The sequence below is a fragment of the Spermophilus citellus genome (genome assembly GCF_964194105.1).
Source record: "Spermophilus citellus genome assembly, chromosome: 5".
NCBI lineage: Eukaryota > Metazoa > Chordata > Mammalia > Rodentia > Sciuridae > Spermophilus > Spermophilus citellus.
In genome coordinates this window covers 85,676,857-85,821,035 of record NC_138186.1, presented here as the reverse complement: position 1 = coordinate 85,821,035, position 144,179 = coordinate 85,676,857, and the positions used below count along the sequence as shown (strand labels likewise).

The 144,179-nt window shown below is 36.8% G+C and overlaps 1 protein-coding gene across 4 annotated transcripts; it reads left to right on the top strand.

Moving 5' to 3' along the window:
- Positions 1 to 23,186: 23,186 nt before the first annotated feature.
- Positions 23,187 to 141,339, top strand: COL12A1 (collagen type XII alpha 1 chain). Of its 4 annotated transcripts, none has more exons than XM_081294899.1 (66): positions 23,187 to 23,567; positions 26,548 to 26,653; positions 33,826 to 33,942; positions 36,535 to 36,678; positions 37,083 to 37,142; positions 39,267 to 39,530; positions 39,702 to 39,866; positions 40,529 to 40,702; positions 43,248 to 43,538; positions 43,739 to 44,341; positions 45,465 to 45,737; positions 48,051 to 48,323; positions 49,980 to 50,252; positions 58,860 to 59,132; positions 63,544 to 63,810; positions 64,206 to 64,398; positions 65,509 to 65,630; positions 67,413 to 67,562; positions 67,645 to 67,764; positions 67,865 to 68,029; positions 68,737 to 68,883; positions 71,857 to 71,996; positions 73,053 to 73,182; positions 75,017 to 75,159; positions 75,582 to 75,711; positions 76,711 to 76,847; positions 77,901 to 78,030; positions 81,338 to 81,477; positions 81,717 to 81,849; positions 81,951 to 81,977; positions 82,682 to 82,824; positions 84,927 to 85,056; positions 85,402 to 85,541; positions 85,935 to 86,064; positions 87,309 to 87,451; positions 88,531 to 88,660; positions 96,720 to 96,862; positions 98,625 to 98,754; positions 100,782 to 100,901; positions 102,348 to 102,494; positions 103,440 to 103,556; positions 103,709 to 103,855; positions 104,291 to 104,365; positions 106,132 to 106,271; positions 108,117 to 108,240; positions 108,413 to 108,556; positions 110,144 to 110,308; positions 111,604 to 111,642; positions 111,739 to 111,877; positions 113,888 to 114,030; positions 114,384 to 114,493; positions 118,211 to 118,360; positions 120,192 to 120,269; positions 121,841 to 121,927; positions 123,329 to 123,382; positions 125,520 to 125,615; positions 126,153 to 126,206; positions 126,554 to 126,607; positions 130,039 to 130,092; positions 131,936 to 132,007; positions 135,015 to 135,050; positions 135,159 to 135,225; positions 136,510 to 136,698; positions 137,623 to 137,691; positions 138,648 to 138,818; positions 139,809 to 140,984. In XM_081294899.1, exons 2-66 carry the CDS (start codon positions 26,581 to 26,583, stop codon positions 139,817 to 139,819), a joined length of 9,198 nt encoding a protein of 3,065 aa, XP_081151025.1. In that variant the 5' UTR covers positions 23,187 to 23,567; positions 26,548 to 26,580; the 3' UTR covers positions 139,820 to 140,984. The 4 variants fall into 4 exon arrangements, with proteins under 4 accessions (XP_081151025.1, XP_081151024.1, XP_081151023.1 ...); XM_081294897.1 differs by lacking the exon at positions 139,809 to 140,984 and adding an exon at positions 141,025 to 141,339 and having other exon boundaries at positions 23,188 to 23,567; XM_081294898.1 differs by lacking the exons at positions 81,951 to 81,977; positions 139,809 to 140,984 and adding an exon at positions 141,025 to 141,339.
- The last annotated feature ends 2,840 nt before the right edge of the window (positions 141,340 to 144,179 follow it).

The window sequence follows — 144,179 nt, the reverse complement described above, 5'->3', positions numbered from 1 at the left end:
GTTGGCCTCAAACTTGCAATCCTCTTGTCTCAGCCTCCCAAATAGCTGGGATTACATGTTTGTGTCACCATGCCCAACTGTACAATATAGCTGGGATTTATATATATATATATATATATATATATTTTATCTATTTATACTTCATCTGATGGACACTTACATTCATGTCAAATCTTGACTATTGTGAATAAAACTGCAATGAATATGGGAGAGCATATCTTTTTTACATTGATTTCATTTAATTTAGTTATATACCCTTTAGTGGTATTACTCGTCATATGGTATTTATATTTTTAATTTTTTAAGGAATTTTCAGATGATTTTCCATAATGGTTAAATCATTTTATATTTTCATAGTGTATAAGGGTTCCCTTTCATCTACATTCTCACCAACACTTACTTTTTGTCTTTTTTTGGGTGGAATGGGTTCTGGGGATTGAACAGTGGGCCTTATGCATACTAGGCAAGTACTCTATCACTGAGCTATATCCCTGGGCCTTTTAATTTTTTATTTTGAAGTAGGGTCTCACTAAATTACCTAGGGCTTTGCTAAGTTGATGAGGCTGACTTTGAACTTGTGATTCTCCTGCCTCAGCCTCCTGAGCTGCTGGGATTACAGGCATGTGCCAGCCTGGCCCTTTGCTCAATTTTTAATTGGGTGATTTGATTTCTTACTAGTTAATTGGGTTCCTTATATATTTTGGATATTTACCTCTTATCAGGTATATGATTTGTAAGTATATTCTCTCATTCCACAAATTGCCTCTTTATTCTGAATTATTTCCTTAGCTATGCTGAAACTTCTTAGTTTGATGTAATCTCATTGTCTATTTTTTGCTTTTGTTACCTGTGCTTTTGGGGTCACATTGAAAAAAATCTTTGAACATTTTGAAAATGATAGAATTTCCCCTATGTTTTCTTTTATTAATTATATAGTTTCAAGTCTCACATTTCAATGTTTAATAAATTTTGAGTTGATTTTTGTCCATGGTGTGACATGAAGGTGTAATTTCTTTCTTCTGCATGTAGATATCCAGTTCCCCAGCACATTTGTTAAAGAGACTGTCTTTTCCCCATGGTGTGTTCTTAGCATCTTTTTTAAAAGATCAAGGGGCTGGGGATATAGCTCAGTAGTAGAGTGCTTGCTTTGCATGTACAAGACCCTGGGTTCAATTCCTAGCACCACACACACACAAAAAGATTACTTAATTATAAATGTGTGGATTTATTTCTGGTCTCATAAATTTGTTCCATTAGTCTATGAGTTTGTTTTCATACCAGTATCATGTGGTTTTTATTATTTTGTAGTTGTTTTTATTTTATAATTTTGTAGCAGAATTTCAAATCAGGCAGTGTGATACCTCTGACTTTGTATATTTTGTTCAAGATTGATTTGGCTATTCAGTCTTTTGTGGTTTCATATGAATTTTAAGTTTTTTTTTCTAATTCCGTGAAATATACCATTAGGGTTTTGGTACAGATTGCATTGAATCTGAAGATTGCTTTGGGTAGTATGGATTTAACAATATTAATTCTAATCCATGAACATAGGCTATCATTCAATTTCTTTGAGTGTTCTTCAATTTCTGCCATCAAGTTTTTTCCTTCATCTATTTTTATAATTTTCAATGCACAGATATGTTACCCTTCAATTAAATTTATTCCTAACCATTGTGTTTTATATCTACTACAAATGGTGTGTTTTTTGGTGTGAGTTCTGTGTTGAATTCAGTTTGCTAGTATTTTGTTAAGAATCTTTCTGTCTATGTTTATCAGGGATATTGGCCTGTTTTTTTTTTTTTTTTCTCTTCAGTGACCTTTTTTGGCTTTTAGTGTTAAGCTAATACTGGCTTTATACAATGAATTTGGAAGTTTTCCCTCCTTTTCAATTCTTAAAAATATATATATATATATATATATATATATATATATATATATATATAATATATATATATATATATTTTTTTTTTTCCTGTGGGAGTACTAGGGATTGAACTCAGGGGCACTCAACCACTGAGCCACATCCCCAACCCTATTTTGTATTTTATTTAGAGACAGGGTCTTGCAGAGTTGCTTAGTGCCTCCATAAGTTGCTGGCTGGCTTTGAATTTACGATCCTCCTGTCTCAGGCTCCTGAGCTGCTGAGATTACAGGCATGCACCACTGTGCCCAGCTCAGTTCTTCTACAACTTGAGAATTGGCAACCAGTTCTTTAAATGTTGGGTAAAATTCAATAATGAAACCATTAGGGCCCGAATTTTTCTTTGATGGTGGACTTTTCATTATTGGGTCAATCTCCTTACTTGTTATTGGTCTGTTTATATTTCCTGCATCTTCCTGCTTCAAATGATAAGCTGTATATCTGGGAATTTATACATTTCTTTTAAGTTATCCAATCTGTGGTCATATAATTTTTCATAGTAGTCTCTTAGGGTCCTTTGCATTTATGTGGTCTCGGTTGTCATGTCTTTTTAAAATTTTTTATTGTATTTATTTGTCTTATTTATTTTTCTTCTTAGTTAAGCAAATTTTCATTGCTTTTTTTAAAACAGTTCAATTAATCTTTTCTGTTGTTTTCCTAATCTTATTTCCTTTATTTCAGCTTGATTATTTCCTTCATCCTACTAACTTTGAACTGTTTGTTCTTCATTTTATAGTTGCTTGAGATATAATGATAGATTGTTTGAGGTCTTTTTTTTTGATGCATGCATTTATTACTATAAGTTTCCCTCTTAAAACTTCTTTTGTTGCATCCCTTAATTTTTGGTATGCTGTGTTTTTGTTTGCGTTTGCCTTAGGTTATTTCTAAATTTTATTTTTAATTTCTTCTTTGTTTAGGAGCATGTTGTTTAGTTTTTACATGTTTGTGAATTTACCAAATTCTTCCTACTTTTGATTTCTAATTTGATACCAATGTTGTCAGAAAAGATACCTAATATGATTATGATCTTCTTAAATTTGTTGAAATTTATTCTGTGGTTTAACATATAATCTACCCTGAAAAATGTTCCATGTGCATTTAAGAAGAATGTGTATTCTGCTATTATTGGGTGGAATTTTCTGTATATGTCTGTCAGGTCTATTTGGTCCAAACTGCAGTTCAAGTCGAATGTTTCTTTCTTTATTTTCTGCCTGGATGATTCATCCATTGTGGAAAGTGTGGTATTGAAGCATCTTGTATTGCAGTTTCTCTTTCTTCAGGTCTATTTATATTTGGTTTATATATTTAAGTGCTCTGAGGTTGAACACCTAAATATATTTTAAATATATCTACAATTATTTTATCTTCTTAATGAATTAATCCCTTTATCATAATGACTTTATTTTTCTTCTATTACATTATTTAACTTAAAACCTTTTATATGATATAAATATAGCTACTGTAGGGAAGTTCAAGCTTTCCCTCTGAAGGTTCAATAATTGAGTCTGATGAAATAAACTGACAATGGACACATTAACAGGAGAAAAAGTTTACAAATTTTATTAATGTGCATGGGAGTCACGCAAAATATTAAACTCGAAGGGCCAGATGGTTGAAGTTTAAATAATCTCACTGGGGAAGGAGACATGAGGGATGTAGGAAATTTTCAGAGAGTAGTAAATATTTTTTTTTTCTTTTTCCAGGAGGAGATAGATGGGCTCAAAGAACAGGCAATGTACTGAGATAAATATTTTTCTGGGTTCTAGGGATGGTGTTTTATTTTTAGTCTCTTACTCTGGGATATGAGTTTAATCTTCCTTGGTTAATGAAATTGCAGTAAGACTGAAACCATAGCATTCTTCTTTGTCTGATTTGATCTTTAGGTAGAAAAGAAAGCTTCAGAAAAAGCTCTTCCTTGTGCTTTAGGAATAAGAGAGGATTGAAGGTGGGGTGCAGGAAGCTACTCGCGAAATGTGTGAGAACGTTTTTCAGCATTGTAACCAGTGAGTGGGAAAATCTGGTATTGGTAACTTCCCACGGCAATCCCACAGGGTAAGATTGCCCAAATACATGTGAATTCCCTCTTAGCTCTGCTAAGAGGTCCCCTGCACCACTGGAGATGGGTGTGACCCCCTAGGAACTGAGCAGCCTACCTGCCCCCACCTCCATCCTGTTTTGGTGAAGAACTTTCCATAGAATTTCTTTGATGTGATGTGTTCCTATATAAATAAAGCAAGCAGGGGCTCCCTTTTTGTTAGATGCTGGACCCATCTGGTCAGCTTTGCCTGTCTACTTTGAAACTACTTTTCTGTGTTCTGTGGTTATTTCATAGTAAGACTGACTTTTCTTAGCTTTTATTTCTCAGCTAGCCCATCCCTCTGGATGGAGACCCATTCCCTGGCCCACATAGGACATGGGCAATAATGGGGGTTGGGGAGAAAGTTGGAGAGACCTAGAGATTGCTTCTTTAGTCCATCATGTTAAAGTGTCATGCTTTGGGGTATCATTTTCAGAGCCCCAACACTCTCCTTGCTTTCTTTCAGTTTTCAATTTCAGCAAATATCTTTTCCCATCATTTAACATTAATCTAAGCTTCTACTCCTTTCTTTCTTTTCTCTCTTGAGTTCAAAGTTGAATATGTGGTCTTTTGATGCTGATCATAAATCCCATAAGCTTTCTTTATTCCTTTACATTCTCCTACAAATTGAAATTTGAGTAGCAAAGAAATCTTGAAGTGTTGAACAGATGGTGTTATGTAAGGAAAAACAGAACCCAACATTTGACTATATAATGACTAATCTACTCAGAGTTCTCTTTTTGTAAACTGTTTCCACTTACGTTAGGTCAAAGGGTACTTATAATAATCCTGTAAAATTAGTATTTAATTCCAGGTGACCATGAGAAGTTGCATCATCAAGGACTGACTTCCATCTGTTGTTTTTTTGAATGGGGAAGCTGGTAGATAATGACATCCTGCTCCTCTTCTTTTTTTAAATTTTACTCAATTCTTTTTTTTTTTATTTTCCCCAGATTGTATTAATTTATTCTGTTCCTGATGATTTTGGCAAAGAGAAAGTTCCCAAAGAAGACCCAGCGTTTCTGTTTTTTTGTGTCCCTCTAATCTTTCAGTCCCTCATCTCTCATTGTTCTCTCTGTAGAAAATTCTCACTTTCACTTCACAGACTTCCTTTCCAAGAATGGGATATTTGAAGGTAGAGCTCAAAGTCTTTGTGGGAAGACACCAGGACTTCTAGTTATTTTGATACAGCCTAAATCAACCCTACTAAAGGCAAAGACTCTTACCAGCAGTGTTCCAAACTAGTAAACTTACCGGTTTCATTTCCTCTCACACATTTTGGTAGCCAAAGGTAAGGTACCAAACTACCCAAGTAGAGATGGGGAAAATTATCCTATACCAACAAGATTACCCAGCTATTAGGTTTGTTCATCTTCCAATGGATATGAGCAGACAAGAAAAATCAGGAAAGCCAGAGTGGAGAAGGCTTTAAGATGATCCCAGTCCTAGCCACAGCCTGACTGCAAATTGCTTAGAGACCTTTAGCTGACTCTACTCAGCTAAGATCAGTGAGAAAAATAAATTATCAACTGTTTTAAGCCATGTTTTGGGGTTATATTTTATGCAGCATTAGATAACAGGAGTAAGGCCTTAAAACATTGCAAAATACATTGGAAGCATGCTGCTCATAAGCTGCTGTTGTCTCATGAAAACTCTGGTGAAATGTAAATTGTTTATACTGCTGCTGAAGTGAATGGTGTCCTTGTGAGGAAATTACTCCTTTTCAGCATGTTTCTATCTCAGAAGTGTATTTGTATGAAAAGCAATGGAACTGATCTCATTCCTCTTTACTGGGGATGGCCTAGAAGAGGACAAGATCATGAGAGTAAGGGCAATCTTCTGGGAAAATTTTTCTTTCATGATAGAATGAGATTGAGGAGGATCAAGTCTTCCTTTTCAGTCTCTTGAGGGTGCTTTGCTCAAAGTTCCCCAAAATAGTAAGTGGACACTTTCCTAAAGAATGCAATCCATGATCTGTTGGATTGACTCATGTTTAAGGTTGTTTGGAAACAAATTTGTTCCCTTACAGCCTAATTCTAGATTCAGTTCTCAAAACAGTTTGTGCCTAAGTAAATCTCAATGCTGTTTTCTGTTTAATTTCCTAAAAAAATAAAATTCAATGGAAATGCCCTCACATATCAATATTTATTTGATATTACATTACAATTAATGGAAATATGTGGTTATTTCTTTTTTTTTTACCCTTGGGATCATTTTATATTATGGAAATTACCCAGGATGTTTTCTAATAAAATAAAAATAATAGAATGATAATCTTATCTAGGTTTTCTCAGGACTGTCTTATAAATTTCGTCACCAGGAAACATCTACTAAAATAGAACACTTGGTATATACATCAAAACAGCATTTCTTAAATGCTTTAAGTTTAATGAAGTTCTAAGAGATGGAATTTAATAGAATAAAAGTATTTTTAAAAGAAAACACTATTTTGTAAAAAGATTTTTTCATTTTATAACTACTTCATAAAATGATATTTGTGTTTGTATAGCACTATTCTACCAATTTCACTTACTTTGTTTTATTTTTGTGCAGTATTGGGTACTGAATTTATACAACTGCTCTACTAAGTACTACAGATGGGAGCTTCTGACTCAGTGAAGGTAGAAAAAAAATTGAGCCAAGTTTTGGGATCACTCACACAGGCAAGGCTTTAGTTGGAGTGTTAGGTAAAGGGAAATTGAACCGAATTGATCGATGAACAAAGGGAGAGGTAAACTTGTTATTAATATGCTGTGGTAGCCTAAAATCTTTTTTTTTTCTATTTGCCAGGGGCACAGTTCCAAAAGATGTTTCTTCTTGCACAAGACTTGGACCACTGGTGTTCACAACTTGTCCCATGAACTATTGAGTTACTCTTGCAGTCAATGCAACCATCCTGTAAAAATATCCTAGCCTGTGGCTTGATCTGGGCCTTATGATAGGGTGGGAGGATTTTAGGTGCTTGGGCTGCTTGGGGCTGAAACAGCTCACAGGTTAGAAGAAAAGAAGAAAATACATACTGTCTCCAACTGCCAATCAATAATCTACATGCAGAGCTGAATAGAATTTGACACAGAAGTTAAGGCAATGAAGAATATAAAGCAGAAATGCCATTCTACTCACCCATGGGACATCTGCAGGCCCAAGTGAAGAGTCAATGTTTTTTAACAAAAGCAGCCTTCAAGTCCCTGAAAAATAATCTCAGCAACTGTTATCATCATAACCTACCCATCAGTGAGGCTACCGTCAGAAAAGCTAGTGGGAAACTAATAACGTGTCATCTGGCTGTGTGACCTCCAAAATGAATGTTTCTTAAGTTCACTAAGAATAAGTGATGGTAGATAGTATAGGGGTTTTCCTAAATGACAACTTCATCTTGTGCAAAAATTTTGCTTCTGTGTTTTTATCAAGGTCTCACGATAGGTCTATTTACGCACCCAGGGGTTTATTTCATTGTCCCATCCTTTTGTCCCCTTTATTACTACCACTGAACTACATCCCCCCCTAAGCTTTTTTTTTTTTTTTTTTTTTTTTTTTGACAAGTCCTCACTAAATCGCTCAGGCTGGCTCAAATTTGCAATCCTCCTGCTTCAGCCTCCTGAATTGCTGGGATTATAGGCATGTGCCACCACACTCTGCCATTTCCCTATTTTAAAACTAAGTTACAAAAAACTGTAAGTGCATTGGGCTGCTATAAACATTGGTATGTATGTTTCAGTATAGTATAGAGGAGAATGGAAAGGGGAGAGGGGAGAGGGGAGGGGGGGAGAGGATATGAATTTGACCTTTCTCTTCCTTTCTGTTCTATCAGGCCCTCAGCAGATGGAATGGTGCCCACCCACATTGGGTGAGGATAGATATTATTCAGGCTACCCACTCCAACACCATTCTCTCCTGAAAACACCCTGAAAGATGTACTCAGAAATATCAGGTACCTGAGTATCCAGTCAGGTTAACATCTAAAATTAAACATCACACTCTATGACTGAGTTTTGTTCAGTAGAATGAAAACAAATGTTGTACAATAACTTGTAGGAACCTGTTCATGAGACTATGTATAGGCTTTAGATAATCATATTCTACTATTTCTGCTGATCCTTGGGAAGGGACTTTTGTACCACAAAGTGACATATGCTAAATAATTGTTGCATGTTCCGGGATGATATAGCATGGTAGACAGCCAGGTTTTTGTGCCCTTAATTTTTTTTTAAAGCTTAAAAGTCATGGAATCAATGAATTGAAGTAAACGGGACATGAAGTAAAGATATCAGAAACGGAACAGATCAGTAAAATCTGTGCTGATCTTTGAATCATTGAAGAATTAAGCCATTCTGCTAAAACAAAAAAAAAATGCTTGTTCTTAATATGTAACAGTCCTGTTTATTTATAAACTTGGTTTTCAGGATTCTCTTTTTTCCCCCAATCTCCAGTACTTCCCCTTTCATTTTCTTCCTCCCTCCCCCAATCCCTATCCTATAGTTTACTGGTTTTCCTTTATTTTTTTTAATTAGTGCAAATATATATATAAAATTCATTGTGATGTATTCATACATGCATATAGCATAAATTGGTCAATTTTATCCCACAGTTGCCTTCCTTATCCTTCCCTACATTCTTCCATGGGTCCTCTTCCTTTACTCCACTGTTCTCCTTTTCATTTTCATGATACCATTTCCCATTTTCATTTCTCTCTAGTTCCCACAAATGAGAAAAAATATTCTACCCTTGACTTTCTGAGTCTGGCTTATTTCACTTAGTATGATCTCCAGTTCCATCCATTCCCAGCAAATGTCATAATTTCGTTCTTCTTTGCAGCTGAGTAAAACTCTACTGTGTATATATACTATTTTTTTTATGCATTCATCTGTTGATGAGCACCTAGGTTGTTTCCATAACTTGGCTATTTGTGAATTGGGCTGCTATAAACATTGGTATGTATGTTTCAGTATAGTATGCTGACTTTAGCTCTTTTGGATAAATACCAAGGAGTGGAATAGCAAGGTTATACAGTAATCCCGTTCCTAGCCTTTTGATTAAACTCCACACTGCTTTCCAAAGTGGTTGTACTAATTTTTGGTTCCACCAGCAATATGTAAATATACCTTTTCCCCTGCATTCTCACTAGCAATCATTGTTATTTGTATTCAGGATTGCCTTTCTAATTGGAGTAAGATTTTTTTCAGGATTCTTAAGGTCATTTGTCACTTCCTGGAAAAGAGCAGCTCACATTTTAATATGCTCCACTGCCATACAATTTACTTTCTGACTCATTGTCTAAATTTTCTCCTTTTTACTCATTACATGATTAATTTTGACAACTTTTACAACTAGAACTTTTCTATGAATTCTCTCTGTTTTTGTACTTTTTATTCCCTTAATTAAAAATGTCCTTGTCTTATCCAGATAATTGACTCTTACAGACTAGAGTTCAACTCAAACCTCTCTCTTTCTAGGAGTCCATAATTTCCAGAAATCAGATCAAGATGTCCCTCTGTGCATACTCAACTAACACACTTATTACTTAATGTTGTGGCTTTATTTACTCCTGTTTCCTCTCACTGGATACTAAGATCTTTAAAGTCATAGATTATGTCTTCAATTTTCTTATTACTAAATCCCAGTAAAGTGCTTTTCTTGATGGTCTGAATGCATGTGTCCCCCACCCCTCCGCAAAATTCAAATGTTAAAGCTGGAACCACATGGATCTGAAGCTGGGACACTCTTCTTCTCCTGGTTCTCCAGAGACTTCCAGGTTCTCTGGCCTTTGGACTCCAACATTGACACCAGTACTCCCATGTCTCCTGGGTTCTCAGGCCTTTGGTCTTGGACTGAGGGTTCCATTCTCAGCTTTATTGGTTCTACGTCCTTTAGATTTGGATTGAGTCTCCAGAACTGTGATAAATAAATTTCCATTGTTTATGAATTACACTGTGCAAGATTTTTTGGTATAGCAGCCCCAATAGACTAGACGATATCTTACAGAAAACTTGCAATAAAAAAATATCTTTTTTTTCTCTTTTTGTGGAACTGAGGATTAAGCCCAGGAGAGCTCTATCACTGAGCCAAATCCCCAGTCCTTTTTATTTTTTATTTTTAGACAGCATCTTGCTAAATTGTCCAGGCCAACCTCAAATGTGTAATCCTCCTACCTTAGCATTTTGAATATTTAAGTTTAGAGGTGTGTGCCACTGTACCTGTCTGTTTCTTTTTTAAAATATATTTTTCTCAGATCTGAGATTCAAAAAAATTTTAGACCACATTGTATTACATACAATATGCTTTAAAAATCAGATTTACTGAGGTGTAACTTATATATAATAAAGTTTACTATTTTATGGTGTATAGTTTGATGAATTTTGGCAAATGTATGTAGTCCTGTAACCACACCACAATTGATAGAGAACATTTCTCTCACCTCCAAAAGTTCTACTTGTTTCTTTGCAGCGAGTCTCTTTCCTGTATCTATTTTCTGGAAACTGCTGCTCTGAGTTCTATGGTTTTGCCAGTGCTATACTCTTATATAAATTAAATAAGTCCTTTGTTTTTGTTTTGTTTTATTTTTTTTTTCCGTACTGGGGATTGAACCCTGGGCCCCCAGTGTGCAAGGCAAGCACTCTAACACTGAGCTGTAGCCCCAGCCCTGCACATGTTCCTTGGTGTCTGTTCCTTGGGTCCCTGCATGGGGCATCAGATGGGAAAAGCAAAAAATGACCATCAACCTGTGTGGCAGGACACTAGAACAAGAGGCCTCTTTTACTCCTCTGCCAGCTATGTTCATAGATCTGAGTTTAAGAGCTACCTGTGCCACTTTCAAGTGACTTCAAGCAAATCACATAAATTCCTATTTAAATATCTGATTTTAAAAAAAATTTGGATAGTGGAAAATAACATAGACTGTGTCTACACTAAACAAGTGGTGTGAGAATTGAGTTGAGTTGTACTCTTTCCAGTGCATAAATGCTTTAAAAATGAATATGGTTGTCAGGGGTGGTGGTGCATGCCTGTAATCCCTGACTCTGGGGAAGCTGAGGCAAGAGGATTGCAAGTTCAAAGCCAGCCTCACTAAACAATTTAGTGAGGCCCTGTGCAACTTAGTGAGATCCTGTCTCAAAATAAATAACAAAAAGGGCTGGGAATATGGCTTGGTGGTTTTATGCCCCTGGGTTCAGTCCCTAGTACCCCCCCATAAATAAGTAAAAGTATTTTCATTCTTGATTTTATATCTGTCAGATATTACTAAGTTATTTTTAAATGTGCAAAAATAAATGAATAGATGGGCTGAAGTCTAGCTATTTTTGTTCCCAGAATAAAAAGATGTTGAATGAGATACATGCCTCCCCAAAGAATCCTTCTACTGTTATAGTTAGTGATACTTGAAGCTGAAGTATCACTCCATTGTGGTATCATTCAAGTAATGTTTTTGGAAATACTCTGTTAGAATTCAAAGTCCCCAGGAAGCTTATCTGATGGGATTACTTCATCAGGGCTTATCAGCATCATTTTCCACAGGCTCTGCTATGAGTTGGCTGGGAAGAGCCACTCAGAGTACAGCCATTTGAGGCAAAGGACAGCAGGCTGTAGGGTCCCTGCGTGGGGCATCAGATGGGAAAAGCAGAAAATGACCATCAACCTGTGTGGCAGGACTCTAGAACAAGAGGCCTCTTTTACTCCTCTGCCAGCTATGTTCATAGATCTGAGTTTAAGAGCTACCTGTGCCACTTTCTAGTGACTTCAAGTAAATCACATAAATTCCCATTTAAGAATCTGATTTTTTTTTAAAAATTTGGGACGGTGGGAAATAATATAAACTGTGTTTACATTAAACAATTGGTGTGGAAATTGAATTGAGGTGTACTCTTCAGTGCAATATATATATTTCCTGAGTGTCTCCCTTTATTCGGTCAGGTTTTTTTTTTTTTTTTTTTTTTTAAAGAGAGAGAGAGAGAGAGAGAGATAATTTTAATATTTATTTTTTAGTTTTCAGCGGACACAACATTTGTTTGTATGTGGTGCTGAGGATCGAACCCGGGTCGCACCATGCCAGGCAAGCGCGCTACCACTTGAGCCACATCCCCAGCCCTATTCGGTCAGGTTTTAAAGGTGCTCATCCTCCCTTTAATTCTCTTCTGTTGTCTAACCATCTTTTGACCTACCAGATCAATGACATTCTTCTCCTAGATTAATTTAATCTCTTTTCCTGCCCCCCCCCACTTTCAAACATCCTACACACTTTAGAGCAGGTTATCTGAGGCACCATTATAAATTTATTTCCACTGCAATCCAGAGAACAACATTGCCAGGTTTTAGGTGTGATTGGAATGTGCCTTTCAGTGTTAGGTTCTATGAAAGATCAAGGAATTCTCAAATTACATTTCAATGAACTTGAAGTGCTAGAAGGAACCTTCTTAATTTTTGAGAGGATATGAGAATTCTACTATGACTTATTTATTGTCCAAAAGATAAGCACCAGCATCTTTTCACAGGGCAATTCAGGAACAGCCATTTGTAAAACGCCTACATTTTTCCTGGCAGCCTATATTTCCTGTCTATTTATAACTACATTTGTTTTGCTTCCTTTGCTTTCCAGCATAATGTTTGTTTATATATAAAAAAACAAGATATTGTGTAATCTTTTCAATGCCCCCTATGATAGGAAAGATGGAGTGAAGCTTGTTGTGAAATTTTTTAATGGAATAAGTGACTTGCTAGGGAAAACACATGTCCCAGCGGTGATGTCATCGATGATGATTCCATGGCCCGATTGTTCTCTGGGGACCTGCTGTTTCCATAGGTCATCCAGCTCACAGGATGGTTTTGCTTTCAAGTTGAGCCAATTTCAGAATTATGCTAAGTGTAAGGGCCAAGAATGTCTGAAGACAATAGCGCAAAGGAGATTCCTTTGTGCTTGGCAGCTCTTTCTCCAGATTGAGTGAAATGAATCAAAATTTCAGTTTAAAGTCCTGCTAAATCTGATGTCAGTGAGCAGGATTGTTTGAAATTCTTGGTTAGAGATTGGTTTAGCTTGCTCTTTAGCTATCAAATGCCCAGGTCAGCAGTCTACAGAACATGGCCAGTAACCACGGGCTAAAGAAAGACATCTATGAAAACCTTTTCCTCAATCAAGCTGATAGTATAATCACAAAGTATTCACATTCTAAAAGGAAAATATATTTCTATACAGGCTGAATGTTTATATCCTACCAAAATTCACATGCCGAAACCCTAATCTTTAATGATATTTAGAGACGGGCCTTTGGGAGGTGCCTCAGCCATGAGAGTGGAGCCTTAGTGAATGGGATTAGTGCCTTCATAAGAAGAGACAATGGAGACCACATTTAAACTCTTTCCTTTAACTGTTTTTGTCCTTTGCTATTTCCTTCTGGCTAATATTCATAGGCCATGCCTTAAACTGGAGCAGCCATCCTGGACCATGTGGTACCTTAAAATAGAGGCTTCCTATGTGGAGTAATGAGGTAGAAAGAGTCTGGGTGCCTGAGGACTTCATGGAATTACACCATGGATTACCTTCCTCATGGTTTTCATGAGTGTTTCAGTACCTGTGATTTCTGTGTTGTTCCTAAGGAGAATCCTCGGAGGCAGTAGAGTGCCATTTGTGGGCACTCTCGGAAGAGGAATGATTAAAAGTGGGTGAGACAATATACTCAAAGACTTCCAAAGGCTGACTTGAGAAGAGAGCAGATATTACCTGTCATAGGACCTATGTCCTCTGTGTTGAGTCTGTCCTTTCCTTTGCATTCATTGACATGTGAACATGGATCTGATGCTGCTTAAGCTGTGTCAAACGGATGCTGGAGTTACCTCTCCCTCTTGCTTGCTCCAAAATAGGAATGAATGGCATTGAGTAATTGGCTTTTTTCACAGCTCTGTCAGTGTTACTAGTAGTGTTGGGTGGGTCAGGCACATATAGTTGCATATGTCACTGCCTATTTAAGTAAAGTTTTGTTTTGTTCTTCCTTCCTTCCTTTCTTCTCCCTTCCCTTACTTTTTTCCTTCCAGAGGCTCAGTTTGGCTTCAAACTCATGGTTCTTCCTCAGAATCTGGAGTAGCTGGGATTACAGGTGTGCGCCACTATGCCTGGAGTACCTTAACTTTAAAAGATTGCCAATGCAGATATATGTGATAGGCAACAGCCGTTTAGGCTCCATTCCAACCCCATTCTTGAGACAGTGAGGCAGTAAGTTCTAACACGTTTTACAAAATTATTGGCATACTTGGGAAGAGGGTACCAGGAATACTTGAAGGAAGACCAGGTAGGCAGCTGGCTCCTGGATTCTAGTCCTGGCATTGCTGATAGGGACGTGGCATTGAGCAAGCTACTCAACTGCCTCATTTCACATTACAAAAATTGTTTCAGGTTTTGTAACATGAAATGAGGGACTTAGTTGCAGGATTTTAAAAATTATTTTTAGTTCTATCACTGTGTTAATTCCTATCATTATTAGACGAGGCCTAACACTTAAGTTCATTGTTGTGTGTGTATGTGTGTGTGTGTGTGTGTGTGTGTGTTTGTGTACTGGGAATTGAACTGAGGCGCTCTCTGACACTGAGTTACATCTCCCCACATCTTTTAAAAGTTTTTAAATTCCTATCATTATTAGACGAGGCCTAACACTTAAGTTCATTGTTGTGTGTGTATGTGTGTGTGTGTGTGTGTGTGTGTGTTTGTGTACTGGGAATTGAACTGAGGCGCTCTCTGACACTGAGTTACATCTCCCCACATCTTTTAAAAGTTTTTAATTTTGAGATATGTTCTCACTAAGTGACTCAGACTACCCTTGAAGTTGTGATCCTCCTATACCTCAGCCTCCTGAGTAGGTGGGATTACAGATGTGTGTGCCACTACACCTGACATCATTGCTTTTTTAAAATAAAAATTCACCTGTTGACTATAAATATAGTAAAAAAATATCTGTATTACATCAGAAGAAATAAGCAATTTTTCTCATCTTTGGATATAAATTTTAGTATCAATGTTAGTGAGAACATAAAACAAACAGCATCTCAAGTGCCTTTTGCCAAATGAAACTGCACTGTTTTTGTTTGGATTAAATTTAAAAGTCAGTGACTACAGTGAACCAGATTCTTTCTGGGTGTACATAGAAGTGTGGGGGTGGTGGAGGTTGGGGAAGCAGGTGGACATGGGTTTGACTGTGTAGCTCTATGATCCTGGGTAGTTGACTTGATTTCCTTATAATAATTTCCCTAACTCTACTAACTAGGCTGAACCCACTGGGACCACTAATTTGGGGACCAGCTCTATAGGTAGTCTTTCTAATCTACCAGTTAGTTTTGTATGATTCCTCTTGTTCTTCAGGTGACAGCTGAGTCCTCAGCATGCCTTAGTATTGACTTAGACTGATGTGTAAACTCATTAGCCATTAGAATTTTCTGGACAGATTTGCAAATGTACAGATGCCCCAGGTTCACCCCCAGGGAATGGGATTTAATTGGCCTCAAGGCAGAATTAGGCATCAGTTCAAAAGCTTTTCACTCTTCCCTAGAGATTCTTTCAGGCAGTCTGGCTTTTGACCTATTGGCTTAGACCTATCAGGGCCATCCCAAGCCACCACACAGCCCACAGTGGGGCACAGGAAAGAGGGAAATCACTGGAACAAACACAAAGCCCATACAAAAGCCATCCTGTGCAAGCCCAGGTTTGCTCTTTAGCTCTTGTGTAAAAATCTGAATGAGCCTTGGGCATGGCTGGAAAGTGTCAGAGCACATATTCCAACTTCATTTTCATAAGTCATCATAAAAGTAATAAAAGCACAGGACTTCATTAAAAAAACCTGTTAGTTAAACCATAAACATGATACTCAATACCTGGTTTTACTTTCCTGTTATGAACACGACCATATTTGTTCTTAGCATCATAATCAGGAATTTTTACTTTGGGAGTAATTTTTAGTTTTGTTCCACAGCTATTACTATCAAGAAAGAGCCAAAAAAAATACATGAAAAAAAAAAACATTCTATAAGTAAAACTATTTTTTTTCCTTGAAAAAGTGGGCCATGTGTGAGTTTGAAATGATTTTCTCAACTTAAACATAGCGAGGACTTTATGTACTTTCAACTTGACAGTGGAACACTTAGGCAGCAGATAGACAGAAGATGGAGAAAACTGTTTAAGCATTTCCCAGATGCTTTTTTGAATCACTTGCAGTCACTCATGGGCTTGCTGGAGAGCCAAGGAATAACACTGCCATCGTTTTCCCTTTGAATAACTGTCTTTTGCATAGAAAGCAAATTTGTTTCTTAAGTTTTTCCTATTTGCAAAATCTTGGGGAAAAGGAAAGGATATATCACTGTAAAAAACATTCCATATTTGAATCTGAGATGCTTTTCTATTAATAACAGTAGGAAGTCACAAATAAACTTTCTATTAGGGAAAAAAAGCCCCAGTATTTTGATCATACATAAGGCACTTCTGAAGCCATTTTATAATGCCACATAAAACTGGTGCACCCATTGCACTTCTCTAATTTTCTCCATAGCATGATCATCATTATTTCAGTTACCTGGTTTGACTCTGATATCGTAACATACTTTCCCATGATTATATCGTAAAGCCAGTTATCATCATTTGTGTGCCAATACTGTAAGCACCACATTGTAGATCTTTAGCATCTCTAGAACTCTGGTGCTCACTTCCTCATTTCCCATCTCCTTGTATGCAGGCTCTCTTTTTAGCAAATTACCATGAAACCTGTTGTCAGACTTTTTTTTTTTTTTTTAAACAAGATCATTATTATCTTTTTTTAAATTTTTTTTTTTTTTTTAACTCAGGGGCATTTGACTGCTAAGCCACATCCCCAGCCCTATTTTGTATTTTATTTAGAGACAGGGTCACACTGAGTTTCTAGTGCCTTGCTTTTGTTGAGGTTGACTTTGAACTTGTGATCCTCCAGCCTCAGCTTCCAGAGATGCGGGGATTATAAGTGTGTGCCATGGCACGGACTGTATCATTCAGTTTTATCATTCATTTTAATATAATGGAAATACTATGGACTAGCAAATCACTTGTTCCTCTTAGTCTCCATTCTGATTTGAGATAATAAATATTAAATTTCACAAATTAACATATGGAAAATGCTTTGTGTACTATATAGTGGATACTCTGCAAATTATTGCTATTATTATACTTACAGGATTGTGTTCCAGATTCTCAGCTACTTTCAAGCTCCATTACTGTTCCAGCTGTAGTCACAAACTTTCTGCTAAAACAACTTTGGCTTTATTAATTGCCCAAAACATGTCTTGCCTTTTGATATATTTTTTTTCAATTTCTTATTTTGAACTTTGTGCTTGAAGTGCTCATTTCTAACCTTTTAAAATCTTCCTCTTCCAGAAAAATTTCAGGCACCACTTCAACATACAGTGCTTCTTTCCTCCTATGAACTTCCAACAATCCTTACTGTGAGAGACATTTCTCCATGGTCTCTCACATTTTTGAAAGTATGTTGATTAGAGGCACTTATTGCCTTTTTCCAGATTATCTCTTTACATACTCACAACTTTGGAAGACAGATAATTTCTGCCTCCAGAGCAAAGGGCGGGTTTGTTTACTGTCTAGTATAGCAAAGACACTGTGTTTCTCCAGGGCAAAGGTCCCTTATAAAGGATCCCAAGCTCAGATTTGTTTTTTGCAATGCAATTCTCTGTGTTTGAAAGGGTCACCCGCTATCTTTGCATTGTCCTGTGACTACTACTACTGCCATGTACAATGAAATCCTTTGTCTTTTGTTCCTTGTGTATTCTGCCGGCATCCCTGAAATTGCTGTAGGTTAACTTGTAAGCTTGTAAGCAGGATAAAAACCTCAAATCCCTCACAGTCCTCGACAATTACTACTACTATTATTAGGTTGCATAGCTGATACATATTTTTTGCACAATGATCTATTCTTTCTTCCTTTTTTTCCCCTTGTCATTGGTTTGAGGAGAAAGTGGGTCATTTCCCCCCCACAGAATGTTATACATTCTGTATTGACTTGATCACTTCTTGTGATGTCATTTATCTTGCTTCTCTATCTTTTTAATTTCACCCCAAATTATTTTTCACATTGGTCCTTCAGCTATCAATTATTCACTGCCTCCAGACCTCTAATGCATTTGATTTTCACAAATGTTGATTTATCATCTTTGTTACCACATTTAAGTTTCTTAGAATTGGAACTTATTTTGGTTTTCTTTTTAAAAGATCTCTCATATTTCCTAGTGAACACTCAAAAGTAATAGCACTGGTGAATGAAAATTCAGGATAAAAATGGTTAAACTGTCAGGTAATAGTCAGGTAATAGTCAGGTAATAGTCATCTTTTCCTCTTCTCCACCAGAGGGCGCATTCCACATTAGATTTAGAAGCATTCCAAAGTCTGGGATCTTGTCTGCCGTGAACACTTGGCTGTCAGCGTTCCATAAATGTAGCTGAATGAATTAATAAATGTATAAAAATGCATTAAAAATTCAGCTTTTGTCTGGTTATATCTCACCCTACACAGAGGCTCCAACTGAGAGCAATGAAACCTCATCATTACTGTAGTTCATTCTACTAGGTATAGTTTTCAAGATCAAAAATAGGTTCCTGTGTTTTTTCACATTTTCCAGAAACCTAAAAGTGTATTTCAGCCTACACTTATCAACAGCTGACACTTAGAGTAGTGGCCTGTCTAGAAATTCTGTTTTGTAACTCAATAGTTACAAAACAAATGGAATCTAAGTCTCCTGTGAAGACAAGGGTGACTTAAGCAGTGTTGACTATTAAGGAAACAGAGGAAGAAGAGGTAGAGGGTTCTTTATTAACTCTTAAGTGGATTTATTTCTTTCTACCTTGCACATTTTGCTCAAAGAGGTCAGAGCTAACTAAAAAATCAACTCTTGCAGGACTTGACTTTTAATGAATCCAAATGGTTCATCCTAAGAATATATTGTATGTGGAGGAAAGCATGTTTTGAAACATGATTGTCTTCTCTGCAGTTATAGCCTTTTGAAATCAGATGAGGTTTGAGCTAGCCAACTGGTAAAGTAAGATAAATATGATGCAGCTTTGGGTTTTCGCTCTGAAGTTGTTCACATTCTGGTGGAAGAGATTGTATTTCAGTACAAAGAAGAAGGTCTGTGAGCTTCATGGAGAAAGTGCTTAAGACAGAAGGAGTGCAGGGGATGCAGGGAAGGTTTGGTCTTGGCATTCCTAAGCTTTTCTAGTGCAGAGAGGGTAATTGTTGACTGCTTCTTACTTCTAATGTTAAAATACTTTGAGGCACACTCTTAAGAAATTTATTTATTTATTTATTTTCCATATATACCACAATTTCTTTATTCACTTGTCCGTTGTAGGGCACCTCGTTTTGTTCCATAGCTTAGCTATTGTAAATTGAGCTGCTATAAACATTGATGAGGCTGTGTCACTGTCTTAAGAAATTTAAATTGGCCATGGGAAGTTGTCTCAGGCTTCCTTCCCAGGGATTACTTGACAGTTTTGAGGCAATTCCTTGTCATAATTGTCTTTATATCAGCTGCTCTGAGCCCTGATCTAGTACATAGGTGATGCTCATTAAATCATGATACTTGAGATTCCCACAGAGAACTAAAAGAGCATCCAAACCTTTGGTTTTTTGGTCATGCTGGTTAGATTGCCTCTCTGGGCCTGAGAACCAGAGCAGGTAGAACATCACCTCCAACCTTCACACCTTTACCTCCTGTGTGTGTGTGTGTGTGTGTGTGTGTGTGTTTCTTCACCCAAGACCCTCAGAGTGTTCTGGGAGGCGGGGCGTTCATAGCCATAGGAACTGGAAAATACATACTCTTTCAGCCCAAGTTTCTCCTTCCCTGCCCATGAGGTAAATCAGCCAGAAATTGCAATGGAAATACCTAGAAACTGTCACTTGTTGCCGGGAGGACTGGCTAAGTTGACTCAAAGCACATTTCACCTTCTTAGAAGTTAAGGACAACGCTGTAATAATAATTGCTTTCTGAATCAGATCTTCCCCCTTTCCCACCTCTTCTTCAAAGAAAACAAACAGCCTTTGCGCAAGAATTTCTATAGGCAGCCAATTAACAGGCACAAAGAAAGTTTATGCTTTCCTTTTTCCTCTTTCTCTCATTTAGTGGCCTTTCAGTCTTGAAAACCAGATCAATCTATGATATATTTTTCAAAAGCTACCTCAAGACTTTTAAAACTGTCAACAATTTGCCAGATGTCTTCTATATAACTTTGACCTCCGATGCTAGACTTCGTCATGACCGCTAGATTGCGCTATGGGACAAGAAATCGGAGGGTCTGGAACCGCTGGGAACCCAGGACTCGGAGGGAGAAGAGGTGGGAGCAGAGAAAACGGAATGTGAAGAGAGGGAGTTCCTAGGGTATTGTCAGAGGAATAAAAGCCACGAGAAGCAAACAAACTGTATTAATGTAACCAGATATGCCACAGTCAATAAACACCATGAATTTATTGCCAGCCTTAACGGGAATTAAGGGCTATTAAGAACTGGTCGCTTCACTGAAAGACTGAAGATGGAAGAGAGTTGGCATTTCTTTTTCTTTCTTTCTTTTTTATCCGCCTTTGTCACTTACCCTACTAGACGCTAAAGTAAAGCCTTCAGGAAACCAAGCAACGCGGTCGACAGGTCTCAAATACCCTGAGATGCCCCCTTGAATCTCTTTGTTTTGCATTCCTGTCCCCTGGGAATAAGAGCGCTTGGATTAGTTTGTGGATTTGAGTGTCAGTGTACTCCCAGTCCCAGGTGTATCCTCTTTCCATTTCTCCTTCTCAGCAATCTTAGAAGTTTTGCATAGGATTCCCCTTGCTTTCAGAGGAGAAAGCGCGTTTGCAGTTGTTGGTCTGTGTTACTGCACTCCTTCGCAGTAATCATTCTCAAATGCATTATATCTAAGTTTGTGAGCGAGAATGCCTAGAACTAGAGAAGCTTGCACACCAGTTCCCAATGTGAGCGCCCTCGGGGGCAGACGCCTTTTTCACCCAGTGTGCGGTCTCCAGTCTTACAGAAGCTTGCTACTGGCCTTGGCTCCCTAAGGAGTGACTGCGCAATTCCTGGGCGATCCACGGATTAAATGAAGAATATAAACACCCAGAGTTTCGTGCTCCTCAGTCAGAAACACCGCCATCACAATTTTTAAAAATATTTTTAAAAAAGTAAACACAGAGAGAAAACATCTGGGCGAAACGCAAACCCCAGACAATCTTGCATGGTTTGCAAGGCAGCCCCCCCCCCCCGCCCCCTCCTTCGCCCGCTGTTTTTTTTGTTGTTGTTGTTTGTTTGTTTGTTTTTAAATATTGGAACAACTAACTCCTCTGTTGTCCCGGGGGCTTCTCTGGGGGCTTCTCTGGCTGTTCTAGGCCGCAGGGTCCTCCAGGGCGTTCACCCCGAGGACTGGACACCCAGCATGATCCCTAGGACTTCCCTGCTCCCGGGTTCTGTTCCCACACGCGTCTGTGAGCCAGGTGGGACTGGGCTTCGTTGTTGTGCATGTGGAGTGGGAGTGCGGGTTTAGGGCAGGCCCGGGGTGGAGACAGATGCTCACTAGCACTGAGGCAAAGTTGCTGCAAACCTGTCTGGGCTGTGTGGTCCACCAATTGGGTTGGGCATGTTAGATTTTTACATCCTTGGGAGGCTCTCAGGCTCTGGAGCTTTGTCAGACGCTAGAATTGTGAGGATTTGAAGGGGGAAAAGCCTGTGCACTGTGTGGGCTCTTTGTGTGAGCTGCCCAGCTGGACTTCGAGTGGGCCGTGTGTGCTCCGAGAATGTGCAGAGGTGGCGATTCCCATTTTTCTAGATTTTTTTTTTTCAGGCTTCTCTTTTGCTTCCGCTGGCTCTTGCCTGTAGCAGCCTGTGCGTGGGGCGAGGTGAGCCAGTTAGGGTGGGCTCTGCACGTTTTTGTCATTCTCAAGGCAAGTTTGGAGGCTATCACACTACTGGAAGGAAGGTCAGATCTTCAGAGGTCAGCCCAAACAGGAAAGAGAAGCTTATAAAAGAGACCTGACCTCCTGGCAGTCAATTCCAAGGACGCTACTCCTGGTTGGCTCTCCGCCTAGATACCAGGTAGCTCAACCCGGCAGGGTTGTAAACCCTGGCTTCAAAGGGGACAAAAGGCTCAGGGCTTGTGCTGAGCTCGTAGACCTGTGTAATTAGAACCTCTCTTGTATCCGCTTTTCTGATACCATGATGTGACTGCTGGAAGCACTTTCCCATGCGCCTTGTACGATTTGGCAACGTAGAGTACCAGACACCTTCAGGGCCAAGGGGTGGGGGTGCTGGAAGTGGGGGAGCTGTAAAAAGGGGCAATAATGCTGGCAGAATACCAGGCTCCTCTTTGGCGTGTGTGTGTGTGTGTGTGTGTGTGTGTTTTGTTTGGGAGATGTCTTTTCTCAATTCACTTTCAATTTATTCCTCTTCGTCCCTTTGACCCCAAGGAATTTTAAGAGCAGGGCTGAGTCTGAAGCCTCCGCCTGGGGCTAGGTTTTGTTCCCAACGTAGTGAGAAATTTCTGCGGGTGAACTGAACTTGTCCCTGAGTGGCTTCCTGTTCTGAAGACCCTTAGGTTTCATAGCTTCCCTTTCCCTCCCTCTCTCTTGGCTCAAATTAAACTTCCCAGTTCCATCCCGAAGCACCGGGGGAGCGGGGCAGGACTGGGAAAGCCATCCCCTTTCCTGAGCCCGGTGCGGGCGGCTGTCCGGGTTTCCAATCGCCGCTTGGAGATTGAAAAAGACAGAAGGCCCGCCGCGTGCACAGACAGTTAGTTAATGGAAACCCTGTAAATCGGTTTTAAGTGCACCCAGGACGGAGGGGGAGGAAGGTGGAGGTAACGATGATGGGGGATGGGGATGGGATGTTGTGGGGGTGAATGGGTTACACGTCTAGCAGTTCTGAAAACAAGAACCGTGTTCCCCCTCTCCATTGTTCTTAATTTAGAAAAATAAATTTATTAAAGAAAATCGCACCGAGAGGGAAACCCGAACTCCCCAGCCCGCCCCAAGCGGAGGAGTACGCGGCTTCCCTTGGCAGTGAACCCGGCTGCGGCTGTCCCCCTTTCCTCTCCCTCCCTCCTCCCCGCCCCCGGCGGGGCACTGCTACTACGGCGATCGCCACCTCACGCCGAAGGAATGCTCGAAGTATGCACACGTTCCCAAAAGTAGACCTCCTTCACCGCCGGAGGAGCATACATCACCCTGTGGCAGGCTTCCACCTTCTCAGGCGTTTCGTAACCGAGTAAACTGAGAGTGGGAACAGCCCTCTATTAAGTAGCCCGCGGCGCGGAGTCTCTTCCCACTCCGCGAAGGCGAGCCGCCCCAGACGCGTCTGTCCGCCGGCAGCTGCAGCCCCTGGCGGCGGTCTCCGTTTGTCTTGCGGCGCCGGGCGATCCTCTCTGGATCCTCCTCCTCCTGGACCTCCCCGCCGCTGTCCCTATTCCCGCCAGGTGCTCCGGGATCGCACAGCCTTTAGCTTAGGCTTGCGGGGGTCACCGCGAGGCTCCGGCTTCTGCGACGTCCGGAAGCTGCTGCCGCTGCCGCTACCTCTATCACCGCCGCCTCAGGTCAGTTTGATTACTAACTACTTTTTGTGCCCCAAAGATAACTAGGGAAACTCGCTTTTAGCCTGCACTTAGATAGGAGCCATGAAGAATACCGGACAAGGACCTTGTAGGCTTGTAAGAGTGGAGAAGCACTTGAGTTTTGCAGTGATGTATAGGGGTTTTGTGGCTTACTTGGGGTTTTGAGAGAGAAGGGGAAAAAAGTCTTTTCTTAAAAGCTGGTGCAGGGCGACTGCGCGCAAAGCATCAAGTCAAATATTTCCGTTTGTAGGGGAATTTCATCAATAAAGGCTGTCAATGAAGGGTGCGTTGGGTACTGTGGCAGTTCCTCCCTCAGTATCTTTGCAGGGGAGTGCCGGCGTGAGGCCGGGGCTCTGCGAAGGTATTTTAGTGACGCACCGTGCGGAATTCTTTGGAGAGCCCTCTGAGTGCTCTGCAGCTCGTCCAGGCTGCACGGGTGTGGGTGGCAATTCGAGACAGATTCCTGGTGCAGTGTTCTGATTTCTTCCTCCGGAGTTTTTTGAAGCATCTGAGATAGTGGGTTAGGCCAGCTCTCGGAGACTCATTCTTGGCCCACTTTTCCCAGTCCCTGGAGAAAACCCCCTCTTTGATCCCCTTTCCCAGTGCATTATTGAGGCCCTACTCAGGGTTGGTGGGACTTCTGAGGCACTCACCATCTCAAATTCTGAGGTGGATTAGAGAGCCTGGGACGCCCAGATTATTTAGGGAGAGGGGACCTGGAACTTGGAAGACCACAAGACCCAAATCCAGCATCCTCAGTGACCCTCCAGTGACCAGTTCTGGGCTTCTGGAATCCGTACCCCCAAAACCCAGACTAGGCAGTCTTTTAAAGAATGCTGGGGAGACATGGGGCTAGAAAGGACAAGAGCGTTAAGCCAGTCATTAGCTAAGGTTAGGGTCTCAGTAAGTAGCAGGGACGGTAGAAGGCGGGCATGGGATCTGGAGAGGCTTTGTGTGTGTGTTTTGTGTGTATGTGTGTGTGTGTGTGTGTATAAAATCTTCTTTTAAAAAACTTGACTCTGGAGTTAAGAAATTGGCTCTTCCAGAGGGGTGGGAGGGAGTGGGGGAAGGGCGAGTTGGCCGAAGGGGACCAGTTCCCGTAGCGCCCCCCCCCCACCCCGAAACTGACTCATTTTCATTCATGAGGGTGAAGTGAGGGAATCCTCACTGCCACGTAGGGGCGGCCACTTTCAGACACTTATGTCTGAGAATGCTCAATGAAGTGTTGCTAAGTATTCAGATAAATGTTTTGGCTAAAAAAGAGAGAAAACTTTCTCTCTCTCTTTTTTCAACATATATGGACAGAATGACTGGCTGGCGGAACTGATTCTGCGTTCAGATACCCCAAAGCGAGATGATTCATTCTTAATATATATCAGGCAGCCGATAGGTGGCGCTGTAGACCCAGAGAAAAATGCTTCTGAGCCTCAGGTTTTTGTTAAGTTTTTTTTTTTTTCCCTTTAAATCTGCACACGGTGTTTCGTGGGTCGATTGTCAGCTTTTAACTTTTCACATGTACGATTGCCAGCTGGGTTGGAAATTATTATGGCAAAGTTAAGGCAAGAACAACGGGCCAGTCTCACCTCTTGCTTTTCACTGGTGTAGACGAGCGTTAGAAATATAAGTTATTAATTAGGAAGAATGAAATTGTAGAGCTCTTGGATCTCTTGAGCAACGCCAAAATTTTAATCTTGGCTTCATAAAAAGGTGCTCTGGGCAATTTGGCACCCCTGATCATCAGACATTTAAAATGCAATTTACACTAAGGCAGAGGAAAGCTGTCCTAATGCTTTGTGCCAATAATTTGGAAAGACATGGTTGGAGATTTTTTTTTTTTTCCTCAAGAGGAGTTTGAGCTTTGGCTCATTTTTGGATTCTCAAGCACCAGTCTTTTTCCCCCTCCATTTTTCATGAGGCCTAGCTTGTTGTTGCCTTATTATAATTTGTGTACCTATAGTCAACTCTCTTTTTATGTTTTGCCACTGGAAGCTAGGTCCTAGTTCAGTTCATTCATGGTAGCTTTTGTCTCTAGATTGGATCTTAGAATATTTTGGGAGATTCCATTCTGTTGACTTGTTTCCCTACTGTGTGTTGGTGTTGGGAAACAAAGATGAATAAGACTCTTTATCTTTAAGGAACTGATAATCTGGTTACAGAAGAAGAAAAACTCAGAATAGAACATATTCACTTCTGGAGCACATATAACTGCAACTTTCTAGGATAAATGAATGATTAAGTACACAGATTCATTATTAGCAGATTTTTCATTAAAATGTTTTGGGAAAACAGACAAAGATCTTTTGCCTCTTCCGTTGCCCTGTCTCTCTTTATTATGTATTTTAGAGTTGTTTTTCCCTCATCTTGGATAAAGCATTTATCAGATGTGAAAACAACAGTTAGCAGGAGGGTTAGGTTTCAGCTGGGTCTCACATATTTCTGTATAATCCATTTCGGACCTCCAAGACCTGCATATTTGTAGGCAGGACAAAATGAGGGGAAAAGAGAGTAAAAAGAGGTTTATTATACTTTTCCAAATTACCCTGAGACCACTAAAGTACAGTTACCTAAGGAGTTCAGCAGCTAGGAAAAAGCAGCCAAATAAAATCCCCAGCTGGAAGAGACATTTAGTTGAGTCAGGGATAAAATGACCTCTGAATTAGCCATCACCCAGGATGAAGTCATATGGGGACTGGTAAGGCCTTCCTGGGATGCTATGCAGGGTTGGGCTCCAGGAAAATAGGACCCTCTTTAAACTTAAATTCCCTCTTGGTGCCATGATTAGATTTATGTAGATGAACTTGACTTCCATGGCTCCACAATAGATCCATTATGTGCCGGTTTGGGCTCTGGGATTATTAAAGCAGATTTGGCAGGTTTGTGGATTGTGTCCAGACTGCAGTTCTAGCCTGGTTCCAGACCTGTCCAAACCCGGTTCTGATGCAGTTACTGCTTCCTCCTGCAGGTCTTCATGAGGCTGTGAACACTGAGGTCGAGCATGCGGACCAGGCTTCCCACAGCGCTGGCCGCCCTGGGCGTGGCCCTGCTCCTGTCTTCCGTTGAGGCAGAAGGTAAAAGGCTTTTCTTTTCGCCTTCCCGAGTGACACTGCAGAATTCGAGAAAGTAAAAAAACCACATCTTTCCACTCTATTGCTTGCTCTGTTTCCCCGGCATTTCGTGCTTTCTTGGGTGGTTTCTCTCCTCCAGAGAAACGCCCCCTTCTGAGGTTTGTCCATTTTCCAGCTCTCAGGTCCAGCTCTTTTGTATTCTGCTTAAGCCATTCCGTACAGTGCTGTGTGGTCTCCTTGCTCTTGTCTCTGCGGTGGTGTGCTGTCCACACTGCCACCTCCACTGGCGCCTTCCGAGAGGACCAGCCCCCCCCCCCCCCGGGCGGGGGCGACGCTGCATCTAGCTCTACCAACGGGACATCTCCGGGTGGCACCCAGGAGCCTTGGAGCGCAGTTGTACTCACTTGTTGGGCCGGTAAACCATCTGAGTCAGGGATGCGTCCTTGGTGATAAAACGAAATAAAAGACTCCAACAGCTCCAGGTCTGCGCGTCTTTGTGTTTTGTAGGGAGCCCACTGGCTAGGCGGACCATGCAGGGCAATGGGGTCAGCAGGCAAACAGCTCCTGGAATGGGCGGCAAAAAGAGGTGGGACCCTGGGCCCCGGTGGCTGTGGGTGTTCCAGTGACCTAGGGGCTCTGTTGTCCCTGTTTGCTTCGAAGGGCTCCAAGGCACGTGGCCCAGAACAACCCAGCTCAAGCAGTTTGGATCTGGGCCAAGGTTCCCAGCACGGGAAACCAGTGTGAGCCAAAGAAGCTGGGCGCCACTTCCATTGTCCTTCCCTCCTGCTTTGCTCCTGCCTTCTTCCCAGGAGACTTGGGTGCCGCTGACTTTAGTAAGAGGCAGTCAGAGACTCTAGAAGGGTCTCCAGACATGTGACCCTTTGGAAAACGAAGGACTCTTGTTAGACTTTCAACCTGTTTTTTTTTTTTTTTTTTTTTTTTTTGGTGTGCACTTGATGCCTTACTTTCAAGAAATTCACTGAAAAAGCCATTTCTATATATTAAGTCCATGAGGACTGTCCTCAAACACCAGTAGAAGAACTAGTCATCTTTTTGTGCAATTTAGGGTAATGTCCTTAAAGACATCTCCCCCCCAATTAAAAAATGTTCTTCATGACGTCAAATGAGAAATTCTGCATGTGACAGTTACTAAAGTTTCAGGGTGGGTTGTGACTTTTTTACAGGTTAGGGGAAAGTGGGGCTATTTTAAAACACTGAGATTTTCAAAAACTTTCTACAATAAAGCTGCAGGTACAAAAACTAAGATTAGGAAAAACAGAGTCTCCAAAATGTATGCATATTTAGAAAAGTAACAGAAACTGGTTGGCTCTTCTTACTTGATCAGTCTTGTGAATGTAGAGCTTTTTTCAAGTGGTCTCTGTGAAGTAATATTCAGATGAGGTTGCCTTTGGTGCCGGCTTCCTTTGTGGTTGTTAGGAAGGAATTTTATTTGAGGATCTTTTGGAAGCACTGCTGAAGATATTTTTAGATAATTCACTGAAGGGGCCCATTTATTGCTTATTAAGAAAATAGTTATTTGAAAATACAAGATTTGAGAATTCTTAGGGAAAGAATTAGGTTGGAAATGATGTAAGTGGAAAAAATCAATTCTGAATTGGCTTATGGCTAGCTAGCAAAGTGCAGTTAAAAACAATATATTACTGTCTAAATTGTTACTTCTGATTATTTCCATATTTCTCACATTTAGTCTTTTTAATTTTCATTAGTTTCCATATGGTATGGTAGTGCTTTCTTAAACTGTGTCTTTTTAAAAAAATTTCCTACCCCCTTAAGTCAGTATATTTTAGTAAGATTCTAGTTTGGCCTTATTTTCTAGTTTGGCACTGTCAAATAGAAATACAATATGAGCCACAAATGCAACTTAAAAAATTTCTAGTAGTCACATGGAAAAGAAAAAAGGAACAGGAGAAATTAATTTTTACCATATATATTTATTTAACCTAATATTGTTTCAACATGTAATCAATATAAAGTTATTAGACATTTTACATCTTTGACTAAGTTTCTGAAATTGGGTGTGTATTTTATACTTGTTGCACATTTTATTTTGGACTGGCTACAGTTTACTTGATAGCCACATGTGGCTGGTTTCTCCTGTGCTGGACAGCATAGCTCTAGTGTTAACTACCAACTAAGTGTCCCCAGGAGCTTGTGAAGGTCCAACAAAATTTGTGGCCAAAGCCTTGTTGGGGACAATGGGCTGGAAACAGAATTTTTCTGAAATATTTCTGTTGGGAGCATTCAAAATTTCAACTTGCACCCCTGTTTGGTATTATGCCATTTTGATCTTAGTCCTAAAGTATTCAGAGTTACTTTTCTTTCTTTTTTGTGACTCACACTTGAACACTTGTATTGATAGTTTTCTCATCATTTTTATTTAATTAATTTTTATGTGTTGAAACCCAGTACTTTTTTGATATTAATTAAAAGTTTTTGGTATTCACTTTTGTATTTCTCCGTTTTAAAAAATAGAGGTACTGCCTTTGCCCTGTTGTTTTTCTTCTCTGTAGTCATATAATATATTATATTTTTCATACTATTGTATCTTTTTCTATAGAAATAACTGTGAAAATGTGTGTGTGTTTTTTTAACCTTTAATATTTGTAGTAGATACACAATAGACATCAGCAACCTTAGAACTAGGTCAGTTCTCTCTGTGGCCTGAATGTATGAATTATTTTTAGTTTATATATTGCATAGTTTTAAAAAATATTTTTCAGAAAATTTAATATCTTAACATTTTTTATTTAAAGTTTAATACTCAATATTTCCTGAGACTTGGATACCTTTCTTTTATTTTTTGTGGTCCTAGGGATTGAACCCAGGGCCTCACAGATGCTGGGCAAGGAAGTGACCACCATACTATATTCCCAGTCGAGAATTGTACACCTTTCTAATTAATCTAGAATTTGAAATGGAGGAAAATTTTGTGAAACACAGAGTTCTAACTTTTGTCAGTATTATTTATAACTTATAATATATAATGAAAAATTGGATATTATCAATTCATCAGTGAGTTGAGGTCATAAGTTTTAATTATCTTGTGTATTGTTTAAGAAGCTAATTAATATGTATTTCCAGAATCCTTTGTCTAGCATATCTTATAGCAGAAATTTCAAACCAAAGGAGAATTTAGGGATCATATATATAATTATCTTATTTTCCAAATGAGAAAATGAGGCCCATAGAGGTGAATAGCTTGATCAATTAATATAGCTAGGGCAAAGCACAGAGAAGACCCAGGACTCCTAGTGCTGGTTTAGTGCTGTTTTGGCCACATTATGCTTCATTTTTACTGAGCAAGTGGTCAGTTTAATGGGAGAACACATTTTGTAATGTGTATAAACTCATTGTTTGTCTAAAATGTGAATTTTTTCCATTGGTTATTTCTGGCATTTTGTAAACAAAAATTAAATGAATTTTGGTAGCATGGCAAATTTTAAATATATACTAACATTGTATGGAAAATGTAAATTAATGCCTAGGGAGTAAACTCATCACACTTTGCACACTTCTAAAAGGCTTTAACATGAAGGTCAAATTCTTTCTAGTGTTATCCCAAATACTGGATGATGACTCTTAATTAGTTAATCAACATGATACTTTAGTGTATGTTCTCAGTTTTGCTTTATCTATAACACTTTAGATTCATTTATCAAGTGTATTAGAATATTTCCCTCTCACTTGTCCATTCATCCACTTAACCAACCAACCATCCATCCATCCATCCATCCATCCATCCATCCATCTATTCATCTCTGCCATGGTTGGTAAATTCTTGGTCACAGATTCCCATTAGGTGACCTAATAAAAATTATTTTTTATTTATTGTATATCAAGGCACACACCTTAGTTTTAGAATTGATTGAACAAGTGTAAGGTTAATACACCAAATTCTATCTCTATCAGAACTGGAGATGACTTCATACCATGTATTTGTAGTTGACCAGGCATCATTTGTTCTAATAGTGGTTTATCATGTAGTAGGAAAATATGTATGCATATATTAACAAACAATTATGTATTAATATTGGACTCTAAAGTTAATTTTTGGCTGAAATATTTCTTTTTTTTTCATTCGATCTAGTATAGTAGAAAACTGTACTTTAAAGTCAAGACCATGGAATAAAAGTTTTGCTGCCTATTAGCTGTGTTAACCTCTTTTGAATCTCACCTGTAAAAATGCCCACAATTAGGTTGTTATAAGGGAAAAAGCAGGCAGTATAAAAATGATTAGCTCTTTGCTTATTACATAGAACACAATCATCAAATGTTATCTAGTATTATCATTCCTAAAATGTCCTAAATTCTGCCAGCTTATGTAACAAAAATCTTATCTGAATGAGACTAACGTAACGGTGTTTTGATAACAAAAAGCATCATTCATAAATATAAAATTAAACTACTTACAAATATTTAAAATTTTAGTCTTAACTATCAGCATTTAGGTTTTATGAATAGATATCAGTTGTTTATAATTTTAGTTCTCTTTTAATTCAGATTCTCATTCTTTGTAACTATGGCTCTTTGCAATTATAAACCATATATAGCTACTTCATATTTGAAATATTCCAGCATCAGCATTGTTGTAGGGTATGCCTATGATCTATGGCAATGCAATGTAGTTGTAAAGTTTTTTATGTAAGATTTTCAAAATTAATAAAAAAATATTTCTGGGGGCTACCAGGGATTAAACTCTAGGGCACTCAACTACTGAGCCACATTGTCAGTCCTATTTTGTATTTTATTTAGAGACAAGGTCTCACTGAGTTGCTTAAGTCCTCGCTGTTTTGCTGAGGCTGGCTTTGAACTCACAATCATCCTGCCTCAGCCTCCCGAGTTGCTGGGATTATAGGTGTACACCCCTGCACCTGGCTGAAAATATATTTTTGCATTGATTTAAGTTGACATGGGTCACATACTCACTCCTACTTTACTATTATTTTTTCATGAAACAAACAAAAATGTATACACAGAATGGCAATCTTGAAAGGTTGTATATACGACACAATCAGAAGAAAGTGGAAAGGGCTCTATGATTTACACAGGCTAGTTGGCCATTTCCTACTTTTGATTACCAAGTACCACATCTGAGTTTCTATGAGCACTTTAAAATCCTCTTAAATGTTAAAGACTTTTCCCCACAGTCAATTTTTCAGTTTATCTGGAATCCTGGTCATTTGGATATCAACAAGGTGGGCCGCTGCTGACCTTCAGCAGTTTTAACCTTGTGTCCGCTGCTTCAGGTCAATTTCCTTCCAAGGTTGGTGGTACTATTTTTCCATGTACTGATTTTTTTTTTAAAGCATGCTCAGGCCAGTTGTGTCTGCCTTTGCATTAAATTTGTCCTGAGCCATTGCTATTGGAACAATATTTTATAATGATATTCTTAATACCTATTGTCCTATTAACATCTGTTGCATGCTTGTTATACTAAGTGAGGACTTTAGCTAAACTTGTGATATGATTACAGACAGAAGAATGTTCAATAATTAAATATTGCATGTAGATAATTTTTTCTAATCTCACTGCCTGTGTATGGATAGTAAGAAAATAACATTCATTCCTATGCTAGTGTATTCAATAAAAAAATAAAACCATCTCCCACAGTTGCAAGCAGCAATCCATTAAAGCAATGTTTGCTTAATTTGTTTTATTTTCATTAAAACATGGTATTAATATTATGTAAATCTCTAACCCCAGTTAAATTGGATAACTCTCAGAGCTACTACTGTATTTCAATTGACCTCTATAAGACTCTAAAAGGAGTTTGTACTCTCTCAAAACATAGGCAAAAATTCTAACTCACAAGGAATACTTTCAGACTAAAACATTTTAAGAAGAATATGGCTGAAAATCGTCTTACTTATTGCCCTGCTTCAAGTGTAATAATTTTAAATGCATTGACCATGCACTGACAGTGAGTCAGTACAATGCTGCATGATGAGGCATGAACATTGTAGAGAGAATATCATTATAAAATATTTTGGAAATGTCTTTGTGTAATGACTATTGTACATGGAGGCTTTTGTTTATTGTGGGAAACTAAAAACAAGTCAACATTTCATTGACACATGCATGATGCTGTATAATTTTGTATGTAAACTATTCCTTTCTGTACTTTTCAATTATTCCTGTCATTGATTTCTTCAAGTTTTTTATGCACAGTCATGTCTTCAGATTGCTGATTCTTCTCCACTATTTTCTTTAAGTTCTGTAAATAAATGTCCATAAATATACATTGATGTTGTCTTTTCATAATTAACCATTGTTTTGTAAAGGACCATACTGGCATTTTAACTTAAAATGCCATTTCTAGTATGGAGTATACCTGCTGCAAAGGAAATAATTGTATTGGTTTACACCATGGAAACACATAGCAAGTTGGTGTAAACAGGCAGAATATTAGTTTTCAAAATACCTGTAGATCACTGTTTATATACTTATAAATTATTAACATCTCTTATTATTATGCTTGAATATTTGTCTATATGAATGTGAATATACATTTAAATGTATATTTCCTTGTGAGAAATACCTAAGTTTCCTATGATTTCTCCTTTTCACTAAGATACAGTTTTTATCTCTGCCACAGATTGAGATTTATGAAACAACAATGAATAATAAGGCAACAGTGCAGAGAATGAGCCAAAAATATCATTAATTCCTTTCCACATTATGGAAAAAAAGTACTATGTCAATGTTCTAAATTAACTTCTATTGTTGTAAGCAGGTTGTGATTTGGCATGCTTGTTCAAAATGCACTCAGCATGTATTGATATTCTTTTAATTGTTACGTGAATTGTTTGCATATGTGGTTATTATCTGTGATTTCATTGTACTTGTATGTACCTGTAACCAAATATGTTTCTATTATGCTTGATTTTGCTGGCCATTCTTGAATGACCTAGCAACTCAAGAATCCAAAGTGTTTTGTGCCTGTCCTCTGTAATATGTATACTCTCTGATGTTTTGTCATATCTTGTCAGCTTTTAATTTTATTCTTATCCAACAAGATATCTTTTATATTTGTTGGAAACAAATTTATGCAAAGACAACTTTAGTAAGCTTTGCTCAACACAATTCTTTATTAATTATATTGACCACTCTGTGACATTGGAAAATGTAACTAATATCAACTCTCTCTTTTGCAGTTGATCCGCCTTCAGACTTGAATTTTAAAATTATAGATGAAAATACTGTTCATATGTCATGGGCAAGACCAGTTGATCCAATTGTGGGTTACAGAATAACAGTGGACCCTACAACAGGTAAGTTTTGAGATGTTGTGTTTTTAGGACAGAGTCATCAAAAATGATAAATCCAGTCTTCTCCCTTTCTTCCATTTTATCACAAGGAAGTCAAGTTTTAGCAAGCCTGAGATCTTTGGTTAATGTCATTAGATATTTGGTAGACTGAGGTCCATAGATTTCCATCCCAGTACTCATTTCTATATTTTGTGGTGTTCAAATTCCTTAGCATGCTTTGCTGTGCCAAGCTGTTATTAACAATGGACTTTAGCTTGAGATCTTTGGTTGATGTCATTAGATATTTGGTAGACTGAGGTCCACAGATTTCCATCCCAGTACTCATTTCTATATTTTGTGGTGTTCAGATTCCTTAACATGCTTTGCTGTGCCAAGCTGTTATTAACAATGGACTTTTGCATTGTTTAAACTTTATCAGATTATTACTGATAATTTTTAATTTTTTTAAAATAGAATTCTTCTTGAATTACTTAATATTTTTCACATTTGAAATGCTAAGCAATGAAGTGAGTTGTTATGCTTTATCCAGTGCCCTATACATCTGGTGCTCCGGAAACATTATTCATTGTCATGGTGACTGACCATGATGGAAGACAAGAATTTACCTTTGCTAGGTGGATTTTGTAGCTACAGGGGCATTTAGTGCTAATGATGTTTCCCAAGTGTGGAAAACCAAACTCTTGGTGATTAACTTTTACTTATAAAAATGGAGTGAAAAAATAACAATTTTGAACACTGGCCACTATATCTGATTGACAGATTTGGGTGATACCAATATAACTTATCACTATAGCCTGTTATTTATCTTTTGGTCTTTAAAGATACCAATAATTTAAAATGCTGTTTATCAGGGAGTTTTTTTAAAATTATGGTTTAAGAACTTAAAAATGGGCCAGGAATTTAGTTTTTCCTCTTTGAATCTTTTCTCCCTAAATGTATTTGCAGTTAATTAATTGATCTATTCCAAAGTAGAAAAGCACTCAAATAGGGTCTATTCAGTACCCAGATATTAGAAATTGCTGGTTCCCAACACTCAAAAACCTGGCACAATGAGTATCCAATCCAGCATATTCCCAAAGCTTTGATGTCTCCTAGGGGCCTGGCTGCTTTTGCACGTTCCACATGTGAGTCAAGAGCATTTCTCAGGGGGTCTGTTCCATATGCCACCTTTCTTAATTTTTTTTTAAGTTTTTTTTTTTTTTTAGGTGACTATGGACACTATACCTTTATTTTACTTATTTATTTATTTTGTGTGGTGCTGAGGATCCAACCCAGTGCCTTACATGTGCAAGGCAAGTGCTCTACCACTGAGCTAGAACCCCAGTACCTCTAAATTATGTTTTTATGAAAATATGATATAATTAAAAATATTAATACATTTAGTCGCTAGGAATTATCATGTTTTCTGATTTAATTGAGAATTAGAATTTAAAAGAAAATACATTGTCAATATATTAGTAAACATTCAGGATGCTGTACCTTGAAATATTTGGAAGTTAAATCAATTTAGCAGACATTGTTACCCTTTAAGTTCCTATTTGAGCATAGTCTATTATTTCCACACAAGTTGTTTCCTACTGGGGTTAATTTAATTTAATTTTAAAATTTTTATATTTTTTGATACTTGGGATGAACTCAGGGGGGCTTTACCATGGAACTACATCCCCAGCCATTTTTGTTTTAAGACAGGGTCTCACTAAGTTGCCTAGGGCCTTGCTAATTTGCTGAGGCTGGTCTTGAACTTGTGATCCTCCTATTTCATCCTCCTGAGTCACTGGGATTATGTGTATATGTCACTGCATCAGGCCTAGTGGTTAATTTTAATCTATAAGATTGTGTTTTCTGGGGCTGGAGTTGTGGCTCAGCGGTAGAGTGCTCACCTAGCATATGTGAGGCCCTGGGTTCGATCCTCAGCACCACATAAAAATAAGTAAATAAAATAAAGGTATTAAAAAAAAAGATTGTGTTTTCCTTGAATTTCTTTCTTTTTTTTTTGTTTTGTTCCTGGTTTAATTTATGCTAAAGATTAATTTATGTTTTAGCATATGCAAGAATTCCCTTCCTTTTTAACCCATTGAGTCCTAAGTTTTCAATTCTGCAAATATTTCAATAAAATAGGTTGGAAATAATAATCCAGAACTTATATATCAATTATTATGATCATTAAGAATAAGAATAAGAATTTATTTCTCTTTTTCTTTCTCTCTGCTCTCCTCTAATGTGTAACTTAAAATTAAATTATTTCTGCTTTATATCTCATTTATAACAACTTTTAAAATCTACCATTTGTCTTCAAAACCAAGGAGATTTTTGGTTTGTTATTTTAGTATCACTTAAGTCTAGAAGAATCCTGAGCCTTCAAAAAGTATTGAAAATGATTTTAACGAATAAAGGCAATGCCACTGAATTTATTGCATTTCTAAAATTCAAAGTTTTAATCTTCATAGATGATTAAAAATAATGTTGGATATCCTGAAAAATGCATATATTTAATTTTTCAAATTTTTTAGTACATTTGGGAATTGCAATATATTGTGTTGTGTTATATTTTTAAAAGGTTTCATTGCATTCATATTTTCTCTTCCATATTTCCAGATGGGCCCACTAAAGAATTTACCCTTGCAGCTAGCACCACAGAAACTTTATTATCAGACCTTATATCTGGAATAGAGTATTTGGTAACAATAACTTCATATGATGAAGTAGAAGAAAGTGTACCAGTAATAGGCCAACTAACAAGTAAGTTCACATATACATTCAAACTTTTTAATTTTTATTCTGTAATATGTTTTTCTATCTTCAGATTTAATCTCTTATTATATAGAGTAAATTTGCTATTATTAATGGATGCAAATAAATTCATTCCTGGTTTATAACCCTGGTCTCTGGAAGCAGCAGGAATGTTCTAAATGAACATTATTTAGAACACTAAATTTATAGGCAAGAGTGCTAATGTCTTTTTGAAATATCTCTAAAATTTCACTAAAAATAATTTATTGCAAGGAACTGCTTGTTTGGAAGTCTGACCAGGAGGGCATAACCATACTTTTGAAAGACCATGGCAAAATAAATATATTTATTCTCTTTTAATGAAACATTTGTTTGAATTAACTTCCTTTTCTAATAATGAGATTTTGATTTAGTTCAAACAGGTGGTCCTCCAAAGCCAGGGGAGAAGAAACCTGGAAAAACAGAGAAACAAAGTAAGTGTTTCCATATGCTTTTCCTTGGATTTGAAGTTGTAAATGTAGTAACAAGCAGATGTGCCAATTATATACAAAGATTGATCTTATTCCTATATTTTTATAAGTTTTATCTAAAAAGGAGCACAAACAATATGAGAGAACTGTATAACTAAGTACTTACAAAAAAGTTCTGACTTTCTAGTTAATTTTTCATTCTAAACACACTGATAAAAATAGTTGGGACTTAGAGCTATATAATAAAATAAATATAAGGCTGGAGAAATGCCCTCAGTTATTGTCTGACACAGTTCATCTGCTGCCATGAAAATACACGTCCAAGTCCAGGCATATGTTATGTTCATCTCCAGGATATTTGTGTTGTCTTAGTTGGCAGTTTTTCCAATCTTTTTCAGAGATTCTGTGAGACATCTCTGCTATATTGTTGCATTTGTAATCAGATAAAAGCATGGTGGTTTTGTGATTATCAGCTTCCTTTTATGTTATCCTGCTTTGTCTGACTTACTAGGATGAACTTTTAAGGGATTTCTTGGACTACTGATTTTGCCACTTTGTAAAAGTTGAATTTATGACCTAGAATGACAAGTAAATAGTATAAACACAAAAGCCTCTCTACCTGGAAATTTTCCTTCAGATCACTATTTATCATTCTTTCATCGGTCTAAGAATCTGGAATGAAGTTTATAGTATTAAGTTACAATGCTAATATTTTTCCCAAACCATCAATGTTTATTCTGCATCAAAGCATTATGCCCCAAATAGACTTTTTAATTTGCTTAAATTGACTTATTAAATAGTGTGCAAAAATTTTTTAAACATATCAATTGTATTTGGCTTGCAAAATTTTCCAGGACCCTTTTCCTCCTCCTCTAGCCAAATGTTTCTTTTACTGTCTATACATGTCTTGCAAGAACAAAAATATCTTCAGAAAATCTACTCTGTGTTGCCTTGCAAGTAGAGATTTTCACGAAAACTGACCTGCCACCTCCACTGTAGAGAGAAGGAAAGATGACATCCAGTTATAAAAGTCAATCTTTGTATTTCAGTACTTTAAGGATTTCATATGAATTATCTATTTTGGAATAAAATGACTATTTCTCCTCTTTTCAGTAAGGTAGGTTTGTCAAATTTGAGTACATTGATGATTAGGACAAGATGTTTTGGTTACTTTGCACCATTTTATGCTTATTTTTACTTCTGTTAGGTTCCATTACCTCTTTAGACTAACCCTATTTCAAATTAGACAATTACATTGAAAAACACACATTAGTTTTTTAAAAATTGCTCTTTTTCTCAATTCAACTGCATTTGCTTGAATTGCACAAGTAATAAAAACAGTTAAACTTACATTTATTTTGTGTATTTCCAAGATACTTTATATAATTTTTACTTGGAGAGAAGAATCAGAATATAGTTCATAAAAGTAGATAAGTTGATAGCAAAAATACTTGGACCACAGTCTCCTGGATAGCACATCACATCTCTAGTTATCTCTTTTTTTTAATATTTATTTTTTAGATGTACTTGGACACAATACCTTTATTTTATTTATTTTTATGTGGTGCTGAGGATTGAACTCAGGGCCTTGCACATGCTAGACAAGTGCTCTGCTGCTGAGCCACAACCCCAGCCCTCTAGTTATCTCTTAATGCAGAAAGTCTTTTTTTTTTGAGTGTGTGTGTGGGGGTACTGGGGATCGAACTCAAGGACACTTGACCACTGAGCTACATCCCTAAGACTATTTTGCATTTTATTTAGAGACAGGGTCTCACTGAGTTGCTTAGTGCCTTGCTCTTGCTGAGAATAGTTTTGAACTTGCAATCCTCCTGCCTCAGCCTCCCAAGCTGCTGGGATTACAGGCATGCATTGCTGCACCCAGCTTATTGCATAAAGTCTTATTTAGCAATTTCAAAACATATAGTTCCATAAATGCATCTTGAAGACACTGAAATGCTACCATGTGTTAATAAAAATTTTTAATTCTTTTGTGTGTTTGGATGAAGAATAAGGAAGAAATAAGTTCTCATGAATAGGATGATTCATTTTTGCAATGTTGGCTTGTATTTGTTAATAATGGATTGATTGACTAATACATCATATAAAAATGTATCAAATGTATTTCAGAATGCTCTGTCAGTGCCTGGACTGATTTAGTCTTCCTCGTCGATGGCTCATGGAGTGTGGGAAGAAATAATTTCAAGTACATTTTAGACTTTATTGCTGCTCTTGTGTCTGCTTTTGACATTGGGGAAGAGAAGACAAGGGTGGGAGTTGTTCAGTACAGCTCTGATACCAGGACTGAATTTAACTTAAATCAGTACTACCAAAGGGATGAGCTTCTTGCTGCAATTAAAAAAATCCCATACAAAGGTGGCAACACAATGACAGGTATGGTTTTACAGATTTTATTATTGTTTCTAGTAAATGAATGTTTGTTTTGGAAAGAAATTAAGCATTGCTTAGTAATCATATATTAAATACCTTTGAAATTAATCACATAGTTTTTGACGTTGGCAAAATAGCATAGAGTGAATGAACATGTTTTTTTTGTCTTTTTAGGGGATGCCATTGATTTCTTGGTTAAAAATACTTTCACGGAATCTGCTGGAGCAAGAGTTGGCTTCCCTAAAGTAGCAATTATCATTACGGATGGCAAATCTCAGGACGAAGTGGAAATTCCAGCCCGAGAGCTTCGTAATATTGGAGTTGAAGTTTTCTCTTTGGGTGAGTTAGGTTTGGCTAATTATTTTCATTGTAGAACTGCTATAGTAACTTAATAATTAGGAAGATGTGAATTAATTACTCAAGGAAGGATACTATAAGAAGTGTTTACTGCATTTTATAAAACCATTAAACCAAATTGTCTTTGAGTAAAAACTTTTGTTTATCTCTTTCCCTCATGTAACTCCCTTGGCTTGTGTATTAAAGTAAGGGTATATATACATTCTTTGTTAGCTCTCTACTTTTCAAAGAAAACTGGGCCAATGATTCTAATAAAGATCTTCCTTGTATTATCATTAAGTGTTTTTTATGCGTTTCCTATATTATGTAATACTTGAAGAATTCAGAGGGCTCCAGCTCATTCAGGACTCTGGAAGAGAAAAGTATTATCTTTACAGATGGCAGAGACAAATAATGGTGTGGTTGGGATGAGAGCTTGCTCTGTTTTACTAACCAGTCATTTTTCTCTTTGGCTGTTCATTTTATGTGAAATTATAAAATGCTTTTGTCATCTGAACAGTTGCACATTCGTTATGAAGCAAAGTAATTCTGGCTTATGACTTAAGGATTTGAAAATGTGTTCCACTGTGAAAGACAGAGAAAGTGAAGAAATTTAAGTAGACACCTTTCCCATTTTAATATATCCTTGACTTTTTGTTTTTAAGGCATTAAAGCTGCAGATGCAAAAGAGCTCAAACAAATTGCATCCACACCTTCATTGAATCATGTTTTCAATGTGGCCAATTTTGATGCAATTGTGGATATTCAAAATGAGATCATCTCCCAGGTGTGCTCAGGTGTTGATGAACAGCTTGGTGAATTAGTTAGTGGAGAAGAAGGTAAGTACATTGTTTGTTAACTATTTCCCATGTGTTAGAATTTTTCATTTTTTTTTGCTAACACTTATAGCTTTACAGATATCTTACAAATAGTCATATTTAAACATATCCTCCAGTGATTTTCTAATTTTATATTCTATTTGTTTTTCAGAACTTAAATTATTAATGCCATTTGTACTAACCTGTCCCATCAGTGAGCAATTCAATAAAATATTTATGTCATTGTTAAGTTCCTAAAACTTTTGGGGACAAGTTTTGATTTGCTCTGTTCTTTAATACTCGTGCATATTGTCTATCCATAATCAGGCTCTTCTGACACTTGCTTTAATTATCTTTACATTCTGATGTGAAAATTGGCTTGCTGAAAAGACATTTATTTTAGCATTCTATAATTTAAAATAATAACAATGTTTCTACTAATTGACTAAAGACAAGGGTTTTCCATCAAGATACTCTACTTATTATTTTCAAAGCTTTTAAGAATATTTAAAAAACCAGTCAATTTAATAGTCCCACATCTGGAAAGCTTTTCCACTTCTATCAGTTATTACTTCTAAATATGTGGAAGAAAGAAGAGACATTTCAAAAAGATGTTTCACAAACATCATTTTGAACATCGAAAGTCACAATTCAAGGCATTTATATTTTTCCATGATTGTTTGCTTTTTAGTCTAAGAATTGACAAATGATATATCTCTAAATAGCTACATCCTCGATCCTATAAATCCATTAGTCTCCAAATCTCAAATATTTTGGCAATGTTCATTGTTGCTAACTTTATCTCACAACCTCTCATTATTTCATGAACTCGGAATCTTTTTCTTTATTTTACTGCCTAATGCCTGACTTTTTGCTCTGTATTATTACAAAATCCATCTCCCCCACAACCACTTTCCTTGAATGAACTGTCTTTACTCTCTTTTTAAAAATATGCTAATTCTTCACTAAGGTGAGGTTGTGTCTATGTAAGGGTAGATATTTTAGTTAGTTTTGTGTTGCTGTGACCAAAGAACCTGACAAGGACAACATTGAGGAGGAAGTTTATTTTGGCTCATAGTTGCAGAGGTTTAGTCCATGGTTGACTGACTCCATAGCTCTGGGTCCAAGATGAGGTAGAACATAATGGTGGAAGGATGTGATGGAGGAAAGCAGCTCAGGACATGGCACTAGGAATCAGAGAGAGAGAGAGAGAGAGAGAGAGAGAGAGAGAGAGAGAGAGAGAGAGAGAGAGAGAGCGCGAGCACTCCATTCACCAAGTACAAAATATAACCCCAAAGGCACACTCCCAGTGACCTACTTCTTCCAGTCATATCCTATCTTTCTACAGTTACCACCCAGTTAATTTGTCTTAATGGGTTAAAGCACTGATTAGGTCACACCTCTCATAATCTAATCATTTACCTCTGAAAATTCTTGCATTGTCTCACATATGAGCATTTGGGGAACACCTTATAGCTAAACCATAATAGAAGGGCAAATTTCGTCCTACCATGGCTTGAATTCTTCTGAATGGGGATCAGAGGCCACTCCACAGTTGTTCACACCATTCTTTGGTGTTTCTCCTTTTCCTTTGGCATTGGTTTGAGACTTCTGTTCCCTGTACTGTTTCTGTACCACCCAACAGTTTTTGCCAAACTTCCAGTTGGAACATTTATGGCTTTCCTCCTGCTACTTTTCACTAAAACATCATTTTTAGACACTGCATCTGATTGACTGTTTTTAGGAGGTAATGAATAAACTTGTGCCTGTTTTTGCACTTACTTCATCCAGTCTGATTTATAAAAATTTATGATTTTATCTTCTGGGAAGTCAATTCCATTGGCAAGCCTAGAATTTTGGAGACTTGTCTGGAATATCTTTAATATCATAAATACTTAAATTTAAATTACATGACTATGTTCTACAGTGACTAAGGATCAACATATTTTACATGATCAATATTTACATATCAAAATATTCCTGTTATAAACTGTTATTTCACCTCTTGTTTGTGGCATTTCGAAAGTAATTGAACTTTTTCTTTTATTCAGTATTAAGTGGGGTTAAAATTGTTAAAAAGAACCTGTCATTTGAGAACTGCTAAGTGCTTCTTATTGTTTGGAATCATATATAGTATCTTCCAAAGATCAGTTTTTCTCTTTAATGATATTATTAAAAGAGAAAAATTTTCTAATGGATTGTGTGAATCATTGATTTAACAAATATTTATCACCTCTTTGGGACTCTGAGAATAAAGGCAACAGGTGAAATGCCAAAACCAAAATGGAAATCTTGGTTCCAGAGAAGAATCAGGCACCAGGGGCCCTGTTGTTATTTTCTTTCAAATACTTTCTTTTTCCCTAAAATTTTCATCAATCTGACTAAAATCCAGGCACTAGTCACTACTGGTTTGTAGGTACAGATGAAATTAAGGGAAAGAGGGTGTCGGGCATATCCTCATCATTACTGTGAATAAGGAGAACTGAAGGTTCAAACCTAATCAACTAATTAATACAGTTGCATTTTCTTGTTATTAATCATTGTTTACTTATTTATAACTTTTTAGTTGTTGAGCCTCCTTCAAATTTGGTTGCCACAGAAGTCTCATCGAAATACATTAAGCTAAGTTGGGATCCATCTCCCAGTGCAGTGACTGGCTATAAAGTCCTCCTCACACCAATGGCTGCAGGAAGCCGACAGCACGCTCTGAGTGTAGGGCCTCAAACAACCTTGCTCAACGTTCGTGACCTCTTAGCAGACATGGAATACCAGATCAGTGTTTCTGCCATGAAGGGACTGACATCCAGTGAAGCCATCTCAATAATGGAGAAGACTCAGCCAATGAAGGTTCAAGTGGGTGAGTGAGTGCATGCACCATTGGGTTTGTAATTTGTGTAGGTCCATTTGACAGTAAGCCCCACTGGTTCAGACTTGGTTTCAGGCAAAATGATTTGCAATAGTTTTCTTTGAAAGAAGCATGCTAGGAAAGGCAGTACTTATATTTTAAAGATGAATTCATACTTGTTGAAATTTAATGGGCTTTTCTTCTCTTTACAGAATGCTCACGTGGTGTGGATATAAAAGCTGACATTGTGTTTTTGGTTGATGGCTCCTATAGCATCGGGATTGCAAACTTTGTTAAAGTTAGAGCATTTTTGGAAGTTCTTGCAAAAAGTTTTGAGATTTCACCAAACAGGGTCCAGATAAGTCTTGTCCAGTACAGTAGAGATCCTCACACCGAGTTCACTTTGAAAGAATTTACCAGAGTTGAAGATATAATTAAAGCAATAAACACCTTCCCCTACAGAGGAGGATCTACGAACACTGGCAAAGCAATGACTTATGTCAGAGAGAAAATATTTGTGCCTAACAAGGGTTCAAGAAGCAATGTACCAAAGGTTATGATTCTTATCACTGATGGGAAATCATCAGATGCTTTCAGAGATCCTGCCATAAAACTAAGGAATTCAGATGTTGAAATCTTTGCAGTTGGCGTGAAGGATGCTGTTCGCTCGGAATTGGAAGCTATCGCCTCTCCTCCTGCTGAGACCCATGTGTTCACAGTGGAAGATTTTGATGCTTTTCAGAGGATATCTTTTGAACTCACACAATCTATATGCCTAAGAATTGAGCAAGAATTGGCAGCTATAAAGAAAAAAGGTTTGTGGAGTATAAGTTATCTCTTCATGACCAAAGCCTTTTGATTCTAAACCTGTGGATGATAGGCTTCTTCAATTCTTTTTATGAATTGGAGAAAGTAACATTCTATTTAGCTCTGAGTGATGGCTGCTGGGTATGGATCATTTCTTTGTTGGCTATGCTCACCCATAAGAGTTGTGAGATGTTTTTGCTCCTAGATTCTCAATCAGGGGTAGGAACCAACTTTATCTCACCTATTGGCCATAGCAAACCAACACCAATTTATTGAGTGTTTATTATGTGCTGGATACTGAGCCAGGTCCTTTGAACAAAGGTGACTAGAACAAAATCCTGAACCTTTGAATTCTTTTTAGAAATTCACTTTTCTGGATAATTTTTGGGCATCACTCCTCACATCTGGAGTTCCCTATCCTCTTTTTCTTCATTTAACTAAATTCTCTTTCAGTGTTCAGTTAAGAGTTCCATCCCTTGCATCCTACCTTCCTTAACTGGTCTAGCCCTGGAATGCTCACTATTGCTTTCGTTCATTTGGCATCCACATGTGTTGCCGTTTTTGTTTATAACTATGCACTTGCTCATCTCTCCAGTTCTAGTAGTATTTCCCTGGAGGACAGGCAATGTGCATTAAGCATTGTCTCATTCTATGATTTAGTTTAAATGCTTAGTTTAATAAGTGTTCTTTTTTAGGAAAAATTTTCCTTAGTTTTATTTTGAAGTATTTACCTACCTACCACCAAAGGTTTATATCGAAGTCCTTGGGAATGAATGGGAAAATCACAGTGGCTCTTTTTGGCTTTGCTAGTACTGAAGTAGCCCACACATGAAGAGTACCATTCTATTACCACTTTGTCTTAAGAAGCTCAGATTCAATTTTAACTTGGCGTTTACATTTCTCAGTAATAATGGATGGTCAAGGAAAATCATCAGGACCTCCTTGTAAGGCTGTGAGTGAAGGGCCCTCTCTCAGTGGTTGTGTGTGGAAGGTTGACTCAGTACATTGGCCTTAATGGCCACTTTCCCAAATTAATATAAGCCGTTTCAGAAACATGAAGTCATTAGATCCATTTTTGTTTTATAAATTTTAAAATTTTAAATCAAGTCTTTTTTTTTTTTTTTTGAATAGCTTATGTGCCTCCAAAGAATATTAGTTTTTCTGAGGTGACATCTTACAGTTTCAAAACCAACTGGTCTCCTGCTGGAGAAAATGTTTTTTCATATCACATCACATACAAGGAAGCTACTGGGGACAACGAGATCACGGTGGTGGAGCCAGCCTCAAGCACCAGTGTTGTTCTCAACAACCTGAAGCCAGAGACCTTGTATTTGGTTAATGTGACTGCGGAATATGAGGACGGCTTCAGCATTCCCACGGTTGGAGAGGAGACCACTGAAGAAGGTGTGGTGGGGTTTCTATCATGGTTTATCATGAACTAGTCATTTATTGCAGAACAAAGTTATAGTTATAACCACCAGCTTTATAGTCCAGAATTGTGAACATCTTTGTAAAATTTGGTATCTTTAAGATACAGCTATTTATACATCTTTTTTAGAAAGAGAAAAACACTTTTAAGTAAAAAACTCTAGATTTGTTGTGATGAATTCAAGGTTAAGAGACAGAGAATTGTTAATACTTGTGGAACTAACTTTTGAAATACTGCTTTTCCATCATGTTCTGTTGTACATTTTGGCAACATCATGTTTTAAACCCTTCTGCAATTGCCTTATATTGCTAATGGAGCTAACTACAGATACATATTGCCACATATTTTCTTTTTTTTAAAAATATGGTGAAATATATATAACATAAAATTTATCATTTTAGCCATTTTAAGTGTACATTCATTCCAGTGGCATTAAGCATGTTTATTTTGTTATTCTACCATCACCACCATCCATGTCTAGAATGTACAGAACTGAAACTCCGTAGCCTTTCAACTAAAATTCCCCATTCCTTGATTCCCTCTGTCCTGGAAACCACCATGTTGCTTTCTGTTTGTATGAACTTTTTCACTCTAAGTGACTCATAAGAGTGGAACCATACAGCATTTGTCCTTTTGCATATAATACTTATTTCACTTAGTGCAATGTCCTCAAGATTTGTCTACATTGCAACTCGGCTCAGAATCTCCTTTCTTTTTAAGGATGAATACTGTTCTGTGTATGTATACGCCATATTTGGTTTATTCATCCATTGATGGATATTCAGGTGGCTTATACCTTTTAGCTTTCATGAATAAGGCTTCTGTGAACATGGGTGTGCTAATTTTGCCAATGACTTAAGAAGTATTTGCTTAGATGGGTCAACTGGGTAGAGCTGAATACTTTTTGACATAATATTGACAATTAAAGGACACCAGTGTAACCTGGTTAGGACAAGATTAAGACAAAGCAATTACTCTTAATATAAAGACTGGGAATATTACAAGAGGTGTTGATTGTTCTCTATTTTGACTGGAGATATAAGGGAAAGAGCCCAAAGACCAGCATGAGGAATTTACAATAGTTACAGAATGTTTACTGATAGATCTGGCACACATGGCCATATTCTATTGATAAAAGCTAAGGAATCTTTTTTTCTCAGAAACTTTCTTTTCATAAAAACAAACTGTAGAAATAAACACATTAAAACTTGACCCCTCCTCTGAGAAATAGTTTTGGAGTAGAGGCCACTATATTCACAGACACTCTAGTTTTTGGCCATTGGGCTATTACAACAGAATTTGGCAATGCCTCTCTAATTATACGGTTTGTAGCAAAATCTAAGATGTGAATTTTCTTTAGTCAATAGGGAAATTTCTGATTCAATACTTTCATTAAGATAACACTTTTTGAGCTCATGCTATGTGTCAGATGCTAAGCTAAATATTTTTCCATGGATTATCTTATTCAACCACTTCAATAATCCAATAAGTGGTCCTGTTTTACTGCTGGGTAATCTGAAGCTCACGGTTACATATATGTTAAATTTCAGAGCCAGGAGACAAACTCCTCAGTCTATCTGCCTCATTTGTTCTGACTAATTTAGTCTTTTTCCTTGCCATACAAAATGAATCATGGCTGTAAGTCTGCCAACCACCATTTCTTTCTTTTCTTTCTTCCTCTTTGGATTGATCTATTGATTTTTAAGTAAAGTTAAATTTTTAAGTAAAAAGTTCTAGTTGGGAGGAAGATACAGGCACGTTTCTCTGTAGTGGACTGAGAACACAATGACTTTGAGTTTACCTTTTCTCAATATGTTGTCCATATGGACAGTTTGCCCCCTTGAACAAATAAATGTTTACTAGACATGAAGCCAAATAATGCTCTCATTTGGGCTTAATGAAAATTTCATTGAAGACTGTGAGTCTGTGTATGTTATCCATATTGCAATTTGACTTCAAGATATAGATCTAACTAGTGTTCATTAAGTACCCATCACATGCTTGCTCCCTCACATATATAGTCCAGTTATTCTTCAAATCAAATGACTGTACAGATAAAGTTAGTTAATGTATTGTTTCAGAATCTATTTATTCTGGCTAAATGAGTGCAGAAACTAGGATGTTTGTCCAAAAACTGTAGGTTTAATTAGAGAAATGCTTTAATTTAGTGTATAAACGCTAGTTTTTGTATTTTTCACATAAATTCTGCTAACTTTTTTTTGAACATATATATGATATATAAATATATATACACATACATACATACGTTGTTTGTTTGTTTGTTTTAGTAAAAGGAGCACCTCGAAACCTAAAAGTGACAGATGAGACTACTGATAGCTTTAAAATTACCTGGTCTCAAGCTCCAGGAAGAGTTTTAAGGTATCGAATTATATATAGACCAGTTACTGGTGGAGAAAGCAAAGAAGTTACCACTCCAGCCAACCAAAGGAGGAGAACGCTGGAGAACCTGACTCCAGACACAAAGTATGAAGTATCTGTAATTCCTGAATATTTCTCAGGACCTGGCACCCCACTGACTGGAAATGCAGCTACTGAAGAAGGTAGAGGAAATATATTGATTATATGGTAACAACCAAGATCTTAAACTGAGGGGAAAGTTTGGGTAACTCTTCAGATAACACAAGTCATGAGACATTTTGTCTCAATTATCTGAGTGTATTAGGCCATACTTCTTTGAAATTGAAGTTATTCAAATTTTTTATTTACTCATGACATCATTTGTTTCAGGAGAACTTGAATTCTATGATATGGTCTTAATATTCATTGAAAATGATATTATTAAATATTTTAATTAAAAATTGAAGCATGACTAAGGATTAAAAATCAAACTGCTTGGCACCATGAAAACAGATCATATTTTACTTCTTTGGGAAGATTTTTAAACATTAATTTGTTTTTATTTACTGTGGCAGTTAGACTTCTGGGATCAATTCTGACATTTGTTTTAAATAATTAGTGTTTAATATATATTTCATTGAGGGAAAAAGGCATATATAATCTTTATTTTATGTCTTATCTGTGTAGTTTTTAATAATAATAAAATGCTAAGAACATATTAGCAAAAACAAGCAGTTATTGTGCACCTATTTGCAGTAGACTCTGCAAAGATTTTTTTTGCATATTATCTCATTAAATTCCTGTATAGACTATGAAGTTACTGTTATTGTCCCAGTTTTAGGAGGAAATGAGGCCAAGGGAATTAAATAATAGCTCTGAGTCATGTGGTTCATAAGTCATGAATCTGAGTTTGTGTTCTTCACTGCTATTTGTCAGATGCCCCCAAGGAATATCTACTACAGTATAGTGTGGCCTCTGTGTCACTCCCTCTCCTCTACTTCATTGCTCCCCTCCCTCCCTGTGCAATTTAGCTCATTAGCCTTTTCTAAGGTGACCCCTTCTCCTTCTGTGTCCTTTCTTCCTCCTTTCTCTTCCTTTGGGAAGTCACTGTTTCATTTTTTCTTTTACTTGCTGGGAATCTGGGATTCTTTGTGCTGGTCACCATGAAACAACCCAGGAACTCTTCATCTTTCTGTTTTCTGGAGTAAAACTGGCTGGGTGCTATGTTCCCAGTTGGTAACTGAGTACCCTGAGATTCTTCAGAGATGATGTGGCCAATCTACCTGCAGCCACGAGATGCTAGACATCATAGTTGAGAAGGGATAGGTGGCCCTCTCAACTATACCCAAGCTGTACCCAAGTTTCTGTCTCAACCTATTTCTTCTCTTTTCCCCTTAGGACAAGATCATTTTAATCACATTTATTCTATCAGCATTATTTCCTGGATATTACCTTTAGATATTTATAGCCTTATACCAACAAAGTGTTTGTCCTGAGACATCTTGGAGGAGTTAAAGTCTCCTCCATTGTAATACTAATCAACATGGGTGCATTTTATAAAGTTTTTTCCCTCTTTCAGGGAAAATTTAAGAAAAATATTTTATACAAAATATTCTAACATGAGAATTACACAGATTAACATGAAAGATTTTAATCTGTCTAAATTCAGAAAATGAATGGTATGTCTTTGGCTTTGTTTCTACTAACACAGAGGTCCAGATTTAGAAATGCTTAAACTTTGTTGACTGGTTAACAGTTTAAATGACTAGCCTCATTTAGGATATAAAGTAACCAAGTGTTTTTCAAGTCAGTTTATTAAATAATGGATTTTAATGTTGTTATTGTCATTTTTAATGAAGTTAGAGGGAATCCAAGAGACTTAAGAGTTTCTGATGCTACAACATCAACTATGAAGTTATCTTGGAGTGGAGCACCTGGAAAAGTCAAACATTATCTCGTCACATACACCCCAGTGGCAGGAGGGGAGACTCAAGAGGTCACTGTGAGAGGAGATACAACCAATACCATGCTGAGAAGATTAAAGCAGGGGACACAATATGCCTTATCTGTGACAGCTTTGTATGCATCTGGGGCTGGAGATGCCCTTTTTGGAGAAGGAACAACACTGGAAGGTAATCACTGTCATATTTTAATGAAAATTGTTGAACTTGTTTGTGATTCTGCATTTAGGTAGCTTAACTCTTTTTCAAAGAATGAAATCTGGAAATGTGTAATCTTTATTCTTAAAAGGAATTTATAATTGAAAATGAATAATCATAAAATTGCCTGTTATTCAGAGATATAGAAGGTAAGAAACTGAAAAAAAAAATTTAACTTGATTAGGAAAAAGTATCTTTGGGGAGCAGTCTGTATAGTAAGGCCATGAAAATGTGTTTATAGTGCCTTGGGTTGGTTAATGGAGTTTAAAGGTGCAACATTCAGGGAGGGAAGGAGCCTTGGGAAATATCTATAGGTGAAGAGTATTTGAATTGCTAAAGGTCAATGTCAACCAGGGCCTGATAGGAGCCATTTTCTCTTTCGGTCTTGTGGTCTTCTCTTTTACTATGCACAAAAGCACTCATAGTAGCTTGAGAAATATGAGAACCCACGTTTTTGTTTGTTTTCTAAGTAACTTCTAAATTTCAATCCCATGTTAGAATTTCAGAGTTAATGCAATACTTAGTAAGCACAACCAGCAAGACTGTCTTCTTGTTTTTTTACATGAATTGTCAGAGTGCTTCATATTTTTTAGGTTCTTTTGAGATATAATGGCAGCTTAGGTTTAACTCACCACAAATAAGTAAGTAGTGCATGGTAGAGAAAACATAAATTCAAGTTAACCACAAAGAGAATGATTGCAATGCAAAGAAAAAGTGTTATCACTAGATGATTACAATGATGCTGATTAGTAGTGTAGGCTAACAAGCTTTCCTTCTTTTTATCATCACATTTTATATTACTTATTTAAATCATTATTGGGAGAAAATGAATCTGAAATACCTTTTGTGATGTAAAAATTCATAGGAAATTAGACAAATACCCATCAAATTTGACAAATTCAGGAGCTTGGAGGATTGTAAATTGGAACTGGCAGGGACAAACCTATAATAAGTAATTCTGATGCTTAAAGACCTAGTCAAGAATTAAAAACAAATAAACAAAAATTTTTCAAATAAAAATAACCATGATTGAAAGTTTAATCCCATTAGTCCCCAAAAATCTGTTCTTAGAAAAGGATTTAAATACAAGATTACATACCAGTGTGTGAAATCCTGATAACCAGAAGATTGGCTGAACTACTTAGCTGAGCAACCTTAATAAGCTTTTTACCCCTCTGAACCTCAGTTTTCCAGCTATAAAAGGGGATGATCATCCTCCCTCCTTCTTCACAGAATTACAAATTGCTATATGTATATAAAATTCATCAAGAGGAAATACCTTACTAACTTTAGAACTGATATTTAAAAATACAGTGCTAGTATTGATTGGCTTCACGAAAACTTTCAAAATGAGAGGCAGAAATAAAGATTGCCTTAACTACAGAGGCATAAACATAGCAATAAAAGCATGTGAACTCTGCATCTGGAGCAACATCCAGAATTTTGGAGAAACTTGCCCTTCTCTTTTGACCTTTTGCAGATTTCTTTTTCATATGCGTTTTATAAGTTTTTAGCCTAGATGTTCATAGGATTTTTTTCAAAGGATAAACTTTTGGACTTTTATTTTATTTTTTTAAAGAATAAGTGTGGATTATTTACATTTGTAAAAAAATTATTTCATGGAGCTTTGTAATGTTTTGAACCACCAATAAAAAAAATTATTTCATGGTCCTGGACATAACTTAATAGTTTTTCTTTTGGTTGTACCTTTTAATCTTCTTATATTCATCTGTACCACTTTCTTTTAAAAGTATAGTCACATTCAAAAATTTCTTAATTCTAAAAATTAAGGTATTTTCTTCAAGAATGAAGATGGGGATATAGCTCATTTGGTAGAGTGCTTGCCTTTTATGCACAAGTCCCTTGGTTCGAACCCCAGCACCACCAAACAAAAAAAAAAAAAAACCCTGAAAATCTTATATAATAAAATTCTCTTTAAAAATTTTACAGCAAACACATTCTATTAGTCTGTAGTTTTTTGGGGGGCTAGATGTATAGTTAATTGTTTATGAATTTTTAACTTTGAACCAGTGGTATAGATAGTCTAGTCTAGCAACTTGTATTCATGTTTGAGTGCATATATGCACACGTATACTAGGTATTTGATCAGAAATTGTCTCTATGGGATATACACAGGAAACAAAATAAAAATTAAGCACTACAGTTTCTCATTTCCTGAGATGGAGGAAAGCTAGATGATTTTCAAGTTTGCTTAAAAATATAGTTAATTTGTTACTCAATTGTAATAATAAAAATTATTTTTCATTTACACTAGAGCTCCTTACTGCAATGAAAGATTACCCAAAAAAAGTTGCTAGCCTGATTTTATGAACATATTTGTCCCATTGCATTATGTGTGGTAAACTTGACAAATATGTGAAAGCATAGTTGTGACTAAATTAAAATAATAGAAGACTTTTGCCCCTGGTTATTCCATTTCATTTTATTATATTAACTCAGCCAAATCCACATACCATATACAGGAATAGGATATGATGGTAAATGCAGGGAGTGGAAAGCCCAGAAACAGAGCCAGGCAACTGCTTTTGAGGGCTGCTGTTTTTCTAATCTGTTTTTCTCCTGGAAGAGGAGGTGGTAAGAGCAGACCTTGAAGGAATGTTTCTTCTATCCAGAGGCATGGAGGCAACCATAAGAGCTTTCCCTAGGTTGAAAATTGTACAAATTACCTCAAGTGCATTGTGGCTTTCAATTCAAAAAGCAAGAATGAATTTTTTAAAAAATATTTACTATAACCTACAACCCTCCCTAACTTGAATCTGTTTCCTAGTACTTTCTCCTTCCTTCCTTCCTCTTTCCTTCCTTCCTTCTTTCCTTCCTTTCTTTTTTAAAAATGCAGCTGAAGATCAGAAAATTCCCCTGTCTCTGGAAGAGAGATTTATTAGCATTGGCATTGGGGAAGTTCATGGTTGGCTCTAGTATTGTATGCAATAGAATCACAAAGGCAGAGTTTATTACTATTTCAGATTCAACTTCAGAGGAATTTGAGCACAAACCATTAGTTTTGATTTACATTTTTTTTTAACTGGGGTGGTTGTTAAAATAGGTAGGCTTAACGTAATTTCTAAAACATGATTATACATGTAGATGCACGTTAAATATTAATAGAAACCTTTGTAGTTACTGTTAATACTTAAGAGGGATTATAAACCTCTTTTATAAACCTCTAAATGAATAGTGTTCATTTTTATTCAGAGATTTACCACAAATGAATGAAAATATCAGTTCGGAAATAATATGGCTCTTTTAAAAAATTTCTGAGTGTTGTTTTTTGGGCTATGGAAAATATGACTTTTCAGAATTTTCTTTGTTTCAGTTGCTGTAGCAACTTGCCGATGCCCTAGACATGAATGGCTTCCTACAGACCAAACCAAACTCAGTTGACGTCTTGTTGCAATGAGGTTTTTAGCATATCACAAGAATTCTGCATGATGTTGAGTAATATGAGGCTTCATCAAGACCAACTAACAAAGCCTCTATGTTTCCCGAGCTTTACTGCTGTCTCATAATTTGAAAAATCATACATTTAGGGCCTAACAACTTTAATGTTGCCAAGGAACTTTAGCACAATCACAGGACAGTCATTCACAGTTCCTTTTCTGTGAATTAATTGTTGATCCGAGAAAAATCTAAATCAAACAGGAAGATAATTTTTTTTTTGCTTATGTAGGCTCTGAAGTTGAATAACCATTTAATTTTTACCATTGTTTTTAAGAACTTATTACTTGAAGTGACTGAGTTAACTTATTGACAGTGAACTTTGTCCTTTGGAATGGTGGTTCTAGTTCATTGGTTGTAAATCAAGTGTATTTCCACATGAATGTTATCCAGAGGCAGGTCTTCTGCATTCTGCTGTGGAAAGTTGGATGGCTTTTGAGCTGAGCTCTAACGGAAAAGACAAATTGATTTAGAAGAGAGTTTACATTACATTTTCAATTTAACTTCTATTTTTGAAAGTGGTATGTGAAACTTAGTGAAAGCTTGCTGGAACAATCTATAAGATGAAATATAGTTTCATTTTGTAATGATTAATTTTTCAGTTATCATTGTTGGCTAATTTATATTATAATTACATTTGAGTTGGATGATAACTTACTTTTCAGAAAGCAAATGGAAAGGGCTAAAGAAATATATGAAAGTTCCTTAAATGAAGTATTAATCTTTGGCATAGTATATGGAAACAAAAGTGTGCAAATCAACCCCTTGTGGATATGCAGATCATGAGAAATGCACCTGTCTGAATTACTTCCCATAGCAGCAGCAGTCATGAGAACAATGCTTTTGAATATATGTGTGAATGTGTTTTATAATCAGGACAGAAATGCTGCGTGCCAAAATTTCAAAGCCTGATAGAATTTAATACCTTTAGCTAATACCATCATATGAATGAATTGTTATTCACGGTCCTTATGCTGATACATACACTAGTGTATGGGAAAACTATTGACATGGAATCAAAGGAATAGAAAAGATGCATACCATCATTATAGAAGATGACTTATTTAAAATAATTGCCAGAAATTCTATTATGATATAAACATAATGAAGAAAACACAGCATGTAATCCAGAACAGAAGTCAGTAAACATCAGGAAGCTAAATGTTATTGAAAAAAATGTCATTTGGGTAAAAAAAAAGAAAATATCCTAAATCAACCCCTACATCATAAAACATACATTTGAGGGCTGGAATTGTGGCTCAGTGGTAGAGCACTTGCCTCCTAGCATGTGTGAAGCACTGGGTTCGATTCTCAGCACAACAACAAAAAAATAAAATAAAGATATTGTGTTCATCTAGCAAACAAACAAACAAAAAAACACGTACATTTGAGGGAGTGAGGGAGCCTCTGCTAGAGCAGAAGTGGGTCTAGGCTCAGGGAAAGGTAGTGGGAAAGGGGCAGAAAGTCTGCTGGACTTGGCTTCTGCCACTGCCCTTGCGACTGTGCCTTGCCCTCTTGAGAACCAATAATCTTTCTTAGAGACAGGGTAGGGACTGGAATTTTAATTTGACTTCTTTTCCTGTCTCCTTTCTCTAAGGTAAAAAGGAACTCTTTCTCAAACTCAGTCTGATCAAACTAAACCAAAAGGAGCCAAATAATCTCTTTCTGTGGTTATTGATGTGTGGAGTTCCTTAGATTGAGAACAAAAGCTACAACATATTGGCAGAGGGGAAAAGGGAGGGGTGAACTTCCTCTGTATTTTATGGGATAGAAAGGATGTGATGAGGAGCTAAATAACTTCTCCATTATCCAATGACTTATCCATTATCTGGTCATTTGTGAACCATCAAGCTATCCTACAGAGCATCACCAGGACCAACATTTGGAACAGTTTTGTTTTTCACCCTTTGTGAAAAGGTAGCCCTGTTTCTACACTTTTTTTTTTTTTTCTACAGGGCTTCCTTTGAAAGTGTGAAGGTTCTTTCCCACACTGACCAACCATACATTCCAAGTGAATGCTTCTCTAGGCCTCAGAGAGAAGCAGCAGAAAGAAAAGGAGGGGGAAAATTAGAGATGGGGAAAGAATAAAGAACTATAGATGAATTAGAACTACGGGGCAGATTTTAAAGATTTCTAGAAAGCATCAGCATTTAGGCCTGGATGTTCTGATTTAATGGATAAAGGCAGGATGGAGCCTTTGGCTCTCCAGGCAGTTCTGTGTATTTGATCATGTACAGTTCAGTTATTTTGCTACTGAGTATCCAGGGCCTCAGGTACTGACATGGTCTGCTGGTGGCCCACTCAGCTGGTTGTACACCTAGCCCCAAGACCAACTTGGTCACTTGCCAACCTGCATCCTGCCAATTGTGCCACAGAGTGCTTAAAATTTCTCCTCCTCCTCCTCCTCCTCCTCCTCCTCCTCCTCCTCCTCCTCCTCCTTCCTCCTCCTCCTCCTCCTCCTCCTCCTCCTCCTCCTCCTCCTCCTCTTCCTCCTCCTCCTCCTTCTTCTTCTTCTGTTGGTAATCTAATGTTTGGCCAAGCCAAAATCCCATTTTTAAAAACTTGAAGGTTTGTAGATCTGATAAAACTTAAGTGTCATGAATTTATAACTTCTTCCATGTTTGTGGGTGTAAGGCAACAATACTCAAGATATCTTGCTTTTTTGGAGAAAAAAATTAATGTCTGAGAATAGGATAAGCTTATGTTTAGGAATATTCTTATCAAGCTGACTGATTGACATAAGAAACCCATGTGAAGGAGTTGTCTTTTCAATCCTGGCTATTGAATAGAAATACCTTTTACCTTTCTTTGAAGTCTGTGTTTCTTTGTAACTAATATGAATTGGTAATGCTCTTCCCTACAAATAATGCCTTTGTACAGGACAGGCAAAAACTATGACTTTATAGAGGATTTTTTTTTCTGTGATTGAGAACCTACTCATGTTCATTAAAATGAATGTTGTCATGACATTCATGAGAACTCAGAAATGATTTTTTAGTTGTTTTTTCATTTGCATCTTAAAAAGTGCTCTTGAAGATTTCATCTTCAGGACATTGATAAACCTGGAAAAGGTCTTTATTGCAATTTTATTAATATTTTGCTCTAGTTTTATATGTCTTGAGAGTGTTAAAATAGTTGGTTAAAATGCATGGGGAGACATGTCTAGTGATATGAGATCCTTTTGTTTTAAGCTCAGAAATGTCTTTGTGAATATATTTTTGCTTCAGCCATAATTCTCTTCCTATTATTATTATTTTTTTCTCACGGTGAAATCATTAACTTGTATTTGTGTTTGTGAGATGTCTGTTGTCATGGAAACAAACAATGTCACAAATTCAGTGATGTAGAAAGCAGGGAGAAAAACAGTCTGAGAAGCATAACCTTTAAGAAAAGTAGAAGCTAAAGTTATTGTTTGTGAATTATCCCAGTATTAATTTGGAATAGAATTCCCACATTCTAACTTTGTCTTATATTTTTTGGAATGTCATTAATACAGTATTTAGCTTATTTAAACTCAGAATCACTTTCAAGAATGGTCATTCTATAGCAGCTATTTCTGACCACAACTTGGGAAATGTTGAAAGAGGCACATTTAGAAAACTGGCATATATGAAACAAAAGGAAAAAAGTTTTGCACATTTGAAGCTTAGAGACTAGTTTTTGGGATATCAATGATCAGTATAAATAACAGACAAATAAAAACCTCAATAACTGAACCAAACAAAACAAATTAAACAAACTACTTAAAATTGCACTTTTATCTTCCTGTAGGTAGAGAAGATATAAAGATGTGTAGCCATTTAAGTAGCAAACACAATGAAAAAGACTTTCAAATGAGAATTAGCCTTGTGTACTTGGGGGAGAAAGTCAGTATGTTCTTGAAAATAAGTATTCTTGCAGCAAAATATGCAACTAATTTCCTTCCAGAGATGAGATGTCCTGTCAGCAGTTAAAGTTATTTATAATAGAATTTTCCACTTAGGCTTGACTGGTAGGCTGTTCAACTCGTTTTATTTCTTTTTTCCCTTCCAATTTAATGATATATTATAGGTTTTTGTCTATTGATGTTTCTTTATTGTTCATTGTTATCTTTACTTTTTTGTGTGTTGAAATTTATTTAATTATAAATAGCTTTAAGATATTCACTTTTACTCTTTGAGCCAAATAAATTAATAGCTTCCATAATTCTTATAATAGCATTGTATATAATTGGCATGAGTATACAACAATTACTGGCAAAGTGTATGCTGAAGAAGCAGATAGTTTCATAATTATGTCACACTGTGGCACAAGCCTTAGTAAAGGTAGCCAATATAAAGTAATCTGTATATTTATCTTACATTTAAACTATGGAGAGCGAGAGTTTTATTGGAAGACATCTGTGCCTCCCATTAAATTGAGGTTTCCATATTTTTCCATTTTTTTTTCATGAAAGAGCCAGAATTTAGTAGCAGACGTTTTTGATCAGCTAGAACAAGTGGTGTATTTTATTTTGATGACTATTCACTTTTAAGTTTTCTAGAAGAATTATTCATTTTTTAGCTTTATTAGGGTTAAGCTATGATGAAAGTTAGTTCTACTTTTTTAACTGTATGAGCAAACAAAAATTTTTCCAGAACATGATTGTTGGAATTTAGGTTTGCAAATGATATGAGATTGATGCAGTTATTGTTAATCATACATTGAAACTGAGCTTATTTAAATTAGATCTGGGAGGAAAAGATCATGAAAGTAAATGAAGATCTTTGTGAACAATGGGCTATGTCAACAGGCAGACTGAAATGTGACAGAATTTTGGGATTTAGATGCTTTGTTTTTCCTTTAAAAAATTTAAGACACCTATTCCTTCAGATTTGGGTGATAACCTTTTCCTAGAAGGTCTTGCAATCAGACTGGGCATGAGGGGTAAGGCTGATAAATAGGAATCAAGTATAATTCTCAAGTTTTATTCAATCAATCCTACTCCACTGACAGAAGGGAAAAAAAATTCAGAAAGGAGAAATAGCAATTTTTTAGACAAGTTGAGTTTGTGTTCAGCAAGTTAGGATGTCTCCCAGGATGAATGAATGTTCAAATATTTAGTAGTTATTTAAAAAAATGATTTCCCTTTAATTTCTATCGTAGAACGTGGTTCACCTCAAGACTTAGTTATTAAGGACATCACTGATACATCAGTTGGTGCTTATTGGACGTCTGCTCCAGGAATGGTTCGAGGATACAGGGTCTCATGGAAATCTCTTTATGATGATGTTGAGGCTGGAGAGAAAAATCTTCCTGGAGATGCAATTCATACTGTAATAGAAAATCTGCAGCCAGAGACCAAATACAAAATTTCCGTTTTTGCAACTTACAGTAGTGGAGAAGGAGAACCTTTGACTGGAGACGCCACAACTGAATGTAGGTAACATCACAGGTGTGTTTGGGAGTGTATTAGTGCTACCTAATAGCTATCAGCCCAAAGGACATGTAGTTTATCCACTTGATTTTTTTTGTTCATATGCTAAACAAGGACTTAACAATTACAATATTTAAAGAATGCAATTTAAATTCAGATTAATTAATACATGAAAAAATATGTCAGCCTAACATGGTGGTGCTTGTCTGTAATTCCAGTGACTCAGGAGGTTGAGGCAAAAGGATTGCAACTTCAAGGTCAGCCTCAGCAATTTAAGAGAGACCCTGTCTTAAAATAAAAAAACAAAAAGGGCTAGGGGTGAAGTTCCGTGGTAGAGCATTCCGGATTCAATTTCCCATACTGCAAAAAGAAGGAAAAAAGTCATATTTTGAAATACCAAATCCCTTTCAACTACCTTCATTTAACTTCCCTCCCCCCATCTCTTATCAACTAGATAGGACCCCCAACCAGGAAAAAGATCAGGACCCCTGGAGACAGAATTCAGTCACATTTATAGTTGCATTATCTGACTAACTTTACTTAACCTTTGAATCTTGATTTCTTAATGTGTAGAATGCAGATAATAAATCTTGTCTCTTAGAGTTTTCATGAGGATAAAATGAAATAACAATGTACAAAGCATCAAGTAGAGTGACTAGTTATTTAGTAATAATTTATAAATGATTACTGACTATCAACATAATGATTTTCATATAATAAGACCAATCCTAGATTCTTTGCTTTATTCCTGTTATATTTGATAAAGTTAAAATCAAAATCTCACTCAATATTATAGTGACTCTGCCTCATTAGTATTCTTTTTGGTGAACAATTATGAATAATCTATCATCATTTATCATCACATGGCTGGTGCAGGATGTGTCAAAATTTCTTAATTCTCTTTCCTAAAGTTATTTTTTTTTGATAATGAATGATGTGCCAGAGTCGGTTAGTAGTTTTTATGAGTGTACCTCTTTGGTAGGGGTTGTTAGGAATGAGGGAGGTCCTGTATGTGTGGGTCAGGGAAGGATACATGGGGAATCTCTGTACTTTCTTTTCAGTTTTGCTAGAAAACTAAAACTGTTATAAAAAAATGTATATTTAACCCCCCCCCCCAAAAAAAAAAACCACACACACACACACACACAAATTCATTTGTTAAGCATGGGTACGTCTAAGCTTTTGTAGGGAAAAAAACTTTATTCCTTTTGTTTTGGGAGGATTTTAGAAAAAGAGGAAAGAAATGGATCATCTTTGCATTTTCTTCTGTTAGAAAGAAGTAGAAGAATTTTGGTGATCTTTCTGGCAAAGAGAAAGAGGGAAGTGCCATGAGGATTTTCGGTTAAGTCCCATATCCTGATTTGAAATTGTCCTTTAACAAAAATCTTTTGGTCTGAGTTGTCTGAGAAATTCATTTTCTTTTTACCACTGACAAGCTCAGTTGGATATGTTTAAATTTAAATTTGTCTAAATTAACCAGCTTTCAAAAAAACCAAAAAACAAAAAACCAAAAAATCCCTGTATGAAATTTAAATTTGTGTGAAGGCATATTGCTCAGATATTCACATGATTAGTTTCTATGGTACTAAATGAAATTTTGTGTCTGGAATAGATTGGCTGATGTAGTTTAAGAAACTCTATTTCTTTGTTGTAAGAGAAGCCATATTGCAAACTCAGGTCAGATAATGACACATAGAGCTAACCTTATTTATAGGAGTAAAGATAAAATTCATATAGTTGAGAAATTATTAAAGTAGTGCATTTAGAGGATTTTCTTTCCAAAAAATTCTCCATTATATCTTTTTCTAAAAGTATCCGAGCCTTCAGATAATTAGGTTTGAAAATCTTCATAAGGAATGTGATTTAGCCAAAAGCAAGTATGTTAGCAGAAGCTGTAAATAAACTTTTGTTTCTTAGAAGATGAGCAACTGAGAACTTTTTAGTATTTTTTTGGCTCTTTGATTTTAAGGCTGGTGAACAGAGAAGTCTCTTTTGAACTAGAAGCAGACTTGGAAGGAAGGAAACATTGATTTCTCAGAGTATTCAAAACTGCTTAAATGTCTAAGTAAATAGAAGACATGAAGCTTTTTGGCTCTACTGCTGTTTGGTTGTTGTGTGTTGCTTTGTCTTTGGGGAAAGGAAAGCCACAAAGCCACAAAGTCCTTTCAGACATGTAAGGGGTGGCATTTAGGTGACTGATGAATCCTAACGTATGGGGGTAGCTCAAGAGTCACCAGATTATGCTTTAAGAGTTTCATAGGCGCTCTCAAGGGATGTCTCAGAAATGTCTGTAGGATCAGGATCGCCTGAAACTTACAAGAGTATGGTGTGCAATCTGTTGATACCATGGAAACCATATATTGACACTCGCAAGCTGACAGAGGGCAAACTCTCTGTTGTTCCTCTTCATGGCAGTGGGATCAACAGTCTCTTCCTTCCTTTATAGAGACACTAATTCCATTAAATTAGGGCCTCACTTATACAACCTCATTTAATCCTAGTTATCTCCTCAAAGGCCCTGTCTGCAAAACACTAGCACATATACACATTGGACTTTTGGGGGAGATGTAATCTTTCCATCCATAACATGGGCCATAGTTTTTTCTTCTTGGAATGCTCAATAATTTTTATTTGAAGCCAGACATTGTGAATTTTACCTTTTTGGGTGTTATATATTTTTATATTCTTATAAATATTCTTAAGCTTTTTTCCTGGAATATAGTTAAGTTCCTTGAAAAATAGTTTGATCTTTCTGAAGTTTACTTTTGAGCTCTGTTTTAGTTTAGGGCTAATTTTGCTCCATTATGGAAGTAATAATCTCCCAAGTATTCTACATGATGTCTCCAGAGTTATATGGTTTTCTCTTTGGCTAGTGGGAATCATTTCTGGCCCTGTGTGAGCTCCAGAAATAGTTCCCTCTATTTCTTTTGGGTGTTTCTTTCCCTGGTTTTGGATGGTTTCCTCACACTAGATCCCTGATTAACACTGAATTGAAGACTTGGGAACCTTTTGGATGTTTTGGGGACATTTTTGGTGGTGTGATTTCTTTATAGTATTTTGTTTTGCAAATTCTGCTTTGGACTCCTTGGACACTCAACATCATACTGTCAGTCAAGGGAGACCACCAGTGTCCATCTGGATCCCACCTTCTTATATTAGGGCTAGAATCTGGGTCATTCATAGGGTCTACTCTCATTTCTTCCTTCTTGCTTAGGGAATCACTGTTCAGTGCTTTCTGATACCCATTGTCTAAAAACTATTTTTAAAAGGAGTTTTTAGTTGTTTAATAGGTTCCCCCCCCATTTGAATATAAAATTTCTCTTAAAATCAGAAAGATTCTTTGCTTATTTTGTTTTCTTCAATAAATTAATTTCTTTCAATAAAATGCCTATGACTTCTTGAATATGAAGGTTATTAAATCTGAATTAAATGATCATGCTTATGAACTCTACTTATGAATAAGAAAAGGGATTTCATAGCTGGGTGTACACACACCTAAATTCCAGGAACTTAGGAGACCGAGGCAAAAGTATTCCGAGTTCAAGAACAGCCTCAGCAACTTAACATGACATTGTCTCAAAATAAAAATAAAAATAACAGAGGATGTAGCTCAGTGGTAAAGTAGTCCTAGGCTCAATCCCTTATAACCACAACCCCGAAAACCCCCAAAATACAAAAGGATGTTGTTGGCTATTGGTGTGTATTTAGGGATCTGTTTCTGATAAAGTAATTAACAATTATAAAATATTAATAAAAGATAACTTAATAAGTAATATTGTCTATAGATTGTACTAATAATAACATATAGTGCTTTCTAAATATTAAATATACACTAATTTATCTTTAGAGCCCTCAAGGTATTTTTATGTGTTAAAGTTTCCTGTTCTCTTGTGTCATAGTTTTACCTGCACATGGCAATCACAAGAATAATGTTAACCATACTAATTCTGTCTAGTCATTTGTAGACAGCAACTTCTTCTGAAATGGCCTGAGTAAAATTTCTAACCCTGCATTCAGAGCTTTTAGTATTCCCCATGGCATTGTGATTAGAGGAATTCCTTACAGATGAAAATATAATAAAAAGTCTAAAACTTCATTTCCGGAAATGGATGTTTTCTTTACTGAAGTCTCCAGGATGCAAATAGGAAATCCCTGAAATACGAACTTCCATTTTTTTAGTATTAGCTGGATAAAGAGAAAACATCTTACTGATATCTTGCTGAGATTAAGGTTCACACGCCATCATAAATTTATGAGATTACAAGGCTGAGTAAGAGAACAGTGTACATATTTAAGAAACCACAGATAGTTTCTTTTTGCATAATCAAGGAACTGTTCACACACACACACACACACACACACACACACACACACTCTTATAGTATATATATTAATTTTCCTTTTATTTCACAGTATCCCAAGATTCCAAAACCTTGAAAGTGAATGAGGAAACAGAAAATACAATGAGAGTTACGTGGAAACCTGCACCAGAAAAGGTTGTCAACTACCGTGTTGTATACCGACCCCAAGGGGGAGGGCGACAGATGGTTGCTAAAGTGCCCGCCACTGTCACTTCTACAGTGCTGAAACGGCTTCAACCCCAGACCACATATGATATCACAGTTCTCCCGGTCTACAAGACAGGAGAAGGAAAGCTTAGGCAAGGATCAGGAACAACAGGTACAAAATAATAATGCTTTTATTGGAGGGGAAAGTATATGTAACATTTTAAAAGAAGACTTTAATATGTCTACTTCATTTGTAAAAGTTTGAAATTGAATCTGTAATAAATTCGACTCTAATTATTACTTGGAATACCCAATTAGCATATTGTTACCAATCCCCTGGTAAAGTAATTCTACCTATTAATGTTCTAATGCTAAACCAATCTGAATTGTAAGGATTGTTTATACTCTTGGGTAGTGCTCTGTTATCAGGACTTTTGTTGCACATGTTATATAGGGTCACAACAGTTAACGCTTCTTATAAATATGCATTTTTGTGGGCACTAACAGAAAATGTCAAAAGGCCAGTCTTATGGATATTATTTTAAAAATCCTTTTTTATCATTACAGCTTCCCGATTTAAGTCACCCAGAAATCTCAAAACATCTGACCCAACTATGTCAAGTTTCCGAGTGACTTGGGAGCCTGCCCCTGGGGAGGTGAAGGGTTATAAAGTCACATTCCACCCTACGGGGGATGACAGAAAACTAGGGGAGTTAGTCGTTGGACCATATGACAACACAGTCGTTTTGGAGGAACTTAGGTAGGAACTAATTATATTTGTGTTAAGAGATTGAATCAACTTGTGTTAAAAGATTGAATCAACCTATGTAAATCAATAGACCCTATGTCAATAATCACTCATATGTCTCTTTGTTAGCAGAGTATTTAAAAATCAACTAAATCTGCTTTCTTGTGCTTCATGATACTGGAGTTGAGGTTAGTCAGACGCTAGCAACAGAATTTTGGCCTGAGCAAAATATACATAATATTTTAATGATTTTGTTTTTAAGTGATCAGGAATGACATTTTTTTTTTCAATAGCACCCTGTTTTAACAAAACGTACATATTATACCATTTCACCAAAATTGTAGTCATTTTACTAAAATTATAGCCATGTAGAAATGTGGGGGTTCCTTCTGGAAGGGCCTGGGTGACTCATGGTGAGATCCCAAGTGTGGGTCCTCCTCCAGTGTGACACACTAGAGCCAGAAGGCAGGACTCTCTCTGTGCTTGGTGCCAGCTGGCAGGAGAATCCTGGGCTCACTGAAGGTCAAATTTTAGGCTGTGCAGTAGAAAACAAGGAAGTTTGAGTTTGAACAGCACCCTTCATTTATTACAGTAAAAAGAATGGGCTACTGTGCATTGCCTCTTGGAAAGTTTGTTTAACTGTTCATTCAGCAATATTGAAAATTATGTAAATGCTTGTTATTGACTTTTACTAGTATAGGAGGGGTAAAATTTATGAAGCACACTATTTGCCAGGCTTTGTGCTAGGTGCTTTATGCTACCCTGCAAGACACAACATTTCAATCATATTCTTAAAGCCCATTGCTTAGAAACAGCAGAGTAGAGATCCTGATCCTTTTCTGACATGCTGAGCAGCATCGTAGGGACTCTCCCTCTGGTAGAAGGGCAAGGCTGAAATGGTGCTCTGAATCCCCGAAATTCTCTGGAGTCCTAGGTGGCTAGTTTTTCTTGATACCTCACAGGGTAAACAAACGAGAATGAAACTCTTTTTCTTTTGTGAAAATGCTGTACTTTGTAAGTTACTCTGAGTAGAAGTTTATTAGTCAAAATAAATGTCTTTAAGAAAGCAAAATAATGCCTTGAACCAATGGTCCATACAGACTATTCACTTTGTCATTTCAGGGCAGGTACCACCTATAAGGTAAATGTTTTTGGAATGTTTGATGGAGGAGAAAGTTCACCTCTTGTTGGACAAGAAATGACAACTCTTTCTGACACAACTGTAATGCCAATTTTATCCTCTGGTAAGACATTGAGCTATATTCCCCTAGGAAAATTTAGCATTATGAAACTATTTCAAATGTGAACTATTAGATTATTATACAATGAGAAGTAACTAACATTATTTTTTTTTCACTAAAATTTATTTAAATAATTTGCATGCTTCCTTTTTGATGTTGGAAAAAATGCTTCAAGACATCCAGTCAAGCATACTTTAAATTATTTTTTTAGGTTTCTTTTTAAACATTGTGTTAGTGACATTATACTGCATTAGTTAAAGATTAACAGATAATAATAACAACTGTAGATAACATCTATACTTTTCTAACATTTTTCTTCTTTTAAGTGACTAAGATGCAATTTTATTTTGTTAAAGTAATTATATATCTTTACTTAAATGATATATTTGGGCTGGGCAAGCAGAGTTAGGTTAGAAACAAGGGTGGACAACCATGACTTGGGAAGCAAACTGGTAACATAAACCCCTTTAGATGTTCTGCCCCTGCTCAATTATGCCTTGATGTAAATAGAGATAGTTTTTAACATTCTTAGAGGAGGTGAAGTGGTAGGTAGAGTTATTCAAATTTTTTTTATCATTTATTAAAAAACGGTAGTTATAAGCAGAGCAGGAACAGGTTTGCAAAGTCTTAAGTGCTTAGAATAGTATTTGGAAGTCTTTAGTCCTGTATATAATACATGAATGGCACATTGTACTTTGTAGTGTGATGAGCATTACTTAATTTTTTTCAATGCCTTTTTTCATAATGTCAAGATCAGATGTTAACAATAGAAGAAACTGGAAAATTCATAGCTGTTAACACATGCTCTTAGAAAAGAGAACACTTGAAATCTTGGATGTGCATAAAATAAATAAACGTATGAAATCTTATTGTTTTGCATTAATGTTTTATTGTTTCTCTTATGATGATATTAACTGACTTATATTTTTATTTTGTAGCTTTTACACTGAGGATATTGGGATTATTTTCTCTTTCCAAAGCACCCTAGCTTTGTATCAGTGTTTGTGCTTGTCTCTACAGCTCTCAATTTGTATATTTGTGTACTTTTCTAAATTGCCTTCCTTCTTTCTTGATTCTTTAAATGTGCAAACTTTACCATTTGTATTGATCTGATTTTTATATATGGTAGATGATAAAGTTAAATAATTAATAACTAAATAATAGTGTATCAGGTTTTTAAAATATATATTTACTTTATAAAGGTGTAATTTTAAGAGTCATGTATCTGGCCTTCATAATATATGTAATAGTTACCTGGGAGTTTAATTATTTTAAAAGATACCTTTGGCTCACTAAAACCATTTCTGGTTAACACATTTAATCAGTCCATCTCAAACTTACCTGTGAACTGCTATTAAATATTACAAAAGAATGGAATACCTTATCTTTAGATCACATTACAATTTTATTGAAATTGTAAATGCTGTATTGTTAGACAGCTATTCATTCTCATTTATTTCAGCTCTTGAGTGTGTGAGCCTTTCAAATTTATAATGGTGATCTAATTCAGGTCTTCAGGTTTTATATCTAAGGACAGGAAATATAGTCAAAGATGAAGGAAAGATTTGCAACTGAAATAATCTTTGAAGGAATTGATTCTGGAGAATGTTATTTAAGGCTAATAAGTCATACTTGCATATTTATAGAGTCTTACACTCTAAATCATTCAGTTGAGCTGCAGTATCACAACAGGCACAACACCCAGTTGGTGGCAGAGGCGTGGCTAGGGAGAAATCCTGCCCACAATTTGCTTCTCACTATCTAATCTAATGATTGCTGTGTCAGGGATGGAGTGTCTCACCCGAGCTGAAGCAGACATTGTGTTGCTTGTGGATGGATCATGGAGCATCGGCAGGGCAAATTTTAGAACTGTGAGGAGCTTCATTTCTCGTATTGTGGAAGTCTTTGAGATTGGCCCCAAAAGAGTACAAATTGGTAGGTTCTGACAATGCTGATGACATTTAGACATTTTCATGGTGTTCTTTTATATGCCCTAACGTCAATGGTATTATTTTAGCTCTTGCTCAGTACAGCGGAGACCCTAGAACAGAGTGGCAATTAAATGCTCACAGAGATAAGAAGAGTTTGTTGGAAGCTGTGGCAAACTTACCATACAAAGGAGGCAATACTCTCACAGGTGGGTGAAGATGCCCTGATACTCTTTCAAAAGTTCATGCTTTGGTTCAACATGTGGATGAGAAGTGATGTGACTGATTCTCTTTTAAAAATCCCACTAGGCATGGCTTTGAATTTCATTCGCCAGCAGAGCTTCAGGACCCAAGCTGGCATGAGGCCTCGTGCTCGCAAAATTGGTGTTCTCATTACTGATGGAAAATCACAAGATGATGTGGAGGCACCTTCCAAGAAGCTCAAGGATGAAGGCGTGGAGCTGTTTGCCATTGGTAAGTGCTAGAGTGAGCATCGATGTCCATGGGGTTGCAAAAGTGCTGAGGACATTTGAGAAAAACAAACAAACATATATTCTCTATCACATAATTCATCAAAATGATGTGCCAGAAAGTGAGTTCACATTTCTTCTTTTCTCTTTGTAATGAGAAACAACTACATGGCTTTTCAGAAGGAAAATAATGGATTAAGAGAAAAAAATGTAGTATATTAATAGGATTCAGGAAAATTCCTGTTTGATTTTTCACAGAACTATATTTATCTTTGAAATCCATTATTTTGCTTTCCAGAAAAAACATCAAAAAGACACTTTTTGGTGGGAAATTAGTGCTAGAAGCATTTAGAAAAAGGCAGTTTAGAATACTTTTCAGATGATATTATTTTTATTTATTTCTATTTTATAACTACCAATAAGAAATCATTCTATCTTTTTATACCCAGACACACACACACACACACATATTTTGTTTTTTAAAAATCTCTTTTTATTTTTTGGTTTTCTAGGTGTCATTTCAGTCTTGAAGAAAATAATAATATATTCTAGTTAATAAATTATTAACCTTCATAGTTGGCCTAATTGTCATTGATTTAAAAAGTTCTAAAATATTTGCTTAATTTATTTGATTTTTTTCTAAGAAGTGCTTTTAATTTATCTATCTATCTATCTATCTATCTATCTATCTATCTATCTATATGTTTTAAGGTATTAAAAATGCTGATGAAGTTGAGCTGAAGATGATTGCAACTGACCCCGATGATATCCATGCATACAATGTGGCAGATTTTGAGTCCCTCTCCAAGATTGTGGATGACCTCACCATCAACCTTTGTAACAGTGTAAAAGGGCCAGGTAAGTTTAGCCCAGGGCTTCTCATCTTCAGTCCTGTTGATATTTCTTTCTAGGATGGAGAGAGGGTGGTTTTATGCATTGTAAGATGTTTACCAGAATTGCTGGCCTTTGCCTATTGGAAGCCAGAGGCATTCCTTGAGTTAAGATAATTAGGAATATCTTTATGTTTATGTATGGTAAGCACCCAAATTGAAGGCTTTCAGAAAATTAATGATAAAAATTATGGTGGTCCTTAATATATGAGAAAAACTTCTTTTAAATAAATTTAGATTATGATAAAAACTTCTTCCTTAATTTAGTCTGATTTTTAAAATTTGTTCTAATTAATTGTACATGACAGTAGAATGCATTCTGACACATCATACATAAATGGAATATAACTTCTCATTCTTCAGGTTGTATATGTAGGATCACACTGGTCATGTAGTCATATAGGCACAGAGGATATTAATGTCTGATTTATTTATCCTTTTTATCCCCAATTTACTCTGGTTTTGAGAAAATTGCAATGAATATAACAAATAATGTATGGTAGAAGTGATTCAGAGGCTTTGAGTACTGAGGGTGCATTTTTTTTTAATGTTTCTTCTTGATTTTCTCCAAACTTTTGTAGATTTTCTCTATTGTCAAATGTCTGCTGGGGGTGGGTGTGGGGAATTGTTCCCAGTTGAAAATCACTTTTTTTAGCCCCTGATTTTTTTTTTGTGATTGTTTCTTGGAAAGGCACCAAACTAGAAAAGGGCTTTTAACTTTTCCAAGGATGTACTTTTTGCATATATGCTTCCACCTCCAGCAAAATACTCAGGGAGAGAGAAAGAGGAGTCAGGGTGAGGGGTGGGGAGAGGTGAAGAGACCTGCTTCCTTTTTTGTGACTATCTCTTCTCTAGTAACTCTAGTTAAGTATTGTTATGTTGCCATTAGATGGCTGTTTATAAACTTTGTTGTCTAAAATTGGTACCTTTTTTGATTCCCTAATTCAAGTAGAATGGGAAGAGGGGTCTTATATCTGATTTTTTTTTGCCTCAGCTATAGATGGTTATGCTTGTAACACCAGAATATAAAAGGAAATTACTAATCTTAGGATTTGGACTTTTAGAAATTACATAATTTCTTTTTACCAGTGAGATCAAGTTAAAGTGCTTGGTCAGGATAAAATGGTTAAATACGTTTTTAGGGGTCTTTGAGAGATATGGATAAAAAATTAAAATTTAGAAATGAAACTCTAGAACTGGATTTGTAATAACAGAGGATGGTGCAGAATGACTATTATCTGTATAAAAACATAGGTCAAAACATGGTAAACACCACAATGGTTGTTCTTTTTGAAAACCAACAATAAAAATTATGGTTCTTATTTTATGAGAAATTTCCTTTTATGTATATGTAGATTATTGTAAAAACTGTCCTTTAACTTATTCTGGTTTTGGAAAGGTTGGAATGAGTTTAACAAATAATGTGGTAAAAATGGTTCATGTGCTTTGGATACTGGGACTACTTTTTTTTTTTTTTTTCAAATGTTCCTTCTCGAGTTTCTCTCTCCAAACTTTTGCAGATTTTCTCTTTTGGATTTTGAACAACAGACTGACCTTTTCCCTGGAGAAATAGACCAGCTGGGCAGCCAGAATTTGTAGGCTCCTGGCTCTGGATTAACTGAGAGAGTTGTAGTTTTATTCAATTGAAGAGAACTTTGAGTGGGGATGAAAACATCTTTTATCTGTTTTCCTTTATTATTTTTTTTATCAACTAATAGTTGCATTCATTCTAGTTTCCCAGACAGTAAAACTGCTTGATAATTTTGAAAGCTTGACTATGACCCAAGTACAATAAAGGTTAAGATACTAAGAATGGAAATGCTCTCCCTAGTTTTGGCTTACAAAAATTGAGAGTTTATATGAAAATGATTTGCCATGCTCAGAGAGGCATTGAACTAATTCTTCTCCCTTTAAATTATTATTTGCATTGAGCTTGATACTTCTATTTTCTTTCTTCTTCTTTTTTTTCTTTTTGAAGTATTAGGGATCAAATATTGGTCTGAGCTATCCCCCAGTCCCATACTTTTGTTTTCATTAACATTTATTTTAGATATTATTATATAATTTTATTTCACCTGTATCTACATGTGGGAGCAAAATCACAGGCAGGTGGGTTCAGTGGCACATGCCTGTAATCCCAGCAGCTTGGGAGGCTGATGCAGGAGGATTGCGAGTTCAAAGCCAGCCTCAGCAAAAGCAAGGCTCTAAGCAACTCAGTAAGACCTTGTCTTTAAATAAAACAAAAAACAAAAAACAAACAAACAAAAAAAGACCTGGGGATGTGGCTCAGTGGTCAAGTGCCCCTGAGTTCAATCCCTGGAACCTAAAAAAAAAAAAAAAATTCACAGGCAGTAGAATGTTCCTCAATGGTTATTTTTTTTTGTTGTTGTTTGTTTGTTTTTTAAGTGCTTCATACTAGACAAGCACTCTATTGCTGAGCTACATCAAAGCCCTGTTCCCAAATTTTAAAACCACATTTATTCTTATGGAACATAACTTTTAGCTAAAGAGATAAGACATGAAAAAAAACTACATACACACATATAAACACTACAAAGTGATAATGAGGGCAGAGAACTCTGGCGGTGTTAATGGTGATAGAGACAATGGAGGAGCTAAATTGTCAGGACCCAAATTCTTTCTTATTATCAATTATATGTATAAGGGTAAAGATGGAAGGAAATATTCGAGGATGATGCAGAAGTTTGGGTCTAGGTGATTTTAACTGGTGGTGTCTTAAGAAGAGGATGAAGTTTAAGGAACTACCCATTTAGAGTGGTCTTATGGGCAGTGGGCCTCTGTATTTACTTATTATTTACTTAATATGTGAAAGGAAGTGTGTAAAAGCTTAAAAAAAAAGAGAGATTAATAGTGTTTCAATTAAACTTCATCACCTTGCTGCAATAATGAAAAAGCACATGCACTTTATTTCCACTTGTAGGTGACTTGGAAGCTCCTTCCAACCTAGTGATTTCCGAGCGAACTCATCGTTCCTTTAGGGTGAGCTGGACGCCCCCATCTGACAGTGTGGATAGATATAAAGTGGAATACTACCCTGTTTCTGGAGGGAAACGTCAAGAAGTGAGTAAACAACACCTAATTCCACTCTTTTCTCATATTGAGATTGGGTCCTCATTAGTGCTCTGGGAAAACTACTGGGTATGGGGCAAGAGGGCTGTAGAGAGGGCAAGAACTGAGTTGGGAATGGTGCTTTCTGTTCTTGACGAGGCATACGCTTCCATTTGAGCTTAATGAAAGGGAAAGGCCTTTGATTAAATTATTATGGTTTCTAAGAATTGTAGAATATCAATATGATTTTTAAATTTAAAATAATTTTAGGATGCCAATTTGTGAGTTTGTATTAGAATCATGGAGTTGATAAGGAACATTTAACATAATTACAAATGGAGCCACCGTATGATCCAGCTATACCACTCCTTGGTATTTATCCGAAAGAATTAGAACACAATAGAGATACAGACATGCCTATGTTTATAGCAGCACAGTTCATAATAGCCAAGTGTCTGTCAACAGATGAATGGCTAAAGAAAATGTGATATATACACATATACAGAGTGCAATTTTATTGTCATAAAAAAGAACTAAATTATGCCATTTTCAATAAAATGGGTGGAACTAGCTGAATAAGCTAGACCCAGAAAGACAAGTATCATATATTTTCTCTCATATGTGGAAGCTAGAGAGAACAAAGGAAATATAAGGGATTCCATAAAGCTAGAAATCAGAACAATAAGATAAAGGAAGAGGATGGGGGAGGGGTAAAGAGAGGTACTGTCAATGAAATTGATCAAATTATGTTATGTGCATGTATGAATATGGTACAGGAAACCTGTTGTTCTGTACAACTAATATTCACCAATAAAAAAGGATAAACCATAAAATTATAATTTAAGAATTTAGTTTTACTCACTTATTTTATAAATAAGGAAGTAATACCTGGGAGAATAATTGATGTTAATTGTCCAAGATTTCATTGTAACCCAATTGTTTCCATAAATGGGAGACAATGGCCCCATTGAAATATAATTTTCAAGCTCATGGCAGTTAACTACAGTAGAAAAGAGGAAACTGGTTTAAACATATGTTGTTGCTATTATTTTTTATTGACCTGCCCAGTTTTATGTGAGTCGACTGGAAACTAGCACGGTACTGAAAGATCTGAAGCCTGAGACTGAGTATGTGGTCAATGTGTATTCTGTGGTAGAAGATGAATATAGCGAACCTCTGAAGGGCACAGAAAAAACCCGTAAGTCAGATTTTAAAAAATCCCAAACACACATTTTCTCATTGTCTTGTTTTCCAAGATAAAGTAGTCATGGTCTATGTGAGATTTTTGCTAGCCTTTGAAATCATTTCTTTATTCAGTATTCATTGAACAAATATTTACGGAACGCATCATCATGCAGGTGCTCAAAAAACAGTGGTTTTTCTACTCTTACTGGCTGTTCATGCCATCACAGGATCCCACTGGTGGGAGGTGGCCATGGCCATAATAATATACAAGGAAAATCCTTTTAATATTGTCATACATTTCAGGGACTTCCTGATTACAAGAAAATCTCTTAAAATGAAAATATACCTTTCAGGGGGGTAATACTTCCAACTTGTTACATAGTAACTATTTATTGAGGAACTAAGCTCTTCAGGGTCAAGATACTAAAAAGTGCCATGGAGAGAGTACAGCGTAGGTGAGGAAGAGTTACTGTGCAGAGATGACCTATTTTACCTCTGCTGATTGCCAGACCTCCCTGCTGGTAACAAGGTCTGCCTGTTTTGTCTGGCCTCTGTACTTTGCTGGAAAAACTGTAAAGGCTTTGACTTTGAGTGAAGCTTTTGGGGGAGGTATTTCTTGCTCCTATTCCTGGTAGAGTTCCCAAGGCCATATGAAGTTACTCTTTCCTTGGTTAGATATTAGGAACAAGAAAAGATTGTGTGTGTGTGTGTGTGTTTTTTTTTTTTTTTGTATTGGGAATTAAACCCAGGAGCACTTAATTATTGAACCACATCCTCTGCCCTTTTTATTATTTATTTTGAGACAGGGTTTCACCAAGCTGCTTAGAGCCTCACTGTTCCTGCAGCTGGTCTGGGATTTGTGATCCTCCTGCCTCAGCTTCCTGAGTCACTGGGATTACAGGCATGCACCACCATGCCTGACTGAGAACTGTTTAAGGAGTGAGCATCATTGTTTTGTAGGGCAAGAACTGATAGCACTTACTGCTCAATTCCTGAGGTCCTTATCTCTTCTCTTTATATTCAATTATAGGACATGGGAAGTAATGCATTTTATAATTGGCAGGATTATGCGATAATTTCTTTCTTTTTTTTAAAAGAGAGAAGAGAGAGAATTTTTTAATATTTGTTTTTCAGTTTTCGGTGGACACAACATTTTAATTTTTTTTTATTTTTATGTGGTGCTGAGGATCCAACCCAGCGCCCCACGCATGCCAGGCGAGCTCGCTACCGCTTGAGCCACATCCCCAGCCCCAAATTTCTTAAAACTTTTAAATCAATCTTTGAATAAAAAATAGTTGAAAACTATATGATATTAAGTGAAGAAGAGATTGTAAATTTGGTACGCTGCCTCATGAGCTTATCTTTAAAAGCCTATGAATCTCCATGTTCCAGTTATTAATGTATAACATGCTCATTTTAAATGTAATTTTTTAAGAAAGATGAAATAAACTGTTCTGATTACTATGTCTGAAGTTCTATGATTGAAGAATAAAAAGAGCCAACTTGATTATGTTTCAGAAAGGGAGATTAAAGTCTCAGAAAGTTATTATCTATTTTGGCTTCTATAGGAACCCACTGGAATGTCCTTTACAATCTAAACTTTTGAATTATTTTTCCATTTACTAGTTGTCCATGCAATCCTGAGTATTAAGTGCAATGTGCAATGAGATTGGAATTTTTTCGTGGGGGAAGAGGATTATGTTAACTGTGATTTATCTCTTATGAACCCATTCTCTGTTTAGTGCATACAAATATGAATAAAGTAAAAAACAAAGGTTAAAAATGTAAGTGGAATGAAAGGAAGTAGCTGATATTGATTTACTTACTTATGATTTTGATTTTAATAGTGCCTGTTCCTGTAGTCAGCCTGAATATTTATGATATTGGTCCCACCACCATGCATGTGCAATGGCAGCCCGTGGGAGGAGCTACTGGCTACACCTTGTCACACCAACCTGTTAAAGCCCCAGAACCAACCAAACCCAAAGAGGTGAGACATTTTTTTTTAAATTGCTGGGCCCTTCTGAGACTTTACAGTTTTACAGTCTCCATTATACTTCAGTTACTTATGAAATATAGAAACAGAAATATAGAAAACTAAGTTTGTGGCCCAAAACACCTTTTAGAAAACATTGGCATGAAAAAAGATGAAGGGGCTGGGGATATAGCTCAGTTGGTAGAGTGCTTGCCTTGTGTGCACAAGGTCATGGGTTCAATCCCCAGCACCACGCACACACACACACACACACACAAAAAACCCCGAAAAAAAAAACCAAGTGTATTTCTTGTAAATGAAAAATAAAAGCTGTGTTGCAATCTAGTGATTACAAATAGGCTTCAACTAGATATCCCCAGGAAATGGAAATATTTGATTTGAACATTTAATAAGCTGCTTGGCATTTTCATATGTAGATGCGTGTTGGGCCAACAGTGACTGATGTGCAGCTGACTGACCTTCTTCCCAATACTGAGTACGAGGTCACAGTTCAGGCTGTTCTCCACGACCTCACTAGTGAACCTGTCACCGCTCGGGAAGTCACCTGTAAGATGCTGCTAGTTTTCCTTCCCTTCTTATGCTATAAACTTGATGTTCATTAGAATATTTCTTTTACATGATGCTATCAATGATTGGTTATTCATGTGTAAGTTACAGAGTTGTTACTTTAGAAACATGAGTTTGAGAATAAATACTTTAATTCTAGGCTTACAATAGAATTTTAAATAGATTCTAGGATGCACATTTTTTTTTCACATTTATCATGCCTGGTATTGAGAAATGTCTTACGATCCATAGTGTATTACCAAGATGTTTCTGTCAAGCCACAGAACATGAAATAATGGTGCATCTTAAAATTGATGTTGTTTTAGACTCTTGAAATACACTTTGTAGGAGAATGGCAATATTGGGTAAGTGAGGTTTTGGAGGAAGATATTCAGGGTTAAGATCAAGGTGTTTCAAGTTCCTGGCAAAGTAGAAACTCTACTTCTCCTCATTATATACCTCCTTCTTTTTAAGATAAAGTTTGTTGGATTTGGTAAAAGATCTATCTATCTATTTATTTATTTATTTTGATTTCCCTCTAACCATTTAGGCTTCTGTAGCTTTTCTTGGAAGCTCACAGGGTGCTTACTGTTCTTTACTCTTGTAACTACTTATTTTTCTATCATACTCTTAAGGGAGCATAACTCAATTTTGTTATCTATCATAACTGATTTAAATATCTGATAAACAAACATGAGCTATACATTTATGAGTAACTGTGATTCATTATTAAGGCTGAGCAGCAAGTTATTTAGAGTGGAAGAAAATTAACATAAATAAGAAGTTAGTATTGTGATAAAATATATCTTATTTTTAAAGTCTTCATAGGAAGTTCTTTCTGGTAGAATGGTGGCCCTTTTATCATTATAATATTTTTTTCAGTTATTTTGCTGCACATACTTTTAAGTTTTCCCCAGACAACTTCTTGAAATTTTAGTGAATGATTTGGAGTTTGTGGTTGAGAGGCACATCTGGGTCTCATATCTCATGCTTCTCCAGTGCCTTTACCCAGACCTCAAGATGTGAAACTCAGAGACGTGACTCACAGCACGATGAATGTCTTGTGGGAACCTGTGCTTGGAAAAGTCCGTAAATATATTGTTAGATACAAAACACCAGAAGAGGATGTCAAAGAGGTAGGTTGAGAATTAGAAAGGACATGAAATATTTGCTTTCTCAGAAGGCTTAACAAAATAACTTCATAAATTATAGGTGACAGTGGCACTTAAACACTTGTCCTTTTACTCATATGGGGTTGAAAACTTGTGATATTAATAAAGCACTTCTTGAAAATCATAACGTATTGGTCTGTCTTGGATGTAGTTCAGAAATGTTTTGCTGTGTGATATTAATCTCAAAAACAGTGTGGTCTTTATTCCTTTGTAGATAAAGAGCTATAAGAATTTAAATGGTATTTCCTTCTCATCCCGAGGCCTTATATGGTGCTCTCATTTTATGAATGACTAAAAAATGCCATCATGTTTCTAAAAATAAAAGATATTAAAAAGATGCAGGAGAGAAGAATGGAAGTGTGTCAGATGATGGGAAGATGGGACAGTTGAACAGGACAGAGAGGAAGGAGTAATATGTTGTCCCAGAAGAGCACCCCTTTAGGAATGATCTTTTTTGAGATGACTTGGGGATGGAGAGCTCTTTTCAGGACAACTTGATTCAAAGTGGGAGCAAATAGAGTGTTTTTGGAACATAGAAATAGTTCCTCTTAGCACCCAGGCATTTGTAAATGCTGCTAATTTGTAGATTATGCAAAAGTTAATTTATACATATGCACACAACCATGTCATTCTAGTTTCCATTTCAAGATCTAAATGGGTTTCACAAGATTCTTGTGCATAGCAAAAGAGACAATGCATAGGAGAACATTCCTGAAAGAAATAAGGTGTAATATGAAGAGAGACAGGTGAAAAATGGTTAGGTTATGTAAATCCATATGCAGTCATCATTTACCAGTTGGGTCAGATCTGACTCTCTAGTACATACATTTTTTCCCCCACTTTGGAAACATTTAGACTGTATCTGGTTCTCTGAATTCTTATACAGATTGAAGTATACTGCTGCTTTTTTCTTACATAATTCTTATGTTCCCGTGTTGAGAGTTTTAGCAAACAATTGAGAGATTCTCAAACCAAACCCTTTGTAAAAATAGTTCTGCTGCTCTGTTGTTATTATAGGTCGAGGTGGACAGATCACGGGCCAGCACCTCCATCAAAGACCTTTCCTCACAAACCCTATACACAGTCAGTGTTTCTGCAGTGTATGATGAAGGGGAGTCTCCTCCAGTGACTGCTCAAGAGACAACCCGTGAGTTGTGCCTCTGCTTTATTGATACTTGGAAAACAATACTCTGCATTCATGTGTACTTCAACTTACTGGGGCATTTCATTTCTTAATGTTCTTTTTGCTAGTATTTAATACTGGTTGGGTAGATTGTCTTTTTAATAATTAAAATAATTTTTTTTTGGTACCAGCAATTGAACCCAGGGACACTACACCACTGAGTCACTTCCCCAGCCCTTTTTATTTTTTATTTTGAGACATGGTCTTGCTAAGTTGCTTAGGGCTTTGCTAATTTGCTGAGGCTGACCTCAAACTTGCCATCCCTCCTGTCTCAACCTCCCAGCTCACTGGGATTACAGGCATGTGCCACTGCATTCAATTTAGATTGTCTTTTTATTCATCTTCTTTGTATCCATTCCTTTATTATGCTATCAGTCACTTTCCTTAATTTCTCTTGCTACTTAATTGGTGTGTGTGTATAGTAGGGTGGGGAAAAAAGCATATTCTAGATGCATGTTGGACATTTTCTCTGGAAAGTAGGAAGTATAATTTTGAGATCTCATTATTTGCAAAGTGATATCAGGGTAACAGAAGAGAAGTATCTTTTTAATTTTCTTTTAGTACTAAGGCTTGAATCTAAGGTCTAGCACATTGCAAGCAAGTACTCTAACTTTGAGCTACATCTCTAGCCCTTTTTAATTTTTATTTTGAAAAAGGCTCTCGCTACGAGAACGTGTGATATTCCTGTCTTAGAGTCCAGGGAAGCTGGGGTTACAGTTGTGCACCTCCATGCCTGCTTGCTTGTCTTTTAAATACCTATTCTGTGTTCCCTTTGGTCTCTCCTCACGAAGGCAGAGATGTTTATTTTTCTCAGCTGCATATTTCCAGGGCCTGGCACATAATTGTTTATTCTAGGGCTCAGCATACAGTTTTCTAATTTAATGATTAACCTGTAATAACCTAATCCGTTGAGGGCTAAAATTATCGAAGTCTACCACCAGAAGTGTTCCAAACAAATATAACGGGAGCTACATAAGTAATTTAAAAATTTCTGATATCTGTATTAAAAAGATAAAAAGATGACACAGCAATCTGTATACGGGGTAAAAATGGGAGTTCATAACCCACTTGAATCAATCTGTGAAATATGGTATATTAAGAACTATGTAATGTTTTGAACAACCAACAATAAAATAATTAAAAAAAAAGATAAAAAGATAAAATTAGTTTTAATATGTTTTATTCAACCCAATTTAACCAAAACTATTATCATTTTGATGTTTCAGTTTAATTATTAATGACATTTCACTTTTTTCTGTAAGAATTCTTTGAAATCCAGTGTGTACTTTTATATTTGCAGCACATCTCAATTCAGACTAGCCACATTTTAAGTGCTAAATAGCCACATGTGTCTAATGGTTTCCATAGTAGACAGCATGGGGCTAGAGAATTTAAATGACTTGCATGGCCTCATTTTGTAATCTAGAGGTGGGATTAGTCTGGAACTAATGTTCCAGTGCTATAGTCTAGGACTTTCACCTCCTATCCAATATCCCCTCACGGTTCTCAGTAGCTTCTTCTTTAGTGTCCAGCTGTCTGTGTCTGATGAGGGCATCTTGTCAAATGACACAGCCTGCCTCCTTGCTTCAGGTATATCCACTCCTCTCTTTTTGACTCTGCTATTTTTTTTTTTTTTTTACTATGGGATCTCTTAGCAATTTTAGTTGTCATCTTGGCATATGTTTTTACCTGGTAAGAATCAAGGCTAGGATGAGGATTGATGTATATGAGTAGATTGGCAGCTTCGTATAAACATAATAGGCATCTTAAAGAGAAAAAAAGTCAAGAAAAAGGCTGATGAAATAGTAATTAATATTTCCAATATACGTATTGAGTCCTTAAGATTTCCAAATGTATTTTATTTTGAGATAGGGGTTTCCTATGTTGCCTGGCCTGCTTCAAACTCCTGGGATCAAGTGATCCTCTCCTCTCAGCTTCTGGTATCTGGGTCTACAGGTGTGACACTGCACCTGGATCTAATAAATTTTGATATATGCAAAGTGCATCCTTAGTAACTGGTTTGTTTTGCAGTTGTGCTTGTGGAAGCAGTATAGCCCTCTGATCTATTGCAATTGTTCTTTCATTGTACTTAGGAACAAATTTTTGATGGCTCTGGGTTTCGGTTACCAGGAGATAGGAAAATAATACATAATGAAAGCCTAGGACCATGGCAGACATTCCAGACTGCTTATGCTGCAAACTGACCAGAGGGCCTGACCATCCGAAGGACTGTGTGGTAGAATTTTAGCAGTTATCAGGGCCTTTGGGGTTTCTCTGGATTGGGTCAGTATGATCAGTTTCATGTCATGTTTAGGTTTAATGATGTGTGGAGAAAAGCATGTGCATTGCTTACTTAGATCAAAACATGTTCAGAGTTTCTTTCCTCTTAGGTTTGATTTCGTTATATGTTAGGGTAGGTATGTTTTGACCAAATGTCAGAGTGTAATATATTAGTGGTGTTTAAAAATCAAGGTAGACATTCCCAGTTTTAAACTACAGTGATGTATATGTTTCTTAAAAAACAAAATGAAGCATTTTCTTTTGGATATTAGAACAACAAGTTCTGAAGAACAAATGAGTACCTATTTCTATTAGCATCTTCTTGAAGTGTAATATAGCAGCCTGCTTAGTTTGTGACATTCTTGGGTAAGAAAAAGGGTCTCTTAACTAGGAGTCCATGTCTTTCCCTGGGGTCTCTGACAGACTGGACAAGGTTTGTGAGCTCTCTGATATTATGTGACAGACTTTTGTTCTTTGTATTTTTCTGTTTCACCAGAGTCACAGGATTGGAGATTGAAAAAGGTTAGAAACCAATGAGTTAGGAGAATATTATTAAGTGGCATCTTTAAAAATATCATCATTTTACCTGGAATGGTGGGACATGCCTGTAATCCCAGCAGCTCAGGAGGCTGAGGCAGGAGGATCATCAGTTCAAAGCCAGTTAAAGCAACTCAGTGAAACCCTGTCTCTAAATAAAATACAAAAAAGAGCTGGGGATGTAGCTCAGTGATTGAGTGCTCCTGGGTTCAACCCCTGGTAACTACCTGCCCCATTATCATTGTAATAGAACGTCAATAATAGCTTATTAATATCCATACAGTGCTTGCCCTATATTGTATTTATTTTTCAAATGAACTGAATTGGTAAAATATTTGGTTTTAAAGCAACATAGTTCATCAATTTCTGCACATCTATTAAAATAAACAAAGCAGTTTTATTCTATTAAAAGAAATTGATACTACACTTAGTCCTGCCTTTTATTTCATCATAGGACCTGTTCCAGCCCCAACAAACCTAAGGCTTACTGAAGTAACACCAGAGAGTTTCAGAGGAACTTGGGATCATGGAGCTTCAGATGTGTCTCTCTACAGAATAACCTGGGCACCTTTTGGAAGCTCGGATAAGATGGAGGTTAACACACTCTCTTTTTCTCTGTCTCTTTCATGTCCCATTTAATTATAGAGAAGCTTATTTGAAATGTGCATTATTTCCATTGCTAAATAAGCATCCCTTTCTACTAGTGACATCTGAGCTCATGGCATGCATTAAAGCAGGAGGAACATCTGTCTAAATGATGTCAATGAAATGCCAGTGTGTATCATATGGAGACTTATTGTTGTGAACACATGTTTTTGTCTTCTTTCCCCAAGACCATCTTAAATGGAGATGAAAACACCTTGGTGTTTGAAAACCTGAACCCCAACACTCTCTATGAAGTTTCCATTACTGCCATCTATCCTGACGAGTCAGAGAGTGATGACCTGAGTGGCAGCGAACGCACATGTAGGTGTTCAGTTTTTAAATAGGACCTTGATATTTTAAAGTTCATTGTTAAAAAGTAGGGCTAAATTCGTAATGCTTCCCCAAATTCTGTTTTCTTTTAGTGCGTTTGATACCCTTAACAACACAAGGTAAGAATTTTAATTTGTTGAGTTGTTTGAGTGAACAAATAATAAATGAATGAATGATATGGTAACATACATTTTGAATACACCTTCTATTTTTTAATCGTAAGTGTGAAGAGCAGGGTCTCTTTTAAATAGGCTTTTCTTGAAAAACTTGGTTTTACTACGACTTGTTGAGGATAAGGAGTGTATTGGTTAGCATCTAACTCATATCAGGTTAGATGACTTAAACAACAAAAATTTATATTCTCTTAATTCTGGAGAATGGAAAATCCAAAATCAAGGTGCCAGCCCATTCTGTTGTTGATGAGGGCTCTCTTTCTGGATTGTGGACAGCTTCCTTCTCCCTCTGTTGTCATATGACATATATAGAGAGGACAGTCTCTCATGTCTCCTCTTATAAAGACTAATTTCATTTTGAGGTCTCTACCTTCATGGCTTCATTTAACCTCAAAGGCCACATCTGCAAATACCATTGTATTGGAGGTTAGGGTTTCAATGTATGGAGGAACAAGGTTTGGGGGAACTCAAGCATTGAATCCATACCATGTAATCATTTAAGAGATAACAACCATCTTTATTATGAGCTTAAATTTAATTCTACACCTAGAGGTACACAGCTATATCAATTTCCTTGGGAACCGCACATATTTTTTTTTAGGGAGGCCTCGTTCTGTGTGCTTACTCTGTCTTTAACAATCCTCTTTCAGCTCCAAAAAGTGGTCCACGAAACCTTCAGGTGTACAATGCAACATCTAACAGCTTGACTGTTAAGTGGGACCCTGCTAGTGGTCGTGTGCAGAAATACAGAATCACTTATCAGCCTTCAACAGGGGAAGGCAATGAACAGACGGTAATTTGTTTTTCAAAAACTACAACTTGGATAAATTCTACCTATTCCTTTTCAAATTCCTTTCACCCTCAATGTGATTTCATGCTTATTTAAGGGTTAAAAGATTTTCCTGTATTGAATGAGGTTATTTGACCCCTTAGCCAGCACTCACATCTGGAGGGCATCATGGAGACCCAGTGGATGTTCTCACAGGGGATGACAGTTGCTCTTCATAGTAGCTTTAGAATATTGGGTGCACACTTCATTAATAATCCTATTAATGCAGGATTATTCATGAAGATATCAAGATACGTTCAGAGTCTGTGTAGATCTTCAATCTATCTCTCTCTACCTTAATCAAGCACTGAAAGTTTGCTAAACTCACCAATAAAGTTTCTTTTCTGTATCCCTATTTTTCTGGATTTTGCATGTCATGGGATGTCTTCTAGATGTGAACTAAAAGTCCACTCATCTAATTCAAAATACTTACCATTTTTATATTATCCAAAGGGAGGTACATAAGAAAGATGATAGAACTGCAAACTCAGCTGCTGTCATCTTTATCTTCTGAGTCCTCCCTTAATTAATTTACCTTCTCCCTTCCTAACTTTAGCTGTCTGCCTTTGGGCTTTTACCAGCTTTGCCTTTTAAGTGCATGAGTAGAAATGCATACATTCTCCTAGGTCAGGAAGCACCACAATTTTTCTACAAATAGGATTATATTGATGTTATTTCAAATACCTTCCTTGGTGAGATCTAGAACTTTGCTGACTTTTTTTTTTAAAGATAGGTATAATATTTTCTTATATAGCCTTAGAGAGACATGAGTTTTAAATTTAATTATCACACTTGCTGAGCATAAGCAAATGGTGCATACTTCTTATGAGTTCAAGGTGCTAGCAAAGGTTGAGACTGTCAGTGATAAGAGTATGTGTTTAGAGCCCTATGCTCCTCCCTGAATGGGTTTAACTGGATCAAAAACCTCCCCATCTTATTTCAGTGCTGGTCCGTGAAATAAAATAATGAAGCATGAATGCTGGAATTATGTTGGAGAGTTCAATGAGAGAAGTAGGAGACACCTCTTTACTTACTCATAAGAGTAGTTCCCCTAAATACATGCTTTCCAATGTGTTATATATCAAAATTTTTACGAAAATGGCTGTACTAATATTGATACTGCTCTCCCATAACCTCAAATGTTAAATTTTTTGAAATTTGCCACTTTATTTCAATTCGTTCATATTTAGGATGACTGCAGTGATTCACTGAGGTTTTCTCTGGAATTCAGACTACTTGAGTGGATGGGTGCTAAGTTTGAAACATCTGGTCTGTACTAGCACATCCAGCCATGTACATGTGCGCTCATTGTGGGCAGCATGCCATTTTCATGCGATTTTAATTAATATGGCATAAACATCTGAATTCGGTAGACTGTTAACAAATCGAACAAATTTTCTTTCAACAAGATAGCTAGATGGCCTTGAGCAATGAATATAAAACTGCAGACTCCCTAATTGGAGTAAATTGAGGCGCTTCATACCACAAGGGTGGTATCATGGAGACCACTGGGAACCCCTGCCTGAGTGTGGCTTGGCAAAGGGTCCAGTCACGTCGTTTACACAGCTAATGCTGTTAGAGTGGCAGTGTTTGGGGGAAACACCAAGAGCTTTAGATCTTTTGCTGAATCATTTTAATGTGTTTCTAAAGCAAATAAAAAACATCTGTGAAAAAGTAAGAATAATACAGAATTGTGTGGAGCTTCTAAAGTTATGCAGTTCTTTGGTATCTTAAAGTTCCTTTGTAGCTCACTTAAGATTAATGCCCCTTTTTTTGAAAGAGTTCTGTGAAATGTGTTTTGGATGAAATTTTGCAGTGCTGGCAGCTAGCAAGTTGAAATATCTTTTTGAGGTCACCAGTCTGAAGCTTGGAATCCTTTTAATGATTTGAGGTGCATACTTTACATTTAAAAGTGTACCATAAATTATATTTAAACCTTCACTGTGGTACATGATTCCAGAAGTTGGCAGGGGTCTCAGAGTGTTCCCTAGTAGAAGGAATTTTCTGACATACTAGTGAGATGGAGAGAACAAAGCTAATGCTTATTAAGGCCTGTTTTATTTAAGACCACCATAGGAGGACGACAAAATAGTGTGGTCCTGCAGAAACTGAAGCCTGACACTCCTTATACAATCACTGTGTCCTCCCTGTATCCTGATGGTGAAGGTGGCCGGATGACTGGAAGAGGCAAGACCAGTAAGTAAAACCCGAGTTCCTGTAGCTTCTATAATAACTCCTATTGGATTGGACTCTCACTTTTATCTGTAAACCCTGGGGTGACACAGAGTTTTCCTAATTTTTAAAAATAGTATCAATTGCTTTTAACATTCTTTCTTGGAATTATCTCCTTCTATTGGTGAAGAAAGATACTTTTACTTTTTAGGATTAAAAAAAAAAGTCACTGGGGCCCAAATGTCTTGTGGATAAATGAGACATGTAAGAATTTGTGGGGTGTCTGCTATATTAAGGGTCCCTTAACTCGTATTTCAGGTGTGCTTGACTTTTGGGGCCATACGGTGGTGTGATTTCTGTTTATTTCAGAACCTCTGAATACCGTGAGGAACCTAAGAGTGTATGACCCTTCTACCAGTACCTTGAATGTTCGCTGGGACCATGCAGAGGGAAATCCTCGCCAATACAAACTCTTCTATGCTCCAACAGCAGGTGGCCCAGAGCAATTGGTAACTATTTTCTAGTTTTTTAAAACCACCTCTGGCTCTTTATAAGTAGAACTGAAGGAGTTAACTATTTGCTTCAGAGCTGAAGAAATTTGTATTCATGTAATAAGATTTGACAGAGGGTAAACAGTTGGTGCCTTAGAGTCTGGGGAGTAGGGGAATTGTGGGAATGGGGGTAGGAGAAGAAATAGTCATTCTAGGAAGTTTGAACAAAATAAAGTGAAGGCATAGAGAGAAATCTTTGTAACCTCTTGTAACAGTTCTCTTGTGGGAACATTATTATTTCAAAATACTTCAAAACTTCTTGACTTGGTCTTAAACTGGTTATGATAGTGTTTGAAGTATTATTTCCTTTAAAAGTTTTTCAGACTTAAAGTTTTTTATTAAAATCTTTAGGTACCAATCCCTGGGAATACCAATTATGCCATTCTTAGGAATCTGCAGCCAGATACTCCATACACAGTTACAGTAGTTCCTGTCTATACAGAAGGTGATGGGGGGCGCACATCAGATACTGGAAGAACATGTAAGTCAAAAAGCAGGAAAAAAAGACTTTTCATCATAAATTTTGCTTTTCATTCTAAAAGTCATCTAAGTCCAGTAGAGAAAGGAAAATTCAGAATGGTAAAATTAAAAACAGAAATTACCCATAGTTCACAATCCAAACACCATCAACTGTTAACTTCGTAGTGTAGGAAATAACACATTTATAATGACAATTACGATAATTTCAGGATTTGTGAATGTGTACATACTCACCAGTATTCTACTTTATTCTCTCTCACTGACTACAGTTCACCGAGCAGTTCTTTGTGCCTTCCTTATTTGTGGAAGGCCCTGTTTTGTGCTTGGCTTTCATTGTGTAAATTGTTGAAATATGTTCATCACATTAGTCAGTTGCACATATCTCTGGTTTACTAATGAAGTGCTTTTGGGGGTTAAAAATCTACTTGCTTTCATTTGTCATTAATGTCAGAAGAAATCGGTTTATAATGTTTTACTTTTGTTTGTAGTATTGCTTAAAGTCTTAGGTGCGTACTTATAAGTATTTCTTTGGCTTTAAAAATATACTTGCTGATGGCTAAAAGGAAGCAGGCATGGATGGCTTCCTTGGGTAAAACACTAAAGGTCTAGAGACATGATGTTATTAACTAAGCTAGAATTTGGGATTAGTACATGGATTTAATTTGCAAATTTTCTAAGTCCCTATTGGGGTAGTTAGTACATGGATTTAATTTGCAAATTTTCTAAGTCCCTATGGAGAACCAAATATATCTTATTTCTTCCTCTTTTTCCCCCTTTCTCTAAATCACAGAAGGCTTTCAGTAGCTATTTGTTGAATGAAGTAGGAATGAATGAAAGAATGAAAAATTCAAACTAGCTGATTTAGATGGGCTCTATAGCTTTCACCAGGTTTTCCTTAAAAGACAGACTGTATAAAATTCCTCCTCCTCATTGTCTATACTAGAAATAAAAACTCATTTTCTTGTTTCCTTTCCCTTTTCCTGTGCCCATTTATGACCAGTCCAGTTCTACTGGTCACATTGTTGTTTATTGAAAACAACATTGCTTCCATATAAACAAAGGCCACAGCTGGCTAACTTTGACTGAGCTTGGATTTGGAGAGTTTTAATCTGCTTTTTCCATGTAGATAATTAGAAGTTTAAAGAGTGTTTTACCATATTACAGAGTATAAGTTGTGGAAAAGTGATGAACACTTGACATGCATAAACAGACTTAAGAACTAGGCATTGACTTTCATTTCCTCAGTGGTAAGAGGACTGGCAAGAAATGTCCAAGTGTATAATCCTACACCCAACAGCCTGGATGTTCGCTGGGACCCTGCTCCTGGGCCTGTGCAGCAGTATCGCATTGTGTATTCTCCTGTCGATGGCACAAGACCCTCGGATTCTGTAAGTAATTTTGTCATCTTAGAGCTCAGCAAAAGAATTTTGTAGATTCTGTTGTGGCTCCTGCCATGGCAGCTGGCTATAAACAATAAGCCAATTATTGGTGTGACACAGCCTCTCAAGGAAGCTGCTTTTCCTGACGAATGCTGTTGCATGTTTGTGTCACGTTTGGTGCCTGTGAGAATAAAAGCCACAGTCATGCCAGTGTGTAATACTTAAGTGATTGGTTTTGGTCAACTAAGGCAGGCATCTTAATGATAGGTTTACTTAGGGGAAAAAAAAGAATTTTGGGAAAATGTAAGTTAGCTATCTATGTGAGTTAAAAACCTCAGTAATAAATGTAAATCATTGCTGGACCTTGTCAAGATGAGCTTTTGTTGTAAAGTATAAATGTCTTTGTTATGAAAATATGTTAAAGTCTGCCTTTACTGGCTCTTACAAATTGCAACCTATCTTCAATTTATAATACAACTCAGCTTGTAAGTAGATTAGTAAATTAGAACTCAGAAATTATTAATGTGAATAATAATAGTGTCAGGATACTTACGTGAGAGTAAATTTATGGACTAATTCAATTTATAAGTCTGCAAAACTAAACAATAGTGGTGAACAAAGATAAACAAATGATAAGCAATGTGTGCATTCTATGTGAATACTGATTTTCATGACTCTGTATATGGTCGGATATATTCAGACATCTATCTATCCCATGGAATTGCTCTCTATCTTAATACAGAATATCTCTCCCACCAGTGTGGTGAGTCCCTTGTCTTACATGTATCTAACCCAGGATGTTCTTTGACTAAATTTCATGAGTCCTAGATATTATAAATAAATATAAATGGGAGATAATTGAAGCAACTAAGGGTGAAGGATGAATTAGCTTTTTTGGAAAGGGAATTTCTGAGCATAAATTTTGTCTAAATGGTGTGGCCTGGGCAGCTCACACGGGGAAGCACTTTTGGCTTCTGACATGTCTGGGCTCAGCCTTTTATTATAAATATTATTATGCTGACTAACCAAAGACTTGGTAAGCATTTGGGTTGTTGTCAGGCTGAATTTGGCATTTTCTCCCCCTACAGATTGTGGTGCCAGGAAATACCCGCACAGTGCACCTGGAGAGGCTCATTCCTGACACACCCTACTCTGTGAACATCGTGGCTCTCTACTCAGATGGAGAGGGGAATCCCAGTCCCAGCCAGGGCCGAACACGTGAGGAGGAAATCCTTTCTCCACCCTGTTCCTTGTATTTAGATTGGCCAGACTTCTCCCAGGGAATAAGGGGTGGGTGGTGGTGAGTGAGGGGTACAGAGAGCTTTCTGTTTTGGTGCAGGTCAGGGCAGCCCTCTGCATGAGACTATGCCTGGGCTTCCCTACTTCCCATGCCAGGCTGAAGCTCTGGGTCCAGGATTCTGTTTTTATTTATTTATTTATTTATTTATTTATTTAATTGTCAAAATGTTTATTTATAGCTTTTTTTATTGTTGGTTGTTCAAAACATTACATAGTTCTTGACATATCATATTTCACATTATGATTCAAGTGGGTTATGAACTCCTATTTTTACCCCGTATACAGATTGCAGAATCACATCAGTTACACTTCCATTGATTGACATATTGCCATACTAGTGTCTGTTGTATTCTGCTGCCTTTCCTATCCTCTACTATCCCCCCTCCCCTCCCCTCCCCTCCTCTCTTCTCTCTCTACCCCCTCTACTGTAATTCATTTCTCCCCCTTGTATTATTTTTCCCTTTCCCCTCACTTCCTCTTGTATGTAATTTTGTATAACCATGAGGGTCTCCTTCCATTTCCATGCAATTTCCCTTCTCTCTTGCTTTCCCTCCCACCTCTCATCCCTGTTTAATGTTAATCTTCTTCTCATGCTCTTCGTCCCTACTCTGTTCTTAGTTACTCTCCTTATATCAAAGAAGACATTTGGCATTTGTTTTTTAGGGATTGGCTAGCTTCACTTAGCATAATCTGCTCTAATGCCACCCATTTCCCTCCAAATTCTATGATTTTGTCATTTTTTAATGCAGAGTAATACTCCATTGTGTATAGATGCCACATTTTTTTAATCCATTCATCTATTGAAGGGCATCTAGGTTGGTTCCACAGTCTTGCTATTGTGAATTGTGCTGCTATGAACATCGATGTAGCAGTGTCCCTGTAGCATGCTCTTTTTAGGTCTTTAGGGAATAGACCGAGAAGGGGAATAGCTGGGTCAAATGGTGGTTCCATTCCCAGCTTTCCAAGAAATCTCCATACTGCTTTCTAAATTGGCTGCACCAATTTGCAGTCCCACCAACAATGAGCAAGTGTACCCTTTTCCCCACATCCTCGCCAGCACTTGTTGTTTGACTTCCTAATGGCTGCCAATCTTACTGGAGTGAGATGGTATCTTAGGGTGGTTTTGATTTGCATTTCTCTGACTGCTAGCGATGCTGAGCATTTTTTCATGTGCTTGTTGATTAATAGTATGTCCTCCTCTGAGAATTGTCTGTTCAGGTCCTTGGCCCATCTGTTGATTGGGTTATTTGTTATCTTATTGTCTAATTTTTTGAGTTCTTTGTATACTCTGGATATTAGGGCTCTATCTGAAGTGTGAGGAGTAAAGATTTGTTCCCAGGACGTAGGCTCCCTATTTACCTCTCTTATTGTTTCTTTTGCTGAGAAAAAACTTTTTAGTTTGAGTAAGTCCCATTTGTTGATTCTAGTTATTAACTCTTGTGCTATGGGTGTCCTATTGAGGAATTTGGGGCCCGACCCCACAGTATGTAGATCGTAGCCAACTTATTCTTCTATCAGATGCTGTGTCTCTGATTTGATATCAAGCTCCTTGATCCATTTTGAGTTAACTTTTGTGCATGGTGAGAGAAAGGGATTCAGTTTCATTTTGATGCATATGGATTTCCAGTTTTCCCAGCACCATTTGTTGAAGATGCTATCCTTCCTCCATTGCATGCTTTTAGCCCCTTTATCAAATATAAGATAGTTGTAGTTTTGTGGATTGGTTTCTGTGTCCTCTATTCTGTACCATTGGTCCACCCACCTGTTTTGGTACCAGTACCATGCTGTTTTTGTTACTATTGCTCTGTAGTATAGTTTGAAGTCTGGTATTGCTATACCGCCTGATTCACACTTCCTGCTTAGCATTGTTTTTGCTATTCTGGGTCTTTTGTTTTTCCATATGAATTTCATGATTGCTTTATCTATTTCTACAAGAAATGCTGTTGGGATTTTGATTGGCATTGCATTAAACCTATAGAGAACTTTTGGTAATATCGCCATTTTGATGATGTTAGTTCTGCCTATCCATGAACAGGGTATATTTTTCCATCTTCTAAGATCTTCTTCTACTTCTCTCTTTAGGGTTCTGTAGTTTTCATTGTATAAATCTTTCACCTCTTTTGTTAGGTTGATTCCCAAGTATTTTATGTTTTTTGAGGATATTGTGAATGGAGTGTTTTTCCTCATTTCCATTTCAGAGGATTTGTCCTGATATACAGGAATGCCTTTGATTTATGCGTGTTGATTTTATATCCTGCCACTTTGCTAAATTCATTTATTAGCTCTAATAGTTTCTTTGTAGACCCTTTTGGGTCTGCTAGGTATAGAATTATGTCATCTGCAAATAGTGATAATTTAAGTTCTTCTTTTCCTATTTTTATGCCTTTAATTTCTTTCGTCTGTCTAATTGCTCTGGCCAGTGCTTCGAGAACTATGTTGAACAGAAGTGGTGAGAGAGGGCATCCCTGTCTTGTTCCAGATTTTAGAGGGAATGCCTTCAATTTTTCTCCATTCAGAATGATGCTAGCCTGAGGCTTAGCATAGATTGCTTTTACAATGTTGAGGTATGTTCCTGTTATCCCTAGTTTTTCTAGAGTTTTGAACATAAAGGGATGCTGTACTTTCTCGAATGCTTTTTCTGCATCTATCGAGATGATCATATGGTTCTTAATTTTAAGTCTATTGATGTGGTGAATAACATTTATTGATTTCCGTATATTGAACCAGCCTTGCATCCCAGGGATGAATCCTACTTGATCATGATGCACAATTTTTTTGATATGTTTTTGAATCCGATTCGCCAGAATTTTATTGAGGATTTTTGCATCTAGGTTCATTAGAGATATTGGTCTGTAGTTTTCTTTCTTTGAAGTGTCTTTGTCTGGTTTAGGAATCAGGGTGATGTTGGCCTCGTAGAATGAATTTGGAAGTTCTCCCTCTTTTTCTATTTCCTGAAATAGCTTGAAAAGTATTGGTATTAGTTCCTCTTTAAAGTTTTTGTAAAACTCTGCTGTATACCCATCTGGTCCTGGGGTTTTCTTAGTTGGTAGTCTTTTGATGGTTTCTTCTATTTCTTCAATTGATATTGGTCTGTTTAGGTTATCTATATCCTCCTGACTCAATCTGGGCAGATCATATGACTTAAGAAATTTATCGATGCCTTCACTATCTTCTATTTTATTGGAGTATAAGGATTCAAAATAATTTCTGATTATCTTCTGTATTTCTGAAGTGTCTGTTGTGATGTTGCCTTTTTCATCACATATGCTAGTAATTTGAGTTCTCTCTCTTCTTCTCTTTGTTAGCATGGCTAAGGGTATGTCGATTTTATTTATTTTTTCAAAGAACCAACTTTTAGTTTTGTCAATTTTTTCAATTGTTTCTTTTGTTTCGATTTCATTAATTTCAGCTCTGATTTTAATTATTTCTTGCCTTCTACTTCTTTTGCTGTTGTTTTGCTCTTCTTTTTCTAGGATTTTGAGATGAAGTATGAGATCATTTATTTGTTGGTTTTTTCTTTTTTTAAGGAATGAACTCCAAGCAATGAATTTTCCTCTTAGAACTGCTTTCAATGTGTCCCATGGATTCCGATATGTTGTGTCTGTGTTTTCATTTATCTCTAAGACTTTTTTTAATTTCCTCCTTGATGTCTTCTATAACCCATTGATCTTTCAGTAACCTATTGTTCATTCTCCAAGTGATGCATGATTTTTCCTTCCTTCTTTTATCGTTCATTTTCAGTTTCATTCCATTATGATCAGATAAGATGCATGGTATTATCTCTACTCCTTTATATTGTCTAAAAGTTGCCCTGTGACATAATATATGATCTATTTTTGAGAAGGATCCATGTGCTGCTGAGAAAAAGTGTAACTGCTTGATGTTGGGTGGTATATTCTATATATGTCAATTAAGTCTAGGTTGTTAATTGTGTTATTGAGTTCTATAGTTTCCTTATTCAACTTTTGTTTGGAAGATCTGTCCAGTGGTGAGAGAGGTGTGTTGAAGTATCCCATGATCATTGTATGGTGGTCTATTAGACTCTTGAACTTGAGAAGAGTTTGCTTGATGAACATAGCTGCACTGTTGTTTGGGGCATATATATTTATGATTGTTATGTCTTGTTGGTGTATGGTTCCCTTGAGCAGTATGTAGTGTCCCTCTTTATCCCTTTTGATTAACTTTGGCTTGAAATGTATCTTATTTGATATGAGTATGGACACTCCTGGTTGTTTCCGAAGTCCATATGAGTGATATGATTTTTCCCAACCTTTCACCTTCAGTCTATGTATATCTTTTCCTATCAAATGCGTCTCCTGTAGGCAGCATATTGTTGGGTCTTGTTTTGTGATCCATTCTACTAGCCTGTGTCTCTTAATTGGTGAGTTTAAGCCATTAACATTTAGGGTTATTATTGAGATATGGTTTGTTCTTCCAGCCATATTTGTTTATTTATGTTACTAAACATGGTTTGTTTTCCTCTTTGATTATTTTCCCCCCTTTACTGTCCTACCTCCCACTGTTGGTTTTCATTGTTGTTTTCCATTTCCTCTTCCTGAAATGTTTTGCCAAGGATGTTTTGAAGAAATGGTTTTGTAGCTGCAAATTCTTTTAACTTTTGTTTATCGTGGAAGGTTTTAATTTCATCTTCCATCCTGAAGCTTAATTTCGCTGGATACACGATTCTTGGTTGGAACCCATTTTCTTTCAGAGTTTGAAATATGTTATTCCAGGATCTTCTAGCTTTCAGAGTCTGTGTTGAAAGATCAGCTGTTATCCTGATTGGTTTACCCCTAAATGTAATCTGCTTCCTTTCTCTTGTAGCTTTTAAAATTCTCTCCTTATTCTGTATGCTGGGCATCTTCATTATAATGTGTCTAAGTGTGGATCTCTTATGATTTTGCACATTCGGCATCCTGTAGGCTTCTAGGATTTGGGATTCTGTTTCATTCTTCAAGTCTGGGAAGTTTTCTCGTATTATTTCATTGAATAGATTGCTCATTCCTTTGGTTTGGACCTCTATACCTTCCTGTATCCCAATGACTCTCAAGTTTGGTTTCTTTATGTTATCCCATATTTCTTGAATGTTCTGCTTATGGTTCCTTAACAGTCTTGCTGAGCTGTCTGTGTTCTTTTCAAGTTGAAATACTTTGTCTTCATTGTCTGATGTTCTATCTTCTAAGTGTTCTACTCTGCTGGTGGTATTCTCAATTGAGTTTTTAAGTTGGTTTATTGCTTCCTGCATTTCTAGGATTTCTGTTTGTTTTTTATTACCTCTATCTCCCTGTATAGTTGATCTTTTGCTTCTTGGATTTGTTTATGTAATTCATTGTCGAAGTGATCTTTCATTGACTGATTTTGCTGTCTAATGTCTTCCTTGAGACTCCAGATCATCTGAAGCATGTATATCCTGAATTCTTTATCTGACATTCCATCTGCTGCAGCTATTTCCTCTTCTAAAGTTGAGTTGACCTGCATTGCTTGTGGTCCTTTGTTTCCTTGTCGTTTCATACTGCCCGCGTTTCTTTCTGCTTGGTGAAACTGTTGTGTTTTTGAAATTTTCCCCCTATGTATTTATATTACTCTTGTATAGTTGAAAAGTCTCCCTTGCAGTGCGGGCAGCGGCTGTGCTCCTCCTTCAGTTGGTGAGACGTGTCTACCATGCCCGTGGACCCCTGGGGCTGTTCTGCCGGTCGGTTGCAGGTCTGCCTACCTTGCAGGCGCAGGCAGCGGCTCTGCTCTGCCCTTACACCAATTGGGGTGACGTGTCTACCACGCCGGGGGGTCGCTGGGCCTGTTCCGGGCGCGGAAGGCGGCTCTGCTCTGCCCCTTCTCCAATTGGGGTGACGTGACTACCACGCCCGCGGGTCGTTGGGTCTGTTCCGGATGCGGGCGGTGGCTCTGCTCTGCCCCTACTCCAATTGGTGTGACGTGTGTACCCCGCCGGCAGGCCGCTGGGCCTGTCCCGCCAGTCGGTCTCAAGTCTGCCTACCTTGCGGGCTCAGGCGGCGGCTCTTCTCGGCCCCTACTGCAGTTGGGGTGAAGTGATACCACGCCGGCGGGTCGCTAGGCCTGTTCCGGGCGCGGGCGGCAGCTCTGCTCTGCCCCTACTCCAATTGGTGTGACTTGTCTACCACGCCGGCAGGCCACTGGGCCTGTCCCGCTGGTCGGTCGCAGATCTGCCTACCTTGCGGGCTCGGGCCGCGGCTGTGCTTGACCCCTGCTGCAGTTGGGGTGAAGTGATACCATGCCGGCGGGTCACTAGGCCCGTTCCGGGTGCAGGCGGCAGCTCTGCTCTGCCCCTTCTCCAATTGGTGTGATGTGTCTACCACGCCGGCAGGCCGCTGGGCCTGTCCCGCTGGTCGGTCGCAGGTCTGCCTACCTTGCGGGCTCAGGCGGTGGCTCTGCTCTGCCCCTACTGCAGTTGGGGTGAAGTGATACCACGCCGGCGGGTCCCTAGGCCTCTTCCGGGCGCGGGTGGCGGCCCTGCTCTGCCCCTACTCCAATTGGTGTGACGTGTCTACCACGCCAGCAGGCCGCTGGGCCTGTCCCGCTGGTCGGTCGCAGGTCTGCCTACCTTGCGGGCTCGGGCGGCAGCTCTGCTCGGTCCCCCACTGCAGTTGGGGTGAAGCGATACCACGCCGGCGGGTCACTAGGCCCACTCCGGGCGTGGGCGGCGGCCCTGCTCTGCCCCTAATCCCATTGGTGTGACGTGTCTACCACGCTGGAAGGCTGCTGGGCCCATTCCGCCGATCAGCCGGTGGTCTGCCTACCTTGCGGGCTCCGGCGACAGCTCTGCTCAGCCCCCACCGCAGCTGGGGTGAAGTGATACCACGCCGGCGGGTCGCTGGGGCTGTTCCGGACGTGGGCTGCAGCTCTACTCTGCCCCTCTGGCCCCAACAGCACTCAGCAGGATCCGGACCGAGAAGCAGTCTCCGCGGGTTCCTCAGCCCTGGGTCAGAGCAGCTCCGGGAGCCAGAACTCGGCCGCTCTGGGCTCCGTGAATGCTCTGATAGGAGCAAGCTCCAAGAAGCAGCCTCCACGGGCTCCTTAGCCCTGGGCCAGAGCAGTTCTGGGAGCCAGAATTCGGCCTCCAGGGGCTCCGTGTATGTTCTGATAGGAGCAGGCCCCAGGAAGCAGTTTCCGCGGGTTCTTCAGCCCTGGGCCAGAGCAGTTCCGGGAGCCAGAACCCGGCCTCTCTGGGCTCCGTGCATGCTCTGATAGGAGCAGGCTCCAAGAAGCAGCCTCCGTGGGCTCCTTAGCCCTGGGCCAGAGCAGTTCCGGGAGCCAGAATTCAGCCGCCCCGAGCTCCGTGTATGTTTTGATAGGAGCAGGCCCCAAGAAGCAGTTTCCACGGGTTCTTTAGCACTGCGCCTGAGTAATTTGTCTGCGAGACGTAGGCGAATGGCAGCCTGAAATTACCTGTTTTATGGTTGAATGAGTCTGTTTTGTTTTGAATGAACTTCAGTCTTTTTTCCCCCCCAAATCTGGGACCTAAATTAAGGAAGGGTTTCTTCCTTATTCTGCTCTGCAGTGGTTCTTCTCACCAAATGGGCGCTTTGGAAATGTGAAACCTCAGTCTCTATGTGTCATTAAAGGAGGTGCTTGCAGTATTTAAAACAACCCCTTTCTTTCCCAGTCTCTACACTAGGTTCAAATCCAGCTCTGTGTCACTGAAAGTTTAGCATGTAACTGTAGTTCTGAAATCTAGCACCTTGTACTGTTTATGATTTCACTTACAATCAGAGATATGAAAAATTATGCTCTATATATGTAATAAGAATTGCAGTGCATTCTGCTGTCATATATAAATAAAAAACAAAACAAACAAACAAACAAAAAACTCACACAAAATATGGACATCTTATCAGGAATAAACCTCATCATGAATGGAGAAATACCTACAAGCACCTTCCTTAATGTCCCTTCATAATGCTTTCAGGCAGGAAACAAATTTTACCATATTTTATTTATTTAGTTCCACGAAGTGGACCAAGGAATCTGAGAGTTTTTGGCGAGACAACCAACAGCCTCTCTGTAGCCTGGGATCATGCTGATGGACCAGTTCAGCAATATAGGATCATTTATTCTCCCACTGTTGGTGATCCCATTGATGAATATGTAAGTGTAAGATTCAGTTATTAACGCACTCTTAGCTGGTTAGAGGGTAAAGTCAAATTTCTACTTAAGAAGTATGTCGTGATTAGAGTTGATCCTTGAGTATTGTGTGGTAATCAGATTTTATATATGATATACATGGGGACCACCCAAATATGCCTGGTCTATTTCCCTCATCACAGAGAAGCAATGATTCGGGGATCACTTCTTTTCTAAGAACATGTTGAAAAACTGTCTTACTCATGATCACCTGCATATTTCCAACCACCTACTTATAGGAACAATTAGTGAATATGATACTCTTATAATGGAATATCTAAGTGAATGTTCAGATGATATGAATATACAAACTGTACCTTTTCTTCAAATCTAATTCTTCTTCAAGGTCTCCATTCCATACTGTGATGCTAATTGGTCTATCTTCTTTCTAAACTTAACATTTTCAGTACACTTTTGTTTTGGGATATATATATATATATATATATATATATATATATATATATATATATATATATATAATTTTATTGGCTCCAATACCCCCCCGCCCCCCCCATACTGGGGATGAAAGGCAGGGCTTCGAGGATGCTTAGGCAAGTGCTCTACCACTGAGCCACACTCTCAACCTCTCCTAACGTTTTGAGTGTGTATTTTCTCTTTAGATCCTGGCTCAAATTTCTTGTAGTTTCCACATAGCCCTCACTCCGCATATCCATTTGGTATGGATGGGAAAGCACTTATCCTGAAGATTAGTGATTAATTGCTGTGATAGGCCTATAGAAGATCACCCACAATTATGATTAGAAAAGAGTTAGGACTGAGGTTTGCATTCTTTTTGCCACATAAATCCTCTTAGATCATTCTTCCTTGATGAACTTCATAGGATGCAACATTTCATCTACTTGAACTTAGTATGGTATGCTTTAGTTAAAGTCCCTTTTTTATTAATAAGAAACATGCATAATTGCCACTTAGAGTTTCTGATCAAAATGAGATAGATGATTTTAACCTTTTGCTACAGGAGAAAAGCTTATGTTTAGTTTTTGTTCAGCCTTGCCATAGTCAAATGTGCAATTGGCATTTATTTTATTAAAACATTAAAAATATAATTTATTCTACCAATCTGTTTTTAGTTATGATATTCTATGCTGAGAATCACTGGCGTAACTGATCCCTATCGTTTGTGGAAGCGAAGCACGGGATTGGAAGAGAAATTGAGATGACTAGTTTATTTCCTCTTTGTGGTTGAATGTGTTTTCTATTTTCTCTTTCCCATCTTCTTTACCTTATTAGTGTCAGCAAAACTTATATTTTTGAGGGCAAAAACAGTCCATTTTTGCTTACCCAGTAGCTAGTACCATACCTGGCTCCCCTGTGTAGGGTACATGCTGTTGAAGGACTACCTGAACACCATGCACGACAATGAGAGGTGGAGACAAACTTATTGCAGAGCGCTACTCTACTCAGCAGTGCCTTCTGAGTTGTGTGTGTTACTACCTTTAATCCACAGGTTTTTCTTCAAAGATATTTAGCCACATGGTTATTAACTAGCTGATCTGGAATCTAAACTCACATCTGTTGGACGCTTAAACCATTATCCCATATTGCATAGAGACAGTGTAGACAATTAGTCTTTCCATGAGTGTTCTGAAACAAAAAGAAAATTTAAATAAACCATTATTGTTTATATGAATGCATAAAATAATATTGGCTTTTGATCTTGAAGCAATCTGGCTTGCAATAAATGTATAATTTAATTTCCCTACAGACTACAGTCCCAGGCAGAAGAAACAACGTAATACTGCAGCCCCTGCAATCTGATACTCCATATAAAATTACTGTTATTCCTATTTATGAAGATGGAGATGGTGCCCATCTAACAGGAAATGGAAGAACTGGTTAGTGTCTGACACTTTTTTGTTTGTTTGTTTGTTTATTTGCTTTGAAATTGTAGGGATTTTAATATTATTTCTTATACCTTTAAAAATATTTTAATTTGTCTCTACCAATGTATCTCAGAGACTACTACATTAACATTGCATTAACATTTGTACTTGACACTGTCTTTTATCAAAATGATTACATGAGAACACAATTTATTTAAAAAATTTAAAGATCCATGGAAAGAGGAAAAAAGAAGACAAAAGGATGCATATTTTTCTTTGCTTGAGATAATCTTATTTATTCTTTGAAAAACCGTTGTATATTCTCTGCATAATGTTATGATTTGGTGTCAAGACTGTAATATTAAATATCAGCTAAAATAATTCTCTGCTGTGAGTGAATCTTTTTTTTTATTGTTGGTTGTTCAAAACATTACATAATTCTTGACATATCATATTTCACACTTTGATTCAAGTGGGTTATGAACTCCCATTTTTACCCTGTATACAGATTGCAGAATCACATCAGTTACACTTCCATTGATTTACATATTGCCATACTAGTGTCTGTTGTATTCTGCTGCCTTTTCTATCCTCTACTATCCCCCCTCCCCTCCCCTCCCCTCCCCTCTTCTCTCTCTACCCCCTCTACTGTAATTATGTGAGTGAATCTTAAGTGATAAAAATGATTAGCATTTATCATCTTCCTAAAAATTTAGTTATTTAAAAATTATTATACCAAAAATTTACAAAAAATTATCAACATTCAAGCCCCTTTCTAACCTATATTGATGACAACTTCTTATGGGTTAGAGTAAAAATTCTCTAATTTGATAGCTCATTGAGGTCACTAGACGAGTTTTAAAAAATACTAGTCCCTGGGAATCACTCCCAGAGATACTAATGTAACTGGTCTGAGGTGTGGGCTGGGCCTACAGATGTTAAAATGTGCAACCAAGGTTGAGAGCCACTAGTCAGGCAGAAAGGCAGGTTGGATTCCTGGTCTATTACTGGTAAATATTGGCATTCCACTTTTCTACTTCATTAAGCAAAAATCTACTTAGGTTTCTTTCTTCACTCACTTGCTCAAACTCTTTTTGTGCTTAAATTTTCTTGATAACGTTACATAATTTGGGAGAGGAAAGTTCCTAAGAGAAAAGCAGGGCTAGAATTGATTAAGCCTAGCCTCTCAAGATCAGGAATCTATATATTGATTTACTATCATCTGTAGGATTAAGTCAGTGGAGACAGTCTAGTGACTCAAGGTGATTTTAATTCAACAACTTCTCCTTTTCCACCTTTTAAACTACATTTTAGTGATTTTCTGGGAAAATAGTATATTTCAGAATTTTGTGCTTATTAAAATGTAAAACTAACACAAAATAAAATATTTAATGCATCTTGAATTTTCTAGAAACGGCCAAAGTCATGTCTAGTTTCTCTTATAAAAAAAGGTTTTAATGTGGATTATTTTTGTAATGCTATAAATAATAGCAACTATTTGTCATGCCACCTAAACAGCATTGATTTTGCAAGGTGTAGTTTTGGAGGCTGTGCCTCTGGAGCATTGAGAATGCAGTCTAGGTTATGTTGGTGGAAGATAAGGAGGGGTAAGGGAAGAATAATGTTTCGGTCACTAGCTAGCTGTGTGGTCTTGGACAAATTATATCTTATTTATGTGATGTGTGGTCTAACCAGATAGCCTCTAAATTGTGTTCTGGTTCTGACAGTCCAACCTAAAACATTCTTAAAAAGATCTGAGATCTATTTTCTATAATTTTGAGTCTTATTACAGATCACCTCTGGATCTTGCCTCCTGCTCAGGAGGTTTTTCTGAAAATTACCAGGTTCCTGAATTCATTTGAATAGCCGTTTGAATTTTGTAAATTACCAAGCTATTATGAACACTTCAATGGTTTTTAGTTAATTTCTGGAAAAGAAAATTAAGCTAATTAAACCAATAAGGCTGTCCTAATAATACCCATAAGGTTCTGTGCTCACTCTGTGCCAGGTTAATAACACAAGTTGATATTTGTTTTCAGTGGGACTGCTTCCTCCTCAGAACATACACATCTCTGATGAATGGTATACAAGATTCAGAGTGTCCTGGGATCCTTCACCCTCTCCAGTTCTTGGATATAAAATTGTGTACAAGCCAGTGGGTAAGGAAGCATCTTTATCATAATAGAAATGCATTGGAAAATTATTTGCATGTTAGGATATTCTCTATTGCATTCAACTATTAGATTCTCCTTGCAGTTCAGTTATATCAAGTCCATTATCACCAGAGTTAATTTTCTCTAATGGATATTTTAAGTCAGTGGTCTAAAGGATCATTGTTACTATGGGTATAGATGAGACCATCATTAAATTTTATGATTGAAAAGTTTGATCTGATCTGTAAAGTTGTATAAATCAAAGCTACATGTGTTCAGTCATTCTACATATTCTAATGATCATGAAAGCTTTTTTCTTATTGTCTTTATTATTTTTTATTCTAATTTGTTAAACATGGCAGAAGAATGCATTTAAATCCATAGGACACATGTAGAGCACAATTTTTCATTTCTCTGGTTGTACACAAAGTAGAGTCACACCATTCATGTCTTCATACATGTACTTAGGATAATGAAGTCCATCTCATTTCACCATCTTTCCTACCCCCATTCTCCCTTTTTCCCTCCCTCCCCCTTGTTCTATCTAGAGTTTGTCTAATCCTTCTATGCTCCCCACCACAACCCCATTATGAATCAGTATTCTTATATCAGAGAAAACATTCAGTGTTTTTTTTTTTGGGGGGGGAGGATTGGCTAACTTCACTTAACATTATATTCTCCAACTCCATCCATTTATCTGCAAATGTCATGATTTTATCAATATAAACTTTAGTACTTTACTCTTGTGTCTAGGTATTATTCTATTTTGGGCATAGACTTTGTGAATTTTGTTTTTTTCATGACAAGCTTGCTTTCAATTCCCCACTGACGGTTTCACCAAAATCAATATCACCCTGGTAAATTATTTGCTATCTGTTTCCATGTTCTGCCTGTATGCTTACTAAAATCAGAAGAAACATGATTTTTGCATCAAACTTCCTAGGGCGTTTTCAATGTACCCAGGAAGACTATGAATTAGAAACATGAAGGAGATACAAGAGAAAGAGAAAGTGAACCTGTAGAAGAATAGAAAACTTTAGGAAGAAAGGGGAGTCGATAACTGAGGAAAAAAAAAAGTGAAATGAGGTCCAAGATAGAAGGTTTTGGATTTTCTCTATGATAAATTGAAAAAAAAAGTTAATTGAGCATCTCTTCTCTGGCAAGGTGGATTTAAAAAGAGTCACGAGAACATATTTACTAAGAGAGCATTGATTATGCACCTACTGCATTCAAGGTATTGTGTTGTGCTTTGAGAATAGGAGAGTGAAGAGTCAGTCCTTGCTACAGTTTCAGATTCATCATCGAATGTGGCCTGTGCCACAGTCAGTCAGTGGATGAAGTGCTATGGGAATGAATGATGTTCCCTACCATTTGACTTTAGGGTCTTTAGTGCTGAGTGAAATCTGAGGCTATGATTGCATCTTTCTAAATTGTTTTGTGGTTGTTGTAAAGGTTCCAATGAACCCATGGAAGCCTTTGTTGGAGAAGTAACATCCTACACGTTACATAATCTCAATCCCAGTACCACCTATGACGTGAATGTTTATGCTCAGTATGACTCTGGACTCAGTGTTCCCCTCACAGATCAAGGCACTACACGTGAGTCATGCATGTCTTCACGGTTGTAAGAAAATGTGTGATCCAGCCTGTTTTAACTTCACTTTTCTTAATTTATGCATATTTCTTCCAGCCCAGCCTGTTTTAACTTCACTTTTTAAAATTATGCATTTTTCCTAAGTTGTACATAGGCAGTGATTTTGTATCCAGTTAAACAAGGTACTTATCTAAATCCTAAAGGAGTTGAATATATAAGAATATATGGTGTTTGCTTTATGCAGATTGTTATATTTTGAATCCTAAAATATAAAAATTTTGTATAATTTGGCATTTCATATGTACAATCTGTATAAAGTTGTAATGCTAGTTCTTCTTGACATTTGATGTTAAGATATATATTACCTGAATTCATTAATATATTATTTGATTGAGTCATTGAATCTCTAACTTGTCCCACAAATAGATTGTTTTTTTGACGCTTAGTGCTTTGATAGCTTTTTAAGGACTTAGTAGCTAGCCTTCTAGGAAAATTTACTGTTTTTTATAAGATGTCTTTGACATTCATATTTATGAGCCGGGCTGTGTGGAATTTTCTTTTTCCTGAAAATCAGTGACAGAAAGGAAGGTCCGTTTTGGCTCTTTCTTCATGTGTGTTTTCATATATGCTTCATCTCTTTTTTTTCTTAATATATATATATTTTTAGTTATAGTTGGCCGCAATACCTTTATTTTATTTTATTTATTTTTACATAGTGCTGAGGATCAAACCCAGTTCCTCACACGTGCTAGGCAAGTGCTCTACTGCTAAGCCACAATCCCAGCCCCATGCTTTGTGTATTTTTCATGTATTTTTCTTATAAGGAAAACATTACATTTTAGACATATTTCAGCTACAGTGAAAATTTGAAAATTGTGTTGTGATTAAAAGTATGCTTTTTTTTAACTTTATTCACAGTGAATCTTTTTTTCCCTTTCTTTATTTTGTAGTGTATTTAAATGTGTCAGATCTGAAAACTTACCAGGTTGGGTGGGACACATTCTGTGTCAGATGGTCACCTCACCGGGCAGCCACCTCCTACAGACTGAAACTAAGTCCTGCAGATGGTATGTGCACCTAAAAAAAATGAACTATAGCCCATAGTGAAAACATTTTGAACTTCAGTGATGAATATTTCATTTTATTTATTAAATGATGTATAATTTCTTTAGTTGTAATAGATGATAATGCTGGCATTTCTCGTTGTTGTCACAATCAGGAACCAGAGGACAAGAAATTACCGTGCGTGGATCAGAAACCAGCCACTGCTTCACGGGCCTTTCACCAGATGCTGAATATGGTGTCACCGTGTTTGTGCAGACACCAAATTTGGAGGGGCCAGGTGTCCCCGTCAGAGAACATACTAGTAAGTTTTTGAGCAATTTGGGAATCTTCCATAAGACTTAAGAATAGAACATTGTAGGTGAGGAGGACTTAAGAGATACCTGCTCAGGTGCTTCTCCCTGTGAGTGCAAGTAATGGTGGGATGATGGTTCCTCAGAGTGGAGTAAGAAGGAGACTGTGCATCCTTATGAGTGACTTTTAGTCATTTGGCACTCTCTGAAGGCTTTGCATTTTCCCATTGAATCTGTGCTTTCTACAACTGTAATTCATGTGAAAACCTCAAGGATACCAAGTTTGGATAGAATAGAATTCCCCGTATGTCAATGCCAATAAGCCTGGATCCTTATTTTACAAGACTTGATTTGTTGCTGAGGATTCAAATTGTCCTTAAGATTATTTTTTGGAATATGAAATGAACACATGTCGTATTTTTCTAATTATTGTTTTTAAATTCTAGCCTTAAAACCAACTGAAGCTCCTACAGAACCACCCACACCTCCTCCTCCTCCCACTATTCCACCAGCCCGGGATGGTAAGTTCAGATAACTATGCAATGAATTGAAGGATTTGCAAATTCTTAGTTATGCCTTATGTACTTATTTACAATTGATCCGGAATGTTTTTGATTTACTTTTCTTGATGAAGAGTTTTCAGGTAGAAAAAAAAGATCACCAGTAGTTTGTTCCCCTCTCTTTCTGGGCACATTTTAGTGTGAATAAAATCAGTCATAAACTTCTCCAGCTCTTTGGCTGGAACTCCATTTTCTCAGTTTTGCAGGTTGAGATCTAGAAATACCTTCCATAGTCCATTTCTTTCTGCTGGCTGCTGTTATCAAGAAGCACTATGAACCTTTTTTGGCTATATCTGCAACCTAATCCCTGAGGCTTTTGATTTTGGAATTTCTGGCTTCTGACTTGAGAAGAGCCTTGGATTAAAAAAACTAAAAAAATTTCCATTGACTAAAGTTTGAGACATAATTGTCAGCTGCAGAGAACTGGTAAAAAGACACTCTGAGCTGGTAGGCTTGGCTCTCAGTAAATTGAGGGCAGTTCTTCAGAGCTCCATCAGATTATGTTTAAGCTAAATAACCTCTGGGGTTATTCTTTTTTTTTTTTTTTTTTTTTTTTACATTCTGCTTTTCAGAAAGCATTTCAGATTTCAGAAGTATTTTTCATATTAGAGGACCTAGATTGTTGCAACTTTATTAAGCCTATTAAATGCCCCTCTATTATAACTTACCTATTATATAAGTAAAATTAAAAAATAAAATGTATTTTTAAAGGGTAAAATAATAACAGGTTTTTAAAAAATTGTACTGTTGAAAGAAATTCAATAAATAATCTCAACTAAAACAATGATGTTGGAGTTTATGGGTGTAGCTCAGTGGTAGAGGGCTTATCTAAGAGGCATGAGGCCCTGGGTTCAATCGCCAGTACTGAAAAACAGAACCACCAAACAAAACATGTTGTTTTTAATAGATTTTATTTTCTATAGTATTTTGGTTTCACAGCCAAATTGAGCAGAAAGTATAAAGAGTGCCCATTAACCACCCGTGTCTTACCTTCTCAACCCCATCTATCAACATCCCTCATCAGATTAGTACATTTGTCACAACTGATGAATCACATCGACACATCATTACCACCCAAAGTCCATGGTTTACATTAGGGCTCACTCTTGTTATAGTACATTCTGTACATTTAATTTTCATAAACTAAAATTTTATTAAATTTTTCTTTAGAATTTTTATTTGGCTTTCAAATCTAAAAAGACTCAAAGTTATTTCTTTATTTTACTTCTCTTCTTTCCCACACATGACTCTAGTGGCTTAACTTTAAAAAACAAAACAAAACATTTCATTTGCACCAAATCTTTGATAATTATATTCAAATTCTCCAAACCACTGAGAACCCATTTTCAGTTCCAGACATCACTGCTTTTCATTTGATGTCCCCTCTCATTTATTGTTTGAAGCTACTCGGAGACTTTTGTGAGGCAATAGCATATTTTTGCATAATGGATCTAAACAAGAGTGATCCCAGGGCGAGAATCAGGGTCTATTAGACCTGTGCTTCTGTTTTTGTACTTGAGTCACTTAGACATCTTATTATTGCTGATTTTGAGTCAGGAAGTCTAGGGTGAGGCCAGGAGTTTGCATTCGGACATGCTTTCAGGCTGTGCTGTTTTCATTGAGCCACACTTTTAAGTAGTGAAGTTTTATCCTACATTATTACATGAACTCATTTGAATAGAAAGAGTTAATGAGACTGGGGCTTACCCTGTATTTTTTTTTTCCAGTATGCAAAGGGGCCAAGGCAGATATTGTATTCTTGACTGATGCCTCTTGGAGTATTGGGGATGATAATTTTAACAAAGTTGTAAAATTCATCTTTAATACTGTGGGAGCCTTTGATGAAATCAGTCCTGCTGGGATTCAGGTGAGTATCTTTCCGCTAGTGGTTACTTCTTTGTAGTGTCTTGCTATCTCTTTTGAATGTTTCTTTTTAGCTAGAAAGTCATTTCATCATAAACTATGTTTTGACCTTCACTCTTTGCTATTGCTATTACACATGTGTTTTTAGGAAGGGTTTGGGTGTTAATGATAAATAAATAGAAAATAAATATTCCTCTCCTTTTTATCTTTGGCTACATGATATTTCTGCTGGAGAATTTAGAACATTCTGGTTTTAATGTGATTAAAATTTCCAACAATGATGAATTTCCATAAAAGGTCATTCAAAGTTCTAGACATCAAATGGATTATGATTGTCATGCCCTGTAAAGTGAGAAGAATGCAGTGACTGGAGTGGCTGTGTGGCCTCTGCTGCCCCCTCTATTATTACATTACACATATTATCCTGTCCAGAAGAATGTCTATTATTGACCTGAAGGGTATTTAATTTGTTTTCCTAAAATGTTAACTACCAATTATATTGCTGGGAAGTTGCTTCAGATTTATTTGTTGTACTAGATTAGGAACTGAGAACAGCTGTATTTCTGTGAGAGACCTCCAAGAGTAATTCATCAGTTAGTCAAAACCTGCCTATAAAGCTGAGAATCTCATCTACCATTCCCAACATACCCATGAACAGATGAACACTTAAGCCTCGGGGCTCTAAACTATTTTGGACAGTCTCCTCAGACTTCTTTGAGAATCTGATTCAGTCTATTATTAGCTATTCCTTAAAGACTCCTTCCAATTCAGCCCTTCTGGTGAGGTTCCCTGAGGCCTCTAGGTGTTCCTTGCTCCGGAAGTATTTTTTCTATATTGCCATTACAGCAGATGTCTTGTTACATTGTCATTATTTGTGTGGCTCTCTTCTATCTAAATATCTTAAAATCCTCTTTTCCTTTTCTTCTCTATTCATTTTGGTGAATTTTCTTCTTTATTTTGGCAGTTTTTACGTCATTGTAGCATCTTTGAGACATTATAAAAATAAAATATGTTGAAATAAATGACAAGTAATTTCATAGAGAAACCACATCCTCATAATGAAATAGTACTTTATGAAATATACTACATTTCAAACCCTCAAATAATCCCGTGGACATTGTTCAACCCAAGAAGAGTAAAAAGTCTGGCCATATTCTTCTTGAAATGTGTTAACAATTAGGCTGTTTTTCACCCTTTTTAGAAATCAAGATTTCTAATAGAGACAGCTATTATATTTGACTAACTTCTGTGTACCAATTAGTCTGTATGTGTGATAATTAGTCCTTAAAGCAACCCTAGAAGGTAAATATGATGATCTCCACTTTACTGATGAAACTAAAGCCCAGAGAACTTTCCCAATGTCACACAGCTGTTAATGTATAGAGTTAAGATTTGAGCTACTATAAAGCCTGTACTCTTTCCACCAAAATCACACTCTTACTGTTAGTCATGAGTTCTGATTGTCATCACACATGCAACATTTTTATATTACAGTTAAGAATGAATGTAGTCGATGAGAAGGAATAGTTGGCGCAGAACTCTTAACATCCGAGTTCAGGATGGTGTGTCCTTGTTGCTCATGCTGAGACCTCAGTGTTACCCAGATTTACACTTCTCTGCCTACATCCTAGAGAAAGGCACATATGAATTACAAAATATTTTAATTGTTAATGTAAATCATGACAATTTCCTTGAAGGATTGGAAATTAGAGAGTTTAATGAGACAACAGAAGTCAGTGTTAAAATATCAGTCATATAATATTTTGCCGTTCTGCAGCTAGAGGAAGCTCTCAAAGATTGAAATGTAAAATCAGATGACTACTCACTGGAAAACAACATTTCCTTTCAGGTTTCATTTGTACAGTACAGTGATGAGGTCAAGTCTGAGTTCAAGCTGAATACGTACAATGACAAGGCCCTAGCCCTCGGGGCCCTCCAGAACATTAGATACAGAGGAGGAAACACAAGAACAGGTACAGTGAATCAGGGTTTATGTGGATTTCACTCCCCAACGCAGTTGGGGTAGTAGAACAGAATGTATCATCTCACCCTAATGTCTGGACTCTTATCAGTTGGGCATGACTCATGACATTTAGGTATTTTTCAGTGAGATGATACTAAAATGTTCCATGCCACACCCTGTAGGCAAGGCCCTCACATTTATCAAGGAGAAGGTCTTGACCTGGGAAAGTGGCATGAGGAAGAATGTCCCCAAGGTGCTGGTTGTGGTCACGGATGGGCGGTCACAAGATGAGGTCAAGAAGGCGGCTTTTGTCATCCAGCAATCAGGTAATCACAAGCATGTATTTGATTGCACTCATTATTTTAAGCTTCTAATGTTCAGCAATGATTTCAAAAGACCAAAAGTCCTGATTTTATGTTATAATTCCATTTTATTCTGTACACCTGTAATGTTAATTTAGATTTAATTATGGAAAAGTTAGATAATTGCTCAAAAATGACAGCAATGATAATGGGATAATCCTTGAGCAGCTCCCTGCCATAGCAGAAATAAATCCTAGTGCTGGTTCTTGGGCAAGGAGAGACATAGGATTCCTTCATCTGTAGCTCATCTTTTCAGAGGCAGACTTAAAGCAGACTGCTAAGAGATGTACTGCAAGCTATCTCTTGGGGATGTGTGTGGTGGGGGGTAGGGGGATAGATCTTGCTAACAAAACACTCTGAGAGCCCCTTGCCTTTTGGATTAGTTATTTAGGATTATTAGAGATGAAACTAGGTCTTTCAGTACTTCATTAACACCCTCCCTGCCCCTGCAGTCCTAAGCAGGGTCCAAGGTAGATGTATTTTAGAAGGAATTCTATGCCATGCATGATCTGTGGCAATAAATTATAAGGCATTTTGTTACATAGAATTTGTCATCTGCACATACATAATTCTTTGACTAAAATTATGAATCATGATTAGTGCTGTTATACTATCTTCTTTCAATAGAGATTGTTCTTTGCACTAATCCTTTATTAGTTTATTGCCATTAGGTTATACACTTTCAGCAGATTTCCACATATTTTGGGTTTCTAGTTGATTTAAGTTTGGGATTATGAATGCTTGCTTCTTTAGTTGCCACACACACACACACACACACACACACACACACTTTATATTCCTTTCATATCCTTTTTTTTCTGATGTCAAATTAAGCTTTTGGAATGAAAACTTTGTTTATTTGCATTAGTCTAAATAAAGGAATATTTATTGCCACTGGGAATTGCAAATTTTGAAGGTAGTCAAATTGCTGCCATTTTTTTGAGCCTGAATTTGTTGAGAAAAATCAGTCTCAAGAATTCAAATTTAAAATAGCCCATTCTTGGTTTCTGAGTCACATATATTTAAATTTTTAATGGTACCTAAGAGAATTACAGTATTCATGTGTACATTAGGACAGTGGATTTGTGGAAGCCTGTGTGCCTTACACCAAGTCTCTCTGCTTTTAAAAGCTTTATCTTTTAATTATTAAGTGATCTAATGAATCAAACTTTATAAACCAGATAATAGATGAACCCAAGAGTGTTTAATAGCTGAGACCCATCCCCAGCCCTTTTTAATTTTTTTGTTTTGAGACAGGGTTTCATTAAATTGCTTAGAGCTTTGCCAAGTTGCTGAGGCTGGCAACCTGCAATCTTTCTGCTTCAGCCTCCCAAGCTGCTGGGATCACAGGAGTGCACCACCATGCCCTGTGCACATACTCATTAAAAGAACATATTTATCCATTAAAGAGAGTTTTTGTCAAATACCAGAACTTGCTGCACATGCTAAGAAAATACAGTATCATTTCTGATAAGATTTTATTTTGAATTGTTAAAACAATAAAGGGCAGAAAAAGGATATACAATTTACTCTATAAATGCTACTTTGCAGGGTTCAGTGTCTTTGTAGTTGGTGTGGCTGATGTTGACTACAATGAGCTGGCCAACATTGCCAGCAAGCCAAGTGAACGGCATGTGTTCATTGTGGACGACTTTGAATCTTTTGAGAAGATTGAGGACAACCTTATTACATTTGTTTGTGAAACTGCCACTTCGAGTAAGTCATGGTCAACATAGATCCATAACTTTATTGTCTTGGGAAATGGTTACTTATACACTAAATGGAATTATACTATGTGGGATCAAGTCTGTGCAAAAATAGATCCTGGGAAATCACTTGAAAACCTGATGAGTCATTGTTCCATTGAGATCCTGCTAAATGTGTGCTTGTCAGAAATCCGTTTTTAGCATAGAGGATGTAATAACCCTTATATGGAAATAAAGCATTTTAATATACTATTTCCCAACACCTCAGTGCCTGTGACATTTAGGAAAATTAATCATCAACTTAGAATTGCATATATAGAAACTCTTCTGTGAGATGAAGATTTTCCCTGTTCATTACCAGGTGGTATTCTGTCAACATTCATGCTTCAAGAAAGCAATGGGCCAACTGGCTTGTGCGTGCGTGATCCATGGAAATTCAGTTGATTCTCATTTGTTTGTTTGGGTGTAGATTTTTCTTATACCAAGTTCAGCTTTTGAACTACAGTGAAGGACTAAAGATCAATTAAGTCAATTTTTCTTCTTCCTCATTCATTTTGGGGTATAAGATTAGGGAGACAATTATGTGACCAGTTTACACTCCTAATCCTAGGCAGGGCTCTAGTTTACAAGTGCCATATTTTCCCTATTAAACATTAGATTATAAATATAAAATTCTGGTTTGAGATGGCAACAGTGAACAAAACTCAGGGGTTTACCGTGAAAACTTACACTGAACTCCAGAATGGAGCTGCCATGGTGAATGTGGGTAGAGGGCTGGAACTGTCTCCCTTCCGCTCCTGGATGCAGCATTCTGGTACCTCTGGCTTTGGGAGATCCAAGGTGAAAATTGTGCTATACTTGTCACTGTTTTGTTATGTGTGGTAGACAGTGAGAGGCTAGAGGTTTGGCAGAGAAGAGGGTTACAGATGAATGAACTTTTTTCCCTTTGCTTAAATCTCACATTTTCTGGGAGAAAATTTCTTTCTGAAAAACAAGTGAAAATTTTCCTCTTCAATTCCATTTTTATTATTTTTAAGAAAAATTTAAAATTCCAATTTGACTAGAGAATATTCAGAAAACTTTATTTTCCCTATTAATAATAATAGCATAATTATTATTAATATTACATTTTTTCCTATACACAAGAAGCCTATAAGAAATAAAAGGCTAAATCAACAAGTTAACTTTTATAAATAAATGAACAGATTCATGACTTGATGTGCATACATTTCTGCTCTCTCTGTGTGTGTAGAGTTTGTACATCATGTTGGTGAGTCATACTTAAAAGACTTCTGTACATTTCAGGTTGTCCTCTCATTTATTTGGATGGCTACACCTCACCAGGTAAGCATTTATGTCCTTGGTCTAACTTCTTTCTAGATTTAAGGAATAAAATAATTAAAATATACTCATTTTAGTAATTTCTTCTTTGATATAAAGGATTTAAGATGCTCGAAGCATACAACTTGACAGAAAAGAATTTTGCTTCTGTCCAAGGAGTCTCTTTGGAGTCAGGGTCTTTCCCCAGCTACTCCTCTTACAGGCTTCAGAAGAATGCCTTTGTCAATCAACCCACCGCGTAAGTGTGAAAACAGGAGGTTCCCTTTTCCTTATAATGGGCAAGAGGTTCTTGAAATCTTTCCTGACTTCCTAGAATCTTGGAACTTCAGAATTGTCAGAAGACTTGTTATGGATGACCTACTCTGTTTTCCTTAAATAGAATTGGGTTAATTGTCTTCCATCAAGCTGTGTGGCAGGTTGAAAGCAAGGAACTGGGACTCATGACCCACTATTCCCAGATCCAAGAATCTGAACCTGATTCTTTGGAATTGCAGGCTAGGGTTGTAGTTATACTCCTTCTAAAAGAGGCTGTTAAAACAGGAAGGCAGCTTATTATTGTGAAAGTATCCCCCTGTGGTACAGAATGACTGGCTGAAATAAGTGAAGAACAAGAGCAAGAATTCTTTTTAGTGTTTCAGACCTCTAGAAAATGAAGGGCTGCAGTAATTTTGCTTGTCCATGAACAGACAGGCAGCAGTTAGTTTTTATTGGCTAATACTCTAGCGATCTGTTGGGTAGCTCTGGAGGTTTGCACCTGGATATGATAACAGAAATATGTATTTCTTATTCATTTTAAAACTAAAACTTTTTAATGTTGAAAATATGTGTTTGGCATCTTACGGAGAGAAAAGAATAAGAAGAAATAAAGCTTTCAGAAACTTAGGACAGGAACAGAAAATAATGTCTGAAATTTGAAATACTCTGGGAAAGCTAGTGGAAAATTCAGACTAAAACCAAAGCTGATTAATTTTAAGGAGGTGCAGATTGTATTGTAGTTCGACCACATTGTAACTCCTGACTCTTTTATGGTTAGCCATGTTGGTTTGAAGTGCTTGAGTTTTCAGCAAACCTCAATAACCAATGTTCAACTCTTTCAGTCACCTCAAGGTACATTTTAACTTACAACATCCTATTGTGTTTGCAAGAGTCAGAACTTTTGAATGAAAGGAAAGAAACATAAATGTAATTGAATTATTACTATTTTTTTCACAAGGGTTTGTTAAATAGGGAAAGAGAAAAAAGGGCTACATGAGAGATGAGGTAATAGGGAGAAAATATTATTTTTAACATGGATGTGGATAGATATTTCTTGAATATATAAATGGCATCTTGCCAGCTTTCTCAGAACATTTGATGATGCAAAGCAGCACTATAGTCCAGAAGTATTGGTTACACTGTAGGAGGTCACAAGACACATTTTATGCCTTAGGCCAAAATTGGTAGAGGCATAGCTTCTTTTCTGTCCAAGATTCGATTATCTAGGCCTTTTTTTTCTTCCTTCAGGGAGAAAGTGTTACATGGTCTCAGACACAAAAGGATCAAATCTGCTTAAAAAATTCTTCCAGGACAATGTTGACTCAACTCTGGAAGGACACAGGGGACTGAGTTTTTTGTCTCCCAGCCTTAGAGCCAAGAAACGTTTCCTTTTAATTGACTCACATTTCTTTATCAGCACTAAACATTTGCACATGTACATGGCCTTAACATTTACAACTGGTTTTATTTTTGGGAATATGTAGGCTTCTTGAGGTGATTTATTTGATTTCAACAGAGGAATTTGGAAGTGCAAAACATTATCAGTGATAGGGAGAGAGAAATTAAAGCCATAACCCACTTGCCTGTGATCTTATCCCCTTGACATTGGAAATTAATGTTTAGTCAGATTCATTCTCTTCACACGATATCTATAGTAATAGTGTTTATCACCCTAAAATTATTACATGATATTATAGTCCTCTATGTGTCTAGAAGAAATTCATTATTAAGAGTAGAACAAAAGACTATTCAGTAATTTCCCAGACTTTTGTGACTTTATCAAATAAATAATCTGCTATTTTCATAATGGGTCTTTAGTGTTTATTCTTTTGATGTATTTTATAAAATTTTCTCATTTTATTATTGAATTGGCTCATTGTAAATAGTCCCTCATAATGAGATTATGGTCTAATGGTTTTCTCTGTTTCTGATGAAAAAAATTCTTATTTATTCATTTTATTTATTTATTAACCTATTTTGTTTTATCTCACAGAGACCTGCATCCAAATGGACTTCCTCCTTCATACACAATTATACTATTGTTCAGACTTCTCCCAGAATCTCCCAATGATCCTTTTGCAATTTGGCAAATTACAGACAGAGACTACAAACCACAAGTTGGAGTGATTGCAGATCGTAAGGATTTTATCCTGTTTTAAGGCACATGCAGACATAGTTTTGATTATGTTTTTCCCTTTCCTTCTCTTTTCTCTCTAGAGACCTTCTGAATATAACTAAGTTCATACTGAGTACTTGGTTATTCAGAATTTGAATAGTATATGTTTTAAAACTCACACACATATATACTTAGTATATGCTTTTATATTAAACTTTTAAAAATATAACATCAGTAAATATTCTACTTTTATATTAGTGCAAGTGAAATTATTGAAATTTTTAGAAGTTTTCCAATAAGGGTGGTTTGCTAATACTTACAATAAAAAGTATGCCATGCATGTGATTTAATAACAATCTCATGTTGCTTACAGCTTCTAGTAAGACATTATCATTCTTCAATAAGGATACAAGAGGCGAGGTGCAAACAGTTACATTTGACACAGATGAAGTAAAGACATTATTTTATGGAAGTTTTCATAAGGTAAAAATGTAAGATTTTCTAAGTCTTATTTCTAAAAAAAGGATATGACTTAAAAATAAAAACTAATTTCTTTTATTATTTATTAAGATGTCATGTTAAATTGGTAGAGTTCTAGCTATGTCTTTCAAAAGGATAATATTATTTTAGATAATTTGATTAATTCATAAATTTGAGGTAATGATTCTATTAGTCAAGAGATTATTGCTGGTGGGTGTGGTGGTACAGTCTGTGATCCCAGCTACTTAGGTGGCTGAGGCCAGAGGACCTCAAGTTCTAGGTCAGCCTGGGCACTTTAGCAAGACTCTGCCTCAAAATAAAAAATTAAAAGGGCTGGGGATGTAACTCAGGAGCAAAGTTCCAGGATTCAATTCCCAGTATGAGAGAGAGGGGGCAGGGTGGGAGAGAGAGAGAGAGAGAGAGAGAGAAAGAGGGAAGATGGATAACTACTATTAACCTATTAATCTTTTAATTTATTTTCAAAGTTTATATCTTTCAACAATTGAATCAGAAGGTTACAATATTGTTCACCTATTTTTCTACTTGTCATTTTGTTGTGAATATTTATGTCTTCAAGTTTGAGAAGCTTAATAATTTAGCAGATTATATTTGAATTGATACTATTCTATATAGAACAGGAGCTTTTTGCTTGCTTGCTTATTGAAAAGTTACAAACATGCTAGTGAACTATAAACTAGTTCAACTAGTTGACAAATAAGTATTGAAGTTGGGAGCATTAGGAAAAAAAGGGTCAGTCTAGGTTAGGAATAAACCTTTTATGATATCCTTTCATGCATTGGAGTATGTTAACAGGAACCAGTCATTGCACAAAAGGTCTAAATTTTCTACAAGTATGACATGCAGAAAGATAAGCCCCACGTATAAAAGACAAATATTTCCAGTTCAATCTGACCTTCCTCTAACTTGAATTGGTTTAACATGATTTCTTGCTGTTTCTACTCTCAATGAAACCTCGTTTCTCTCCCGAATGTTTTTCTAATTCATAAATTAGATTCATGATAAGGATGGTAAAAGACTTTCTTTATTGAGTTCAAAGAGGCTTCAAAGTGCACATCATTGTAACCAAAAAAAGAAAAGAAAAGAAAAAACCCTTTTACTATATTTACTTAAAATTTTATTGACTTTCATGTAGTACAGTAAAATAAATTCCTCAATGGGAAAGCAAATTCTAGTTTGGAGGATGTTATTGGTTTCAAGTGATCCTTTTCTGATAATAGATGTTGAATCTGGCATTTTTTTGGCCCATTGGGTAACATGCTAAGAAGGACTATTTTTATTTTTTCTTTTGTATCCACTTAAGATGTTGAGAATCATCTTCTACTAAACAACCAATAACCACTTAGTAACTATTTAAAAATTTCCAATGTTCATGGAATGCTTTATTTGAGCCAAAAAGGCAGTATTTTTCAGAGATCTATAATAATAGTCATTAATTACTACAAATCAAGATAAGTTTTTTTTCATTCCCTTCTTCTTACTTTTTGTCTTCCCATGGAGGTATTGCACTCTTGGATTTTACATAACATCCCTTGTTTCTCCTTCTTTGTCTTCTCTTCCTAAATTTTCTTTCTTTTTATTTCATAATCTGTTCTTATTTTTTCTTTCCCTTTTCACTAAGTCCTTTCCCTCCTTCACTGCTTAACCTCATTCGTTTTTTTCAAAATAGTTTTATTAAAATTTTTTTAAAAAACTTTTATCTTTAATTTTTTATCTTTATGTGGTGCTGAGGATCGAACCCAGCACCTCACATGTGCTAGGTGAGCACTCTACCACTTAGCCACAGCCCCAGCCCTTTTATTGAAATATTTTTGACATATAAAATTATATATATTTAAGGTATATGAAAAAGTGATATACATTGTGAAATGATCTTCACAATCAAGATAATTAATATTAATTAACATTACTTCTGCATAGTTACCATTTTTCTGTGTGTGTTAAAAAGACTGAAGTCTAGCCTCTTAATAAATTGTAAATATACAACACCCTGCCCATTCCTTTAACCCACTCTCATGTATCGCATCAGTGCAGTACTGCCTGGGATCACTACCAGCTACTTGCGTTCTTACTGAGCTAAGGATTCAAGCTCTCTTTTTTCATTTTCCATCTAATTTCTGAACTGAGGTTCTTCAACCTTGTCTGGGAATGAGCAGAAGACAGTGATGATGGCAGGAAGAGAGCCCTTTGGAAAGAAGAGAATAGCTAAATGAGTTTAGAGTTGACAGTTATCACTTTTTGTACAGTCTCTTGAAAAACTTTGTGTGTGTGTGTGTGTGTGTGTGTGTGTGTGTATACCTTCTACTGATAATAGATGAGGTAGATCCATGTGAGAAATAAAGTAGGTGAAAAATAGAGCTTTAGGAATTGTCAGAGCCTGGGAAGGGAGATGAGTGGCAGTTGAGAAATAAGTCAGTACCTTAAATACTTGAGACAGTGATCTGATGAGTCCATCTGAAATGTAACTATGTATGTGTTTAAAACATGCAGTATGCAGTAAAATAAATAATCACTGAATAAGTAATCACAAAATGTGTCTTTAGGTTGTGCTTCTTATGGTTAGCATAAATGACAAGTGCATTTGGAGTGATTCTGATATAATTTTTTTTTAATTTTGATTTTGAAATAATTTTTGTGGATACCATGAGTTTTCACACTATGAATGTTTGCTTCTGTGGTTGTTCACCTAGAGTCAATAAAATTCAAAGAGTCTAAATCCTATTATATGATAAATATCCTTGAAATGCTTATACAATGTTCATTTTGATTTCAGTATTAGTTGATTTCCTTGAGGATCTTTAAACTTTATTTTAGCCAGTTGTGTATCACTTGTATATAAAAACAACATGTAATTCATATTTATCATAGATATGATAAAATAATTTTTTTGGTGGTAAATCCATGTGGGAAAATATCTACTTTAAAAATAAAACTTTAGAAATTGTTCTTAAGCTTATTGACTCAGAACATTTAAGAGAATTTCTGTTCTTTTTAACTTTCTGCCAAACTTTTCAAAGTAATCATCAAGTGCTCACTTGAGTATTTGTGCTGATATAAGTGGAAACTATGAGCATAACCATCAAGTCAAAGATTACCGACTATTCTTTACATTGTTGAAATACAAATGCTTTATTAGTTATCTGTACTAATAGATTTCTTAACATTCTGTGTCTTCAGAAGCAGACACAAAATTAATCAACATAAGTGCTTTTTTTCCTTAAGAGGAAATGAATCTAAAGTTCTATTAATTTCCAGGGTTGAATCTCTACAGAAGATATTTTATGGCTTATAAAGTATTTTTGGCTGAGACTGGGAAATAAGCTAAAAATTGAATTGAGCAAATTATTGGGAGACATTTGAAGCTCCTTTGTACTAAGCATACATATAAATGATTTATCAATTCTACTTTGTTAGTTCTTTAGAGTTTGCAAAGTCCTTTTACCCACTACCTCCTTTCTAGTCATGTCAGCAAGGGTACACAGTGGGCAAATAAGAAAGTATGTGTGTACATGTGGATGACATAAACTGAGACCAAAGAGGTTAAGTGGCTTGTTTAGTTTCATATGGTTAATAAATGACATTGTTGACATTACAACCTGGTTCTTGGTTTTGAGTTCAAGACTCTTGGTTTGGGATGAGAATAGCTAATTTTTTTTGGTGGAATTTTTATAATGGAAACAAATTTGTTTCCATCTTTTTTAGATTCATATTGTAGTGACTTCAAAAAGTGTTAAGATTTACATAGACTGCTATGAAATTATAGAAAAAGACATAAAGGAAGCTGGAAATATCACAACAGATGGTTATGAAATTCTTGGAAAACTCCTTAAGGGTGAAAGGAAATCAGCCACAGTAAGTAATGTCTTTATGTTTCTTGGTACTTTGTGCTCAAAGATTGATGTGTCATTTTCTAAGTAGCGCAGTAAGTTTTATTTATTTTTTCTCATTGAGTTCTAAATTGCCAAGTCTGAAACACTGGAAAAGTGACATTCAGAAAATATGTTACCAGCAGCCCATAACATTGTGCCTTACTACTAGAAACAAAAGAAGTTGTCCAGGCACCAGGAAACACTTTGTAGTTGTCTTTAAATAGGATCAAGTTGCAGGAAAACAATGCAGAGTTGCCAGCATACCCAGTGAAATCTAAAATAGCTCCTTTTTTATTCTTCAAAGATAATAATTTTTTAGTGCATTTTTGTGCAATCAGGACATTAAACATTAAACTAGCAATGTCTGTCCTGGGTCTGCTCATAGAGGAGCCGTTAGTCTATCTTCGAAGGATCAGTGTAGCTGAGCCCCCAGCTGACGCCTTACTCTCAGGTTTCATTGCCAACTTTGCTCACAATGTGATCTGGTAGTAAAGACCTCAATCTAAAGCTTTCACTGTACTGTACAAGGATAATTAAGCCATATTAAATGTCAATCAATAAACATTGTCCTAAAAGCTAATAAAGTTCTTTGGCTTCTCTTATTATTATTTTTAATGTCATTATTTATTTAATTTGGCTTTGTTCCATGAGCAGGATTTTCTATCAGATTCAAAAGGGAAATTTTTAGTTTTCAGTATAGAAAGAATTAGCTCAAAATTTAATGAAGTTATGATTGAAACCCAAACTTTTTGTTGAATTTGGATTTAATATTTAAATAGAATGATTACATTAGGTTTTTAAAAGAATGAATACATCTAGACAACCCTTTTTCTTTTTGCCAAAAGAACTATATTTTATATTTTTGAACTATAGGAGGTATATGCTATATTAAAATAATTAAGTTGGGGGCCAATATAAAAATTATTTGTCAATCTGTAGCCTACAGTTAGAAGTTAGAACAGGTGCACCTTATGGAACAGAAATCATGAGCAAAAAAAATCATCAATTTTAGAGTGAGAAGTGATTTTTTAAATGTAACTTTTCTACAAGGCTGGATTCATAAAAATTGATTTGAATATATGTAGTCTTAAAATTCATTTAAGCATATAAATGAATAAACAACAAAAACTCACTCAAATATTACTTTAAAAGTTCATTTAATGGATGAAGTTGGATTATATAATGCCAAGTGAAGTTAGCCAATCCTCAAAAAACAGGTGCCAAATGTTTTCTCTGATACAAGAGGCTGATTCATAGTGGGGATGGGAGCAGGAGCATGGAAGGATTAGACAAACTCTAGATAAAACAAAGGGGTAGGACGGAAAGGGAAGGGCCATGGGGATAAAAAAGATGGTGGAATGAGATGGACATCATTATCCTAAGTACATGTATGAAGACACAAATGGTTTGAATATACTTTGTATACAACCAGAGACATGAAAAATTGTGCTCTATATGTGTAATATGAATTGTAATGCATTCTGTTGTCATATATAACAAAGTAGAATAAAAAATAAATAAATAAAAATAAAATGATTAAAAAAAAAGTTCATTTAAAAAACAAAAGTCACTAGATTGCATTTTAGCCAAAGAAACAAATCAGGAGTGGGAATTTCACATATGCATTTCACTTTATTATCTTTCTCAAGCATATATTTTAATGTTCTTTCCTTATGAAGTAAGGGGCGCATTCTCTGAAGGCCTTGTATCCTTGGGAAAATCTGTGTGAGAAGTTGGCAAAGATTAAAACTGGAGACATTAATATAAAACGTTCTTCAATTGTCTGTAGCTAATGTTGCTGTTGTTTTTTGCAGTTCCAAATTCAGAGTTTTGACATTGTCTGCAGTCCGGTGTGGACCAGTAGAGACAGATGCTGTGATATTCCTTCTAGGGTAAGTGAAAGGGAATGATCTGAGTGGTCCCCCAGGACTAAGTCCTTGTGATGCAGATGGTTTGGGAGAGGAAGTGCCACTCAGCAGCTGCATTTCCAAATTGGAGCCAAGGGATATACAACATGTACTCATCGGCTACATAGTCCAGGCCAGTGCCTGTGTGACTTCCTTGCAAGCTACGAATGTACAAGACCATATCTGGAAATTCTCTAAAAGTCAGAAAAGCCCTGCTGAGTCAATGTGTTTGACAAACCTACTTATTACTGCAAAGCCCTCCTATTCCTTATAAAATATGAGCATTTTACAGAATCAGTCATCATCTTTCTGAATGTCTAAGGATTTTTAGATAATAGAAATAACCATATTTCTTTTTGAGATGCTGGCTTTCCTTTTTAGTATCTCTGTAGGAGGTAGTAATAATTGTAGTAAAAATTGAATGTTCGTGATGGATTTGAAGCTTTGCAAGCAGAGAACTGCATACATTCATGAGTGTACATTATTTAGTCAAGAAGTATTTATTGAATATTCATCATAAGCCACACACTGTTCTGTTGCTAGGGTTATAGCAATAAAAAGTGAATGTCCTTGTGAAATAGAGGGGGAGAGAAATAATTCACAAGAGATATATAAAGTTGGCTCTCCTTCTCTGTGGATTCAGTATCTATGAATTCAATGAACTGCAGATTGAAAATATTTAAAAAATTGCATCTGTACTGAGTATGTGTAGACATTTTTTCCTTGTCATTTTCCCTTTAACAGTATAATGTAGCACCTGTTCATAGCATTTTCATTGCATTAGGTATTGTTAATAATCTAGAGATGATTTAAAGTCTACAGGAGATGTACTTAAGTTATATGCAAATATTGCATCATTTAATATGAGGAACTTGAACATCCTTAGATTTTGGAATTGGCAGGGAGCCCTGGAATCAATCCACCACAGACACTGAATGAGTGAGAATCCTAGAGTGAGAATCCTAGGATGATATACAAATCAGGGTAAAGGGACAGGGAATGATTGTAGGTATCATCAACCCTCAGTGATAAGGCTGAGAATTAGGCAGAGCCTGAATAAAGTGAGGGAGCAAACTATGTGGATAATGGAGGAAGAGCATTGTATACTCCAAAAAGCTGAGAAACTCAAGATCAATGAGGCTGGAGCAAAGTGAAAATGAGGGGTAAAGTGGTAGGCATTGAAATAGGCTTGATGGTGGGCAGTGGGTTTGCAGAGCATGAGGGAGTTGTAGGTCATGGAAAGGTTTTGGATTTTTTTTTTCCCTGAATGAAATGGGACATGATATTTAAGATATACAGTGTTTCTCTAACACTGGATTAGAGAAGATTGGATTAAATTACTAGTGGTCCGGGTGGTCTTGTAATGTCATGTATGGTTTCCTCAAGTAAAATGAAAATATAAAGGAGTCAAACAAGTTTCAATTTAAGACTAGTTTTGAAATGTTAACAAGAAGTTATTTCTTCAAGTTGGTAAAAAAGAATTTCTTGGGGGTGGGAGATGGGAAGTGCTCCCCAACTTTTAAATCTATAAATAAATATTCTTTTCAAATTTTCAGAGAGATGAAGCAAAATGCCCTGCTCTTCCAAATGCATGCACATGCACACAGGACAGTGTTGGACCTCCAGGGCCTCCAGGACCTGCAGTAAGGAAATTGAAATTGTTTTTTATTTTAAAATCTTTGGAGTGATCATCAGTTTGCCAGTATGGGGTTCATAAAATGCTTCTATGCATCTGTGTTTTCTGGGATAGAGCAAGTTCAATTGGCTAATTGTCTAATCTTTGAGAGTTTTTCTCTTAAAGATAGGAATCTTATAAATAAATGGGTTTATATCTATAATTATATGATTTTGAAAATTCCTTCCATCTTCTGAAAATTTTTGTATGAATGGAGTAGAGCTGTGTTTGAGAGGCTGGCCTGTAGTTAGAACAGGTGAACCTTATGGAGCAGAAATCATGAGCACAAGATTTAAAGAGGGCAATTCACACGTGTGATGTTATAAACTCTGAGTGAAAGTACTTGAATTTGGAATAACTTGAATGAGAAAACTGTGGCCAGGTCTATTCATGGGTAGCAGGGAGACTGCAAGGCAAAACATTGACTATTGAAGTGATAGATCCCATTTAGTCAGTTCAACAATGGACCTGAGCCACTTTGAGAAATGGAAGTGATAGCTCTAAGTCCTGTTGGCTTCTTTTAACAAAATGGATAATTAAAATAGGAGCAGCTCAAGAATTCTCAGAATGCCAAATTTTACTGTACTTGGGTCATGGCAAATAACAAAGTAATTTTAGGTTGATTGCAAAATAGCTTTTCAAATACAGAATAAAAATGCCAATTGAGTTACTATTTTTTTAAGTGACAGTGACTTACCTGATTTATATTTATAAACATAAAATTACATATTATGTGTGACAGATGTTTTTGAGTAGTTTTTTCTCTAGTTGTGAGATCATATTCATGGATGTCACTATCATACTTATTTAGTCTTTGCTTAGTGGTTTCTGGTTTCATGTTAAGTACATTTTCTGAGTTTCTGAGAGACTTAAGATCGTATTTTGTTGATATTATTTTCCCTGAAAAATACAATTCACATGATTCTTAAACATATTTTTCTCTTTACTGTAGTCAGGTAATGTTTGCTTTTCCTAATTTTCAAATTCCTTAACCTCAAATTTTCAAATGAACTTTACATTTTGATATCAGTAAAGTACAGAATGTAAAAAGTTAGACATTTAGAATGTTCAAAGTTTTGAAATTCTCTTTCTCCTCATATTTCACATATTTCAATGACATGACTTTGTGTGTGTGTGTGTGTGTGTGTGTGTGTGTGTGTGTGTGTATGTGGTACTGGGAATTGAATCGCTGGGCTTTACATATGTTCTACCATTGAGCCCTCAGCCCTGATGTGAAATTTTTACTTCAGTTCTTTGCAAGTAGCTATGGAAGTATTGATTTTTTTGAGACTTAATTTCTTCTTGAAGCATTTTTTACTTTCTACTTTCCTATCCAGAAACTAAAATGTACCCTTACTATGTATTTTAGGGAGGACCAGGTGCTAAAGGTCCCAGAGGTGAAAGAGGTATTAATGGAGCAATTGTAAGTATATTTTAAAGTGCATTTAAATGTTCACTATATGTTGAAGTCTGGTTGTTCAAATTTCCACTAAAGAGGGTATGTGATCTTGAGCAAGATAGTTCAGGTTTAGCATGCATTTTAGTCAGCTTTTCTTTGCTGTTACTAAAAGACCTGATAAGAACAACTTAGAGGAGGAAGAGTTAATTTTGGCTCATAGTTTCAGAGAGTCAGTCTATGGTTGGCTGACTTCATAACTCTGAGCCCAAGGGAAGGCTGAACATCATGGCAGAAGGATATGGCAGAAGAAAGTGGCTCACAACGTGGTGGGGCAGGGCAGGGAGAGCACTCTGCTCTCCTGGACAAAATATAAACCCTAAAGGCATATACCCCCAGTGATTTACTTCCTCTAGCCACACCCTACCTGCTTCTGGTTACCACTCAGTTAATCCTTATTGGTAGGTTAATCCACTGATTGGGGTACAGCTCTCATAATCTTATCATTTTACTTCTGAACATTCTTCCAATGTCTCATGCATGAACTTTTAGGGGACACCTCATATTCAAACTATAACAGTATATCTCAGGCAATATAATTATGTTTGTCTTTTCTCCAGAGGCAAGTGAGGGTTGAGAATAGTTGGAGAAAGAAATGCATGCTGTAGCAACGACATATGGGAAATCTGCAGAGGCTCCCTAAAGAGCTCTGCTGGAACATGGGGAAGGAGAATGGGTGAACCTGCCATCAGTTAATGATCTCACAGGCAGCAGAGTCCCTCTAGAAAGCTGGAGCAATTTGGGAGCCATTTAGCCGCTCTTTTTTCATTTGTTTCAGAAAAATTGCTGAATGGCCACATATGAGTTCACTAGGGTTCATGAGCCCCTTCTGCTAGTTATATGCACTGGTCTTCTCTAAAAAAACTGAAGTTCTCTAGAGACAAAGCTAACTTAGTCAGGAAAGGGTGAGATTGGGGTGCTTACTCAGGTTTGCCTGACTCCAAGTTTATGCCCTTTCCAACAAGACAAATTGCAAAAAGAACTCCAACTTACAGTATCCAATCCATGGATATCTGTTTTTTTCCTTACTTCATTTATGTATACTTTAGTCCTAGAAATAAGCACAAGTCTAAAAGAAATAATGGCTAGCTTAAAATACAATTATTATTCACCCCTATTTTTAGTTTCAGTTACCCACACTCATTTAGGGTTCGAAATATTAAATGAAACATGTCAGAAATAAACAATGCTAAGTTTTAAATTGCACATCATTCTGAGTAGCATGATAAAATCTTGCACCTGGGCTGTAAATCATCTCTTTGTCCAGTGTATCCATGCTGTATACCCTACCCACCCGATAGTCACATATTTATCTTGGTTATAAGATTGACTATCACAGTATTACAGTGCTTATTTTCAAGTTTTCCTTATTTTTATTGAATGACCTCAAAGCACACTCTTTTATTATAATTTGATAGTTATAATTGTTCTATTTTATTATGAGTTATTGTTATTATTCTCTTACTGTGACTAATTTATAAATTAAAACTTTATCTTATGTGTGTGTAGGAGAAAATGTAGTAAATATAGGGTTCAGCACTATCCTTAGTTTTAGGTATCCACTTCGGGTCTTGGAATATTCCCTGAGGATAAAGGAGACTACTTTAATCAAACTCAATGAAACTTAGGCTTTGAGCTCATATGAATATGAAAATATAAGTGCTGTTGTGAATTTATTTTGCTTTCCAACTATTCTTTTTTTTTTTTTTTTTTTTGGAATGTGGGTGCTGGGGATCAAACACAGGGCCTCATGCATACTAGGCAAGCACCTCTATCACTGAGCTACATCCCCATCCCTTTTTATTTATTTTTTTATTTATTTTGCAATAGTTGTCCAGGCTAACCTCAAACATGCAATCTTCCTGTCTTAACCTCCCAAATAGTTGGGATTACAGGTATGCACTGCTGTGCCCAGCTTACAGTTGTTTGTTTAATGAATAGTAAAGGGAAGAAAAGAATGGCATTAATACTTTCATAGATGTATATATTTCTGAAATGTTTGCACAGACTATATGATTGATGTCTTAGAGTTATGAATACAAGTTTCTGTTAGCACTGGAGGACATTATGTTACTTGTGGTCATCTCTCTGTTGTGTATTTTAGGGGCCTCCTGGTCCTCGCGGAGATATAGGTCCTCCAGGCCCCCAGGGTCCTCCAGGTCCCCAGGGACCTAATGGACTGTCTATTCCAGGAGAACAAGTAAGTACAAAAGCTTTCTGAAGGAAATGAGATTAGTGAATTAGTTGAGTATAACTGGAACATTTTCTGTATTTTGACAAACTCAAATGTTTTCTCAGAAAATTCAGCAAAATTAATCTCTTAAATAATGTAATATGGTAATGATGATTTTTGATATGTAAATAGTATATTTAATAATATAAACTGTGTAAAAATATTGTTAAATATTTGACCTTTTAAAAAACTTCTTATAAGTAATGCATATATCCTTTCTGTTAAACTATGATCTTTTAAAATGGATATGTTAGCCCACAATTACATAAAGTCACCTCATAACATATTAAGTGGAAATTGTAATATATAGCATATATAGTTTAAAAAGTGAGCATCAGTCCAAAAAAAAATGGCTTATCCATCTCTCTTCAAAAATACTCCTTTGTGTCAATCTTTGATTTTGGATTTATAAAGTGCTGAAAATTTCATAAGTAATTTATATCTTTCCTTTGTACTTAATCTCTGTAAAATGCCTTAGAACTGTCTTCTTATTGTTTGCTCCAGGGTCGCCAGGGCATGAAAGGTGATGCCGGAGAGCCAGGACTTCCAGGCAGAACAGTGAGTTTTCCCACAAGTTGCCTTTTCTTTCACCTACCATGCATTATTTGAAACGTTGCCTTTGCCATGCTTCAAAAGGTGAACCAAGGTCAAGCAGCGAAACACAAGCCTGGGTATGTTCTTCACATTGTTTCGATTTCATACCCTGGTCTTGGTCTTCAAGTTTGTGCTGTTCAGTTCAGGGATTTGCTTGTTGACTGATTATCTGTGTGTTTGGCCCCGGTTTCATGTTTTTTTCTAGAGTCCTTAGAACTTTACTTTAAAAATATTTTAGAGAATAATAAGAATTTTTTCCCCCACAGGAAGTACGTTACAGTGTTTCACTTTTTTGTTTCCTTCTGTTGTAGGGAACCCCAGGATTACCTGGCCCACCAGGACCAATGGGACCTCCAGGAGACAGAGTAAGTTTTCCTGGGCAGGCCGTCATGATATCAGAAGTGATAGCACACTTTTGCCTAGTAGTGCTATCACTACTAGTCAGCTATCACATTTCTAGTCAGTTTTTGTGACTAGAAACGAAGAGATCACGTACCTGTGGAAGGCTACAAGGCCTGTGTTAATAGGTCTTCTGACATTAGATCAATTTCAGACTCTCTGAAACAAATTGGTTGGGCTTTAGGGGAGTTTTGACACTTTAATTTGGGGATTTTTAAATTATATTAGATTCAGAAAAAGTAATTCATTGAAGGAGCATTAGCTAATTAGGAGGAAATTCAAGATTTTTAGCAAATGGTTTTAAATCCTGAAATAAAAATCTATGTTACAAGGCAAATTTTTTACAGACAGAGAGTAACCTTGACTTTCATGGCATTCTCTACCAAGTCAGTACATCTTTGCTACATCTTTGGAACTCAAGTGCCACTCCTTAGGCCTCAATGATGTTTGCTGATATTTAATAGGGTCTTTGCCTATTTGCAGAAGATTTGATTCACTCTTAACTCAGGGTTAAAGAGGTACACATACCTTGGAAACCCAATCTTTCTAAGAGAAGTAAATGAAAAGCCCAGTGAATATGACCACTTTGCTCTGTTCATTAATATTACAGAAACATTTGGTTCCAGAGCAGAACAACCTAGAGCTTTTAGAGTTGCTCAGAACAAACAAAAAATAATGTTTTTTCAACATCTTATGTTTAGACTAGTGTGTACTCTGACCAATCAAGTTAAAGCATATGACTAGCAATGGTATCTGAGGGGGCCAGAGATGTAATACCTGTCACTAAACTTTATTACTCCCAAAACACCATTAGGCAGGAGGTGATTATTCAGAAGGAGCAAAGATTAATCCAAATGATACAAAATAGTGGATGATATGCCAGTGAACTTTATTTATCTGCTCCCACGCCTACTTTTGAGTTTGGAGGAAGGAGTACTAAAGGGAGGTCAAAGAGAAAATTGTATTTTCTGAGATCTAGAACCTGGAGGTGGTACCAATGTATACATTCCTCTGATTCTTTTTGAGACTGGAATCTAAAGGGTTTTTGTGAATTTTTATTTTACAATGAAGGACAACAGGGAGGATATAATGGTGACAAGTTGATCTTTTCAATTAGAAAATAAAACTAAAAATATTGCAATCAATAAGTGATGCTAGGCTGACTTGCATGCTGCTATTACTGAAGGCTTGCTGTGCCCATCAACACACCTTGGTGTGAGCTTTAGGCAGACAATGCTGGGTCCTGAATGCACATCCCATCCATACAGACAGCCATCATCATTGTCACGGCATCCCTGAAGAGTGAGGGATCAGGAGGAACTGCGTTTTTCTACTCTCAAACTCTGATCTTTGTTCAGTTTTGTGGTGAGGCCACCCAAGTCTCCTGGGATGAGCATGTGAAAACTTTTCAAGAAATTGTTCTCTTCTTTCCTCCACAGTCTTGTACATTTTCCTATTGCTTAGTAAACTGCTACTGGAGATGAAAGGAGAAGGAGAGTGCACAGCTGATGAGACAACAAATTTGGAGAGTGAGAGAGTTTGGGTATGGGGATCTCAGCTGAAAGAGAAGAAAAGAAATTTGATTTTGTGATAGACTTGAGAAAGTGGGAGGAGGAGTGAGAGGGAGAGGGAGAGAGAGAAAGAAAGAGAGTGCATATGTGTGCCCAAACACAAGGCCAGGGACCCTGGTGAGAAAGGAAGACTTGTTACCAGGACTGCATGGCTGGGAATGGGATGCATGGATTGTCTTCAGCACAGATGCTTATCAAAATGAGGAACATCTTCAGGGACTACTCGAAAGTAACAAAAGAACCATATGTACAGATATCTTGTACATGATATATATGAAAATGATCACTGGTATCTTAAGCCACCCCCATGTGGGTGGACATAGCACTAATTACTGCAACAAAAAGTGAATAATAAAGTAAAATTATAACACAAAGTTCTGTAGACGGTTCCATGGGTAGCCCTTCTGAGGATATCAGAATAAAATTGTCCTCACCCTAACTTAACTACATGTTTCTCCTAGAAGAATATGGTCAATCAGAAAGTTTCTAGGATGAATTGAATATTATTAAGAAATATGATCCTTATCTAAAATATAAAAAAGAATGTACTATGTAGCAGTTGGAGAAATTCAGATGGAAGAAATGCTGTTCAAATTGTCCAAGCAATATCACGGAAACATTTTTATTTCTTAAGTGGCTCTCAGAAGTATCAGATGGACTTGGTGGCTGTTTTTTGTTAAGTAGGCCTAGATCTTTTAGAAAACAGCCTGAAATCTTACCCCTATAAGTTTCTGAAAAAATTTTGCTATGGGGGAGGGAAAATATTTCTAACAAAATTTAAAGAAATAATTTGAACTTCTGTTGTAAAATCAATGGACTAAAAAGAAATGTGGATATCTAATGCAGGCAGAGATCCAAATAATCCTGATGTTTGACACAGTTCAAGAATATGGATGAAATGACCACTCTTATTTTCTACAGAAAATGAGACAAAAAATCTCCTATGACAGAGGAATGCAACAATCATAAACAACAACTTGACTCAGAAATCCTCTGCTGGATTTCAGAGATCAGCAGTTGGGAATGAATGTTAACTAGGTAGCGGGGTGACTCATTCCAGGCAGAATTCATTTGGCAGTGTACCGAGAGAAAAAAACAACACATGAATGTTGGTGGACCATCCAGAGAGTGAGCCTGCAAGGAGATGCACTCCGTCCTTCTTTCTTTGCCAGATGATACCGATGTAGTTCTTGCCTTTATGTGTGATGGGGAGACAAATGCCATTAAAAGGTTTAAGTTCATATTATGAGGATTGACACTTTCCTCTCCTGTGGGTGTAGGGCCAGTTAAGACAATCTTGTTTCTTTTTGTGGGGAGGAGAGACTTCACCAGCAGTGGACACAAACTGTCCAGCCTAGCCATCTGGCAGTTGCTCAGGAAACCAAAGAGTCGAATGGATTGGCCTCTCCTTCATCCTGCATGAAAACACTCACTTGTCTCAATAACATTTCGTTTGTCCCAGGCTGTTTGTGGACTTGACTTTTTGGTAGAAAACATCTTTCTTCCTTTATCTCTCTTTATACTTTCACAGAAGCAAAACCTAATATCTTTATGAAAGAAGTCTGCCTTCTTTGGAGATTACTTTGACTTTTAAAATGGCTCTATTTATAACTATACAAATAAGTGGACATAGAAATTAATTATTCAGTAGAAAACATAGGCAATTTGAAATGATTTTTTTTGGTTATGTTTGTCTCTATATTGAAACTTTACTTGCCCAATAGCAAATTCTCATCACATGTGATCCTTAGTAATCTGTTTAGCATCTTTCTTCTCACTTCTTCAATAACCTCCCTAATCTGTACTTAATTTCATTTTTACAATAGGGCTTCACTGGAAAAGATGGTGCAATGGGACCCAGGGGCCCACCTGGGCCACCGGTAAGAATCAAATGGGTTATATGGTCGTCTTCCCCATGCCACAACCCCCTTATGCTCTATTCCTGCTAGAGAAGAGCCAGGCAACTTGATTTGTGGGAACATTCCATCTGTGCTGGGGAATATATTAGTCAAGGGAGCTGTTTTCATTTTCCTAAATCAAACCATGCCAGAGAGAATAGATATGTCAAAATATTGTCTTTATGTTTCCAGTTATATTTGGAAAATAATTAAAAAAAAAGAAAATCCCTAACTTGGCCACTAACTGGTTACTGCCTCAGTTCCTTCCTCTTTACATTGAGTGGTTGGGTTTATGATATTATTGGTTACCTCCTGTTTTAGAATTTTAAGAGTCTTATGCCTATGATATGTTAATGTCAAAGACATTTAGTACTGAGCACTATCAGTGGTTCTGAAAAATAAGCTTTATCCACAACTAAAAAAAGGGTCTTCTAATTAAGATCTGTAGGAAAAATACTGGTGTTAGTGACTTTGAAATTGGTGTTGGTATCCCTCCATCCAGGTGAGATCACAAATTGTTTGAGGGGATGGATATTATCTATGTCTGTATGGCAGGATATGAAGACTTGAGAACATATGTAAAATAATTTTATTATTTATATTTAGTACATATGTTTTCAGGTAAGGAGGATTTAAGTGCATAATAATCATTTAAGTATTTATGACAGAGCTTAAAATTTCCATAATTGATAAAGAATTGTTTTATAAAATCTGGTTAATTCTATTTTAAGGGAATTTGAGGCTTTAGGACATGGTGTATTGACTATTTTATATATAAATATTTTATAAATATATGTTTAAGATTTCTGGAAGTTGTGTTAAAAGCAACAGGGAGAAATACGGTTTTAGAGGGGTGAAGGATGCTGTTGTAATAGAAGAGAATTAAGTAGAATGTGTTAGCTTTGCATCACTGTGACCCAAATGCCCCACAAGAACAACTTAGAGGAGAAAAAGTTTATTTGGGGCTCACAATTTCAGGTCTCAGTCTGTAGATGATGGACTCCATTGTTCTGGTCTGAGATGAAGCAGCGCATCATAGGGGAAAGACCTGGTGAAGAAGTGCTGCTCCTTTCATGGCAGTTAGGAAACAGGGGGAAAGGATCACAGGAGAGATGAACCCAGGGCATGCTCCTAGTGACTCACCTCCTCCAGCCACATCCCACCTGCCTGCAGTTACCACCTAGCTAGTCCATTCAAATTAGGGTGGACTGATTAGGTTACAGTTCCCACAATCCCATCATTTCACCTCTGAACTTTCCTGTATTAACACAGGAGTTTTGGGGGGAACCTTGTATCCAAACTGTAACACAGGGAAGGGAATGTACTTAAGAAAAAAAAATGAATTTCTAGTCTGAGTGCAGTTCCCAGTAGGGGAAGGCTGCCCTCATTTTGCTCAGCTTAGCACAAAATTAGACACATATTGATTCTTCCCCAGCCAAAGTTTTCAACCCCTGTCTTTTGGAGGGTTTTCTGGCTTTGTAATAGAAATAAACTAAAAAGTAGGAATTGCTTTCTGCAAGTTCACTTTGGAACAGATTTACTGGGATCATAGTCTATAAATTGTGAAACTGATTACATTATATGTGCATGTGTTTTTCAACTGGCCTCAAGATACGTTATAGAATTGTACAGTCCACAAATTGAACTGGAATTTTCAATATTTTTTCCCTTCATGTTACTTTAAAGTTTGGTTTTACCCTCCTTAATGGGTAATTATGTGCTGTTTCTTTTAAAAGCTTTTAAACCTGGCTACAGTGCGTTAGTTTACTGTGGCTGGGATTTTCCCTTTGTCATAACATTCCCTTCCTTGGCCTGTGTATTGTAGGGAACTCCAGGCTCTCCAGGAGTCACAGGACCAAGTGGGAAACCAGGAAAACCTGGAGACCATGGCAGACCAGTAAGTGGCAGCTCGCATGTCTACCTACCTCCATTTCCCCATGGACATAAATAATGATAACTGTAAGGCTTTGGCATGTTTAGGTTATCTTTGCTATAAATGTGCTTTTGAAGCATTTGTTGAAACTATGCTAAATCCATGGATTTGACTTGGTACTAGTTCTGAATTTTTTTCTCTCTCTGGGTTTCTATAATATTCAGGGATGAAAATTGTGGCCATTGGGTTTCTTTAAAAGGAGAAAGAGATTATGAGCCAAGACACATATTTCTGTACTGTATAAACACTCATAGTTTCAGAGCTGGGTCAGCAAAATGATTCTTTTTATTTAGAAATGGTATGCTGTTGAAGACAGAAAAATACATGATGATGGTGCATGGCGCCTCCATCCTTAGTTGGTGGAATGTTAACCCTTCAGCAGCATTATCCAGCTGTGCCATTTTTTTCTTTTCTCTTTCAATGCAAGTATATTAATTCCAGACTTAAAAGGTTTACTGGCTAGGATTGTAGCTCAGTGGTAGGATAGCATGTACAAGGCCCTGGGTTCAATTCCCAGCACTATTAAAAAAAAAAAAAAAGAAAGAAAGAAAAAGAAAGGGTTTATCAAGTTTATCATTTTACTTTTTAAATTTTGTTCTTTCCCAATTTGTATCCAATTTAACTTTCTCTTACTCAGAAGTTTTGCTTAAAATAATGGTTGAGATAGTATTGTATGTACCAGGTATTTTCAAATTAGTAACTCCAAAAGTGAATTAGAAAATTCTAAATTAGCCATAAGTGTTGGTGATTACTATTGGGCTTTTATCTTCTATATGTTCTACCTTATTTGTATTTTTCTTATGTAAGGATTATTAGTGTAATTGGTATATCTAGAAGCCTGAAAGAAATGTCTGCTACATTTACTTGAAATGTGATTTGCTAAATACTGACCATAAAGATGACCTCTGCAAATCATATACAATTGGACAACTTCACATTTAAAAAAATCACCTTAGAAGCCAGCATCAGCAACATATGGAGGCTCTAAACAATTTAGTGAGACCTGTCTCTAAAAAAAAAGGGGGAAAAAAGGGCTGGGGATGTGGCTCAGTGATTAAGTCCCCCTGGGTTCAATCCACAGTACCAAACCAAACCAGACAAAACACAACATTAGAAAAAGTTCAAAATAGCAGAAAAATTTAAAATCCCTATGATTTACAAAAGATACAAATTTAATAATATTTGTGTTTCCACAAAAATCTACAACTTTTTACAAAAAGATAGCAAAACTGAAGTTTTTCTTATGGTAATTGCAATTTGGTGTTTTATTTATTTGGACTTGATATCTCCTCCCTTCAACTTTCTCATTCTAAGATGGCAAATTTCATCTCCTTTTCTTCTTTATTCTATCTTGTCTTCCTCTGAGGTCTGAAACCAAATATAGTAGATGAATGGTTAAAGGTCTTGGCAGAGAGCTTGGCCAGATCACTGTTAGCTTATGTTGTTAGCTATTAAAACTAGTTAATGTCTTCTTGTTACTTCTTGATGTTGTATGATGTATGTTTCTAGAAACTGCTTGTGGAATATTGCATTCATTTAATTGACATGTATTTCTTTAATTCCTGCAGTGTGCTACCTAGTGTTCTTAGGTCAGGACATATAGCAGCAAACAAGACAGAGTCCCTGACTATATAGATATTGTAGAGGAGGAGACAGATGAACAACATGTAAATGAATAATATGGTTTCTAGTGATAGGAAGAGACAAGAACCAAAGCAAGGGTTAGAGAGTGCTTGTGGTAGTGGGAGGTAGCTGTTTTAGACATGGTGGTCAGGGAACCTCTCAGGAGGTGGCATTGGAATGAAGCGAGGGATCAAGCTCTCTTATTTATGGGAGAAGGATTTAGACAAAAGGAACAGCATGAATGAAATCCATGAGTAAGGTTGAGTCTGGCACATGCAAGAGGTCTGGTTACCCAAAGTAAAGGAGTGAAATAGAGAGGATGAAGGATAAGGTCAGATAGTTGGTCTTGGATGACCATGTGGTCCATGTAGCCCATGAGAGGGAATTCTTTTATTCCAAATGTGATAGGAAGCTCTTGGAGCCAAAGGAGTGACACATATGATCCAATTTTTCCAAACAAACAAACACCCCTACCCCTCTAACATCATTCTGGCTTCTGGTGTGGAGAAAAGACTGCCAAGGGGCAATATGGGAGGAAGGGAGAATAACTAGGAGGATATTGGCAAAGCTAAGGTAAGAATCTTATTTTAGACTACAGTGGTTTCCATGGTGATGGCAAGAAGTGGTTTGGTTTGGGATATTATCCGAACATCCAATTTGCAGTGATTTGTATGTTTCTCCTATGATAGCAGTTGGCAGCCTGGAAATTTGTAACTTGAAAGATGAAAACTTTATGCCTTCTAAGGAAAACTTTCCACCAAGATTTCTCATAGCCAGTCAGAGGCTGGTGACTGAGTAGAGGAAAAGATTCTATGGTTGTGTGTGAATGTGAGACTACCTGGATGGAGTTATTTAATAAGGAAGACACCTGGTTCCTTTTCTACCCAACATATGAATATTCATAAGAAGAAGCTTGAGTTACATATTTAGCTGGGAGGCTGACAAACGCCTACTGGTTCTTTGTGGAACTGAAAGGACATTCCACAATAACCAGCTGAGCCAATCAGCCATGATAACGTTAAGTATGATGGCATAGCACAGGCTTCATGTGTATTTCAGTTCCAAGGCTGCATTATGAATGACATTATAAAATGTCATTTACACTTGGCATAACTTTAACATTACAAATAAAATATGTATCTGGGCACTGTTTTGGAAAGCATGTGTTTCCAAGAGAGAGAAAATGATACTCCTTTTTACAGAAAAGGAAAACTTGAGTGATATGGATATGCATGTGATGATGTTAGTTTGCTCATTCATTAGACAATAGACTGAGCTCTCTTTTTACATCACACATCGTTTAGACCATAGTTATAAGTTTCTAATACATGAAATTTCTATATTTTAGGGTCCATCTGGGTTAAAAGGAGAGAAAGGCGATAGGGTATGTATTTCTTAACATTTGGTGCTCATGTTTATTTTCTGTGTTAAACATTGAAGCCTGAAACTCTAGAAATAATATGCTAATGATTCTCTTGATTTCATTAACAAGGGAGACATCGCTTCCCAGAACATGATGCGAGCAGTTGCAAGACAAGTCTGTGAACAATTGATAAGTGGTAAAATTTATTTTCTTTTTATTCTGTGAATGATTTAAAAAATATTTGCAGGAATGCAGAGTTTGAATGATTTAAAAAATATTTGCAGGAATGCACACTTTCTAAGTGAATATGTTTCTATTTAATTTTTGACGGGCTCTGGTTTTTACACAGTGTCAGTTTTGTATCTGATTAGATAAACCTAATGAGATTTTAAAGATTGTCATTAAGGTAAAATAGTAACTCAAGACAATATAATAATAGTCTGTTATTTCTATATTCAGTCTGATAACAAAATCATATTTTAAAAGGGCTTTTTAGTTTCCGAGTTAGAATTTTTAGTGAGCTTCATCATGGTATATCCAGAAGCAGCAAAGATTTTAAGTATTAAGACACTGAAAACATTTCAGTTACAAACTTTAAGTTATTCTGTGACCTTAAAGAAGGAGGCCCACTAAGATTAACTGGATCATAGAAAGTCAATTTTGGTGGGAACTTTTTCCTTGCCCCTATTTTTCTCAGACTCTATGTCATAAGGCCTATTCAATAATAAAGCTCAGTTTCTGCAGACTGAGTGCAAGCTTTAAACTCAGGGTTCCACCTTTGGGAGGTTTTATGGTGTTTCTTGAAAGTGTGGTCCTGAGGACACAGACCTTAAAATCACTTATGTTGTTTGTTAGAAATGATAGCTTCTGGGCTGTGGCATAAACCTAGTCAATCATTATCTGGAGATGAGGCCCAGAGATGTCTATTTTTCAGGGTCTTGCTAAGTTGCTTTGGGTCTTGCTAAATTGCTGAGGCTGGCCTTGAAATTGCAATCCTCCTGTCTCAGCCTCCTGAGTCACTGGGATTGCAGGCATGTGACACCATTCCCAGTGATATATCTTACAGGTGATTCTAATATGCACCCAAACCTGATTATCATTGCCTTAGGTTCATACAAATATGGTATAATTTCTTAATTTGAAAAATATTCTATTTTGAGTGACATCAGATGGAGCATCTCAAGTCTTTATTTCAGAGCCATGTTAATCTTTAAGAACTCTTTTATATTTATAGTAATGCTTGCAGTTTATAGGTCAGCTTCTTTGGAAATGATTACTTATCACGGATCATTTTGTATTGGGTGACTAGCATATCTAGTTTATTTTTGGGATTTTAATTAGAATGTTTCCTGGAGGGAAGAGGTATGGAGATGGATTTTACTAGACACAAAGAGAAAACAACTTCACTTTCTCACCCCTCCTTGGAGACAGGGACCAGTGCATTGGATTTCTTACTAATAAGCCTAATTTCTATTTGCAGGCCAGATGAGCAGATTCAACCAGATGCTGAATCAGATTCCAAATGATTACCACTCCAATCGCAACCAGCCAGGTCCACCAGGTCCCCCAGGTCCTCCTGGCAGTGCTGGAGCCAGAGGAGAACCAGGGCCTGGAGGGCGACCTGGCTTCCCAGGAACACCAGGGATGCAAGGACCCCCCGGTGAACGAGGTGGGCATTTATGGCTGCTATAGGCAGGACTTTCAAGTATAGGAATTGGGCCAGGTTAAAAGCATCTGAAGTTGCCAAGCTACTTTACCTAGTCTTATCAGGACAGTCCTTCCAAAGCCACTGTCCATGAACTGTTTCCCTCTTTAGGCAACGTGCAGGTCATAGAGATCTACGTCTTGGAAAAGAGGATGCTTTTGTCAGAACATCTCAGCAGAGCTATTGTTATTTTCTGATTTTTGCTGTTCTTGTAAAGTGGGAAATTCTGTATCTTGGCAAGCGAAACCAGCAGCAAAATCTTAATAATTGCTGTGACGGTGGCAAGAGCTGAGCAGCAACTGAATGCACTTAAGCAGTCTGATAGCTTTAGATCCAAATTCTTTTTGTTCCTTTATTTAGGGCTTGGCACTGATCTCATATGCTTGTTTGACTTTAATTTCATGGTAGATAAGTGAAATTGAAGGAAAAGAAAAAAAACCAAGATTTTCTTATTCCAGATGTTTTAGGACTTTTGGATGCCCACATTGGTCAAAAGTGTAGTTAATGTTCAAGAGATAACTTACATATAACTTGGATACCCTGTAGAGCTACTAAAGATTAGATACCTTTAAGATGTTTTTCAACAATTTGTAACTACTTATTCAAAATTTCTGTTCTTAGTTACTATTTAAAAATATATTAGACATGTTTGTTTCCTTCAAATAATTTTCCCCCTGTCTTGTAGCCAGATTTGTTTCTTGGCCATGAATCTGGAATTACCCAAATGTCTAGAAAGAATTTGGCTTGAAGACTGAACTTCTTTGAAAAATTATGTTCTGCTTTCACTAAGGGAATGAATTACTTGAACCAAGTATTATCATGTAAGATGAAAACTCCATGTTTCCATATAATGCTTCCCTGTGTTTTCCTCTTCTTATTTTTCCTTAGGATTGCCAGGGGAGAAAGGAGAAAGGGGTATTGGATCTCCAGGACCTCGAGGGCTGCCTGGCCCCCCAGGTAGGTTTGCTAGTATTCAAGTGGGTAAGGATCATAGATGCTAAGAAAGTTACCCAGTCCCCAAGAGACCCATGTCACCTCATTAACTTCAGGCATGTGTACCACACAATATATCTTTTAGCAAAAAATTCAACCTGTATAGCTCCTGTTACAAAAATGAGCAAGTTCTATTAGGCAATTACTATAACCCTAATATTTGAGGGCATGAATTTTAGTGATACAGAAGGCTACTATTTTCTTTTTTAGGGAATTCCTATTTGTTTTGTTTGCCTTCTCATTATTTTTAAGGATATTTACTAGACTGGGAAAAATGTATTTCTTACTAAAAGCCTCGATACATTGCAAAATTTCCTGTACAGCTTCTAATACTTTGCAAAGAAATAACAGTAGTCTGGTTGTTTATGCATTTGGTTTGCTATGTTGAAAATGATTTTTTCTTCATTATAAGATTTGTGAGACCCTTGCAACCAAGGTTAGCTCCATGGATGAATTTTTACATTTATGTTAACCATAACTATCACTTGATCCAGACATAACATTGCTGTCTTCACATAGTCTGGCAGTGTGGAGCAGACACACCAGTGTCTTCATGGTAGTCCGGAGTGGGTGCCAAGTAGAGGTGTTTCCTTCAGGTGTGCTTATCTCTGTGAGAGTGGGAGCAAACCTGAGAACTCACTGATAGCTTTGTTTGGCTGAATTCTTGCTAAATCAGTTTTCCCTTAATGAAATTGTTGAAGTTGTAGATTTCTGGCATTAACCCTTGATGAGTCACTGGCAAGAAAGTTCCACCAAGCTTTGGTTCATATTAGGGGTTTCTTAAGGAAATATTTTCTTACCATGCACTAACAAATAGTCTCAAGTCAGTGGAGGTATAATTTCTTAATTTTTTAGTAATACTTTAAGTATTGCTGACTGCCTCAGGAGGGGAAATATTTTTTTTTTTAACTCCACCCTAGGTCCACAAGGAGAATCCAGAACTGGTCCACCAGGGTCCACAGGTTCAAGAGGTCCTCCTGGTCCCCCAGGTCGTCCTGGAAACTCAGGTATCCGAGGACCCCCAGGTCCTCCTGGATACTGTGATTCATCCCAGTGTGCCAGCATCCCATACAATGGGCAAGGCTATCCAGGTATGTTGTTGCCATTGTAGGAACCCAGTTTTCCTGAAGTGAAGACCCTATATGGAAATGAAGGATTGAAGGAAGGTTGATGTGAGGATTTCTTGAAGATATCAACTCTTTCAATTCTGTATTTTGATTAAGAATAGAGCTGTCTTCTAAAGCCTAAAACATTTTACTGTTAGACTTCAAATAATGATTTTCTCCTTCTATATTTCTATGTTTACCAAATCACATCATAAACCTCTCCTTATCTCTTATGGGAGTTTGAAGAATGTTAATTGACCAATTGACTCTTTTTTTTTAAATATAAAGGATTTGTTGAATACAATAGTAGAATCCCAAGAATGTATATAAAATTTGTTGTGGGAGTCTAAATTTGTAGGCAAACTATTTGGTAATATAGTGCAGACAAGGGAAAATAATTCTTCATCTCACATTGTCTATGGAATTAATACTTAATAAAAATCTGGGACTGATTTTTTGAAAAAGGATTGTTTGAAATTCTAGTGTTTGACAAGTATAGGAGGGCAGAAGTCTCTTATGACTGACTTTGGAGAAAATGAGGACTGGGAGATAGGCTGATCTGGATACAAAATAGTTATGCAGTGGTCAACAGTGACTTTTTCATTAGTGCACTCTTGAGCATCTTGCAAGTTTTAAAAATGATACTGCTGTTTGATATGGTTTGCTACTAGCAAATAATGCATGAGTAGTTGAATATCTAAATATCTATATATCTATATATTTATGTGCATAATTACATGTAACTGGAAGTAAGAGTGAATAATGTATATTTCTCATGCAACGTATTTACAAAATTACAATTAAATTTTTTATAAAATAAATTTAAATTACCAGTGCCTATGGCATGTGTGATGACAGAATATATGGATATATATATATGTATATTTTAACCATACATACTTAGATGGATGTTTATATATATATTTTTGCATAGTAATTCAACTTTTAAAAACTATCATCTTTGACCTGTTTCAGGTTCCGGCTAACAAATTTTCTAAGTCGCCAGTGCTGCTTACAGTTTGAATACATGAAAATCCTGTTTCTGAGATGTTTGCGCACGTGCTTATTAGAAAATGAGTCTGTATGGAAATCTCACCACAGATATGGTTAACGAACTGGGTAGACATCATAAAGGAGGGTGGAGACTCTTTATACTAACTTGAATGAGACAAAAGCAGTGGTGTCAGCCTGATGCATTTCAGTAATAATGTAGAAAAATATTTTTTTTAAAAAAGTTCAAACACACAGCCATGAAGAGCATCAGTTTTGAAAGAGATGCCTAATAAAACTACTAACCAGTGAAGACTATGCCATTTTAGGAAAAACAATTAACCTGGTTAAAGAGAAAAGTCTTTTGTAAATAATAAACTAATTGTGGCTTGTAAATGATTTGTATGTAATCCTGTCCACTAAAATTACTTAACAATTCTATAAAAGCTTCTGCATCAAAGCCTGCTGCTTGCTCTATGCTGGAATAACACCGAATGGAATCTCCTCATCTCTTGCTTGTTAGCAATGTGTCTGATTCAGGGCATGTGACCTTTTTAGTGTTTTTTTTTTTTTTTGTACTGTGTACTCTCATTTGGGTTTTGTAACTGCAATTTTCAAACCAAAGTTTAAAGTCACCTATTTTTTTTTTCCTGTTTTGTTGTAGTCACTGGTGTTTCTTACCCACTAGCTATAACTGAGTCTGTGTGAGGGACAGACACAGGAAATGTCATGTACTGTATATTACCTGGTGATGGTTGATTTTCACCTCCAGAGTTCAGTTTCTAGGAGTCAATAAAACTTATCTTCACCTCCTCACTTTTCCAAGTTGTTCTTTGACTTGAGGAGTTTGAAGTTGGGGATTTGCGAAAATCCTACCTATGTATTGTGTTTACAATTCTTTGGCCCAGTCTCTGGTCCTTCCCAGGTATTTGTGCAATGATTGTATTTACTGCTGGATCTCTGAAGGTTTTTTTTTTTTCCTTAAAGTGCCATTTCATTATTTGATCACCAAATTCTCTTTGCCAATGGAAGTAATCAGAGCATTGTAATTTATCTATTTATGGTATTGAGGTTCAGACTGGAGTGCCATCACTGCCGGTGATGATTTAGCTTTTGCTGTGTGTGTGTGTGTGTGTGTGTGTGTGTGTGTGTGTGTGTGTGCCTTCCGATCATGCCATAACTGTGATGTTGAATCGGACAGAGCCCTACGTGCCCGAGGGCGGGGCCTACCTGCCTGAGCGCGAGCCCTTCATCGTGCCGGTGGAGCCCGAGAGAACCGCAGAATACGAAGATGACTACGGCGCCGACGATCCTGCGGGGGAGCAACCTCAGCGCGCGCGATGGCGGCGTGCTGTGCTGCGCGGCCCCGGGCAGTGAATCTGAGACCGCGCACCGCCTGCTAGGCAGTGGGGGAGGTGTTGGGATTCTCATTTACAGGTCAGATAGAGCAATGTATGTGTTCTGTGATGTTTTCTCCGGCGTTGCTTCATCCACGAGTAACCTTTCTGACTGTAGAGAACCTTGTTTCTGCAGGAAGCCTATCTTGCAACACTCAATTCTGTAGGCATCTATGCCCTTGCCCTTAAAATGCTTGCAAAATGCCTTGTTCACCAAAGCTGCCAGGAGAGAACGTGCCCTGCGCGGGCAGCCTTAGTGAAACTCTTTGATTAAGCAGTAAATCTGGAACCCTGAGCTACTGTGTATTTACAGAGGGCAGTTTAGCTTTCCCAGTACTTATCTGCAATTTAATTACACCACGATTCAAGAAATTCCCCTCCTAAAATCAGAAAAGAGTGAATGAAAGTTGAGCTCCATTTAAATTTTTGGTCTTCCTCTTCTATCTTCTGTTATACATTAGGGCACAGAATGCTCTTACACATCTCCTTTATAAAGCAACCACAGATCTTAAGTTCCATAACTGAAGCTATTGTATCAACTGGATACAGTTCCATATTGCCGTAAACTTCCCTGTTTTAGACACACTAACATTTATGCCAAATTGCAGATTATTCTGCAGAGATGGAATTGCATGTTTGTGTTGTATATTTAGTATGAACTTTTTTTTCAGAACATAATGTTTCTTAGTTATCAAAAGCAGTTGGAAAATGTTTGCAAGACTATGAACATAGAATTGCTGCTTTTATATTTTAACTGCAGATTGTGAATTTCACTGCCTTATATTATTTATTTCTGAAACAAAAGAGGCATTTTTCAATAAAACTACTGAAAATTTCACATGGTATGTTTTTTTTTCTTTGAAGAGCTTTTGGACCACTTAGGCAGTTGTTACAACAAACAAACTCATGTCCTTGGATACACACTGTTACAAATCTTGCTAATACTATTAAATTATGCTAAATAACTTTAGATTTTTAATGATATGGTGAAGTCATAGAAACAGTGGTGAGAACCTTAAAAAGCCCAGCAGATTCCAAAGGCTTTATTAGGAATGTGTGGGTTGGTGGAAAACAACTAAGTATCCTAGGAGACCCCAAACAACCAAATAATCTCTAACATCCCACATGATTTTGCATGCATTTAATTACTTTCCTATACTATGCTTTGCCCAATCACAAATTTAGTTGCAAAAAGGGAAATTCCTTAATGGAAAATTTTATAGTTAGTGATGTATTTCTTTTCCACTTACAAATGTTATACAACCATTTTTAATATCATAGAAAACAATGTAAATGTTGGCTTGAAAAACATCAGTTGAAGAGAGTGAGAAGGAATAGAAAGTTTTCCACAAAACAAAACATCTGAATTAAGTATTTCCTGGAGTCCAATATCAAAAGGAAGAGATGATACATGAGTGTATTACATTTAGGAGGTTTCAAGCACGTCAATAAACTTATAGCAATCACCTGCAATTCTCAACATGTTCACTTTTACAACTAGAAGAGACCACTGAGATTATCCCAGTCCAACTCTTTGACCTGCATATAATAAGAACATACTAATTAGTATCAGAATAAGACTGAGACTCTACCCCTTGTGGTTCTTAATCTAGTTTATCACCTGATGTTCTTCAGCTCCCACTCCTGAACCCTTACTCTCTGGATAGGAGTTTTCAAACCTCAAAGTTCTCTCAATTTATTTTATTAGCTCCTGATTCACTTGGTTTTCTGAAGTTCCTTGCTGAAGAGCTCCTGTATGAGAAGCCTGAAAATGGTTCCTCATGCCATTCACTCATGGTTCCCAGAGAGCCTCCTGGATTTGAGGCACAAAAGAACTACTGGCTAGATGGGGTTTGATTGGCAGCTCACTGCTTCCCTACATTCAAGCTGGTGCTGGGAGAGGGAAATTGAGGCTAGGGCATTCCTAACCAGGGGCTAAGCCCCACATCCTTGCCAATACTTATTGTTGTTTGTATCCTTGATAACTGCCATTCTGACTGGAGGGAGATGAAATATTTTAGTTTTGCATTTCTCTAATTGCTAGAGATGTTGAATATTTTTTTATATATTTGTTGATTGATTGTACATCATCTTCTGAAAAGTGTTCAGTTCCATAGCCCGTTTATTGATTGGGTTACTTGTTTTTTTTGGTGTCAAGTTTTTTGAGTTCTTTATATATCCTAGAGATTAGTGCTGTATCTGATGTGCATGTGGTAAAAATTTGCTCTCCCTTCACCTCACTGATTGTTTCTTTTGTGAAGAATTAGCTTTTTAGTTTAAATTCATTTATTTATTCTTGATCTTATTTCTTGCACTATGGGAGTCTTGTTAAGGAAGGCGGACCTAACCTGACATGATGAAGATTTAGGCCTAGTTTTTCCTCTATTAGGTGCAGGGTCTCTGGTCTAATTCCTAGGTCCTTGATCCACATTGAGTTGAGTTTTGTTCATGGCAAGAAATGAGGGCTTAATTTTATCTTGCTGCACATGGATTTCCAGTTTTCCCAGAACCATTTGTTGAAGAGACTATTTTTTTTCCATTATATGTTTTTGGTGCCTTTGTCTAGTACGAGATAACTGTATTTATGTGGATTTGTCTCTGTGTCCTCTATTCTGTACCATAGGTCTAACAGGTCTATTTTGGTGCCAATAAAATTCCAGTTTTGTTACTATTGCTCTGTAGTATAGTTTAAGGTCTGGTTTAATGATGCTACCCTGCTTCACTCTTCTTGCTAAGGATTGCTTTAGCTATTCTGGGTCTCTTATTTTTCCAGGTGAATTTCATGATTGATTGCTTTTTCTATTTCTATGAGGAATGCCACTGTGATTTTGGTTGGAATTTCATTAAGTCTGTATAGTACTTTTGGTAGTATGGTCATTTTGACAATATTAGTTCTGCCTATCCAAGAACAAGGGAGATCTTTCCATTTTCTAAGGTCTTCTTTAATTTCTTCCTTTAG

Bases quoted from the DNA above. Each gene is read 5' to 3' on its own strand.
- COL12A1 (XM_081294897.1), top strand. From the start codon at position 26,581: ATGCGGACCAGGCTTCCCACAGCGCTGGCCGCCCTGGGCGTGGCCCTG. The intron at 103,856-104,290 runs GTAAGTTTTTGA...TTTAAATTCTAG, and splicing joins CCCCGTCAGAGAACATACTA to CCTTAAAACCAACTGAAGCT. The intron at 138,819-141,024 runs GTATGTTGTTGC...TGAATCGGACAG, and splicing joins CAATGGGCAAGGCTATCCAG to AGCCCTACGTGCCCGAGGGC.